Source organism: Patiria miniata, unplaced genomic scaffold, assembly GCF_015706575.1.
Source record: "Patiria miniata isolate m_02_andy unplaced genomic scaffold, ASM1570657v1 HiC_scaffold_5, whole genome shotgun sequence".
NCBI classification, from domain to species: Eukaryota; Metazoa; Echinodermata; class Asteroidea; order Valvatida; family Asterinidae; genus Patiria; species Patiria miniata.
Window position 1 is genome coordinate 30,603,975 of NW_024037072.1, and position 128,110 is coordinate 30,732,084.

The 128,110-nt window shown below is 40.3% G+C and overlaps 3 protein-coding genes and 4 long non-coding RNA genes across 10 annotated transcripts; 2 read left to right on the forward strand and 5 right to left on the reverse strand.

Moving 5' to 3' along the window:
• Window positions 1–5,101: 5,101 nt before the first annotated feature.
• Window positions 5,102–42,568, reverse strand: LOC119740840. Its single transcript, XM_038216290.1, has 24 exons — window positions 42,316–42,568; window positions 36,410–36,523; window positions 34,000–34,113; window positions 33,401–33,514; window positions 30,511–30,624; window positions 29,615–29,737; window positions 28,212–28,334; window positions 27,525–27,641; window positions 26,735–26,857; window positions 26,022–26,294; window positions 24,282–24,416; window positions 22,698–22,958; window positions 21,696–21,808; window positions 20,901–21,120; window positions 18,970–19,089; window positions 18,127–18,248; window positions 17,427–17,573; window positions 15,302–15,683; window positions 14,624–14,829; window positions 13,507–13,659; window positions 12,905–13,029; window positions 6,357–6,640; window positions 5,855–5,921; window positions 5,102–5,712 (listed from the first exon to the last, which is right to left on the reverse strand). Exons 1-24 carry the CDS (start codon window positions 42,317–42,319, stop codon window positions 5,184–5,186), a joined length of 4,083 nt encoding a protein of 1,360 aa, XP_038072218.1. The 5' UTR covers window positions 42,320–42,568; the 3' UTR covers window positions 5,102–5,183.
• LOC119740842 lies at window positions 38,659–40,728 on the reverse strand. Its single transcript, XR_005272702.1, has 3 exons — window positions 40,148–40,728; window positions 39,242–39,429; window positions 38,659–39,087 (listed from the first exon to the last, which is right to left on the reverse strand). It is a non-coding gene; the product is annotated as an uncharacterized LOC119740842 (long non-coding RNA).
• A 549-nt stretch (window positions 42,569–43,117) lies between the features above and the next one.
• On the reverse strand, window positions 43,118–64,008 carry LOC119740841 (fibropellin-1-like). 4 transcript variants are annotated; one of them, XM_038216291.1, is made up of 23 exons: window positions 63,775–64,008; window positions 62,994–63,236; window positions 61,951–62,220; window positions 61,554–61,667; window positions 61,335–61,448; window positions 61,106–61,219; window positions 60,075–60,188; window positions 59,728–59,841; window positions 58,920–59,033; window positions 58,701–58,814; window positions 58,472–58,585; window positions 57,441–57,554; window positions 57,094–57,207; window positions 49,315–49,428; window positions 49,096–49,209; window positions 48,866–48,979; window positions 47,837–47,950; window positions 47,492–47,605; window positions 46,647–46,760; window positions 46,428–46,541; window positions 45,361–45,474; window positions 44,153–44,266; window positions 43,118–43,488 (listed from the first exon to the last, which is right to left on the reverse strand). In XM_038216291.1, the coding sequence occupies exons 1-23, from the start codon at window positions 63,986–63,988 to the stop codon at window positions 43,352–43,354; spliced, it is 3,030 nt and encodes a 1,009-aa protein (XP_038072219.1). In that variant the 5' UTR covers window positions 63,989–64,008; the 3' UTR covers window positions 43,118–43,351. The 4 variants fall into 4 exon arrangements, with proteins under 4 accessions (XP_038072219.1, XP_038072221.1, XP_038072222.1 ...); XM_038216293.1 differs by lacking the exon at window positions 61,106–61,219 and having other exon boundaries at window positions 43,119–43,488; XM_038216294.1 differs by lacking the exon at window positions 58,472–58,585 and having other exon boundaries at window positions 43,119–43,488.
• Window positions 50,151–52,813, forward strand: LOC119740843. The gene is made up of 2 exons (XR_005272703.1): window positions 50,151–51,627; window positions 52,015–52,813. It is a non-coding gene; the product is annotated as an uncharacterized LOC119740843 (long non-coding RNA).
• Window positions 53,288–54,436, forward strand: LOC119740844. Its single transcript, XR_005272704.1, has 2 exons — window positions 53,288–53,716; window positions 53,977–54,436. It is a non-coding gene; the product is annotated as an uncharacterized LOC119740844 (long non-coding RNA).
• A 474-nt stretch (window positions 64,009–64,482) lies between the features above and the next one.
• LOC119741368 (bone morphogenetic protein 1-like) lies at window positions 64,483–64,872 on the reverse strand. Its single transcript, XM_038217120.1, has one exon. The coding sequence runs from the start codon at window positions 64,870–64,872 to the stop codon at window positions 64,483–64,485; it is 390 nt and encodes a 129-aa protein (XP_038073048.1).
• Window positions 64,873–66,704: 1,832 nt separating this feature from the next.
• LOC119741795 lies at window positions 66,705–70,076 on the reverse strand. Its single transcript, XR_005272774.1, has 3 exons — window positions 69,330–70,076; window positions 67,940–68,018; window positions 66,705–67,601 (listed from the first exon to the last, which is right to left on the reverse strand). It is a non-coding gene; the product is annotated as an uncharacterized LOC119741795 (long non-coding RNA).
• Between the last annotated feature and the right edge of the window lie 58,034 nt (window positions 70,077–128,110).

The following is a 128,110-nucleotide window of genomic DNA, read 5'->3' on the forward strand; positions in this document are numbered from 1 at the left end:
TTTTGGGTTCTCTGGGGTTCTGGCACTGACAGTTGCTCGAATAATTGGTATAAATTGGTTTTTCGCAAATCCAACACGTGTTTGTTTTATCGTGATGATCTTTAGCTCGCTCGTTAAATTTCATGGTTTGGGGTTTTTCAAATAGGCAATTAATATCGCTTTGTAATTGTAACAACGTCGTTATAAATCTAGTTGAAGCGTCTTTACCTCTATAAGTCTCTTGATATACATTTTTACCGTCACATCGGACGACAACTAGCGAATAACCGCTAGCTTTGTGAACGTTAATCTTTTTTGTGTTTGTCTCTTTGTCTGTGGATGTTGTTGTTTGTAGTATTGATTCAAAGTCAGCATAAATGACAAATGGTGCTTTTTGTTTGTGTCTATAGTTTTTAAATTCTAATATCGGTACGTCTCTTTCGCCTGGTTGCCCGTCTATGTATTTTGGTTTACCCGTCGGAAATACAATCTTTGATGGATGCGCATCTATACCCTTACAATCGGCGATATGTCTGTCTAATTTGTTTTGATTGGTAAAATGACATAGACATCTTCGACAAAAATATTTCTTATATTTATGTTTCGTAACGTCGTATATCAACCTCGTAAAATCTTTTATCCAACAATAGTGATGCTTGTCACCTTTAGAAATCAAAAGCAGATCGATCTCTTTCCCCTTGTAGTTTTTAGACACGTATAATGGATATATCTCACCCTCATAACCGTATACGTTTATCGATAAATTATTTTGTCTTTCTATCTTGGGTATCTGATCGACCGGTGTCGGAAAGTCAACGCCTTTAAAACTGAGTCCGTCGTCTTTGGTGTATACAACAGGTTCTTCTTTATGAATTTTATAATTAGGATTATTTCTTATTTGATTTTTTACTTTATCCGTATACAACTCAAGAGCAGCTCTCAAACACCATCTCAAACACTCATCGTCTTTGTTTTTGATGTTGATCATCGCCTTCTTAATTTTAAGATATTCGGGTAGGTCTATGTAGGAACTACCTCTCGCTGGATTATATCTGTTGATGTTGATGTATAACGCCATTATCTTTTTTAAAACCCAACCCGATCCTTGATTCGTATACCTTTCATCCTTTTTGAATAGCTCTTCGATCTCTTCTTTTAAAGCCTGTTTTATTTGACTTTGATTTAAAACGGCTTTTTGCTTGCTATAATGAATAGCTTCGATCGTTTCGATCGTACCATCCGGTTTGGTTTTTTCGTATTTTATTTTGATTGTGAGCTCCATTTTTAAACCTCTCAGCTCTCTCAATTCAGACTTGATTTTATTGACTATTTGTTCCTTGTGCGAATCAAAAAACTTGATTAAATCATGGTTATAAAGTCTGGGGTTTAATTCCCAGTTTCTGTAGTAATTTCTAAACCTTCTCGTTTCTCTAAAAGCTGACTCTGTAAAGTATTCGGGTTGTCTGTATGTTTTAATCGCCGAGATTAAATCTTTTTTCAAAACTCGTCCTTTATAACCCGTCGGTACGTATTCTAGATTGTGTTCGTCTACAATCTGTTTGAGCTCATGTAGTGTCTTTTTCCTCAAGTTTTTAAATTTACTTTCATAATGTTTTATCCCCTCGATGTAAACTTTACGAGTAAGAGAAACATTTTCATTGTGTGGTATACTATACCGCTGCACGTAATCACGCAGTGTGGCTTTGTTCCATTTAGAATATCCTTTGACGGTTGGTCTAAACATATTACCCTCCATTTATTATAGGAAATATAATATTTTTTCTTCATTTTTTTTTGAGGTTAGACTTTTAGATTTATAAATAATTAGACTCCCCTCATTTTAGCGACGACAGATTTTTCTTTCTCTCACTCTCTCTCCGTTAGATTTATTTTTTTTATTATTTTTTTTCTTGAGATCGGGGGATTTCCCATTGGCCCTGTACTACCCACAGACCTATGACAAAGTCTGGTACCCTGACTTCTCATTAATGGCCCTGTACTACCCACAGACCTATGACAAAGTCCAGCACCCCCGCCTCCCTTACTACTGCAAGAGTGGCGGCAGGATAGGTGATCTTCCTGACTTACTGAGTAATATGCAAGGTCCCCCTCCCTCTATTATAATTGTACATTTGGGTTCGAATGACTTGGGCAACGTTGATTTTTTCTCCATTCGGCAACGTGTGGTGCTTTTTATGCAGTTGTGTAGGGAAACCTATCCTGGTGCACTTTTGCTCTGGTCTGAAATTCTCCCCAGGGCATTTTATTATGGGGCCAATCCCCAAGAAAGCATGGACAGGCAACAGCGAGCAGTTAACCGCTGGTCGCGGTCCCGCTGTGGCAGAATGGGAGCAATAAGTTTGAAACACCCCCAATCCATTCGAACCCATTTTCACCTATAGTCGTGTTCCCTAACGTGGCGCACTTCGAAGCTTACCCAACTTTCCTCGTGTAGTGTTGCCAAACCTCTTTGTTGACAAACCTCAAATTCATGCAGTGAAATACTGGTACTTTTACCTTTCTAATGCTTGCTTGTTAACCTCTGTGAACAATTTCGGTTTCATAAAATTTAATCCGAAATGCAAAAACGGTCGCGTCCGGAAATTGGGCACAGATTGGCGGAGTGTTCCCTAACGTGGCGCACTAGAATAAATCTCAGAAAATTCCAAATGAACATTTAAGAATTTCTGTAAACTTGATAAATTCTGATAAATCATTATTATCTTTACTTACAAACCCAGCCAGATGTTTGTCAGAAAATTATTTTCTTATTTTCCGGGGCATTTTCAAAGGGTTCACTTTGCACTTGAAAATAAAATCGGAAAATCACGCCAAAATATATTTTTCTTTTAACTTTGTAACGGGTAAATAAACTCGCGATTTATGAACGGGAGTGTTTAGAACTTGATGAAATTTCACTTTCTGTGAAATTTCAATTAAAACTTTTGCTCTAGCTAGTCGCTACAGGCGAAAAATAAAAGTGCGCCACGTTAGGGGCCGCGCCACGTTAGGGTACATCAACAATATACCAAAGAGATGGGGTGCACCTTTCACCCGCCGGGAATACCCTTTTCAGGGATAATTTGCGATCGGCCATTCGGCACTTTTTGTACGGTTTGTGGAGCTTTTTTCTTCTGGACAAGTGCTTGCAGAAGGTGGGTTGTTTTTCTTTCCTTGGGCCGCGCTAGGCGCGTGTGGCGTTTTTTTGTGCTCGTGAAATAAAACAGCCCACGACTTTCCCCGTTTTGGGTTATTATAGTGGCTTACTATCTACATTAATTAAAGGAAGTATAACCACAATGTATATGTTATTGTTTATTGCATTAAGGTTATTAATTATAATCGTAGTTGTAACAGGTATAGCAGCTTCTCCCTTGAGTCAGTTCAACAGGGGAGGAGCACCGTTCTTCCTTCTGTGAGTACAAACCAAGGAATCGAACGGTGCCTGGGAATTTATAGTTTATTGTTTATGGCATTTGGAGTGTGTATTGTTAGGTGTTATTCATCATTACATGCAATGACCTAGGCTGATCTGGTCTCCCGACCGGGTGTCCACTCGGCCTTATGTGGCACTCGTTAATAGCCACACTAAATGCATTTACGTTGATTGATGGTTTTGGGCTTGTGGTGCCCAGGGGCTTCTGGTGCCCATTGGCTGAAATGATTAATGGTTCTGGGCTTGTGGTGCTCAGGGGCTTCTGGTGCCCAACTCTGATATTGATATGGATATTGACAAATTATTTGGTGCTACACAATTGAAATAATACCCGGTGGCCCAATTGAAAAACGGTAGCCGGAGTAACAGTTTGAAGAAATGTTTTGAATAAACCGTTTGGCAGAGGCGTGTAGTCACACACACATTTGGACTGCGTGTTTCTTTCATTTATCTGCTTATAATGCAATATAAACAAGTCAATTAAAGTTTAAAACACTGGATCAATACATAGGCATCAAGAAAAAGTTAATGTACATCTAAAGCAGCCACTTTCTTTAAAAATGCACACAAGTCTATTACAAAAGCCTAGCCGTTATACCTTTTTTTTATTCAACAAAAATATTTCAAATAGGACTGAGTATACATACATTATAGATTAACCAACCACATATCCCTATAATAGCCAATACATGTATACCTTTTTTTTTTAAACAAACATATTTCAAAGATGACTATGAGTATACATTATAAAATAACCAGCCACATATACCCTATAACAATTTTACTATTCCCTATTATATATTCCTGATGGATTGTATAAAAATCCCGATTTTCGACTTATCTGAAAGCGATCTTTGTGAAAGATTCATTTTAAGCGTATGCCGTGTAAAAAATAAAGACCAACAATCCTTAGCAAATCATTATTCCATAAAGGATTGCATCCATCATTACAACGTACCTGTTTACCTTTTTTTAATTAATAAAAATCTCTTAATTTGGCTAATATGTGCACAGAGGTATTTCATTTACAAGTCAAACTAGAGGTTGTAGGAACAACCACACGGTGTTGGCCGCACACATCAACTGTAAATGCATGTTTAAATCCATGTTTGACTTTTTCAAAATGCCGCCAGAGGGCGCTCTAACGTTTGATGACGTCACCTGTAAATATTTTGTACAGTACTGCCTAGGCAGACACTCACATCGTTGAAAGCAAGTTCGCATCTTCTGCCAATTTCAAATAATAAGGCACTTCCGGTTTCGACCGGAAGGAAGGGTCACGTGATTTTGCACTTAATACCAAAACTGAAGACCCTGCAATATTGTATCGATTGCCATAAAAAACAAAATCAAATCTGTAGCAGTTGATTTTATATTGATTTTCAAAGATTAAATCTAGAAATCTTTGATTGCTTGTAATATGATACTTGATGACATCATTGTTATAACCAAAAGGTTCAAGAGCTTTGTTAACTGTGCTATATATAGCCAAATCTTGATTCTATCTATCACTGTTGATTTTTTAGCAATTTTTGAAGGTTTAAAGGTCTAGTTGCTCTAGTGGCTTATTTCCGGACCATCGACAATTGGCCTGCACGCGCTTACACAATGTGCTTAAGATTTTATTTGACTCCCCCCAAAATATTTCCTTGCCCCCCCCCTCCCCCATTCCCCCCCCCCCCCCAAGATACAAATTAGAGTCTGGCGTTGCCACTGAACATGCGAAAGGAATCTTAACCATAACCTGGGTCAAATTAAACTCTAAATGTTACATTGAGGGCATCATCGAATCAGGTCGATGGCGATAGATCTCTGATGGAGGTCTGGGGATCATGTTAGGATTGAATGGCGTCCGTGCCTGTGGTTTAATTGTAGAGCTCTGGGTCTGGGAGGATGTCCGCACTGAAGAAAAAGTGGCTCTTTGGAAGACGCAGCAGCGTCTCCAATGCTGCCTGACCTCGGCCCGACGAACACCATACAACATGAAGATAAAGTATCCTTGAAGTGTATTCAGCAGACAGAAGACTAGCTGGACAGGGAAGGATATTGCTTGGACGAGATTCAGGTAGCCGATGGACCACGTTAGCCCCATCAGGGTCATGACAGTCATGGCGTTCTGCAAACGCTGCTTGTGCAGCTTCCGTTTGGACATTTCGTCCCTGTTCCTACGGAGGTCGTTGTTGGATGTCTTGATGAACTGGCGGATTACCAGCCTAAAGACGACAATGTTGAAGAGTAGGATGAGGCCGATCGGGGCTAGGAGACCAGCTATCAGTGGAATCTGCTTCAAGAAACAACTGTAACAAAAAAAACCCAAAAGTCATCATATGAGCATCAACCAAACGTTCAAATACAACTGCCTAACATGATATTGAACTATTCAAAATTTAAATACAATTCAATATAACTCTCTCCATAAATTGGAGGTAATTAACTTACAAGTCTGTTCCAACGTAATCCTCCCTGGTAGCCCCAGCAGTTATTGCAACAATCAATGCAGGTATTCCTAAAAAAAAGCAAATACAAAAAGGAGCCATCATGAAGCTATCTGTACGACTCAAAATGGTTCACAAGCTTGCTATGTCACGACCGTAGAGCTTGCCAACTTGAAAACGAAAACCACAGATAAAATGAGAAAGGATGAGTAGTTAGGACAAACGGCGAGTCTCACAGATCCAAGGCAAGAGTTCCAGGACAGGATAAACTCAGGAGAAACTGTGGAAGATAGAAAGACATACACTTCAAAAAAGTTCTCTCTGTTTACAAAGAAAAGAAGAGCCCACTAACAACAAGATGAATCATATTAAGTCTCGGGAATATTGGCACTGGCCCCTGGGAAATCCCCAGCATGCCTCACTATGATGTAATCAAAAGACCGTGGTACAACATAAAGTTCTTTAGTAAGATTTTTTATTTTATAAAGGACCTATGACACACTCACCCCAAGCAGCCAGTGATGCTTTCAGCATGAATTTCGGCACGTACACATTGACCACTCTAACAAACAGCAGATACATGTTGAGGCCCTCCACGCCCATCCAACAGAGCGACGTCAGCGTGAAGTAATGCAGGAAGCCGGCCAGGACACAGCACGGCAACACATCCAACTCGGCAACGCCTCGCTCTGAATCCAGAGCCGTGGCAACCACAAAGGTGATGTACAAACACAGCAAAGAGGCGCACAGACTCAGCAGGATGCGGTTTGGACGGTTCTTGCGAAGTTTCCTGAAAAAGGGGGAAACAGAGCATTTTAACTTTGTTTAAAATACTGCTCATATTGTGGACTAGCTATTATGTATGAACAGTAGATGACCACTTAGACAAGAGAAGTTTGCGGTAGTACCATGTGAATAAATCTCTTTTGTGAGTATGCGTGGTTCTGAAAAGAATGACCACTTGTTGAATCCCTGTTGGAGGGATACATTACATGTGCGGACACATGTATACTTTACATACCAAGTGTGGACATCCCTTTGTTTTCGTGTAGTTAAAAAAAAATGGAGAAAAAAAATATATATATTTTACTCGCGCTGTGAACACTCCTTCAACCCAAATGTTCTATCATGATTACCTTGAGCTTTCCTCTTTATTTTGGAACGAATAACCCCCAGCCAAAAATGCATCTAAAACTGTTTTTTTTGTGGAGAGATGGAAACTTTGTGTGGACATGGGCAAGTCCACGCATCTTCACTATGCAGTGTGTGGACATCTTTTGTTCAGAGGTCCACACAGTGACTGCACTGCCTGTCCACTGGTTCAGGCCCATATGGTGACGACTACACACAATTTTATTCTGCATGCTAACAAACCCGAATGGTCTTTGCTTTAGCACCAGGCAGCTGGTACATGGTAATGCATTCTAGTCCATCTAAACTGAGTGAGGGTTACTTTGTGTACAGAGACAATAGGCTCATCCGGCAATGGCCATAACTGTAAATAGTGGAGCTGCTAAGCGAAAAATCGTGCATTTTGTGGTAAAAGCATGAAATTTGGTATGTTGGGTCAAAATGGGCTAGAAATCATTTTAAGATCGGGACCCATCCTGGATTTTGCCCATTTTGGGGGCGGAGCTTGATTTTTTGAAAAAGGGGGTGCAAACAATTAAAACCCATAAAAACTGTATTTAAAATCCATTTTTCTAGTTTTTCTATGCTTTGAAAATAAACTTCAACATAAAATAGGACATTCTAGCATTTTAGCCAATGTTATTTTCCACCCATTTTGTGGGCGTGGCCTAAATGTGTAAAAGAGGCGGTATATATTAGCAGTTGGTTCAAATATGGACAATACCGTTCAGTTTGGTGGTAAAATCTTGTAAATTGGCATGTTTAGTCGAAATGGGCTGAAAATCATTTTAAGACGTGGATCCATCTTAGATCTCGCCCATTTTGGGGCGGAGTTTGATCGGTTAAAAAAGGGGAGTGCAAACAAATAGAAATTTAGAAAAAACTGTATTTAACATCCATTTTCCTTAGTTCTTCATGCTTTTAAATACACAGAGACATGATAAAAAAATTCAAACATTCTAACACTTGTTATTTGTAACCCTTTTGTGGGCGTGGCCTAAATATGAAAAGGGGGCCACACATTAAAGCAGCTTCATTCAAACGAGGGAAAATGAGCACTTTTGCTGGTAAAACACAAATTCTGCATTGGTTAACTATGTTTGCCATACACTGTAAAGATCAGTTTAAAATGGTTACAAGGATTTTGCCTTTTTAGGGGTGGAGCTAAAATTTAAAGTAAGGGGTGGAATATTCTAGAAGATTATATATATCATATTTAAATTAGTGTGATTGGCTACAAGTAACATAGGTTACAGCAGCTGCGGCATTTCCTTGTTTGTAAACACTACTGGCATCGGGGGGGGGGGGGGCATCCCAACGGTGGACTTCACCTATTCTTGCAAGTGCTTTTCATGTATATATGAGCATGTATACATGAAAATAATAAAAAATATGCGCAGAGTATACGTCAATTCCTTGCAGTGTGTACTGCTGGATTTATATCATATGGATGTTTGGACTTGGAAAGTAATATCTTGATGTTTGAAAAGGTGGGATTAATATTTTGAGAAATTATGTAGCTTCTTAAAAAATATGCTTGCACTTTGATAAGCATTTCCAAAATAAACAAACTTCATGCAGGAATGAATAAATGTATGTAATGAAAGCACAGTATGTTTACGTCACAGCAACAATGTAGCTGATAACATTATTTGTGCCATTATTTGTGCCACGAACATTGCCACTTGATACGAAATAATACAAGACTTATATCTGTGGATCGCATGTGTCACTTATATATTTTATCTTCTTAAAAAATGTTCTTGACATTTTATGCATTTTTAAACAACGACCTCAAATGACCTCTACATGACTTTTGACCTGCAATTTTGAGAGAGTTGTGGTGAACCCCAACCAAAGGATCGCTCCATCCCACTGCTAAGTGACATTATAATCCATCAAATTCTGTACTAGACAAAGAAACATTTGAAGCATATTTGAACAATGACCTCTAATGAGCCCTAGTAATTCCATGAAGAATTGTGTCTTCTCATGCACCCAAGGGTCACTGCACCTAAGTTTTATCAAAATCCATAAAAGCATGTAGAATGTTGTAAGCTTTCCCCCAAAACTGTTAATTACATCATGATTAACCTCAGTTGACCGTTGACCCATGACATTTGATCTAAAATATATCACACATTATCTTTGCTACCCAATGGCCCTTGTGTCAAAGTTTTATTGAAATTTGGGCAAATATTTAGGAAACGAGAGAAATTCCAAAACTTTAACATACATGCGAGACTTTAAGGGTCTAAGGGTCTACGGGTCTAATCATTTTCTAATTCTCCCTATGACAACTTCCGGTTTGATGACGTCACGCTCCTTAAAACCTCACAAATTCATAATTTTACGTTTTTTCCAATAGAATATCCAAGGGTAAGTTTGGAAAAACTTTGATGAATGGTTTTTAAATAGTCCAACTTCTCGGACGTGCCGCTGGGGGGGGGGGGGGGGGGGGGCTCTTTCAGGCGATGACAATACCATTCACTTTTTTGTAAGCCCCCTTTTAAAGTAAAGGTCAAGTGACTTCACGTACTTGACAAAATATTGTTTGTCAATTAATGGTCTATCTGATTACAGAATATCAACATGGGTTTTTATTTTGTTCAAGACTTGGTCACTTTTGAAGATGTTGAATAAGGGTTAATTTTTGTTCAATGTCAGGCCAAAAAAAAAATTAAGTCGGTCTCTGGTCAGCGCGCGCGTCGATTTTAATCATGCGCGTCGATTTTTTTTTCCCAAAATGTTCCGCGGTAGCTCCAACAGCGCCCTCTATTTCCGCACCTCCTCATTTTTTTTTACCAAAGAGCACCAAGGTATGGGAAATTGCACCAAGGCAAATGATCGAAAGCACCAAGGCAAATTATGGAGGATACCAAAGTACATGAGGACACCAAAAAAGCAAAAAATACCCCACCTTGTCTGTACAATCCAAGCTTAAAGAAAAAAAAAAAAGCCGCGTGGCCGCGTCAATTCTGGAAATTTGGTCTGACCAGAGACCGATTTTTTTTTTGGCCTTACAAGGTACTGTTTAGAAGAAAAGAAGCGGAGCATCATCTAGAAAAAAAATAAAAGGAAACATAAGGGCAAAAGAAAAAATGTGACCATTTCAAAATTGTGATCGGGTTGTACCAACAGAGCTATATGAATCACCAGAACGCTAACTCCTCACTTTTTTTGCGCAGAAAAGCCCTGAAGGCGTTCTGGGCGCAGACGTTTTGAATTCATGTGGGTGTTTGTAAAACAAAATGGAATTAGATGGGGTGAATTTCGAAAGTGCACTCTAAGTGTGGTATCTACCAAAATGACATCATATACAGTACTGGCCAACCAACATTCATGCCAAATATTAGGAAAATCACGCCAAAAAAAATAGGAATTACAATGGGGGAGTGAGGGGGAACAGCATTTCGGTCTTTAGCAGGGTTAACTTTCAATAGACTGTAGTCCTATCAATGAAGAGAGAATCCACAGCCATTGACTCTGACTTGGCAATTGCTTCAATATTTACACATAGGGCCAAAAAATAATGATTCTGCTTCCGGTTACCCCACCTACCCTATTTTGACAGCCCCTACCCTAATTTTGTTTTGGGAACAATGAACAAATTAAACAAAAACCATCAATTACCACCTTTTACCATGGACTTCACACAGCTGAGACACCTACATATGATCAACACAAAAAGAATGCACTTACCTTCCTACCCTATTTTCAAATGCCATGTTATCGGAAGCAGAACTATTTTTTGGCCTAGGCTGTATGTACCAGTACATCTAAGGACATGAAACCACTTTGAGTGAGAATACCAAGTAGAAATATGACCACAGAAATATTACCACCTTTTACCTTTCTATGCGAATATTCAGCCCTCTACTTTAAAATGTAGCTCCACCCCTAACAGGGCAAAATCCTTGCAACCTTTTAAACTTATCTTTACTTTAAAGTGTATGGCAAACATAGTTTACCAATGCAGAATTTGTGTTTTACCAGCAAAAGTGCTGCATTTTCCCTCGTTTGAATGAAGCTGCTTTAATGTGCGGCCTCCTTTTCATATTTAGGCCACGCCCACAAAAGGGTAACAAATAACAAGTGTTAGAATGTTTGAATTTTTTTATCATGTCTCTGTGTATTTAAAAGCATGAAGAACGAAGGAAAATGGATGTTAAATACAGTTTTTCTAATTTTTATGTTTGCACTCCCCTTTTTAACTGATCAAGCTCCGCCCCCAAAATGGGCAAGATCCAAGATGGGTCCATCCCTTAAAATGATTTTCAGCTCATTTCGAGTAAACATGCCAATTTACAAGATTTTACCACCAAACTGAATGGTATTTTCCATATTGGAACCAAACTGCGAACATATACCGCCTCTTTTACACATTTAGGCCACAGCCACAAAATGGGAGGAAAATAACAGGTGTTAACAAGCTGGAATGTCTTATTTTATGTTTAGCTTACTTCAACGCAAAGAAAAAATGAGGGAAATGGATGTTTAATACAGTTTTTATTGTTTGCACCCCCTTTTCAAAAAATCAAGCTCCGCCCCAAAAATGGGCAAAAACCAGGATGGGTCCCGATCTTAAAATGATTTCTAGCCCATTTTGACCCAACATACCAAATTTCATGCTTTTACCACAAAGTGCACGATTTTGGCCAAAAATGGACCTAAGCAGCTCCACTAAAATGCCTGTTTGTAGGCCTACATGCCACTTGTTGGAAATTGGAAAACCTTATTGTTTGAAGGGGCACTTAGTGCAGGGTAGCACCTGCACACGAGCACGGTACCACCTCAGTAATCAGGAGTGGAATGAGCTTTTGCTCGGGGGGGGGGGGGATCTGTCAAGGGGGATTAACAGGTATAAACTATGCTACTAATTTCTGCATGATTGTCCTTTTTTTGTGGCCCAAGGGGTTAGATCATGTACCCCCTCCTCATAGATTCATCACTGGTAAGTAGGCTTCTAATTTCTGTCTTTGGATAAGTCTGTACAGCTCATTAATTGTCATTGAACAATACTTTGTTTCTCAGATATCATCTGGAAGCAAATTTGGCCAAGGACCATAGTCAACTAGTGGTGGATTTGTGACGTAATTTATGTCTGCGCTTAATAATGATAGCAACGTGCAAATGTATCATGTCAAACGCTGGTCAACACTGCATCATAAAATGTCTTGGACCTGGTTCCCTGCCGCAGCTATTGGTAACCAGTGATGGAACCCTCCGCACCCCAAGTTTCAGTTGGGGTTACGTCACGATAGTCCGACGTACCATTGGTCTGAAGTGTCATTGGTCCAACGTCCCATTGGTCCGAAGTCCCATTGGTCCAACGTCCCATTGGACCGAAGTCCCATTGGTCTGACGAAACATAATAATGTGTACCGGTAGTTCTACTGGTTCAGGTTGACTGACCCTAACCATAACCCTAATCCTAACCCTAATCCCATGGGACTTTGGACGGTTGGACCAATGGTACTTTGGACCAATGGTACTTCGACCAATGGGACTTTGGACCAATGGAATATCGGACCAATGGGACGTCGGACCAATGGGACGTCGGACCAATGGGACGTCGGACCAATAGGACGTCGGACCAATAGGACGTCGGACCAATGGGACGTTTATACCAATGGAACGTTTATACCAATGGAACGTACTTCTGCTTCTACATTTGCTTCTGCTTGTATACTGTACAAGTATACTGTGGCACGCAAGCTTAAATTTTGAAGCGAGCCCGGCTAACTAAATTCCTAATGGATGCCGTCCAAAGCTGACTTGAAGACATTCTGGTCTGGTGTGGAGCGCATATCTTCTAGAATTTGATTCCACTCTTGGATAGATCTTGGGTATACAGTGAAAACTTCAGGCAATCTTTATTGAAGCTATCTGGGTGTTCTATATAAGAACTGCCAATTCATACTTGTGACTGAGGTAGGTAACCATGGTAACGGCCAGTCCTAGGATAGACATCCCGCATCCAACCAGACTCAGCAACTTGAGGATGAACTCCTGAGTCTCGGTCAAAGGTGACTCTGGATAGATGTCCTAGTCAGAAAAAAAATTGTACATTAATACAAGGTTTGAATATGCGACCTCCGTAACACTTGAGAGGAACTCTCCCAACTGAGTGGTCTTGCCCTATACATTAAATGGTAACCCAGTTGTCAATCTCTTTGTTCAGGGGCACTTGTCAGAAGCCATAAACTCGTCTGTGACATGTAACAACGGATCATGCCCAAAGGTCACGGTGCCAGCAATATTAGTAATGCTGCAAACACGGGAAATAGCAAAAGGGAATCACTCAGAGTTTGGTCATCAAATGAACCACAAAGCACCTGACCCATTTCACGTTTGATGGAGAACAGGCTGAACCCTATAGTTAAACAAAGAAATTGACGAAGTGGGATTTTATGCACTCAAAACAAATTAAGAAATTTAAATTAAAGTGGAAAAAAATTGTTGATGAAAAATAGCAGACTGGTGTTTATTGAAACCAAGCCAACACATCTGAATTATACTCACCATTAGAGCTGCAAAGTTGGTCAGATGATCACACTGACAAGCAATGTACTGATCAGTGATATACTCTTCACGTAAACGACAGCCTTCGCTTGACCAGCTTGCATTGTCAAATTCCCAAAACACACAACTCGTGTTGTCCACATAGGAATCATTCTACAGCAGAAAAAAAGAAAAAGAAAACATGCTTCTTGTACGTATAGATCAGGCACATAAGGTATTAAGATCTTTGCTTAACTCCTTCACACGCACCCCCATCCCAGTTACAAAGAGAAAGGGAGTTGGGGGACCATTTAGAGGGACTCAAAGGTGCTGCCGCTACATCTGTGTTCACGTAAATAAGTTTGCGCACACTTAGAATATGTGAACGTTGCAGTGTTGAAGTCGAGTCTATCACAAGTTAAGTCCAGTCACAAGTTCAGTCACAAGTCCAGTCGCAAGTAACGGGATGAACAATGACAAAGGGATGATTTTGTAACAGTTCATTTGAATAGCTAGTGACTTGACTTGAGACTGAAGGACTATGGTCATGGGTGTCGCCAGGAGTTTTTCTAGAGGGCGGGGGGGGGGGGGGGGGGGGGGGGGCAAAGCTCTCACAGTCCTTGTACTTTCTCTAGCATATTCTCAATTTATCTTTTTTTTTCGACGGTTGCCCACCCCACTCCCATTGACACCCTGCGGACGTCCATTTGTTAAATGTGCATTTTACTGAACATCAATATGACTTCGCACCTCGTCTTCGTCTCTTTTTTTTTGGGGGGGGGGGGGACGCACGCCCCCTTGGCCCCCCCCCCGCCCCCTAGGTGTCAGTGCAATGTAGATGTCAGTGGGCACGTGTGGTCTAACGATCGTGGCCATGCGTGTTGTGCCCTTGAGTGAGGCGCTTTACCTCAATTACTCCTCTCAACCCAGGTGTTAAATGGGTACCGGCATAAGTAATAAGGTGACAGACTCGCTGTTGAGGACGTTTGGCAATCCCCCCACAACAGCATTTCATGGACTCGAGTCTGGCCCAATCGCTTTGAAAGAGAGATGGACACTCCGTTCCTGTGAACACAGGTTCGTCCTCCCTGTACCTTTAACCTTCAGTACATGGAAATTCCACAATAAACAGACTCACATCAATTCTGCTGAGGAGTATCGTAACCGGCTCATTCAGGTTTGTGATTGGTTGGCTACCCACGGTGGCTGACATGACACGCGTGTTGATGGTCCGGTTGAATCGGTCCTCTACCTTGTTAAAGTCTGCCAGCAACGGCGACTGGAAGAGATTCAGTTTTCTGAAGACGAAGAAACTCACACGGATGCCACCGCCGACTTCATCTCCTGATAACAAATGTCATCAAAAAGTATACAAAGTCATCATGTTCAATTTTGAAGCTTGCGTGTTCAAATCTTGCTGCAGTCGATTCCTTAAAGAAACATATTTGATCAATATTTGTGAGGGGTTCTGGCAAAATGAGACGATTTCTCCATTTTGAAATTTGTAATCTTTGATATGTCTACTACACATAGGCTTATTTAAAAGAAATAGTATAAATATTGTGAAATAAAGAGTGTTTTTAAAGAAAAACAATTGGCATCTTTCATTTTCATGACTACAACACAGCCAATACTGTACGGGCCCTTTTTTACAGTTTTTGTTTACATAAGTTGTCAACGGAATATCGGATCGGAGTACAACAAACAGTATCGAAGTATCGAATTTTGTTCTCTTTCCTAATACCTGCAAACCCTAATTTCGACCTCTGCTCAGTTCTCTCGCATTTGCCAGAACGCCTCACATTATGATACATACGTCTTGCAAGGATGCTGACTTCCGGAGGCAGCATAAGTACGGCACTAGGCATCTCACTCTCTAAAGCTCCTTGGAACAGCTGGTCTCCTCCTTCCATCACCATCAGGCTGGACTCTCCAAATAACCCCGATGACGAGGAATTAGCAGACGCAAACCCCAACCCATTCAAGAGGGTGGATTCGGTCACTCCGCGGACCTCCACTGCAATGTTAGGGTGGACTTCCCGAAACGACACATTTCCTGCCAGCGAGACCTTGCCAAGTTGTTGCTCTAATACTCTGACAATTCTGCTTGGAGCGTGCTCTCGGACTTCGGCTTCTCGCAAGACTTCATCGCTGATAAACATCAGGTTGCCGACAGTATCTACCACGGTCGTGGTTACCTAGAAAACAATGTTTTCAAGATGAAAAGGCTACCATTAAAACCTGCAGAGTCTTATTGTTACTATTGGAAGCTTTAAAAACACCCACTGGCACTGATGTGGCTCACAAGCCTGAAGGAAGATTCCTGTCGAACGAACATAATGAAGAAATGATATGGTTTAGAAGTGAAAGCAATTTAACCCCCAAAAAACATTCTGGGGAAAACCCACAGAACTAGGGACTGAAAACCCAATCCACGTGTGGACCAGGGCAGGAATCGAACCCGGACCATAGAGGTGGAAGGCGAGGAAAGGACCACTGCGCAAACCTGACTTTTAACACATAACTGAATCAGTTGGGATCAGAGATACATGACGACAACAAATACAAATTGAAACGAGTTTGTGGTCAAACTAAGTGACAGATCACTCAGGGCAGTATAATGTGGCCAGAACTATTTGCCCTGTTACCCGGCCATCGCAGAAACGAAAAGCAGTCAGGGAGGGGGCTGCACGGACATCATCTTAGACCCGGTCCAAATTACTTGTGTGCATATATGAGAAGCAGCTGAAGCCACGTGTAGCCAAGACCCTTTTCAAAGTGAATGATGGACAGTGTCACCACTAACCAGGCAATTTGTGTGTGTGTTTTTTGGCAAACAAGAGTCAGGTTTGTACAAAGGTCCTTCCCTTGCCTAGTCTTCCATTTCTATGGCCCGGTTTCAAATCCCTCCTAGGCCCACATGTGAATTAGGTTTTCAGTCTCAAACTGACTCAATGTTGTTGTTTTTTTAATTATTTGTCCAGGGTTTTCCTCCCACCGTTTAAACTGCGCAGTTTTTTTAAATTGTCTTCTTCCTCAGGCATCTTATTGCTTCAAGTGTTACAGTGCCTATATGCACTTTAAAAAAAATCATTGGCTCATTACCAGGAATAATTAAAACCAAGGATTTGCCCACAAAACAACTACTATTGTCCATTACAATGCGTATGCGGCTTGTTAATTTACCATGTTGCATGTTTTTTTTTTTATTTCATCTGGAACGCTATGGGCAATGTGCATTTCACATCACAATTTGAAGATGTATGTGTGTGAATCTGGTCAAATAACCACACAAAATGGTGACATAACAAGCTAGTTTTTCTGAGCCGCAAACATGTCCCGTTTGCGTATCATTTCTAATACAGGGTGAGTCAAAAGAATCGAAACACAAATGTTGGGACCATTGTTTTAGGGAAGTTCTGCATATAGCACTTTTAAAATCAAGGATATGAAAGCTCAATTCATAAACTTATGTACTTTTCAAGTTACGGAATTTTAAACACAACCACCATTTTAAGGTTCTGTTCACGGATCACAAAAAATTTCAGTGTTCTTTCAGCAAAACGAAAAGAAATCACATAGGAATGTGTGTGAATTGTTTTCGTTTTGCTGAAAGAACGCACACCTTTTTTTTTGTGATCCGTGGACAGAACCTTAAAACGGTGGTTAATTGTGTTTAGAATTCTGTAACTTGAAAAGTACATCAGTGAGTTGAATGATTCTTAGACTAAAAGAAAGCTTATGAATTGGGCTTTTATATCCTAGATTTTGAAAGTACATGCAGAACTTCAATAAACAATAGTTCCGAAATTTGGGTTCGTTTGTTTTTTTACTCACTCTGTAGTACCTACTATCAGGCATTTTCGCTGGGATTCCATAGTCCCAAACCAACCCCACTCCCAGCAGTGCATCGGCCGAATAACAACCAAGACAATTTGTACCTGTGAAGTAGATGAGTTCACGTCAGCAATTTTCGTCATGATGTCGGCGATTGATGCGACCCCTGCATCGCTCAGCATCTCAACATCTTCAGTCAGGGCCATAACTTGCAACGCCACCACCATCACATTCTCATCGTTAACTTCCACCTATTCAATGAAGTTGAGGGATATTGAAGATTAAGGATAACAACTACAAATATTAAAGGAGAATTCTGCCCCTTTGAACTTCTGGAATTTCGTCACGATGGTCCCACATTAATATTCATTCTTTATGATAAGTTAAGGGCCCTGAGATATGACAATATTCTCTATATTCTCTCTTCATATGTGCACCCAGCATTTGGGGTTTTTGGGGGGGGCTCAATTTTTTTTTCAAAAAATGTTACCCAAAATTTTGGCCGCAGAAAAAAATTGGTGGTTTTTTTTGGAGGGCGGACTATTTTGACGTTTGGTGGCGCCACTTGCACCCCTATTATACTACTCGAAAATAGGCCACATACATATCACCAAGGTAAAATTGTGCCCCCCCCCCCCCGGGGTGCACCACTGTGCACACTGTACAATGTATGCGGATGTGGTTGAAACTATCAACACAGCTGTCTGACATATCAAAATATCAAAATATCAGGGGAAATATTTTGGTAAACAACCCCCCCCCCCATGAAATTGTTCTCACTACGCTACTGGACGATGGCCTCACCCTGTTCAAGAGAGCCAGCTTTTCATCAACTGTCAAGTTTCGGCCGCACTGCAACTCAACCAGCCACTGTGCCGGAGAGAAGCCATCTCCAACACAAACAGCATAGGCTATGGGCTGACCACCTTGGATTGAGTGAAGAATGGAGTGTATATGTTAATTTGCTGTAATTGGAAGTTGCAATGGGCAAACATAGATGATTAGTAAAAGATTAGGAAATGTTCACGAATTAAACTGTTCGTGAGGGCATGTTCCCAAAAAGCATATACTGATATGGAATGTGAAAAAATGTGCAGATTCAAGTTGTTTTTCCTTGAAATGAAATTGCGAGTTAAAACAAAAATCTGCTGTTGAATTCCTTTCCCGTATAATTTTTTTCAGTGAATGACACTACTGAACCTAAATTACCATTTTGTTTCTGAAAATAATGCATAATACATGTAGTGGGTATTTATAAAGCGCACGAATCCACCAGCACTGGTGCTCAAGGCACTACATGATTATTATTGTCCCTGCTCATTAGGCCCATGAAACATTCCAAATACCATCTCAGCTCCCTGGGGAGTATATAGCTCGATGCTGCCTGTTAGGCGCAAGGAAGCTTTTAACCATCTCTGCCCTCACAGGTACCCATTCACTCCTGGGTGGAGAGAAGCCATGAGTGACAAAGTGCCTTGCCCAAGGACACACGCACCATGACCCCAGGATGGACTCGAACCCACAACCTGCAGCTTTACCCGCAGACTACGAATCCAATGCCCTTAACCACGCTGCCACATCACTGCATATGTAAAATAGCTATACAATGTGAATATTAATTGTAGGATTCAAAGGTCAGGGACTTACTATTGATGGTATAATCAGGGCACACATGATCCGAGTTGGATACTGTGTCCTCACCGAGGGGAACAGCTGGGAGAGTAATGGTGTCATAGATGGTTGGCCACCTAGTTTCAACACAACTCCCTGCAAATGATATTATGATACAAATTAACTGTCAGAAGTTGATTTCATATTCTATCGCAAAAAAAAAGTAATTTTAAAATCCATGAACAGTAGCTGGCACTTATGTTTCGTATTTGTATGGTGCAAAGTACGCAAGTCAAATTAGGTTTTGCCCTTCACCGACGTGTAAACACTGTATATTCAGTGTGTTCGAGTCCCACTCAAGTGATTTTTTCCAACTTTCACTCGAGAGGTAACACACTGAGTATACAGTGCTTACACATCGGTGAAGGGCAACACCTAATTTGATTTACATCATCCCCCCCCCCCAAAAAAAATTCCATCTTATGAAAAGTACGCAAGATTTATTCCATGCTGAAATACAGGGTGTCCACCCTCAAAAAAAAAGATGAACCCTAAAAGCGTCCTCTTCTTCATAGCTTTTAAATACATCACAACCATCGATAAATATTTGAAGAGATAGTTCATTAGCTTTCAAATAGGAAAAATCTTTCCCATCGGGTAAATATTTTTAAATTATTTATATGGTCAAAGTACCGATTTTTCATTTTGTCCACAGTCTCAATTGTCATTTGTTAGGAATGTTATAGACTTGCAGTGACTTGCTTTCTTTAACGTTACAATCCTTCTTTCATTACTCTTTTTATCTTTCCTATAAATGAACGTTGATGCAAATTTGCAACAATGGTCATTTTCCAATGGTCTTTTTGAAAAAGTAGAAGTCTGAAAAGGACTGTTTGTGGAACTCGACTCGGAATCTCCAGTTTCGGCACATATAGTCAAATATCAGTCGCCGTGTACAAAATGAAAAGCGGCACTTGATTTCAAATGGTCATATTAAACTCAATACAATATCTAGATGATTAAAAAGATTTTTTCATGGCTGGAAAGCTAATAAACTATACTCTCTAAATATGTTTCTATATTTGCGATTTATATTATTTTTTTAAAGCTGCGAAAAGAGTCTTCAAATTTCACCCATTTGCCTCCTCCTGATCAAAAACATATATAGGCCACTGGTATATGCTGGACTTATAGAATGAAATCCTTAAAGGGCAAAACTAATATTTCATTTTCGTCTTACCAAAACGACTACCAGTCTATGGAATATCCCCTGGCACAAGAAGGATCTATGATATGCGAGCAGATTCGGTGATTAAGTATGTACAGCAAAACTGCAGGCGCCTTCTATCGGGTCTTCGGTAACCCATTAATGTTATACAAAAACATGGCAGCCAAATAATTGACCAATCAACAGCATAGTCCTCATTTCTGATTGAACGACGCCACAACTTCTAAAGTCGACTGCGATTGGCTGGCGAGCGGGCTCGCATAAAATTTGCATTGCTCAAATATATTAGACGTTGGTTATGGAGACGGCTCCTTTGTTGTGGTGCGCCCAAGGGGGGCTCGGGTGCTCGGGTGCTCGGGTGGCTTGAGCCCCCCCCCCCCCCCCCCCCCAGAGGTTGTCATTTTTTTTTTAGTTCCATGATTTGACCGTAGTGATATGGCCTATTTTCGAGTAATATAATGGGGATGTAAATGGCGCCAAAAACGTCACAATAGTCTGTTCCCCCCAAAAAAAATTTAAAAAAATTTGTGAGCCCCCCCCCAAAAGCCAATTCCTGGGTGCGCCACTACTCCTTTGGACAACGGGTGATACTCAGACTACCGGTGTAAAATCCCACATAAAGAAGTTTCGATTGTGCAATGTATTCAGAAAATCAATTCTATGTGATATAAATTTATTACACGATATAAAAATCGCATCAGATACCATCCTGGGATTTCAGTGTCCCACGGTTTCTTACCGCTGCTCTCAAGTGTGATAGAAGATGGATCCATGTATCCATCTGAGGCGGTTGCTTTGCCAACCAGGGCATCCTGGACAATGCTCAATAACTCGGAGTCATCACTGTTTGTCCCTCCGGCATTGGTTAGGATTTCAGTCGTTGCCAGTACACTTCCACTGTTCAGCTCTTTGACAGTAATGTTTGCCTGAACCCCCTCAGATTGTAAACCCTCCGAGAGCTTTGGAAGCAAAGAAGAAACCAATCTGTTTTAGGGAAAAACCGTTTTCCGTTTTTTTCTGTCTGGAATATTGGGAAATTGTCTTTAAGGAGAGGATTTACGAGTACATTACATAGGTAGGACGGCAAAAAAGTCAAATTACATGTCATCAATTGGTCAAATTAAACTGAATTAAATTCAACAGAATGGGTTTTTTTAATCTAAAGACATTTACTATGTCTAAACATGACTAACTTAGAAGGAGAGATAAAGATGGCAATCTCAAAGTTGTTTTTTGTTATGCTGAGAAAATTGTAAACATGATTTGGAAAAGTTATGCATCCAATAGTGTCCAATGCAGATTTCGGATGGCACTGTTTATATATATATATATATATATTTTTTTTTTTAATTTTTTTTTTTACAGTTTATTTGGTACAGTTCATGGACATTAAAGAATATATTTGAGTTGCTTATACAAAATATGGTTTGTGTTGCTTATGCAAAATATGGTTTGGGTGGCTTTCTTTATGCTGTATAAAAATGAAACGGTAGATCTGTATTTCTTGCCTATGAAACAATGTTATGATACTTACAAAGGTTATTATTTCAGCCGATATTTGTTTAAAGATTGGAGAGCTTTTATTTCTCAACTCATCGACAAACGTCAATGTTGGAAACCTGGCCCCGGTGGTGAAGGCAAACACACCTACATTTCAAGATCAATCAGAAATTAAATTTATACAAGAAGAATTACGGAAAACAAATATAAAGCAAACAGTCAATGTCATAACTAGCCCTACACCAATCTTGCTTAAACTTAGCCACATTTATAATATCATTTACTTTTCTTACATTTACAATTATAACACCACTCAAACTCCAAAGAAGAAGGTTCAAAACTATTAAACCTGTTAAACTTTCAGTTCTCTGGATATTACACTTTTTGAGAACACTGGGAAAATGCACACATTTCTATAGGGCCGTATCGTAAGACAGACGCCTCATGGGTCCGACACCTCATGAGGCGTTTGACTCATGTGGCATAAATTCTGCCTCATAGGTCCGACACCTCATAAGTCCAACGTCTCGTAAGTCCGACAATGGACAAACGCTGTTTCGGACTTGTGAGGCGTCGCAGCTATGAGGCGTCGGACTTATGCGGCGTCCGACCTATGAGGCGGAATAAATCAATTTTATGCCTCATAATTCCGACGTCTCATAAGTCTTACGCCTCAAAAGTCCGAAATTTTAGACTTTTGAGGCATCGGACCTATGAGGCGTCAAACTTATGAGCAGACCCCCTTTCTATTGACAGTGCACTTTCTCTATGGCTATAGGCCCTAACTATCACGGGGAAATGATTATTATTTTTCTATTCTTCAAAATGACATCATACTCGGCGAAACAATTTCACTGGATCTTGATCGTATTACTTACAATCAAGCAGCATGATTTCCTAATATTTGGGCAGCTTCATTTTTGACTATTTGCAAATGAACCTAGAGAACTTTAAGTGCAACGGCATGACAAAAAATATTGACGCTTGATAAACTTCGCAAGTTTACATAAAATGCTAATTTAATGCAAATTGTTACCATCAATCAGCAGCAAGGAAGCATTTGTCTGTAGTGTAACTCCCTGCAAGCCACTCCCCTCACACCAGTAGTACCCTCGGTCAGTCAAAGTGACTCCAGCGATCGTAAGAAATGACACGTCTCTTGTACCGGGCAGCACCGCTCCGTTTCTGTACCAAGCAAACCTGTTGGCATTCTCAAACTGACACTCTAACGTGACTGTGTCGTACAGCGATGCTGTGATGAGGCTAGGTTCAGGGTGCTTCAGGACAGAGATTGGACCTGTGCCAGAACACAAAAGCAACAAAAGAACGATTGGAAATATAATTTGAGTCTTTGGATGGCTGTTGAAAAAAGTTTGCCAAAACGCACGTGAAGTGATTTTTTAAAATAGAAAATGGTTAAGCAGCCAATTTTACGAAATGTAACACCGCATTTTCATGCCAGAGTGGTGCAATAAAACATTTTGCCTAGCATTTCAATTATGATTTGTTACACGAAAGTTTCACAGTGTCTATTAGGCAATAATAATTATAATAGCATTTAATTCACAGTCATTTTAGGTGGCGTAAAATATATCTTTTGGATTGAAAATTGACTATTTTGCATACTTCTCATGATCTTTTTAAGGTTTTATAGCCAAACTTATTAAGGTCAAAGAAGCCCAACCCCAAAATTTAAATCTCAGAAGTTGCTGTTTAGATTGTTGTAAACGTCCGCCAGTTCATACTACCACTATGCAGCAAGAGACAAGGTGTGTGCACCGAGCTCTTATAGCTCTACGGTATAAATTGCATTTTTGCAAGCATCCTAAAGGTAAATCTGTTTTGTTTTTCCATGTAGACTGGTTTTCATCTTGAATATTTCCCACAAATGACATTCTTTTTTTTTTGTTGCCTGAAAAATTACTATATTCAAAGGGCAAAACCTAATTTGATTTACTATATTTAAATTGGCCACGGGTACTTGATTCCAGATTCTGGAACTGGTTCCTGACATTCCTGACATTAGTGGTCGGCTCCCCGGGTACCCGGTTGCAAATCTATTTTTCCCCAAACGACATCCGTTCCCCATCTTCTGATTGGTCCATTACATGCATGTCTAATGCCTTGTTCTCCACAACACAAACCCAAGACAGGCTTTACGTCTTGTGAGAAATGTTCCTTCCTCACTTTAGTTATTAAAAAGGTAAAATGAGAAGAAGTGAAAAACGCTCACTGAGATTGGAACTCGGATCACCTGATTAGAAGTCAATACTAGCCTACTTCCAACCAGTAAATGAATTAGCTTTTTCTCTAAATCCCTGAACATCAGGAATATGCATAACGCAGAGAGATCGAGTGCCTTTTTTGATATTGTCCAATCCCGATTGGGAAAAACATTTCGCTACCCAGTTCAGATACCCTGCCCTAAAAACACATTCTTGAACAAGACGTTTGTGTTGAAACGCTCCCCCCCCCCAAAAAAAAACACCCTAAAACAAACAAACAAACACCCCCAACACCCCCAAAAGCAAACAAACACCCCAACAACCCAACAAAAACAAAAACAAACAAACAAAAGTAGGAAAGCAAACGTACTTTACATCCCTAACTAAGCACATACCTTGAGGTACCACTCTGATGCCACAGTTGACTCCTGTGAAGTCATCTGTACACACACACTCATAGCTGCCACTTCCTACAGATGAGGTGCACTGGCCTTGATTCAAGCAAGGTCCGCTCTCACAAAGATCAAATGCTGCAGAAAAAGAATATCCAAAGTCTATTACGTGGGCACGTATGGTCTAGCAGTTGAGCACAGGATTCATGATCGCGAGGTTATGGGTTCAAGCCCCGCCGTGGCCAGGCGTGTATGTGCCCTTGAGTAAGGCGCTTTACCTTAATTACTCCTCTCAACCCAGGTGTTAAATGGGTATCGGCATTATTCAATGCTGGGTAACAGACTAGCTGTGGAGGAGGTGTGGCGATCCCCCCACAGCAGCATATGAGTCTGGCCCAATCGCTAACGAAAGAGAGATGGGCACTCCGCTCCCTGTTAACACAGGTTCGGCATCTTTACTTTTTTTTTTTTTTTTACAATACGCTGCTTTAGAAAGTCATACTTGAAAGTAATATCCTCATGAGCTTTCGCTATAGTCTCAGAGAGCCAGCATAGCATCCTCTTTGTACCTATCTCACTGATTGATTGACTCACAAACTGACTGACTTTAACTTAGACTGATTGTATACTGGTGAAGATTGCCAGGCAGTGCCATTGTATAGGATCACCCCGTAACACCAGGCCCATTGCATATACACCAGATGCATGAAAAGACTCGAATAGCCATTTTGGATCAATTGAAACAAATTTTGTGGATTTTGGGACTGGCTTTACTGGGCTTGACTATCCGGTTCGTTAGTAAAAACGTCATACACACGCGCGCACCACTGATAACTAGTGCCAATTGGATAAACACTCAAGTTGCGTTAGCTTCCGGTTCCAATGGATCCAGTGCTCCCTAATGGCAAGTGGGCGTGGTTTAAAATGAACTGACATCAAACTTACGAACTGGATAATCTTCTTTTGGGGGGGGGGGGGAGGTGTGATGTTCTCATCTGATTGTTGAGCATTTGAAACAAAATGGATGGAAAATCCCTGTTGGAGATTCGCTAACACCCTATGTGCTCCGTGCCCAAGTAGGGGGGGGGGCTACTCCTTCAATGGCCAGAAAAGGAAAGTTGGGGACATGGGCGTCGCCAGGATTTTTTCTAGAGGGGGGCAAAACATTTTTTTTGCCAAAAATGCTTGTATTTCTCAACACATTCTCGATTTATCAGTTTTAGAGGGGGGCAGGGACATTTTGCCCCCCCCCCCCAAATCATTAAATTTACACCACTTTGTCTTCGCGCCTCTTTTTCTTTTCTTTTTTTTTCTTTTTTTTTCTTTTTTTTTTCTTTTTTCTTTTTTTGCTCTTCCAGGGGGGGGGGGGGGGGGGCAAGTGCCCCCCTTGCCCCCCCTCGCGACGCCCATGGTTGGGGAAGACCTAGACTGGTTCCAGTTTCACTGCGTATTTTGAATGATTCAAAGTTCTTGGGTGCGGGGAGTAGTCTGGGAAACCATCGCAAGTTAAATTTGAATGTATTCCCGCCCTGCCGATGCCTGATGCTTACGCAAAGATGCTGTGGCTAATAGCTTTGGGTATTCAGGAAGACTTCGTGCGGAGTACTGTGCACACACGCCGTGTGTCCCATCGACGGGGTCTCAAAGGTGGAAACATGCCCTTTTGTTGGTACATGGAGTCCATAGGATCTCCAATCCAATTTCTTGCTCTTAAGATGGTTTGCAAAAAGAAAAACAACTTACGAGTGCAGACTGTCCCATCGCCGCGGTAACCTTGTGTCTCTGAGCACATGCAACGGTAGGCACCAGGCTCATTGATGCATGCAGCGTTGCTATGGCAATCATACAACGCTTCATCCTGACACTCATCAATATCCAAGCAGAAGAATAAACTGGATCCCGGCTGTCTGGTGAGTGTGTATCCATCCTGACAATGGCATCGGAACGAGCCGTGAGTGTTGGTACAAGAAGCCAATGATGGGCACACAGGCTCAGAACTCTGGCACTCATCTACATCTGCAAAACCAAAAAAAAACAAAAAACGAAGAATCAACATTCCAATAGCATCATCATCATCATCGTCGGTTTTGAGTCCGTTGTCCAGTCTGTTCTGGGTTGGCCTGCTTTCTTTCTATGGCTCCTCTCCACTTGGCCCCGTCCGTCGAGTCTCTTGCATTGACTCCAAGCAGTTGCACGTCATCAGTCACAGAGCTCTGCCACGTCTTGCGTGGTCGCCTGACGGGTGTGGGCCCACCTGCGACACCTCTTGACCCAGCTGGCATCATCCTTTCTCACCACGTGACCATATACCACCTCAGCCTGAGCCTCCTCAACACGATACTGATCTGCTCACTCCAACTCTCCTCCTCAACTCCTCACTTGACAGCGTTGCTAATAAAATGTTAACATTATAGCAGTACTGAATGTGAAAGTGAACGTGATATATATATATATACCTGTACACCGAGTCCCATTCCATCCATAGCCTTCAGAGCAGATACAAGTATAGCTCCCTATTGTATTCTTACAAGGCGACGTGGATGGACAGACCGAGCTCTCCTGTTCACACTCGTCAATATCTTCAAAATGATTGAAACAAATAGACAATCAAGCGTATCAATGTTTTCATCAAATTTGCATAATCTCAGGCTTTTCTTTGGCATATCCATCAAACATTTACCTAAAGACCCCCTCCATATTTTGAAACGAGCCTACAGCAAAAGTTTAATAGGATCATTTACTTTTTCTGTATTTTGTTTGTTTGCAATAATACACCACGCATAATCCAAAGAAATGTGTTCAAAACCTAACTCAGGGGATATGACTGTAATGTACAAAAAAGGGAGAAAACAAACACAACCTTTTGAATGACTCTTTATTAAAAAATATCTGTCAAATGTCCGATCGTTGGAAATCACCAGCATTTCTTGATTTCTTCTAAATGACAGCAAGCCAGACGAAATAAGTTCACAGGGTGTTTTGTACAGGTTCACACTTTAATCTAAGTACATGTAACATTTTCAAAACAATAATTTTGAAAAGATACAACTTTTGGGATAAATGCAAAGGATTCTAAAAATCCTTCACTCTCTCTGAAGAGTAACAGCTGAGGGGATACTTGGAACATACCCGACCCCATCCCCCAGAGTCCTCTCACATAATGCAATTGGTCTTGGAACACTTAAATGAAATTGAGAACAACTGTCTTCAGGATTTTTAGTTTAAAAAGAAGATTTAATTTGTTACCGTCACAAGATGTTCCATTCCAGAGATATCCAGCAGGGCACACGCAGCTATAACCACCAGGCTGATTGACACACGTTGCGGTATTTGAACACGGTGCATCTAAACACTCATCAACATCTACAAAAATCAACGAACAACATGAAGCCCTTGATCAGAATTAGCTTGGCCAGTGAATAATTGTCCAACGGTGTCTTAAACTGGCTGCTTGAACAGCGCCTCCGATATTCAAATGGTGCCCATACCCCCCCCGGGTCCTTTTTCACAACATGCCTTTTTTTTCATGAACGGCCCTTTTTCCAACGTTGCTTGATTGTCTCTAATTGTGCCTCCATGAAAATTAAGTGCCGCCTAACGTCATCGATAGTGTTTGCTAAGGGCGTCTCAAAGGAAGATGGTGTTAAGTCCTCCCCACCCCATTTTTTTTATTTTACAGAGAAAGAGTGACCGCGGTGAAAAAGACCTTATCTACCTCCAGCAAGGATGCTACAGAAATTGTAGCATCTAGGCCTCCACCCCCCACTCGAACCCCCTATGGTGAGATGGCTGGCTTCGCCACTGCCTATTACCCCCTGTCCTTCTCCCCTCCCCCCTTTCCGCTTGTCCCACCTGCTTGTCTTGTCAAACTTCGAGCACGGAGAGTATGCTTGGCCCTGTCACCAAAATCGTACATACCGGTACTGAACCTACCTGAACAGCTCCCACCATCCCAGGCAAAGCCTTGGTTGCACAGACACGTGAAACTACCCTCTGTGTTCCGACAAGGCACCGTGTCGGGGCAAGGAGCGTCATCAGCTAAACATTCATCCACGTCTAGGTATTAAGGGGAAAAAAATGTCATATTGGATTTGTTGACATTGATCAAAGTATTGAGCCTTTTAGTTCAGGTCCAGTTTGCAATCGTACATTTCTCATCTTTCATCTCTGGTGACACTGGCTACAACCTACCAGGAAAGCTGTGCCGAGTAGCTTGTCAATTTCTTTTTGGGGGGGGGGGGGGTTTCATGGCTAAAATTTGTTGCAGAATATTCTTTCAAAAGTTTTTTTCGGCGGATCCATTCCTTGACCCGAGACTAAAAAAAAAATTATCTTAAGTATCACATTGTGCTTTGCATGAGTTCCATGCTTACCCAACCGAAGATCTGCAAACCAGCAAGTAAAAAAGGAAGAACAAAAAACAGAACCCTTCTTCCTGTTTAAAGGCCTGCTCTCATGTTACATCCCTTTGTCAGTCAATCAATGTTATGCAACATCTCCAGAATTTGTCGCTTCATCTACCAGGAAAGCTGTACTCATGCCAGCCATGAGGGCCCTGATTCTGTCTAGACTAGACTATGCCAACTCTCTTTTGGCCGGTTGCAGCAGCTCTGACATCTCAAGACTGCAGCGTCTACATAACAGGGCTGCTCGATTCATTTTCCAAGTTCCTTGCCGACATCCCTCTACTCCACTATTGCAATCGCTTCACTGGCTTCCGATCGAACAACGCATTATTTTCAAAATCCTGTTATATTTGTATACAAGTCAATCCACGGTCTCACTCCCATATACCTCTAAAACGGCATTTCATTCTACAAACCTTCACGACTCGGATTAGGCTCTGCCACAGACACACCCCGGCTCGTGGTGCCTAGGGGCCAAAGGATGGTTGCGGAGAGGTCGCTCTCTATCTGTGCCCCTAGATTGTGGAATGATCTCCCATCAACCATCAGACTAGCTCCTAGCCCACAAACAATCAGAAGCCTCCTCAAAACACACTTGTTTGCCTGATCGCTTATGTGATTTACTCTTTCAATGTATCTGTTTATGTTTCTTTGTTTTTGTTTGTAAAGCGCATTGATCATTAATTTGGAACTGTGCTATATAAGCACCGGTATTATTATTATTATTTGTATTATTATTGAAGTAAACTAATAAGATTTCCTCCACGTGTCTTTTGGGCAAATTCCATGAGGAAATAAACTGATAATAATGTTCGTGCTGACAGTGATCAAAGACCAACGACTGAACCTAGAGAATTTTTAAATTAAAAGCAAAATGCGAAATAAATTTAAGAAAAAGAACAAAACAATTAAATCCGTTTTGGTTCTGACCTATGCATTGTGTTGAATTCCACTCATAACCACTCGGGCAGGTGCAGGCAAACCCACCGATGGAGTTAATACAAGGCCGGTTGGCAGGCGGGCAGGACGATAAGTCCTCGCACTCATTCACATCTGGGGTAAAAAAAATAAATTAAATCAAGAATGATTTTTAAGAAAATTAAATCATTAGCACCTGTTTTTCATTTATTAATTCCTTGAGGATGGAGGAATCTGTAAAAACCATAGAGAGGTTTAAGGGAGCGCAGTTTTGGGCAGTACTACTGGACTAATGGGTATGTAATGTTTACAGAGTCAATTCAATTTGGCATGTGCTCTTCCGCCTTCCAAAAGGGAATTTCAATTTCAGAAAGAGCTTTTCTTTTTGTTAAATCTAAAAATGTAATGGAATGACCGATGCAAAGATCACCTAATTGGATTATCAATTATGGGGACTTTGTGTAGATTTAAGGGGTGTTTGTAATTCGTATTTGCGCAGGATATACAAAAATGTCTTGGTTATATTTCAAAAAGAAAATGATATAAAAATATCCTTCAAAAAAATCTGTCATGAACATAAGCAAAAACAAACAAACAAGGTAGTGCCACCTTCTTCATCATATATCATCTTCATATATCATCACAATGAAGGTCAGTCTTCACAAAAATGTTGCAGAGACATGAATCTGGGACTGAGAAACATTTCCAATTTTGAATAAACTTTGAAATGAATTCAACTCTCCCTTGACTTTGTACACATCCAAAGAAGTGGCGTTTGGATACTACATTCTTTCCAAAGTAACACAATGTAAAAATCAAAGAACATCACAGAAAACTATTCCATTTACATTACAAATAACAGGTCTAACTCTAAATGAGTGGAAAGAATAATTATTGTGTTCACTTACCAGAGGAACAGCGACTATCTGTGTACCCTGGTGTACATGTGCAAATGTAGCTATCGACGCCATCAGAACACGTTCCTCCATTTAGACAAGGGTCGGGTTCACAATCATCTATATCTGAATGCATTAGAAAGTTGAAGTTCTATCATTAGTTCACAATTAGCCATCAGCTGTTACAACTCAAAATGAGCAGGTAAAGTTTTCTGAAGATATCTATGATACAATCTACAATTTCTGAAGCCTAGTTTGATGAGGTTATTGGGGGACCAAGTACTATAACAATTCTAAAAATTCCCACACCCCCCCAAAAAATGTTTCTGATTCCACCCTTGATGACATCCTGAACCTAATACCCTTCAGGTAGAATTGGGAAAGACAAAAAGTTGCAAAATCTATCCTAGGTTAGTTTTGTGAAGTTCCTTTCAGATTTCTGGTACAGTATTTAACTGCGTGTGCATATAGATTATTCTGCAAACAAAATTAGAAGCTATTTTTGAGGTGGAACCAGGTTTGCAGTGAGGTAGTACACACGCACATCTAGCTCCTTCACCAATACAAAATCACGCGCTTCGTCTTGAAGAACGCACAAAATGGCTTCTCATTTTAGTCACCGAATAAGTCTACAAGGGACAAGTACATGCGAACACAACAGACTTAACAAAATGCATTTTGTAATGGAGGTGGAATTTATGAAGAAAAGAGATGCAGTATCACGAACTTTCCCGGTTCGTGATACGGTATTACTGTTTGAGACTCACTTGTTGTACAGTTGATATCCACGTATCCCCAAAAAATTATTCTACTGAATCAAACTACAGTGATAATTGATAACTAAAAACCTGTGCACATTTTTTTAAAAAGTTATTTCCTGTTGTCATCTAGATATATAACTACTCTATCTCTATTAGTCCTCCCCATAAAAAAGTGGATTAAAGATATAAGGGCTTTTTGTCCAACATTCAGGCACAGAAAACTGCACATAAGTTGGATTTCACATGATTGGTGAAGTTTCTTGTATGATGGCAAGGTTCGAAGCTAAAATAACCAGCAGCCGATTTTCCAAAACTTCACGTGATGGCAGATCTCCACATACATTTTATTGCATGAATTGCACAACACTCATGTTTCACAGCATTTACATGACATGTTTCACAAAAGTTTCACAATGCATGAGTCTGTGATTTAAACAACAAATTATGGCGTAACTTACGCAGTCATTTTTAGTTTGCGTAGGCTGTAGGGTACAGACTGGAAAGCTACACCGAGTCCATCATTTGCAGCTATCCAAAAAGTGACTGACGTATTTATTGTTGAAAAAATATACTTGGTTGAAAGATAACAGGGGACTATATACTCCCTGTGAAATTATTCTTTCTGGCATGCTGTCATTTTGAAGAAATCAACGAAAGAAGGCCTTTCCTTTCCTTAAAACACACTGTTGGAAATTAATGTCCGTTAGTAGTTAACGTTAGTAGTTTGTTTGTTTTTATCAGGCGAAGCGCACGCAATAGTTGACATGATGAACACGTGCGCGCCCTCTATAATTCGTCGGATCAGTGCGCCACATCGCGTAGCTGCATTCAGCTCAGTGCGAACGTGCCTCAGACGCTAAATTCAGGCCCAAATCAAAACATGATTCAGCAACTTTTGAATTAAAATTGAGATCCTAATCATGGGCGTCGCCAGGATTTTTTCTAGAGGGGGGCAAAAAAAAAATTTGCCAAAAAATGTTTGTATTTCTCAACACATTCTCGATTTATCAGTTTTAGAGGGGGGCAGGGACAATTTGCCCCCCCCCCAACTCATTAAATTTACACCACTTTGTCTTCGCGCCTCTTTTTCTTTTCTTTTTTTCTTTTCTTTTTCTTCTTCTTTTTTTTTTTTTTTTTTTTTGGCTTTTCCAGGGGGGGGGCAAGTGCCCCCCCTTGCCCCCCCCTCGCGACGCCCATGATCCTAATGTTGTTTTTCTCGAAAAATGCAGCTGAAGCTGAGCTGAAACTTTATCAGGTAAGTTGTTTATTACCCTTCTTTAGATTTTGAGAAAGTTTGTTGCTTCAAACGAACAACTTGAAAATGCACAAAATTACAAATGATGGAGTATACCTTCAATTACTATACCTCATACATATTCATGATCGAGAGCCGACCGTTCACTGGTCAATTCACCATCACGTGCCAGATGTTATTCTTGCTGTTTACCAAACGCGCGCGCGAGGATTCACGCACATTGTAAATACGCATGCGTAGTAGACTGTCGCATGGGTTACTCGTGCGACAGTCTACTGCGCATGCGCTTTACAGAGCAATCGAGGAACTGTCGCACGGGTGCAGTACGCACCCGCGAACATCGCACAGGAGAGATGCATGGTTGCACGGTTCGCGTAAATGTTAATTTAAATTTGTAAAATGTAAATTTCAATGATGCCGTACTGGAGAAAATGTATAGACCGTGTAAAGATGTCTCCTGTACAAAAGAAAGTTGTACACATTGCAAACAACTGTATTTACAACTGTAGTAACTGTATTATATTGCAAACGAACCGAACTAGTAATTGAAGTTGAATCTTTTGGTGAGCTGTACAAGTTTCCCCAAATTTTGTTTTAGGTGCATAATAATAAAACAAAATTCGGCAACTGAATATGTATGAGGTATAGTAAAACAAATATAACATGGTTTATTTCGGGTGGACAGTCGATATTCGCTCCCCGAGGTATTGGAAGTTGACAAACTACTTCGCCTCGGGAACTAGTTTGTCAACTTCCAATACCGAGGGGAGCGAATATCGACTGTCCACCCTCAAACCATGTTATATTTGTATACTGACTAATCATTGCCAAAATGTTCAAGGTCGGTCAAAGAATTCACTGCTCTGTTTTTTGAGCATAGACTTACCTGAGGTGCACATATCCCGTTCATATCCTGTCAAACATTCACACGTGAACCCGTTGATACCATCTGTACATGTTCCGTTGTTCATACAGGGGTTAGGACTACAGTCATCAATATCTAGGGTTAAGAATTCAACATTGAACTTATAAATGCTGTACCAATTAGGCCCTGAAGCGGCCGCCTTAAATTGGATTGCGTGTTACTCCTTATACCGCCTAAAACTACCCAAACCATCTCCGGCTTAATAATGGGGTTCATCAAGGAGAAAATACAGTGTGATACAATGTAATATATACAAGTGCTAAAGGGTTGATTTACACGATTATAAGCGAATTGTTTTATTGATCCTAATTGCCAACTCACATCTGAAAACATTGCGGAAAATCAGAAAAAAAAATAAGCTTAGGGCCAACAGAAAGCAACGAGCAAGATTTTTTCCCAACCAAGATCAAACATTGTCAATGGCTCAAGGAAAGCTCCACGGAGGCCAATATAAATAAACGTATCAACTTTAAGCTCTTGTTTGGCTACACATTCAACAGCTGCAAATAGAAATTGTGAACGCAAAATAAAATCACAAAATACTTTCATTAGTCTCTTACTTGTTGCACAGTCCGGCCCTTCAAATCCATCAGCGCATTCACACGTGAAGTCATTTATACCGTCGACACAGGTCGCATCGTTCAAACAGGAATGCGGTGAACAGTCATCAATATCTGTAAATAAAGAATGGGCCTTAAGTCTATTTCTAAAACATGATATATCCATTTGAAAAAAAACTTATCGAGAAATATATAGGACATACCCAGTACAGGGTGGATAAAAAAACCCACGAAACCTAGATATTATTGCTAATTGGAACAGAAGTAGGACACATGTGAATCAAAGGGAGATATCCTCTGTTAGGGTTGAATCTCCTCTTTAAAATGACACCCTGATCATGTCCTTACATTCACGGATGACTGAGCAGTGACCAATTTTATGAAAGGGTCTATTTAGGAACTTGCGCCAATTTTCACGGTGAAATCTCTGTTCTTTTCCCCACCTGCCTTGATTGGCAACCATAGCTTTTCACTCTGTGACAACAGGCACAACAAAAACCACAATTAAAAAGTGGCCGCAATTCTCTAAATAGACCCTTTCATAAAAATGGTCACTGCTCAGTCAACCATGAATGTAATGACATGATCAGGGTGTCATTTTAAAGAAGAGATTCAACCCCAACAGGAAATATCTCCCTTTGATTCACATGTGCCCTACTTCTGTTCCAATTAGCAATAATATCTCGGTTTCGCTTTTTGTTATCCAGCCTGTATAACGGCTGTTTCTAAATTATATTTTTTGCTTGATTGTATTCTGAAATTGAGTTTAACTATACAACAGCCGTCGAAACTGACTTTGGGTAACCAGGAAAGAGCAAGATTCTAAAAAGTATCAAATTGACATTTATCACACTTTGGAAACAAACTCGTCAAATGAAACGTCAGATTTTATACGATTTTTGATAGGGCTACTAAATGACTTGGTTTGGAATTCCCAACATTTGTTTGAGGTAGCTCAGACTGACACATGATTCTGGAGTTGTGTTGAGTCAATAAGTGAAAGAAGAACTCAGGTCAAGTCGTCCAAAATAGAATTTAGTTTTAAACAGGCAAACTTTATGGATCTTTTTTAATTGAGTGGACTTTGGATTTATTTCAAATGAATGCGCAATGGCCAATATTGTGCTGTCCTAACCTTCCAAAATCCCACAAAATCCTCTTTTTTGCAAAATGGAAGATTTTGCAGGAATGAGGCTACAAAGCAAAAATGTGTGTTGCTGATTTTGGAGGATGCACTGTGTCAAGGTCTTGGCCCGGACTTTGAGTTGTTTATGCTCAGTCGTGCATACATTTAGGCCTATATTACACTTGAAATCCTCCGCACTGCTCCAGGATGCCAAAGGATTTTGCAGGATTGAGGCAGTGGTCACCCCTCCACGGACCACATGCAAGAAATAACGGAGGATTTTGCAGGATTGAGGCTGTATATATGCTATTTTTACATGGTGGCAGTTTGAGGATTTTGCAGGATTGAGGTTAAATCCTAGCAAAAATGCCTAGGGAGCTGTTAATGTTTACATAGTACTCAATTCTATTTTTTCTCAAAAACAGAACGATCCATCAGCAAGAATCCAACACGGCTGTCGAGTCCAGCACTATACAATGTAAAAATCCAACCCTGTACATGGCCAGGGTTGAGAGGCTGTTCCCGGATCCAACCTGCAGCTGATTTGTGAAAACTGATGTAAATTGTGAACCAATTGCTTTGCCAGTCTGTGTAAGTTCAGACCCATCCACTCACAGATAACCCATATGATTTCAACAAAGGCAGGCAAGACAGCAGTGTGAAAAGGTCTTTAGTTCAATGTGGACTCTGGAAGCTAGGTCAGCCTGACTTAGGCCGGCTTCAAACGTCGAACTTCTACCATGTTTTATTTGATTCACTGCATTCGACAAACTACAGCGGCAGAAGTTCGGCAGTTGCTTTCAAACGTCGATTTTCTGTTGCACGTATAATTCGTTGAAGATGTTGGACCTAGACAGATAAAATGTATGATACTGTGACAAATTCTCTCCGCGATCAGGAGGCGCTCTCTCCTTCAACAGTCAATTTTATTGGAGGTATTTTAACGAGGAGAATTTTCATTATTTGTTCTCCACAAATCAAGAAAAGGGCCTACCCGTTGGTTGGACATGATGCTTCATACGAATTCGGAGAAGAGATTCAAAAAGGCGTTCGGGTTTCCAGAGCAACCTTTGAATTATGTCTATGGGCGCCATCATTTTGTTTTAACGCCGAAACGTAAATGAACGGCAGGCGCATGCGCATTTTAAAACGGGACCACAACGATTCTGATTCGGGACGCACCAAGGCAGAAGTTCCTCGTTTGAAGCCATGCCGCTCTTCTGCCGCTCAGAGCGGCATAAGAATTAGACACAGCAGAAGTTCGGCGTTTGAAGCCGGCCTTACTTATTAAGCAGACATTTCCCTCAAATCCTTCAGGGCAATGGCAGATGAAGCCGTTGATGTCATCTGTGCAGCTTCCATCGTTGAAACATGGATCAGAACTACAGTCATCAAAGTCTTGGATAAAAAAAGACATGACAATGAATGTTTCAAAGTTATGAATTTTTCCATCACCTCTCTGAAGCCCCTATCACTCCATCAATTTAAAACTACATACGGTGCTGTACTTTTTCTAAATTTGTAAAAGATTTATTGTTTTCAACAACTGACTTGGTGTCCTGCGGAGTTGAAGTCAATACATGACAAGTCCTCACAATTCATCAGAAGTCAGATTAATCCAACCGCAAGTCAAGCTATTCAAATGAATTGTGACAATTAAGAGTATGTCCACGAGAGGACCATGCAGACCGTGACAAGGTGGGGGTCGGCGGATTTGGTTAAAATTTGGGGGGTAGGTGGGTCATAGGTAGCCTTGAGGTTGTACAAAATATTTGGCCAATCTGACCTCCGTAGCAGAAAAAAGAGCCAAAAATGTGTTTTTATTAGTGAAAAATGGTGATTTTTATGATTTTGGGGTACAAACGTTTAAACGCTTGCTGCTCAACAGGGGAAAGCAGCAGAGAAATGAAATTTGCAGGGTCCTGAGGTTGTATCCTGACCTAAAACCAGGTACTCAAAATTTAGAAAAAAATTGCTCCTAGGAGGCAACGGCACTAAGGGTACCCCCAAAGTTGAGTCATAGAAATAGCGATCTTTAAGTCGCCGTAGCGTCATTAGTGCAGGTCTTTGAACAATGACACTCAGGTGAAAGAGAGTTCTTATCATGGTCCTTAAGTATCAAGAATAAAAACATTGTCAGCAGTTTTTAGTATAAAATGGCAGGAGTCTGTTTTACCCCTATTTTTCGCTAGTAAAGGGACGGGGGAGGGGCATACAGTGCCCCCCCCCTTTTCTGTATTTTCAAAAGTCGACAACCAATTTTCATAAAATTTGCTACCAAGTTTTATATTTCCAATTTGTAAATAATGACGTCAAAAATGTTTTTAAAAATCTTTAACAGAGGGCTTTTTTTTTGCACCTTTTTGGTCAAAAAGTGTATTTTTCACATAATTTTTTTCTTTTTTGCTTGAATGTTATGAAAATTGGCAAACGTGTATATTTTTTTCATGATCAAAAAAATTTAAACATATTTTAATACTGGAGACGCCATAAGGGGTGCTATAATTCCTTAATTTATCCCATTTTTAGGGTAGGGGGGTTCACTTTAAATCAATATGGCCGCCACCTTTCAGAGTCCAGGATGGAATGTATACCCTGCCCGATTTGTGGCAGAGGGAGTCCCCACAAATGTTCCTATACTCAACACACACTTGTCTTTTTGTTAACAGAAGTATCCCCCAATAATCATCTAAAGAATTCCTGAGATTACCAGAACACAATGAAGACACAATGGGGGTGGGGGGGGGTTACACCCTGCCACATATCGCGCACCAAATGTGGGAATGAGGCGGCTTGGATGACAATTCTGTTATTTTTTGGCATGTTAATGTAACCCGGAAAATTAATAAACTTGGAAAATAATAAATTGAATGAGAAAAACGCTAAATGTTTGGGTACTCGTTGTCAAAAATGAGATACACCTAGATGGGGTAGGAACAAGTAGAGAGGAATTTGAATAAATAGAAACAAAGACAAACACATTTTTAGAAAGACCAAAAAGAATGATTTATTTTACCAACCAAAATTTGAAGAAAACCTTTCAAAAAACCAATAATCAAAAAGGATCCAAATTAACTTTTATCCAAACCTTAAACCTGTTATCCACCCCACCAAATAAGTAAAATGATAGTACTACAGTCGACTTTTGTTATAAAGAACACTTTTACAAAGATGTCCTACTGTTGCTTATATAGAGCACATTCTGAGGTCTCGAATCTCTAGTTCTCTTTGTGTCTCTTTGTTTCGCTGTCCTTTTAAAGCAACATTTCTGTTTAAAGAGGTAGTTTGGGCAGTCTCACCGACCTTGCTATAACGAGAGTCAACTGTACAAAACTAAATTGAACTTTAAACTTAAATGCAAGTTGAAAGAAGAAAACTGAACCAACACAGTATCAAAATAGAATGACACATGGAACAACCTAACGATCAAACTCGAAAAAACAATTGAATATAAATCAAGAAATTGTTTTCCTTCTTAAATTAACATTAAAAAACAAGAACAGTCACTGTCTTCCAATAACAAACCATGTTTAAACACAAAATACGTAAAGGAAGAGAACATGGAACCACTAATGCAAAAATGTTGGTAAAAAAGGATGCAATAAAAAAAAATGAAAACGGGCACTACTATCAAAATTTTGACCACTTTGTGATGATTCAGCAGTTGTTTCACCGATGGTAATCTTCATGAGCCCATCTTCTTGACCTGGTGCTAAACAATGAAGAACTAAACCAAAGGCTTCCTTTGCCTGCCTTCTTTAATAATGGATGGTGCTATCAGATGCTTCTTCTAATGACAGATGAAGCTGCCCATCAACAGCAGACATTCCCCCCTGAGTAAGGAAAGTGTTCAGGGATTGCAGCTCCACATTCTTTGGTCAGGGGGTTGGAGCCCAAGAAGAGTCAAGTGCACCTACATCCTGTGTAATATCTCCCTCTGTTGATGATGACTCAGATGTATGCTAGAAATAATCATAAGAAAATAAAAACAGTGAGATGCATGCTACATATAGGGTTGAAATACAAATTGATGTACTCAAAGAAGAGTGCTTACAATTCATCTGTGATAAATGAGATGCAATATGTCAAGGTCCATTCTTAGTTCACTCTCTTTACCTCATGAACTGAAGTGCACGCTGTGTCGGTGGGTTGGAGAGATGGTACACCAGCCGGCGATGTGAAATCACTGATTGTACACTGATGCTCTTCTTGTTCCTTAGAGAGCACATCGCTAGATGGTAATTGTTCCGCTGTCTGGTGCGTAACTGCTTGTTTGTGCTAAGATAGACAACCTCTACAGATACCTGAAAGTTATATGAACAGTGAGAATTAACAAAGTGTTAAGGCCGCAGCAGGCTTAATATTTTTTTAAAGTAAAATATATAAAGCGGGGCGTATGTAGCCAACAATATTGAGCAATAGATGCCTTGAACAAAACCCATGTCATAAATTCCCCCCCCCCCCAAAAAAAATAAATAAATAAATAAAAAATAAGAAATCTTCTTTTATTATTTTATATTGCCTGTATTTAATTGCACTTATTACTTTTTCTTTTTCTGATGTGGCTGGCTCTGGAGGATTTGTATAAAAGGGGAAACAAATATGAAATTGTTCTTTAAGTTGTAAATGGTCTGATGAGTCACATCTCGTGAATAAAAGTAAAAAAAAAAAAATGTAAGTGCAAAAAAAATATATATGTTTTATTACCCAAACTGCGCATGTTCAGTGCAGTTCCAACTTTCTTTATATAAAAACAAATAAATTCAAAATCCAGCTCCGGCTAAATATCCACCATGTGTGTCCACTGCCGAAAACCATGTGTGTGGTCCAGAGCTGTGACAACCAGTATTAATTTTTCACACAATAATAAATTTCACTGGTCCCAAGTCAACTGCATGATAAGGGATTTATTTGAAATAACCTACTCAGGAACAAAGTCAGTTGATCAGAAATGGACCTTGACCATGATTAATTCATTTCAATTTTCAAAAATGTATTTTTGTTTGATTTCTGTCTTCTTACCTGTTCCAACAGTGATCATGGTACCCCATCGATCAAACATCTATGATCTCACGGCTAGTTGCTTTATTCACACCACGGAATGGTTTGCCTTTCCTTTTATGGAGTGGATGACAACATTTCCTTGATGATGTCCAACTCAACCCTAACGTGTATCTATGCGCTGGACGTATTGTCTTATCAGTGTATGCATCGACGTCGAACAAACCACATCGCAGGAGGATCAGTTTCCACTCGACATTCACATCATATGCAGCGACTTTCCACTTCTGCAAATGGCTCCGTATGTCTTTTGTGCATCGATTAAGTTGCACTGTATTTACTTCGCGCAGATAAGAGGGATTTACACCACATTCGATGGCTTTGCTATACTCAAAATTACTAAAATCACATTGCAGCCGCACAGACGGCATGTCCATGGCTGCCATTTTGACGGTAATGTAATGCGAGGGCGCCCTCTTTCGATACCGCGCGCTAACTGGGTGGGCGGCAACAGGACGTTCCCCTCCTACCGGATCAGTGCGCACCACCAAAGGTAGCCCACTCACCCACCCACCCAATAGGTGAAGTCTGCAAAATGTACATTTTGTTATGCTCTTACAACAATTCATGCAAAATGTCAATTAAGGGCAACCAATTGCACTCGGAACTGTCTAGGGGGCTATGTAGGTTTGGTCTTGAAAATTAGGAATTTTTCAACTTTGTTGACCGTGAGCAAACAAAAACAAGAAGAGCTGACAGTTTTTTTATTTTTTATTATTGTAGTCGGATATCTGAACTATATTTCCTCCAAGTTTGTTGACTCTCAGCCCTGCATTAATTAAGTTATGGTTTACCGCGTAAAGGACTTCATTTCGTAATAGAGCTGATACGTGTTTTTCTTACGCCTATATCTCCGCAGTGAATGCTTGCATATCAAAGATTTATATTTCATCGTTTAGAGGAGATTAAACCCTTTCTTTTGATATGTAGGTCGACAGTAAACGATTTAGTTTAAGGGTATAAACGAGGCTATAACTTTACACCAGAAACAACACAAATTTACTCCCCGGAAGTCACCCTTTTTGCTCAAAATTGTTGGTGCCCCGTACTCGGCCACCGTGTGATTATTTATCGAGCTACTCCACCGAGTGGTATCGTCTCAGGTGGGGATCAAATGGCCAAGATTTGAACTAAATTCGCTGACCCCCCACCTTGTCGATTTTTCAGGATTTTGCATGGTCTTCTCATAAACGCACACTTAAAGGCATTGTTTTGTTATATTATTCATCCTCTGTTACTAAAACACTGGCACTTGTGGTCTAGTTATTGTCAAGTTAATTTTAAAAATTAAGATAACAGACATAGGATCATTTGCTTTTCATGTTTTTTCATTTCCAATATTAACATGTACCACTCACTCAAGAAGAAAGTTCAAAACCTAACCTATTGATGTTTTGTACACTTTTTGAGAAAACAGTGAAAAAATGTTCTGAAAACATGATTTTGTCATTAGCACTCTTTAGCTCCAAAACTCAGTCAATTGACTGATCTTTGGAAATTCCCTACATGACTTGCTTTCTTTGAAATGACAGCAAGCAAGACGGAGTTATTTCACAGGGTGTTTAGCAGTACGATCTTTAACCCTAAAGGAGCCAGGTTATTTTGACCATCTCACTGGAGGGGGGGGGGGGGGGGGGGGGCTGATTCCGCCTACCCCCCAAATCTCGGCTTTTGAGTGACGAAAAATTATCAAACTTTATGCATGCATAGAACAACTTAGTTATGAACATACCCAAGAAATTTCATGACTATAGGTCAAAGGGTTTTTGAATTATTAGCCAATTAATTATTCATATGCACCCATGCATAATCTGCTTTGTGTACAATACATAATGGGGAATTTCAGTTTTCACGGCGCGAGAACCCATGGTCGGAATTTTATGTTTTTGGTATCAAAAGATGTGCAAGACTCGAGGCTAAAAAGTCAGGAAAGCTAGTGAAAACAAAGTATCGGGGAAAAGGTCTGGGGGTGGGTGGATATGCCGCTCCCCCCCCCCCCCCCCTTGACCTGTTCTCTGGCCCTTTTAGGGTTAATAGTTAGATTTTGTTTGGGATATATTTCGATATATTAGTTTGGGGATAAAAGCAAATGATCCTATGCCCCTTTCAATCTCTTTTGTATAGCTTACTCATCGAGCAATTTACTCCTTGGAACCCGGCAACACAATCACATGTGTATCCATTAATTTCATCCCTACATGTTCCATTGTTCAAACAGGTGTCTGGACTACAGTCATCAATATCTGCAAGTAAAACATAAGAAATGTGTGTGTCTTTGTAACCAATTAGTCCCAGCACAGCCCCAGAGTGCCCTACCTGTTACCATCACTCCATACACCACCCATGCCGCTGCAAACTGCCCCAGCTTGGCTGCTTGGATTGACCAAGGAGTAAAATAATACAGTACAGGGTGAGTTAAAAATACGAAACCCAAATGTCGGGACCATTATTTTAGTGAAGTTCTGCATGTAGCACTTTCAAAATCTAGGATATGAAAGCCCAATTCATAAGCTTTCTTTTAGTACAAGAATCATTCAAATCACTTATTTAATTTAAAAGTTACGGAATTTTAAACACAACCACCGTTTTAAAGTTCTGTCCATGGATCACAAAAAGGTAAGTATTCTTCAGCGAAACGAAAACAAACCACAAAGGGATGTGTGTGAATTGTTTTTGTTTTGCTGAAAGAACGAACACATTCTTTGTGATCCGTGGACAGAACTTTAAACAGTGGTTGTGTTTACAATTCCGTATCTTAAAAAGTACATAAGCAATTTGAATGATTCTTGTACTAAAAGAAAGCTTATGAATTGGACTTTCATATCCTAGATTTTGAAAGTGCTACATGCAGAGCTTCACTTAAACAACAGTCCCGACATTTGGGTTTCGTTTTTTGGTTTACTCACCCTGTATAGTACAATGTAATACAAGGGCTTCAAGGGTTAATCTATTTGTTTGTCCCTGGTATGTTAGTTGTTAAATTTCTTGTTTTCGAAATTTTAGGGTAAACTAGGTAAAGGGGACCCAATTCATTTCTCTGTTGAGTTGCAACCTGCAGAAGGTTTTCTGACTTCCAAAAGTTATTTTCTTATGTTAAACTTTGCTTCTTTTGTCACTCGTTCATATGGTTTCAGGTAACCTACTTCAAAAATATTTAAAATCATATTATGTTTTATGGATCAACTTACTTATTTCACAGTCCTTTCCCTCAAATCCTTTCGCACATTCACATACAAAGCTGCTGGTACCATCAATGCAGGTTCCATCATTCATACACGGATTAGGATTACAGTCATCAATATCTGCAAATTGTCAGATTTGAAATACCAATTGTAAATTGAACCGATTTGGTTGAAGAATATCAAGACTCAACTTGGAATTAACTGATCTATTAAACCCGGCCCCCTGGGGTTCAATTTGACCAATCACAGCCATGCTTGATGGCTTACATGCTCGTACAAAAGTGACATGCGTGCACAAGGCTTACGTGTTGTTTCCCACATGCCCAGTGCACGGGGCTCAATGATTGGTTTATTCCTAGCAAGTTGTGATGTTGCATTTTTGTGATGTGTTTGTTGTTATCATTTGTGTTTATTCATACAGCTAGGCTAATTGGTGTTTAGATAAGGGTCGTAAAACAGAGCGATTGTGCCGCAGGGCAGTGTCGGCGATCATCCTTGTACTTTTGATGTCTTGGAGTTCAAACTCCTTGGGTCCTAGCTCTATGGTGTATTCCATGCCAGGAGAGCTTTCAGATAGCAATTTGGTTCACTTTACAGCAAAGCGTTTGTCAATGGGGTCTAGTGGTACTGTATTTTTTGTATAATGATTATAGTGAGAGAGTAATCCTAATGTCTTTGTATTCTTTTAAGTTTTAATTTGTGTATTTGTAATTTTTATATCGTACGTCCTAGATATTAAATAAAATAAAATGAAATGGACTGTTCTTTAACATTTGGCACTTACTTATTGAGCAATTCTCTCCACTGAATCCTTCAGCGCATGCACAGGTGAACCTGTTAATGCCATCGGAACAGGTGGCGCCATTCATACAGGGATCTGGATCACAGTCGTCAATGTCTGTGATAAAATCACCCAAAGAAACACGAAAAGTTTAATTTGACTCGTATGTGATGCGATCAAGCTAAATGAGTCGTTTTTCGACCCTGATCACATTTTTTTTACAGTTTTGAAAAGAGCACAATCTCAGCATTACTGCTGTGAAAACCGCATGCTGATATCGTCTTTCGTTAAATAATTATTGAAGTTGGAACACCAAGAGATGTGATGAAGTGGCCCTAGTTTGGCCTGAATCTCCAAATGAAAGTTCCCGACAAACAACTCATTTAGCTTGATCGCATTACATATCATGGGTCCCGTTTCGTTATCAATATCAGTTGATACAAATCTGAGTTAAGTAAAATAGATAAACAAGGGTGAATTATTAATGAAACATGATGCAAGCGGGAAACAATGATTGTGCTACGTTTTACAAGAAGGAATTAAGGCCCTTACTGGAGGTTGTAAGTTCGGGAATTGTTGAAAAATTGTTAAAATTTCCATCTAAATCTGAAGAAAAAACACACACTGCTGTTACAATTTTCAAAAGAATTAAATGTTACACTTAAATTGTATATATATATACAGGTTACAGGGTGGTCCATAAAAACTGGAACCATCATACTTCCACTTCCCTGAGACTCAAACCACGTATACCAATGCATGGAGAATCTTTTTATCAGAAAAATGAAACCAAGGTCACTCGATTCGGCACAGTAGTTTTTGTTCTAGAGCCTGTTTTGTGAAGCAAGGTACGTGGGGACATTTTTGCCCTGATAAATAACTAAACCCTGCCCGGGAATTTGACTTACCTTGTAATTGATAGAGGGATTGTTATGTAATAAAACCCGCGTGGAAGAAGTGCGCTTCACAAAATAGTCTCTGCAGTAAAAACTACTGCATGGACCGAATCGGGATATTTTGGTATCATAATCCTTCTAAAAGGATTCTCTATCAATTGGTACAGGTGGTTTGAATCTCAGAGTAGTGGATGTATGAGGTTCCGGGTTTTTTTGGACCACCCAGTATATGAAATATGTATCGAGGGTCGTCATTCTTGGCTTATTTATTTATTCCTTTATTTACCTTGTTTCATTTTATTCTTTTTAACTTACTTGCTAAGCAATCACGCCCTTCAAATCCTGCAAGACATTCACAGGTGTATCCGTTGATACCGTCTATACAGGTTCCCTCGTTAAAACAAGCTTGTGCATGACAGTCATCTATGTCTGTAAAAAGCATCGACATCCAAGAAAGGTTAGTGAATATATAGGACTGGTTTCACGAAGCCGCGCACGTTGTTTTTTTTCTTTTCTAAATATAGACCTCATTCAGTGGGACTACCCATCTACATGGACCTCGATATCAACATGTACACTAACTGTATAAATGAGATTTATGTCGATTGTGCTGACTTAGATATTGTAGTGACAAAAGAATGCAACTCAAAATACCAAACGGCGATTTTTGCAACGGAAATTAGCGCTATACAAGGGCTGATCCAGGAATTTTCGCAGGGGGGGGGGGAGGGTTCATCAGTAAAAAAAATGTCAAAATGTAGAATTTTTTTTTGTTCTCCGGACACTTGGCCTCCAAAAATTAATAGGGAGGGGGGGGGGGGGGGGGGGGGCTCGTGCCATACTTTCAATGAGGGCTCTGTTTAAACCGATGGTTATTAACACTATAATTGTTACGGAATACTTGTACTGTACAAATACCCCCTAATCAAGGTGGCTCTAACCCATATTTTTTGCACAGACGTACATTATCAACAGCAAGCATTTTTGGGTGTCAGAGCAGGGGAGGGGTTGCATTATTTTTAATGAATTTCTATGAAACAAAATTTGACACAGCTGGCCGGGGGGTTGAACCACCCCCCCCCCCAACCTCGCCTGCTATAGCAACAAAATCCACTTAGGAGACTCCAAACATGTGCCTATGTTTTCCCGTTTTCTAAAAATGTGTAGAATCATTTATTCTGATAAACTTCAACAGGTTTATAGTGTCATATGCTCCCTGCTTAATATTTTGAGCAATTTTACTGCTCAAACGACAAACGCACAAATGCAGATGATCATAATGTACCTTTCAAACTCCCCCAATTTTCTTATAGGCCTATCCGATTAAAAAGTGACTAAAGTGTTGTTTGAAGTTGATTCTAATTTAAGTAGCTTAGGCCTACTTGTTGAACAATTTCGCCCTTCGAATCCTTCAGCACATTCACATGTGAAGCCATTGACACCATCTGAGCAGGTTCCATTGTTCAAACAGGGATCAGGGAAACAGTCATCAATGTCTGAAATATCAAATATCAAATAAAGTACCAATTCATGGCAATATAAGTTGAGAAATGATGTTCTGAATACAGTAGAAAGCAGACGGAAATGAAGGGGAAATATACCTGTTGTGCAGTTGCTATCTATATATCCTGGTGCACATGTGCATGTGTAGCTATCAACGCCATCAGAACACGTTCCTCCATTCAGACAAGGGTTGGGATCACAATCATCGATGTCTAAGTGTCAAATGCAAAATTCAACATCAACTTAGTCAACTACTTTGTTAGGCAATACCCGAAAATCCTAATTTGGCATATTTTATTTTGACTATTTAATTCTGAAGTTATACTTCTGTAAAGTTATGCTGCAGAAATGACGGACCTCAAAAAGGAAAACAAGTTGCACTCGAAAGGTGTGATTGCATGCATATCAAAAGAAATGATTCTGAATGCTCATTAATAAAATCATGATTCTGGATATGTAATTAATTCCTGCAAAGTTGTGCTAAAAAAGGACTTCCTTAACTAAGAAAACATAATGTAAAAAAGATATGGGATTACATGTACTAAAGAAATGATTGTACATTTAAGGTACGTACTATGATCATTTGCTTTTGTGCAATGAATTTGTCTGAAGCAACACAATTGGTCAATATCTGAATAAAGTGCACAACCACTTAATCTGTGGCAGTTTTAGCTCATCGGCTGTATTTTGAGAAACAGAGAAAACGTGCACACTTCTTTAGGGTCTTGTAACTAGATTCCGTTGCAAACAGGGTGTGCCCGCGTACACACTTATTTTAAACCACCTTCACTTGTTTTCTTCAGAACGATACCAAAGGTGGAACAATTTCACAGAGTACTTAGTACTATCCTTATCTTCACTTTGAGCAGGTTTTTTTTATTAAATTAAATTGTTAAGTCTGTTCCCTGGTAATTAATCCTATTTGCCTTTGAAAACAAATTACCTGTTGTGCAGTTATCATCAGTGTATCCCGGGGCACAGGTGCATGTGTAGTCATTGATGCCATCAGTACACACTCCTCCGTTCATGCAGGGGTTAGGATTGCATTCGTCAATTTCTACAGATACAAAAATCAAAAACATTTTGATCCGTAATTTGTTTCTATTATAAGTTGACAAATCAGAATGTTAAGTCTCCTCGTTGAATGAACGATTTCACAAATAGGACTGTATGGATGGTGTACTCAATGTCTATTTATTTTCACTGAGGATAAAGTTCTAAAAATTGACAAACATATTTGACGATAAAAAAAATGGTTCTTTACATTGATCATCAAGAAATATATTACCTTTTGAGCAGTTAATATCTGTATATCCTGGTGCACATGTGCATGTGTAGCCATTAAGAGCATCAGAACATGTCCCTCCATTAAAACAAGGGTGGGGATCACAATCATCGATATCTGGCATCAAATAGAGGTACATGGTCACAAATCAGCCTTGGAATGAAGTTGCTTATTAAACCCCCATTTTGTGTGATCAATTCATCGGGCACACTTTACGGGCAATGATGGTTTATCTCAATATTTAGATGACGACAATAAGCCAGTCCGGTATTTCAACTTTGCATGTGCACAATGATATGGGTCACGGGCATGGTCACGGATCATTCGGGAAAATCGAACGCTCATCGAAGGTGCATGAATGCGCAGGGAGACAGGCGCAAGACGCTTGCGTGTTAAATACAAGCAGAATGGGCATCCACGTAACTTCGCGCATCATCATGTCAGTGATTTTATCCCGAATGACCTTTGACATGGACTACTTCATCGAGATACCGAACTGGCTTATTATGTGGGTCTAGTAAAATACAAAAACAAATGATGATACAATCATCATTCCTAGCACCGTACGTATCCTATATGCTGATAATTTGGTCCCCAATATAAAGAAGGTATATGTGTGCGATATCTAGGAGCCTACCACCAAAGTAAGTTCTTCTTCTAGTGGTCACCATAAAAGCCTATCCAGTCACTCTGCTTTCAAAGTTTTGGTTTTTAAAATCAGGAAACTGAGAAGTAGACCTACTTGATACCAAACACAATCATGTAGCGCTGTTACCAGAACAGTCGGTGGCAGCTAGTGTACTGCACTAAAATGTGCATGGGGATGTTGCAAGGTCGAATGAGACAGTGTCGTTGACGATAAATGTGATCTTATCTACATCAATGGTGATGGTGTAAACACTCGAGTTGTCAAAGGAAGAGGCTGGGGCGGGTAACACGTGGCGAAGTTCTTGCCGCTATCCATGGCCTTTTGTTATTTGGCTTGACAGGTAACGTTTATTTATTTATTCATTTTATTTCCTTTTAACTTACTTGTAAAGCAATCGTCCCCTTCAAATCCTGCAACACATTCACAGGTGTATCCGCCGATACCGTCTATACAGGTTCCCCCATTAAAACAAACTTGTGAATGACAGTCATCAATGTCTATAAACAAGACAACACAGAAAAGGTTTATGAAAACAATTCTATTTTGTTTTTTTCATTTTTCAAAATTAGTCGAAAGGGTCGTTTAGAGTTGATACAAGGTTTAATTAGCTTACTTGTTGAACAATTTTGTCCTTCGAATCCTTCAGCACATTCACAAGTGAAGCCATTGACACCATCTGAGCAGGTTCCGTTGTTCAAGCAGGGATCAGGGAAACAGTCATCAATGTCTGAAATATCAAATATCAAATAAAGTACCAATTTATGGCAATATAAGTTGAGAAATGATGTTCTGAATACAGTAGAAAGGAGACGGAAATGAAGGGGAAATATACCTATTGTGCAGTTGCTATCTATATATCCTGGTGCACATGTGCATGTGTAGCTATCAACGCCATCAGAACACGTTCCTCCATTCAGACAAGGGTTGGGATCACAATCATCGATGTCTAAGTGTCAAATGCAAAATTCAACATCAACTTAGTCAACTACTTTGTTAGGCAATACCCGAAAATCCTAATTTGGCATATTTTATTTTGACTATTTAATTCTGAAGTTATATTTCTGTAAAGTTATGCTGCAGAAATGACGGACCTCAAAAAGGAAAACAAGTTGCACTCGAAAGGTGTGATTGCATGCATATCAAAAGAAATGATTCTGAATGCTCATTAATAAAATCATGATTCTGGATATGTAATTAATTCCTGCAAAGTTGTGCTAAAAAGGACTTCCTTAACTAAGAAAACATAATGTAAAAAAGATATGGGATTACATGTACTAAAGAAATGATTCTACATTTAAGGTACGTACTATGATCATTTGCTTTTGTGCAATGAATTTGTCTGAAGCAACACAATTGCTCAATATCTGAATAAAGTGCACAACCACTAAATCTGCACACTTCTTTTGGGTCTTGTAACTAGATTCCGTTGCTAACAGATGCAAACAGGGTGTGCCCGCGTACACACTTATTTTAAACCACCTTCAATTGTTTTCTTCAGAACGATACCAAAGGTGGAACAATTTCACAGAGTAATTAGTACTATCCTTATGTAACCAGGTCGGGTTGCAGTACTTACTTTTCCCCGACTGGTTCCTTACTCCAGCATTATTTCATAACTTTTGTAACTTCGTGTTTGTGTAGATTTACATGTGAGCAGCCATTGCGATCATGCTTTTGCCTAGCGCCCTCTCGCGGCCAACTAAACTTTTTTTTAACAGCGCGCGCCGCCTAGAATTTTGCTAAACTATGCGATGGGCGTAGCGAGCATGCGGGTTTAGCATTCCTCCCCGCTTTGTTTAAGAGGAATAGTTGACATTCCGGGCGTTTCGGTATAGTTTTCTTGTAGGGCCTGCTGCGAAATATTGTTGATTCCGTTCCAACTCTGCTTTGGGTTGACATCTATCTGCCTGGTTCTGCTCCTGCTTTGCGACCAGCATTTACAGCGAGCATTGCACACTCCACTTTTTCTGCAAGTTTTGGGTGCGGCTCCCCGATAGCAGCAATTTAATTTTATATCCGGCATTGCCGGCATTGCATTTTACAATATTTTTGCTGCTTCTACATCGATTTTAACATCGGACACGGAGTAGGCATGAGCGTAGACCATCCCAAGTGGTGAGTAAATCCCTTGTCTGATATTTAACTCTTTTATGACTGAAGCTGTTTATGCCTGAATCTTTTTGTGCATTAGTCATTTTTTTTATGCAACATTCTGTTCACTGACTGATGTACTTATAAAAAAGTTTTCTTTGATTTACAAATAAGGAAACCAGTTTTTCCCAAATTTCTTTGAATTAAATATCGTTAATACTGTAGTTGGATCTGGAAGTTATTCCCATAATTCATTAGTCATTTATTGTTTTTATGCATTTCAGATACCATCCTTGGAGCTACTTCATTAGCCCATTTCCCTTTTGACTGTCGTTTTTATAGACCCAACAAAGTTTTGTTTTTATAGACCCAACAAAGTTTTGTTTTTATATACCCAACCAAGTTTCTAATATAATTCTTGTGTAAATATCTAATAATTTGTATATATTGTCTCTATTTGTATTATAAATAAAACCATTTCATATTTGTGAGACTACAGAAAGTTCGCTCTTCCCAAATCATTTTTTAGTGGAACCACTCGGACATAAGGAGAGTGCCCCATTGTAACAAACTAAATTCCACTCTCCCCGGTTACACTTGGCGTAGTCGGCAGGATAGCTTTGCTATCCACTTTATTTTAGATTTGGGAGCGAAATTTGATAAATTAAATCAGGGCTAAACGGCAGTCAAATATATAGGGAATTCGTCTGGCACTGATGAGACCGGGAGCTCTGTGGCGTCGTTCTGCCCATGACGAATGGGTACCAGACCAGGTAGACTAAGGAGGGGTGTACCGGCCCGGGTTCCTGCCGCCTTCCTTCCTTGGTGCCATCTTGAAAGAAGAACTGCCAGCTGAGAACCACTGACTGACCTCCAGAGTGAGCTGCAGGAGTGTGTCATCTGCTGCCATTAGACGCCACTGAACTGTCTTCTTTTGGCGAAATCCAAAAAACAGAACTCCTTCCATCTTGGTGGCCGTCCATCGATCTGACAGCAATGATTGGTCTTTGCAGCGGGCTGTAATAGCTTCATTTTCATATTTTTGCTGGTGGTGGTAATATTTCTTGCTTGTTGTGATTCATTGCATTATTATTGTTCTCTGAAAATCTAGAAAAAAGACTAAGAACACAACAAAATTTTACCTGTGAAACACATATTGTGCCTGCTTATACACACTGTAGCGTAGAGTTGGACGGATCCAAAGCTTTTTTATTTTTAGTATTTTAATTGTTATTTCAATATGCACTGCTCCTTTATAGCTCAATATTCTTCCTCACATAGTAATTGTTGTATTTATTTCAACATTACCTTTTTGACTTATTGAGGAAGTGCTTGGAATTCTTGGTATTTTTAATGGAGCTCTGTTACAATGATTCTTGTTGAACATTTTTAACGCCCTTGAGGCAGTTGTCTTTTCTTTTATATTTCTCTGTGCATGCAGATTTGGGACATACTACCACTTGGGTGACTACGTTCATGCCATCCATCCCTTCTTCCACCCCGTGATTCACTTTTCATTTTAGTTGCACGTGATTCAACCGTGCTTGGGTATTATATAGTGGATATTATGGGTGCACTGCAGCTGCTAGACGCTAAAGCGTGCATATTAGGTTGTCGTTGCTTGACTGCGTACGCGCGTCTTCAGCTAAACCCTAACATTTTTGTACATGTTTTTACCTTTTTTTATCGTCCCATTGCCAGTATACTGATTCTTTTTGTAGCAATATATTTAAATCATAGCTGCAGAAAAAAAACTATTTTGCAAATGATTTAATTAGCGCTTTAGGCGAATAAACCTTTTACATCTTTAATCTATGATAAATCTTCAATGCAGACGCCATATCTTTTATTTCACATTGTACATGTAGATTCCATTATATCTGTATTGATAGTAAAGCCAGTATTTGGTAAATTTTATTCTCTTATTATCCTAATTTCGTTTTAACCGCTGTTGGGATTAGCTAACCCAACTAGGATAAATAGACATGTTTAGGTTGGGGTTGAAAGACGCCCTGTAAATAGATGTTCAGGATTTTGTTTTTTAAAATGCATTAAGTGTAGCCAGATACTAGGGTTTTTATAGTAAGATTAGTGTAGTATGATTATATATTGAGAATTAGGTTATTGGGTCCATTGGAGATAATCTCTATTTCTCTAGCGACATGCTAGAGGTGGACCATATTTTTGCCATTTTTCTCTATCCCGTCATTCAACACTATCTTGCAATTTTAATTAATACTGATATTGTGGATGTTTTTTTAGGGATTTTTTATTTGTAGAAACTCATAGCCAAATCTTCATTTTTTTACGCGGACTTTCATATGTCTAATTATGGCCAAATTGGGAGTTTTAGATTTAAGGTCCATAATGAGGTAATCTCTAATTCACTAGTCAAATACTAGTGGTGGACAATCTTTTATCGCGCTCTCGACCATTTGAACATATTATTATTGTCCAAGTTTATTTCGAGGAGCTGGTGTAGTAGTTTTTTATAAATAGGATATTCCTTTTAACCGTTAGTTACTATGAAATTCCCTTCTATAAAAATTCTTTTTTCTTTAAAATTAGGGGGTGAGTGTAACCAGGTCGGGTTGCAGTACTTACTTTTCCCCGACTGGTTCCTTACTCCAGCATTATTTCATAACTTTTGTAACTTCGTGTTTGTGTAGATTTACATGTGAGCAGCCATTGCGATCATGCTTTTGCCTAGCGCCCTCTCGCGGCCAACTAAACTTTTTTTTAACAGCGCGCGCCGCCTAGAATTTTGCTAAACTATGCGATGGGCGTAGCGAGCATGCGGGTTTAGCATTCCTCCCCGCTTTGTTTAAGAGGAATAGTTGACATTCCGGGCGTTTCGGTATAGTTTTCTTGTAGGGCCTGCTGCGAAATATTGTTGATTCCGTTCCAACTCTGCTTTGGGTTGACATCTATCTGCCTGGTTCTGCTCCTGCTTTGCGACCAGCATTTACAGCGAGCATTGCACACTCCACTTTTTCTGCAAGTTTTGGGTGCGGCTCCCCGATAGCAGCAATTTAATTTTATATCCGGCATTGCCGGCATTGCATTTTACAATATTTTTGCTGCTTCTACATCGATTTCAACATCGGACACGGAGTAGGCATGAGCGTAGACCATCCCAAGTGGTGAGTAAATCCCTTGTCTGATATTTAACTCTTTTATGACTGAAGCTGTTTATGCCTGAATCTTTTTGTGCATTAGTCATTTTTTTTATGCAACATTCTGTTCACTGACTGATGTACTTATAAAAAAGTTTTCTTTGATTTACAAATAAGGAAACCAGTTTTTCCCAAATTTCTTTGAATTAAATATCGTTAATACTGTAGTTGGATCTGGAAGTTATTCCCATAATTCATTAGTCATTTATTGTTTTTATGCATTTCAGATACCATCCTTGGAGCTACTTCATTAGCCCATTTCCCTTTTGACTGTCGTTTTTATAGACCCAACAAAGTTTTGTTTTTATAGACCCAACAAAGTTTTGTTTTTATATACCCAACCAAGTTTCTAATATAATTCTTGTGTAAATATCTAATAATTTGTATATATTGTCTCTATTTGTATTATAAATAAAACCATTTCATATTTGTGAGACTACAGAAAGTTCGCTCTTCCCAAATCATTTTTTAGTGGAACCACTCGGACATAAGGAGAGTGCCCCATTTTAACAAACTAAATTCCATTTCCCTTTTGACTGTCGTTTTTTATACACCCAACAAAGTTCTGTTTTTATACACCCAACCAAGTTTCTAATATAATTCTTGTGTAAATATCTAATAATTTGTATATATTGTCTCTATTTGTATTATAAATAAAACCATTTCATATTTGTGAGACTACAGAAAGTTCGCTCTTCCCAAATCATTTTTTAGTGGAACCACTCGGACATAAGGAGAGTGCCCCATTTTAACAAACTAAATTCCACTCTCTCCGGTTTTCTGGTATGGAGCTTGCCCAAAAAGTGGTGTTGCGACGCAGCTTTTTTTTTTTTTTATACCTTTTTTTTTTTTTTGGCTTCAAATGTCGGCTGATGACTGCAAACGGTGCCCCATTTTAACAAACTAAATTCCACTCTCCCCGGTTACACTTGGCGTAGTCGGCAGGATAGCTTTGCTATCCACTTTATTTTAGATTTGGGAGCGAAATTTGATAAATTAAATCAAATTAGTTAGTTTTTAAAATGTGGCACTCTCCTTATGTCCGAGTGGTTCCACTAAAAAATGATTTGGGAAGAGCGAACTTTCTGTAGTCTCACAAATATGAAATGGTTTTATTTATAATACAAATAGAGACAATATATACAAATTATTAGATATTTACACAAGAATTATATTAGAAACTTGGTTGGGTATATTTGACTGTCGTTTTTTTGTATATATATTTAGCATCTATGAAAAGAAACATTGAGATTTAGCAGTGCAGTGCTTAAGCCAAAAACAATAAATCTCCGGTTTTCTGGTATGGAGCTTGCCCAAAAAGTGGTGTTGCGACGCAGCTTTTTTTTTTTTTTATACCTTTTTTTTTTTTTTTGGCTTCAAATGTCGGCTGATGACTGCAAACGGTGCCCCATTTTAACAAACTAAATTCCACTCTCCCCGGTTACACTTGGCGTAGTCGGCAGGATAGCTTTGCTATCCACTTTATTTTAGATTTGGGAGCGAAATTTGATAAATTAAATCAGGGCTAAACGGCAGACTGCAAACGGTGCCCCATTTTAACAAACTAAATTCCACTCTCCCCGGTTACACTTGGCGTAGTCGGCAGGATAGCTTTGCTATCCACTTTATTTTAGATTTGGGAGCGAAATTTGATAAATTAAATCAGGGCTAAACGGCAGTCAAATAGAGTGTAACCGGGGAGAGTGGAATTAGTTAGTTTTTAAAATGTGGCACTCTCCTTATGTCCGAGTGGTTCCACTAAAAAATGATTTTGGAAGAGCGAACTTTCTGTAGTCTCACAAATATGAAATGGTTTTATTTATAATACAAATAGAGACAATATATACAAATTATTAGATATTTACACAAGAATTATATTAGAAACTTGGTTGGGTATATAAAAACGACAGTCAAAAGGGAAATGGCTAATGAAGTAGCTCCAAGGATATTAATCACTTGGGAAGATCTACGTTCATGCCTACTCCGTGTCCGATGTGAAAATCGAAGTAGAAGCAGCAAAAAATAGATGAAACTATTCTACTGCAGTATAGGGAGCCTCTCTCAAAATTTCAATAAAAGTGGAGAGTGTAAGCGCTCGTAATAGATGGTCTGCTCGCAACAAGATGTTGGATCGAAATCAACAATATTCCGCAGCAGGCCCTACAAGAAAACTATACCGAAACGCCCGGAATGTCAACTATTCCTCTTAAACAAAGCGGGGAGGAATGCTAAACCCGCATGCTCGCTACGCCCATCGCATAGTTTAGCAAAATTCTAGGCGGCGCGCGCTGTTAAAAAAAAGTTTAGTTGGCCGCGAGAGGGCGCTAGGCAAAAGCATGATCGCAATGGCTGCTCACATGTTTTGTTTTTATAGACCCAACAAAGTTTTGTTTTTATATACCCAACCAAGTTTCTAATATAATTCTTGTGTAAATATCTAATAATTTGTATATATTGTCTCTATTTGTATTATAAATAAAACCATTTCATATTTGTGAGACTACAGAAAGTTCGCTCTTCCCAAATCATTTTTTAGTGGAACCACTCGGACATAAGGAGAGTGCCACATTTTAAAAACTAACTAATTCCACTCTCCCCGATCATGCTTTTTGACAAGCGCCCTCTCGCGGCCAACTAAACTTTTTTTTTAACAGCGCGCGCCGCCTAGAATTTTGCTTAACTATGCGATGGGCGTAGCGAGCGTGCATTTTGCATTCCACCGCGCTTTGTTTAAGAGGAATAGTTGACATTCCGGGCGTTTCGGTATATTTTTCTTGTAGGGCCTGCTGCGGAATATTGTTGATTTCGATCCAACATCTTGTTGCGAGCAGACCATCTATTACGAGCGCTTACACTCTCCACTTTTATTGAAATTTTGAGAGAGGCTCCCTATACTGCAGTAGAATAGTTTCATCTATTTTTTGCTGCTTCTACTTCGATTTTCACATCGGACACGGAGTAGGCATGAACGTAGATCTTCCCAAGTGATTAATATCCTTGGAGCTACTTCATTAGCCATTTCCCTTTTGACTGTCGTTTTTATATACCCAACCAAGTTTCTAATATAATTCTTGTGTAAATATCTAATAATTTGTATATATTGTCTCTATTTGTATTATAAATAAAACCATTTCATATTTGTGAGACTACAGAAAGTTCGCTCTTCCCAAATCATTTTTTAGTGGAACCACTCGGACATAAGGAGAGTGCCCCATTTTAACAAACTAAATTCCACTCTCCCCGGTTACACTTATCTTCACTTTGAGCAGGTTTTTTTTATTTCATTAAATTGTTAAGTCTGTTCCCTGGTAATTAATCCTATATGCCTTTGAAAAACAAATTACCTGTTGTGCAGTTATCATCAGTGTATCCCGGGGCACAGGTGCATGTGTAGTCATTGATGCCATCAGTACACACTCCTCCGTTCATGCAGGGGTTAGGATTGCATTCGTCAATTTCTACAGATACAAAAATCAAAAACATTTTGATCCGTAATTTGTTTCTATTATAAGTTGACAAATCAGAATGTTAAGTCTCCTCGTTGAATGAAGGATTTCACAAATAGGACTGTATGGATGGTGTACTCAATGTATATTCATTTTCACTGAGGATAAAGTTCTCTAAAAATTGAAAAACATATTTGACGATAAAAAAAATGGTTCTTTACATTTATCATCAAGAAATATATTACCTTTTGAGCAGTTAATATCTGTATATCCTGGTGCACATGTGCATGTGTAGCCATTAAGAGCATCGGAACATGTCCCTCCATTCAAACAAGGGTGGGGATCACAATCATCGATATCTGGCATCAAATAGAGGTTCATGGTCAAGAATCAGCCTTGGGATGAAGTTGCTTATTATTAACCCCCATTTTGTGTGATCAATTCATCGGGCACACTTTACGGGCAATGATGGTATCTCAATATTTAGATGACGACAATAAGCCAGTTCTGTATTTCAACTTTGCATGTGCACAATAGTATGGGTCACGGGCATGGTCACGGGTCATTCGGGAAAATCGAACGCTCATCGAAGGTGCATGAACGCGCAGGGAGACAGGCGCAAGACGCTTGCGTGTTTAATACAAGCAGAATGGGCGTCCACGTAACATCACGCATCATCATGTCAGTGATTTTATGCCGAATGACCTTTGACATGGACTACTTCATCGAGATACCGAACTGGCTTATTTGTGGGTCTAGTAAAATACAAAAAAAAATGATGATACAATCATCATTCTTAGCACGTATCCGTACGTATCCTGTATGCTGATAATTTGGTCCCCAATATAAAGAAGGTATATGTGTGCGATATCTAGGAGCCTACCACCAAAGTAAGATCTTCTGCTTGTGGTCACCATAAAAGCCTATCCAGTCACTCTGCTTTCAAAGTTTTGGTTTTTAAAATCAAGAAACTGAGAAGTAGACCCACTTTATACCAAACACAATCATGTAGCGCTGTTACCAGAACAGTCAGTGGCAGCTAGTACACTGCACTAAAATGTGCAAGGGGATGTTGCAAGGTCGAATGAGACAGTGTCGTTGACGATATGTGATCTTATCTACATCAATGGTGATGGTGTAAACACTTGAGTTGTCAAAGGAAGAGGCTGGGGCGGGTAACACGTGGCGAAGTTCTTGCCGCTATCCATTCCCTTTTTTTATTTAGCTGGACAGGTGATGTTTATTTATTTATTCATTTTATTTCCTTTTAACTTACTTGTAAAGCAATCGTCCCCTTCAAATCCTGCAACACATTCACAGGTGTATCCGCCGATACCGTCTATACAGGTTCCCCCATTAAAACAAACTTGTGAATGACAGTCATCAATGTCTATAAACAAGACAACACAGAAAAGGTTTGTGAAAACAATTCTATTTTGTTTTCTCATTTTTCAAAATTAGTCGGAAGGGTTGTTTAGAGCTGATACAAGGTTTAATTAGCTTACTTGTTGAACAATTTTGTCCTTCGAATCCTTCAGGACATTCACAAGTGAAGCCATTGACACCATCTGAGCAGGTTCCGTTGTTCAAACAGGGATCAGGGAAACAGTAATCAATGTCTGAAATATCAAATATCAAATAAAGTACCAATTCATGGCAATAAAAGTTGAGAAATGATGTTCTGAATACAGTAGAAAGCAGACGGAAATGAAGGGGAAATATACCTGTTGTGCAGTTGCTATCTATATATCCTGGTGCACATGTGCATGTGTAGCTATCAACGCCATCAGAACACGTTCCTCCATTCAGACAAGGGTTGGGATCACAATCATCGATGTCTAAGTGTCAAATGCAAAATTCAACATCAACTTAGTTAACTACTTTGTTAGGCAATACCCGAAAATCATAATTTGGCATATTTTATTTTGACTATTTAATTCTGAAGTTATATTTCTGTAAAGTTATGCTGCAGAAATGACGGACCTCAAAAAGGAAAACAAGTTGCACTCGAAAGGTGTGATTGCATGCATATCAAAAGAAATGATTCTGAATGCTCATTAATAAAATCATGATTCTGGATATGTAATTAATTCCTGCAAAGTTGTGCTAACAAAGGACTTCCTTAACTAAGAAAACATAATGTAAAAAAGATATGGGATTACATGTACTAAAGAAATGATTGTACATTTAAGGTACGTACTATGATCATTTGCTTTTGTGCAATGAATTTGTCTGAAGCAACAAAAATGCTCAATATCTGAATAAAGTGCACAACCACTAAATCTGCACACTTCTTTTGGGTCTTGTAACTAGATTCCGTTGCTAACAGATGCAAACAGGGTGTGCCCGCGTACACACTTATTTTAAACCACCTTCAATTGTTTTCTTCAGAACGATACCAAAGGTGGAACAATTTCACAGAGTAATTAGTACTATCCTTATCTTCACTTTGAGCAAGTTTTTTTTTCTTCAGTTAATTGGTAAGTCTGTTCCCTGGTAATTAATCCTATATGCCTTTGAAAAACCAATTACCCGTTGTGCAGTTATCATCAGTGTATCCCGGGGCACAGGTGCATGTGTAGTCATTGATGCCATCAGTACACACTCCTCCGTTCATGCAGGGGTTAGGATTGCATTCGTCAATTTCTACAGATACAAAAATCAAAAACATTTTGATCCGTAATTTGTTTCTATTATAAGTTGACAAATCAGAATGTTAAGTCTCCTCGTTGAATGAAGGATTTCACAAATAGGACTGTATGGATGGTGTACTCAATGTATATTTATTTTCACTGAGGATAAAGTTCTCTTAAAATTGAAAAACATATTTGACGATAAAAAAAATGGTTCTCTACATTTATCATCAAGAAATAAATTACCTTTTGAGCAGTTAATATCTGTATATCCTGGTGCACATGTACATGTGTAGCCATTAAGAGCATCGGAACATGTCCCTCCATTCAAACAAGGGTGGGGATCACAATCATCGATATCTGGCATCAAATAGAGGTACATGGTCACGAATCAGTCTTGGAATGAAGTTGCTTATTAAACCCCCATTTTGTGTGATCAATTCATCGGGCACACTTTACGGGCAATGATGGTATGTATCTCAATATTATGATGACGACAATAAGCCAGTTCGGTATTTCAACTTTGCATGTGCACAATGATATGGGTCACGGGCATTGTCACGGGTCATTCGGGAAAATCGAACGCTCATCGAAGGTGCATGAACGCGCAGGGAGACAGGCGCAAGACGCTTGCGTGTTAAATACAAGCAGAATGGGCGTGCACGTAACATCGCGCATCATCATGTCAGCGATTTTATCTCGAATGACCTTTGACATGGACTACTTCATCGAGATACCGAACTGGCTTATTATGTGGGTCTAGTAAAATACAAACACAAATGATGATACAATCATCATTCCTAGCACCGTACGTATCCTGTATGCTGATAATTTGGTCCCCAATATAAAGAAGGTATATGTGTGCGATATCTAGGAGCCTACCACCAAAGTAAGATCTTCTTCTAGTGGTCACCATAAAAGCCTATCCAGTCACTCTGCTTTCAAAGTTTTGTTTTTTAAAATCAAGAAACTGAGAAGTAGACCCACTTTATACCAAACACAATCATGTAGCGCTGTTACCAGAACAGTCAGTGGCAGCTAGTATACTGCACTCAAATGTGCATGGGGATGTTGCAAGGTCGAATGAGACAGTGTCGTTGACGATATATGTGATCTTATCTACATCAATGGTGATGGTGTAAACACTTGAGTTGTCAAAGGAAGAGGCTGGGGCGGGTAACACGTGGCGAAGTTCTTGCCGCTATCCATGGCCTTTTGTTATTTGGCTTGACAGGTAACGTTTATTTATTTATTCATTTTATTTCCTTTTAACTTACTTGTAAAGCAATCGTCCCCTTCAAATCCTGCAACACATTCACAGGTGTATCCGCCGATACCGTCTATACAGGTTCCCCCATTAAAACAAACTTGTGAATGACAGTCATCAATGTCTATAAACAAGACAACACAGAAAAGGTTTGTGAAAACAATTCTATTTTGTTTTCTCATTTTTCAAAATTAGTCGGAAGGGTTGTTTAGAGCTGATACAAGGTTTAATTAGCTTACTTGTTGAACAATTTTGTCCTTCGAATCCTTCAGCACATTCACAAGTGAAGCCGTTGACACCATCTGAGCAGGTTCCGTTGTTCAAACAGGGATCAGGGAAACAGTCATCAATGTCTGAAATATCAAATATCAAATAAAGTACCAATTCATGGCAATATAAGTTGAGAAATGATGTTCTGAATACAGTAGAAAGCAGACGGAAATGAAGGGGAAATATACCTGTTGTGCAGTTGCTATCTGTATATCCTGGTGCACATGTGCATGTGTAGCTATCAACGCCATCAGACTTCGTTCCTCCATTCAGACAAGGGTTGGGATCACAATCATCGATATCTGGGTTAGAACACATAGGCAATGTTATTTCAATGTTGAAATATTAGATAATAATGTGGGTCTAACACAAGTACAAACACAAATGGTACAATCACCATTCCCAGTAGGCTAGCAGCACATGTACATGTGCATCATGAGGTGTGTGTGATATCTAGGGCTAACCAAAAAATTAAGATCTATTCCTTGTGGTTACCATATAATGTCTATCCAGTCGCTCTACTTCCAAAGTTTGCTTTGCATAATTTATGTAGAAATTGCAGGGAAGTAATGTAGGCCCACTTACCGCACACGATGATGTACATATCACATCTGGCGCTATTACCAGCATCGTCAGTGGCAGTATACTGCACTAAATGTGGAGATGCTGCAAGGTCAAAGGAGACAATGTCGTTGACGAAATAAAATCTCTTATCTACATCAATGGTGACGGTGTAAACACCGGAGTTGTCAAAGGAAGAGGCTGGGGATGGTAACACAACTGTGGCGAAGTTCTTGCCGCTATCCATGGCAACTGTCTGGTTGGCTGGACAAGTAATGCTTGGAGATTCGCCATCTGAAAGTAGTCCACAGAAAAATAAAGACTTGTACACTATTTTTAACTTAATCATGACTCCTTTGCAAGAAACACATGTTTTTATATCGATGGGCCTAATGAGCTACAGAAATTGACATTCGATAATGCGTAAGTGTTAAGTACAGTTCACCTAACTTGGTCAGGCTGATCGCTTCCTTTGTTTCTAAGTAAAAGACAGATAGGCTGCATCATTTCCTACTACCAACGAATTAGATGCTAGCTAGCAAATCAGAATTAACCCACATTTCCAACGTCAACTGTTTAATAATGTGAAAAAGTGTAACGTTTCTTTTGATATTTTGAGCTGAGTTGCCGTTTTTTTCCGGCCCTCTTTTACCATTTGGGGCATTTGTGTACTTCTTACTTTTGTTACATATTAAGATATGTCACAAAGTTTCAATAACAACAACAGATGTCCTCAAGACTATCAGGTGACTGTGGTGACTAAACGGCTAAAAGCTGTCCTTTCCTGCGCAAGTTCCAGTAGTTCTGCGGAGACAAGGGACGTCCAGGTTGAGCGAAGCCTTCCTCTTGGTCTTCTCCAGCCCAGGGATACATCCGTGAGTGAAGCGTCATGCACATGTCAACACTTTACTTAGAAATTTATTTCAATATTTCTTTCGGCAATCACGGTACTATTTTTGTTATCATAGTCCAACGTCACTTTAAACGTTTGTGATATATAAGAGTTCTTTTAGTACCCAGGTTGAACTACAACATTTAATTTACACATCATCAATTTATAAACATACCTAGAACGGTGACAGTGAAGGAACAAGACCCTGTCCTTCCACTAGAGTCAGTAGCATCAACGCTCACTGTTGTCATACCAAGAGGAAATGTCGACCCTGATACATGGCTTAGAATAGCAGTAATTGATTCACCGGAGTTATCAGTCACGTTGGGTGCGTACCACATCACGGTAGCAAAATCCTGTCCTCTGTCTGTGCCTGTGACGATATTCATTGGGCATTCTACAATGGGAGCTTGGCTGTCTACAATGGCACAAACGAAAGTAAAAACCGCATCACTACTTGGAAGTACAATACTTCGGGTACTACTATATTAAATGAAAAGTAATTGTATACATCATTAATTGAATAACGGTATCCGATATCCCCCCCCCCCCCTCAAACTCAAACTCAAAAGCAGACATCTCATTCAAGTCTGGTAAAAAAAGTTTGACTTTGAGAACGTAAGTGCTGGTGGTGTATATTATAAGGGAATGTACTTGGCCGCTTTTAAACAAGTATATGTTTAAAAAAAAACGACCAGAGGCCTGGTCGCGGTAATGGCCCAAGCTGAAGGCAGATATCCTCTTACAAACACTTATGAACCGCATAAGAATGGGTAAACTGTCCTGGCTATCCATGAACAACGATAATATCACCTGTTTTAGGTTCGCTCCACAATCACAATTTTTCCTCAAAACGTTTTGACAGGCTGTTGTTAAAAGAGCATATAGAACTAGGCACTGTCTGTTTTCAATGCACATCAACTTCAAAAGATGACAACTGAAAAAGACAAGAGTACCTTGAACATCGATGGTGAAGAAGCAAGAACCAATGTTTGAGCTGGAGTCAGTTGCGTTAACATCCACCGTGGTTATACCAAGAGGAAATGTAGAACCAGACACGTGGCTTAGAGTTGGTGAGATCAATTCCCCAGAGTTGTCTGTCACGTTGGGTGAATTCCACGTCACTGTAGCAAAGTCCTGCCCAGGATCGGTGGGTGCGACGATGTTCATTGGGCATTCTAACACAGGGGCCTCATTATCTGATTTGAAAAAAAAGGTACTACTTTCAAATTTTCACACCTGGTGTAAAATAGATAACATCAGTTGATTGTATATGATACAAAGTTAATCAGCTCATCAATCTTGACTAACCCGTCAGATTAACACCACAATTATTGATTTAAACTCCAAAACATTGCTACGCATCACTTGTGTAATACCAAATACCTGTGATACCCATCCACAAGGTAGAATTCGCTGAACAACGCCAAGCCTGCGAATCTTACTTCGAAAAGATGACCGCGCGTTGTTGTTTAGTTGGACAGAAGTTTTCGCTGTACGAGGTACATGGCATTTTATGCACACGCACGTTGTGGGAATTGTTCATAATAATGGATATTTATAAAGCGCACGTATCTACCAGGACTGGTGCTCAAGGCGCTACATCATTATGTTCAAGATGGAGGATGTTCGCCTGACTTTGTAGGCTTGTGGATTGGCAGAACTCAATGTTTAACTTCATTCAACGTGCTCTTACCAAGTGATTCAACGCTTCGAGCTGATAGAGAAAACCCACTTTTGGTAATCACACCATCAGATGTGAACCTCAGCCACATGGCATTGCCGGTTGACAGCGTATCAGGCGGGAGACTGCTCCCACTCCCCAAAATCACCCAAGTGGAGGAGTCAGTAGAGTCGCGGCCATTGCCAACCACCAGATAATCATTGCCACTCTCCGTGTTGAAAGCGTGGAAACTGAGGAGGATTCTAAAGTCCTCCGCTGTTTGGATAAACCATTCGATGTCCAGGTTGTTCTGGTAGTTGCCTGGATAGGATGGCGAGGTAATGGTGATTGACTGGTTTGCCGCAAGATCGATCAGCTCTGTAGAAGACATTACAGTAGAATGAATTGAGTGAGAAACGATGGCTTTATAGCCTACTGGTAAGCCAATCAATTGATTTAAAAATGCATTTGAATTTTTGAATATCGAGTTTTAATCCTTACTTATTTCACACCTCGCCCAGCAAACATTTAGGATGTGGGTCTTAACTGGCCCAATACTGTTTTGCCGGTACATTGGTACCGGCTCAATGATGACTTCTCGAATCGGATGGGCTTTGGCCCGGTTAAGGCTTGTACAGAGGCGCGGAACTGGGCCTGTACATGATGCCAGAATTAAACCATTACTGGACCGATTCTGGATCAATACATCATGCTGGAAATAATCCAATACCAATCCGTTACTGGTCCACAGCTGGACCAAAACATATGCCATAATCGGTCCAGCACTGAGACGGCATTGATCCAGAACTGGGCCAGCATAGTACCAGACGAGGGCCAGTTCCGTTTAACCTGTACTGGCCCAATGCTGTATTTTTTAATTGGTTGGCCATTGACCCGTTTAAGGCTTGCACAGCGGCGCGGAACTGAGCCACTACATGATACCAGAATTAAACCTGTACTGGACAATTCTGGGCCAATCGGTCCAGTACTGAGACGGCATTGATCGAGAACTGGGCCAGCATAGTTCCAGAAAAGGGCCAGAAAAGGGCCAGTTCTGTTTGACCCGCACTGGCCCAATGCTGGCGTTTTGAATTGGCTGGCCATTGGCCCGTTTAAGGCTGGCATAGCGGAGCGGAACTGGGCCAGTACAGTGTACATGATACCAGAAAAAAAACCTGTACTGGCCCGATTCTGGGCCAATGCTTAATGCCAGAATCGATCCAGTACTAATACGTCATTGATCCGGAACTGGGCCAGCATGGTTCCAGAAAAGGGCCGGTTCTGTTTGACCTGTACTGGCCCAATGCTGGCGTTTTGAATTGGCTAGCCATTGGCCCGTTTAAGGCTTGCACAGCGGCGCGTAACTGGGCCAGTACATTATACAAGAATAAAACATGTACTGGACCGATTATGCGCCAATACATAGGCCAGAATCAGTCCAGAACTGAGACGGCATTGATCCAGAACTGGGCAAGCATAGTTCCAGAAATGGGCCAGTTCTGTTTGACCTGTACTGGCCCAATGCTGGCGTTTTGAATTGGCTAGCCATTGGCCCGTTTAAGGCTTGCACAGCGGCGCGTAACTGGGCCAGTACATTATACAAGAATAAAACATGTACTGGACCGATTATGCGCCAATACATAGGCCAGAATCAGTCCAGTACTGAGACGGCATTGATCCAGAACTGGGCAAGCATAGTTCCAGAAATGGGCCAGTTCTGTTTGACCTGTACTGGCCCAATGCCGGCGTTTTGAATTGGCTATAGCCATTGGCCCGTTTAAGGCTTGCACAGCGGCGCGTAACTGGGCCAGTACATTATACAAGAATAAAACATGTACTGGACCGATTATGCGCCAATATATAGGCCAGAATCAGTCCAGTACTGAGACGGCATTGATCCAGAACTGGGCAAGCATAGTTCCAGAAATGGGCCAGTTCTGTTTGACTTGTACTGGCCCAATGCTGGCGTTTCGAATTGACCGGGTAAGGCCTGCACAGCGGCGCGGGACCGATGCATGATGCCATAACTGAACCAGAAGAAAATCAGTACTGCACTGATTCTGGGCCGGAATTATGCAGGAATCGGTCCAGTACTGAGCCAGCATTGATCCAGAACTCTGCCAGTATGATAGGAAAACAAGAGAGAAATGGTTAGTCCAAAAGAAATTGACAATAGTTACACATTATATTCCAAACACACAACACTTTTATTGCATTTCCCATCCAATATACTTAATACAAAATGTTTTTCTCATCATAGATACAGCTCAATTACATAAAAGTTGCTCCACGCAGTGCGAGAAAAATTACGAAATTTTGAGGCTTTCTTATTTTAGCAGCCCTGTATGTAGAATACTGAATCTTTCAGTCTAAGGGTGACTCTAGGTTAAATGGTGATATTTTCAGCAAAGTGACCTTGGTGTTTAACTTGTTAAACAAAATGATGTCGTCCACTTAAATGTGGCCATTAAAATACTGAAGTTAAGTTAGTCGTTTTGTGATTTGAACAGATGCACGTAACTGATTCAAAAATGACTGGACAAGTTCCGGTATGTTTTTGTTTTACAAAATGAGTACATCATTTTAAAGAAGGGAATCAACTCAGGAAACAATTCATGCCTTATACGTGTATATCTTTACCAAATATTCACATTGATTTGGCAAAATTGTTTTCCACTTCTAACTACAACATAGCTGAGGCATAAGGGTCTACCGCACAATTCCAAAACCACGAATGGAAATAAAATAATGCACAATTGTGCATATTTTGATCATACTTGTTGAATGTATAAACAATTTTAAAGATCCATAAAACTTATTACTGATGTTGTTATTATCCATACGAAACTGAAAGTCTTCCCTTACTGAACACTAAAATACTCCGATCAATCAAGAATGAGCAATTGTATTTCAAAAGTCATTAATTGCTTGATTATTTGCATGACTAAATATTTGACAAAATCCGTTTTTTGAGAATGACATTAAAATTTAAAACCTAACGAGAAGATTATCCGGTCGACCTCATCCCATCTTCCTTAAGCCTCACGTGCAAACGTGGCGAGTGATGGAGCAATCAGTTCCGCTTAATGTGTGCCACCGTGCCTTCATCCATGACACTCGCTGGAAAATGCAAATCAAATATAAAATTGTTGTAATTTAGAGCTTTCCTCACCTATCTTACATACATCAAAAACAAATGATCCGCTCCACAAAATAATGGGAGGAAAAGCACAAAAAACCCACACATTTCATTGTCATAGAATTGAAGAGAACACGTTAATTTTTATCCTTTTATGAGTGATTTCCTCTTGAACATGTTCAAGAAAAAGATGATTTTCTGTATTCTTTTAAAGAAATATTAAGCATCAATCATACAACCAACAACGTCGAATTTACTTCATAAGCAGAACAACAATCGGCCAAGATATTTAAGATCTGATGAGGAAAAGGCCATTTACCTCACAACTAAAGAGGCCTGTCTTATGATGTCTTCCACTTTGATCACGTACTGCCTTCGATTAGATCGTGTTTGTGAACCTATTGATAAGAAAATGGACTCCTCAGCACAAAAAACAGGATATTGAAAAAAGAGACAATATGACAGGTAAAAATACATCGAACAATATGGCAAAAATATTGTGGAAAGTAAGCACATAATTACTCCATTAAAAGTGTGGTCAAGCTGACCTAAATCTTGCTTCCATTACAATGTGGCTATTTTTCTTTCCTGTGAACAACGCCTGTCCAACAAACTTCACTTGCCTCCCCTCTACAACATACTTGTATACCTCAGTGCTTCCTTTGTCATTAAATGTCTCTACAATAAAATTTCTGTTTCTTCACATTTTCTCCCACAGGCCAACACTAGGAAAACCCACACCCTCCTCTTCAAACATCAGTACAGCCGGACAAACTGTGTCAAATTTTCTTTGTTCACCCTTTTTCCCAGGTTTTTTAATTTACTTTCCACCGATGTTCGAGACCTTTTCCTAGAACGTTCCCCAAACCTCTCATCAATTCTTTACTGATCATCTGTTCAGTCTAGACCCCATCTCTCATGCATTCTAGAGTTTTCCTCCCAAGATATTTTTATCCAAATTTCTCCGGCTCAACAAACTCCCTTTCACAGCATATTATTATTGTTGTTGTTGTTGTTGTTGTTGCTATTATTTGGACATAGCATGTATGCCAGCTTTTATTTTATTTATTTATTTAATTAATTTAATCTTATTTTTTTTTCATTTTATTTCAGTTTATTCTATTTATTTTATTATATTTTATTTTTTATTGTATTAATCTATTTATTTTATTTATTTTATTATTTATTTATGTATTTATTTATTTAGGCCTATGTATTTATTTATTTACACTTATTGTAATTTTTAATTTTTAATTGTATAATTATATTTTGCATAACTGCTTAATTTTATATATATTTTATTTAATGAATTTTATCCTAAATGTATTAATCACTGTTATCCAATTAGTTTGGAGAGCCCCTCGACAGAAACTTGTTTCTTTTGGGTAATCCTGCGGGAGCTTTTTGGGTGTTGTTTTCTGTTATGTTTTCTGTTATGTTTACTACTCAGTGTTATTTGTACATGTACATGTAATTGTTTTGTCTGTAATTCACTGTTTGTAATATCCCGGAAAATGAAATAAATAAATAAATAAATAAATAAAGACTAGACAGTCTGAAATAATGGAGGAATGCTGGAAATACATCTGTCAATTAAGTCATGCAAGTTACATCATAAGTTACATCTATTCAAAATGTGTAATGAATATGCTTTATAGTTGCTTTGCCCGAAATAGCAGTTGTTTAAATCAGATACACACGTCACATACCTCTGTCATCATGTTCATTCGTCTGAAAGATTTGAAGTACTCGGGAAAGATCCACAATCTTCTGACTCGATGCTGCTCGCATTTCCCCAACTACATTTGTACATGCATAATAATTGCTGAATGGGAATTATGCTATAACCAGCCCATAACCACGATCAGCACATAACACTCTTGATGGCTCGGACGTGGTGGGTGAAGTACATGTAGGCCTATATGCATCATGAGAGCATGTGCTAGGACTCTCCTGGCGCTCCTTGCAGTTCCTTGCACTATTAACACCGCTGCGAACGTAGAGGGTAGAGAGCATGCTCAGAATGAATCGGGTCGCCTTCGAGAGCGACGTCTGTTGCGTTCGCTCTGGTTCATGCTCGCATGCCAGCTGCCGGACCCGCTCCATGGAGTTACCACGCCCACAGACCAGGCAGTCAGGCACCAGATTCAAGATGAATGATTCTGTGTCAACATGCAGGGGTATTTGGTTCAGTTGTTTAAGTGGGACGTAAAGAGTGGTCTGAGGAAATCAGGTAGGAGATATCCAAACTCCTTAAATTAGCGACTGTTATTATGTTCTACACGGCTTTAGATCAAGGAGAGATGGAATAAAGCACGAAGCCATGCCATTTTCATACCATGATTCGGCTGCAATTGTTTTAGCAGCGACATATGCTGGCTGTGTTCGAATTTGATTTATCTCACAAGCGAAATACATATGTATATGTACATGTATATAGCAGTTGTAGCATGGGGATGGTCAGTGCCATTGCAGCGGGGCACGTGAGCGGTCGTCAATTGTGTCGTGCAAAGGCATTGTGTTTTAGACCAGGCGTGCGCAGTTTCAGACTGGCGTTCAGTACTCACGCGTGACGTCGAATGTCAGCTGTTCAGCCCCGAGTTTGGCCGTCTCGTCTTAATCTTCAAACAAGATGTAAGGGAAAACGTGGGTATGGTTGCAAGTCCAAAGATACGCTTTGATAATCACGTTGAGGACTTTGCTTTATTGCAAACATATAGGCCTATAAATATAAGCGGGTCCTGTCTAGAGCACGAGAGGGCTAATATACTGTAATGCGAGTTTTTGCCTCAGCAAAAAGTAGGACATGTTGGTTTTGGAAGAATAAAACAACCATATAGCCTCAAGCAACCGGGAAAACAATAACCATGTGTGCAATTAATGCAGATTATGCTGACATTCCCAGAAAACCAACTACAGGAACTTTTTCAATGTTCAGCAATGTACTAGTTGAATATCAGATATTGCGGAGACGCATAATATTATTGATGGTAGTTGTGGCTGAGGCGTGTGCTTGTGTGCCGCACGACAGGGATGGGTACATCCGTTGACGGTGTGACATACTTCCAGAACTATGAATTTCAACACCGTGAATTTGGAGTGAATATATAATTTGACGTGAATTCACCGTGAGTTTTTTTTTCACGGCGATGTCATTGCGAAGTATCTGGTGAAATCGACCTGAAAATCATCACGTAACCAGGACATGTTAAGGTCAAGTAAAAACACCGTGAAAATGCAGTGAGGCCTCCTGTGGAGCCCAGCTCATAAATTTGTGGTTGTGTTAATCCGTTGAGCAGTTTATCAACTTTGGGGCCTAATCCCCCTCATAAAAAGGCACATTGCCTGTCAATCTTAATTAGGTGATGCAATAAACAGGGTGTTGGATACTTGTAGGAGGGCACTTTGTAGCTTTTGTGTACATGGAAAGTGGGCATTGGGTAGTACATGTAGTTGTATAACTGACATAAAGATCCTAGTAATTTGATTGGTGGAACTCACATCACATGACATTCGTTAATTGCTCCCATTCACGCCGCAGCTCAAAATGTACTATCCGCCCATGGGGAATGGGAAATCTATATATATAAGAGAGAGTTTAACTCGGCCTCCGAGACGATGTTTGCTCATGAAAGGATCCGAGACCGCGGGCTCCCGCTGCGCCAAAATCGCTCCATGTCCGTGGAAAAATGCGGAGGGTGTCTTCCGCCGGGTCGGACACTTCGGGTCGTCCTGATTTTCCCGTACGGACCGGCGATTCTTTTCGTCTATTTTTCGTGACTGCGTTTTGCGCAGGAATTTGCCGTCGTGTGCGCTTTCACGTTGACTGCCTGGCCGCCCCCTGTGCTGGCTTTTCTGCGTGTCTAGACTGTGCGAGGTCAGCGGCTTCGACGTAGGGGTTCCGTTTACGTGTTCTACTCGGCCGTTCTGCAACAGCGTTCACCAAATTGTGGTATGGGGTGACCTTGGTAAAATATTTTTTCTCCATGGTGCGTGGCCACCAAGTGCCCCTATTTTTTCGAATGCTTCGCTTGCCGCCCCTGCGCCGAGTGCAACGAATACTCAGAAGGACTACACATTAAGTATGCCTTGCGCGGTCTGACCAATCGAAAGTCTACACTGCGTAGTATTTCCGGGCTATGCAAAACTGTCGATGGCAACGCGTACTGCAGCCTGCTCCACACCCTGGAAACGAGGTTGGGTCTACGGTGCTCGCTATTTGAAGCGCAAGCATGTGACGTCGCGTGATAGAGTGCTCTTGCTTCCATAATGTGTTTACAGCTCCATGCTTCCACCACCAAGGCTGAGCGTTGTGAGTTCGCTGCGCGCCACGTATAATTCAGTGTCGGGTTATAATTTCGGGGGCCTGTTTTGGGGTCAACGAAGGATCGATGCATTGCTTCAAATATCGCGATCTTAAACGCAGTCACAAAAAAATCGACGAAAAAGTGTCCGACCCGGCGGAAGACACCCACATTTTTCCACGGACGTGAAGCCGCGGTCTCGGCCCCTTTCAGGAGCAAACTTCTCGGAGGCCGAGTAAAAGTTGCTCTTATATAGATGGTTGAACCAACTTCAATAAAAGTTAAATCGACTTTTTCCTCGCAGACGGTCTTGCAAATTGTAAGAAGTTCAAGTTTACGTTTGTTGAAGAGTCCAATACTCAACTTAATTATGACCTTCCTCCATGATTCAGACCGTTTGTAATTTTATGGTAACACTCAACATTTTCATTTCAAAAGACACCTTCACGTTTTATTGCATTATGATTTAAACCAGCCTTCGCCTGTGTACTACAGTAACCTTTTCACTACGTTTTCCAAATGCGACTGCCTCACAAAAAGCCAATTTAACAGACCAACGGCAACATTTACAGACAGTTTCCACGGTACATAATTATCATGTGCGTAAATCGATGGGGGACAGGGACCCCCCCCCCACACACACACACACATTTTGAGGCGGGGGGCATTGTTTGGTGTCCCCCCCCCACACTTTTTCTTCCCCGAATAAAAATATTGTAGCCTACAATAATGATTCTATTGCTCAGAATACATGTAGCTGATTCAATTACTCCAAACTCAAAACTTTAAAAGAATAAAGATGATCTTTTGCTCAAATTGGTTTTAGTGGTCAGAAATTGCCTCAGATCACACCACAGAAATTGCTTTTCTATAACTGCATGTCTCCCAACTATATCCCCCATTTACATTTAACTCCCCACATTTTCATCCCCAACACTACGCCCTACCCGATCTATGATCGGGTAAATCAGCTTGTATTATATAACCATAAAAAGTCTTCATTTTTCATCCGGCGATTTGGACCAAACATTAGAAGTCTTCTGCATGTGTTTCACATGAAAAAGAAGCGTATATTTTCCTCTATATACTGAGCCTTGCCATTTCTTTTGGCGGTTTTTAAGAATCGAATGTACACCTTAAAACTATCGGCCCTCGCTTTTGTTGATGTAAAATATGATTTTGTTTGACAGGCCGTAATAACACTTTATATTTGTCCAAAGCAGTTATTTTTGGTATCAAAATAAAGCACACGATTTCAACTTTTCAATTATTTAGCCATCTTGGACAAACAGTGCACGTATTCAGGTACTTCTTGTGTTTTTCTGTAGTCTCGAATACATCTCGTAAAATCTCGCGTACGCTTTTGGGCCATGCGTGAGTGACCTCGGGACAAGAAACTGAGGACAAACAGGGCTGTGTGCGTAACACGGCCACTGACTGGGCCATGTTTTGTCGAACGTAAACTTGAAAATGGACTCACCGAGCAAACTATTGGTGGCGCACTACAATGTGAATCACCCAAATTGCCTGAATTGACTGTCCGCCCCTCGTTTCTAACCCACTTACATGTTCGAAGAACAGATACATGTATTTGAAACGGCATCGGAGACCAGAAAAAAACACCTTTATTTCCGAGATAGAGACATCTCTTTCAGAATATTGTACAAACAAATATCTCTATTGACACAGCGTTCTAGCCCTCTGTGTTTGGTGATAATTTGTTTTCGCGTGCCGTCTAGGCCGTTGCTGTGGTTTTAATTGTTTAATTTAATTTAATTTTTTTTTTTTGGCGTCGCATTTTTATTTTGGCGTCGCCTTTTTTTTTGGCGTCGCCTTTTTTGGGTACGGAGCCCCTAAAGGGACATCCAAAATTATTTTTTTTATCTCGTGCGCACGACATAATATCTCGTGCGCACGACACATATCTCGTGCGCACGACATATATCTCGTGCGCACGACATATATCTTGTGCGCACGACATAATATCTCGTGCGCACGAGATAATTATCACGTGCGCACGACATATATCTCGTGCGCACGAGATAATTATCTCGTGCGCACGAGATAATTATAAGTATTAACGGAGCTTGCTGCACGTGCAGCGGACGAGTTTGGGTGTAACGAAAGCAGCGTGTCAGGCACTTTACGCTATACATTTCAAGTCATATCAGTTAAAGGACGGGGAGGTTTTTTAAGGGGGCCGCCACCGGTGATTAATTTTGTCAAGTTTTGCCTTTTTCTGAGGGAGAAGTGTTTTATGCAAAAAAGAACCGGTACGTGCTGGCAAAATCAGGGAATTGGTGGACAATAACAAGAAAATTGCCGACGTGAATTAAAATTGATTTAAAGGGGAAGGAAATGAGGATTTGTTATCAGCATCAGCAGTTTGAATGGATGCGAGTCAGACGGTCTTACTCTCCCTCCCATTTTAAACGAAGTCTCATTATAAAGAATGAGTGGGAAGTAGCGAAGGATGGTCGACCTTTAACGTTTCTAAGGGTGGGAATAAAGTTAAAGCCCCTGCCCAGAGCAATCAGTTCAATGATTGACAGCTTTTTAGCCTTCAGCAGAGATTTTCTTTGCCTAATTTGTACGCTTTTTTGCAAATTACGGGACTGGTCAGATCTTTCTCCGGCTGCTTTTGGTTGGCTTTTGTTGATTCTCCTCGCCATGCCCAAGCAGACTCCGATGGGTGTGTTTATAGTGGAGCTGCTTAGGTCAATTTTTTTCGCCCAATTCGTGCACTTTGTTTTAAAAGCATGGAATTTGGCATGTGGGGTCAAAATGGGTTAGAAATCGTTTCAAGGGTGCAACCTTGTATTAAAATTACCATAGACACCAGTGCTAAAAGCCCACACTTCAAAATTCTTTGAAACATACTCAGAACTCTCACATGTAATAAATCGTCACCGACACCACGAAGTAACACTCTACCGTGTTAAACCATATTTTCTTCGATTTTCAGTTTTTTGGATTTTTAAACATAATTCATCAAGGCCTACCATTGCACGAAGTTTCAAAGCTTAATTATAATAATAATAATAATATATATTTATAATGCGCACTTCTCCAGAAAAACCGATCAAGGCGCCTACAAAAATACAAACAAAATACAAAATTGAAGAATTCATGGATATGAATAGCAATAAAATTAAACCTATATATGTAAATCTATTTGAACAAGTGAGACTTCAGTTCCCTCTTGAAGGTGTCGAGTGAGGTTATTTGGCGAAGTATGACAGGGAGCTTATTCCAGAGGGCAGGAGCCTTGGCAAAAGCACGGTCTCCGTATCGGACTGTTCTTGACCTTGGTTGTACCAACAAGTGAGATCCTGCAGACCTCAGAGCACGACTGCTCTGCTTGGCGGAGATGAGTTCACAAAGATACTGCGGGGCGTGACCATGCAAAACCTTAAACACAAGGAGGCAGATTTTGAAGATAATCCTCTTGGCAATGGGGAGCCAATGTAGGCGTCTAAGTACAGGCGAAATGTGGTCGTATTTTCTGGCTTGGGCAACGACTCGAGCAGCATTAGTGTGGACACGTTGCAGACGAGAAATAGATGCGGCTGGAAGCCCAACCAAGAGCGAGTTGCAACAATCCAAGCGCGAAGAAACCAGAGCATGGATTACTTTCTCAGCTGTATCTTGCGACAAGTATTTGCGAATTTTGGTTGTTTCGCAGTTGGAAGTTTGCGCTTCTGCACACACTAGAGATGTGTGCTTCCATGTTGAACAATTTGTCAAACACAACTCCAAGATTGCGAACTCTACTGGAAGATGACACATCGTGGGTGCTGATTGTGAACTGGGGAGAAATGAAATCTGCATGGTCGTGACGCGATCCCACTACCAGAACCTGTGTCTTCTCCGCATTGAGTCGTAGGAAATTAAGACCCATCCACGACTGAATGTGGCAAATACAGTCCTGCATCTGCTTGAAGGCTGCATCTGCAGTAACACCCGGTGTGAAGGCCATGTACAGCTGGGTGTCGTCGGCATAGAGATGAAAGTTGACGTGGTGAAGCCTAGCAATGTCGCCTAGTGGTAGAGTGTATGTCGTGAAGAGGACAAGACCTAGGACGGAGCCCTGAGGGACACCGCAGTCAAGGGGCCGGCATTCAGATCTACATTGACCGATGCACACCTTTTGAGATCTGTCTGCAAGATATGACTTTATCCACCGCAAAGCAGAGCCGCTCAGATAGTCGTTGCAGTAGAAGTCGGTGGTCCACCGTATCAAAGACGGCAGATAGGTCCAGTAAAACTAGTAAGACCATCTGCCGGTTGTCAATGGAGTGAAGTATGTCGTTTGAAACTCTGACGAGAGCGGTCTCAACACTGTGCCCACACCTGTATGCAGACTGCATGTCTTCTACAAGACCGTTGTCCTCCAGGTGACTTGTAAGTTGCCGTAGGACAACTCTCTCCAGGACTTTAGAGATGAACGGCAGGTTTGATACCGGTCGATAATTGTTCAGTTGTTCAGGATCAAGGCTGTCTTTCTTCAGCAGAGGTGTTACATGTGCTACCTTGTATTCCTCTGGAACCGTGGTAGTTGCCAGGGAAGAGTTGACTATGTTCAGGATGCCTGGTGCGAAAGACGTAGGCAGTTTCTTGACAATCCAGGTTGGGACTGGATCAAGACGACATGTCTTATTTGGAGATAAGGCAATGATCTGAACAATATCAGCCATCGAAATAGCCTCAAATGTTGTAAGTTCAGGAATGCAAGTATGTGGCTCATTTGAGTTGAATGCTGTTGTAGCTCCTCCAGTTGAATCTCGAATTGTTTGAATTTTGTCACTGAAAAAGGTGCTAAATCTGTTGGCTAGATCCATGTCATTGTCACGACTTGGCAATGTAGTGCTTTTGGCTGTACCGAGAAGATTCTTCACCATCTGGAACAACCGTTTGGGATCACTGGAACATTCTGTTATTTTAGCATTCATATATCAAGTTTAAGCATTACTGGTCATTAGTTTCAGTTCGTTTCTTTTTGCGATGAAGATGGAGCGGTCTGTGTGACGACGAGAATTACGCCAGCGCCTCTCTGCGCGTCTCACGGCCTGCTTGTGCAATCTGATATGATTAGAATACCACGGTATGTGTTGGCGGAGAGCAATGTTTTTACACTGTTCAGGTGCATGAATGTTCAAAATCTGTTGAACCTTAGTGTTGTACGCATTGACTTTCTGTGACAAATCATCAACGGTATCTAATGTGGAGAGTGAGTCGCGTATTTCTTCTGAAAAAGTTTCTAGATTTATGTCTCGCAATTTTCTGTATGCCACCTTCTTGATTGGAGCAAGACGTTTCTCAAGGCAGCAGGTGAATGAAATCGCTGCGTGATCTGACAGAAACGTATCCACTTGAATATCCTTGACGATTTCTGATCCTGCCCTTGTGATGACAAGGTCAAGCGTATGTCCTGACATGTGAGTTTGTCCATGTACATGCTGAACAAGATCAGCAGTCTCTAGACCTTTGGCAAAATTGATTGCCTCGGAGTTCTGACTATCGACGTGAATGTTGAAGTCACCAACAAGTAAGAAATTGTCATTTGATTGTGCTAGCGCATCCAAGATTGTTGAAAAATCATCCAAGAACATACCTTGCGTCAGTCCATTTTTACTTGATGGAGGTGGTCGATAAATAACGATAATTCTCAGGTTCTGACCATTGAACTTCAAATCCAGTTCAGCACATTCAAAACTACGAAATTTCCGTATGGGCTGTAAGGAAGCACTAAGCGAGGATTCACTGACAATGGCAATTCCACCGCCTCTGCCATTCCTCGGCACAGAATGGCATACGTAGCCGGGTGGTGTTAGTGCGCTGAGTGTCACGTGATCACCTTCCGGCACCCACGTTTCTGTTATGATGAAGATGTCCAGGTTGTTTTGAAGAATGTAAGTCTCAAGAAGTTCCGTCTTATTACGTACAGACTGAGCATTCAGTAACACTGTCTTACATAAGGGCTGTAAACCAGTCAGTGGAATCTTTCTAAGACAGCGTGGACGGGCAGGTGTAGAACATGCATTGTTCATGTACCTGTTCTTGTGAGATTGTATAACAGGGATAGAATGTTGGCGTTTGCAGAAAGCTCGAATTCCTCTCTTTGTAGGTTTGACACTGCTTATGTCATAGTCCACAATTGAGCGGTAGACATCAATAGGCAATCTAGTCCCAGAGCATTGTGTCTTTATGTCCAGAAACTCCTCCTTGGAGTATGAATGCAAAGTCATTGTCCAGATGAGGATGAGGATAAAGGTGATCACTGCTGTCCCTTGACAAGCCATTGGTACTGTTCAAAGTCGGTGAAGGAGAAAATACACAATAGCCATGTAGCTAGTGCTTTACTTGCCAATGTTCAACTTGACAAATTGCCAATATCTATCTGCACAAATATCTCTGGAATAAGAAACCAGTGATATTTGAAAAGTGTCCACTGTAGTCACTGAACTTTCCCCCTCAAAGTGATATAAAACTTATCCAACGTGTGCGTAGTAGTCCAAACTAAATTGCTGAAAACTACAGAGCTTATAACCAGTGCAACCATAAGGCGCAACTGTAAATCAAGAGATTTACTTTAATAATTACGCTAAGTATCCATAGCAACTTTTGCGCAAAAGTGACAATTTTCGTTTCACGAAGTAACACTCAAGTTCCATTACCATTGCAATGCAGGCGCACACTCTGCTCATATTTGAGCAAAAACGTTTACACGAAGGATATTAAACAGTCTTCTTGTAATAAGTTGTATGAGCGCGCGCGCTGACCTGAAGTTGCACTTTCCTCGTGCTGTATACATTGAAAAGAGTGTTACTTCGTGAAAACGAAAATTTACAGTTTCGCAGCTTTTTCGGTTTCACGAACTAACACTCATCTTTTTTCTCTTATTTCTTGTTTATTTAATACACAAACGGGTGAAAAACAGCAGATTTAGTAAATTCAATTCATCAAGTGTCCACAACGAGAAACCGAACTGATAATACTCTGTCGTTTTGACGCAAAGTGTTGTTTTAGAAGGCGTTCAACTTTAGATGCCGTTTTCTCCGATTGCTAGTTTTTACCGGTATGTACATGAGTGTTACTTCGTGGTGTCGGTGATGGTATATAAGCTGCACAGAAAAATGATGATGAACATGTCATCTTTCATTTTCTGTTTATTTTTTGGTGGGTTGACCATTGACTTTTCGAGATATTCTCACCCAAAGAAGACGTCCCCTATTTTCCCCAAAGCGGAAAAGTAGCCATCTTGAAAAACGATCACTCCACAACATGGCAAACTAGCGCCACTTTGGAGCGCAATTGCATCCAAAATGCTCAGAATTGGTAAAACGATTTGGAGACATTTTCGAACGATTTTTCCACGACTTTTAGGTCAGCTTTACCAGTATTTTTTCTTCATTGCATCTGATGAAGTAGTTGTTGCTACGAGAGCTTATGCACAAATTGTTCTTTAGTTAGTCATTAAAGTGCTACATTTGTTTTTTTACTTCTGCAAGTATGATTGAAATGTTAAATTATAACAGAAGTAGAAATTCTAAACTTCATGTCTGTGAAAAATAAATCGCCGTTATTGATGCCGAAACGTCAATCTAGGGCACTGGCGTACGGTCCCACCGCTGTGGCTGCAGTGTCAGTAGTACCGGGGCACGCCGTATTGTTATTACGTATTGGTATTCCCAGACATCACATGGGCATCATGTGACAGGCACGTGGACCCACAGGCATGACTTTGAACTGGTAAAGACCGTCGCCAGTTGTAAAGGCGGTCTTTTCGCGGTCATCAGGGTGTACGACAACTTGCCAGTAACCACTAGATCAACAGTACTGAAAAACACCGAGCCAGAGATGGCATCGAGGGTGTCATCAGTACATGTATAATGGACAGGAAATGTTGGGCCGTCCTGTACAATGTAGTCGGTCACAAAGTTTTCTTGAGATGCATCAATGAACGCAGCATACAAGCATGCCAGTGATGTAGTGCCTTGATGCTTGGCCTTGGCCTTAAGGCTGCCTTAAGGCTGGATTTTAGGGCCTTGGCCTTGGCCTCGAGGCTTGAGGGCAAAAGCCTTGGCCTTGGCCTTGGCCTTGAGGGTTCAGGGCCAATTTTGAGTCAAGGCTCTTCAAGGCCCATTGATTTTTGCATTTTCCAGATAAATCTGTTCGAAATTTTGCTGTTACCATTTTAATCGTATTACCATGGAGGAGGGAAGCACCCTATAGATTTGTGTTTTGGGCACACTTCCACTTTTGTAGCATCACATTTTGTTACCATTGTAGTAGATTTGCTGCAAAAATATTCCGTACACTTGTGAGGCTAATGAGATGATCACTTTAATTGCATATAACTATGGAATAGATCTGATTGGTTGTATATGTCTCCCTGATAAGTGCTAAAGATTTGCATGTATCTGTTTTAGATAATGCTGATATTTCTGACCATGTTGGGCCAGCAACATGGATCCCCCTTTTGTTACACTTGGGAGAATTGTGTGTCAATATAGAAGTAAATCATTATTTTGTTTAGTTAAACCATATTGAAGACCTGAACTTATACTTTAATAGGTACAGTGCAGTCATAAAACGGTGTAGGCCTATGCGAGCATTAACGAAATGTTGTTCTTCGTAATGAGCAATTCGTGATGATAAGGGCGGTCCAGGGGGGCCAAAAGGGGCCATGCCCCCCCCCCCAAACCCCCCCCCAAAAAAAAAAAAACCAACGAAACCATTTGTTTTATGTGACGTCGTAATAAAGGCAGGCAATGAGTACACCACCATCTTTTCCTCAAAAAACATCGGTTAAAATGGTCAGAAATTGCCTCAAATCGCATCACAGAGCATCTCGAATCCAATTTTTTTTTCGGGGCCCTTAAGCGGGCCCCGAAGCCCAAGCCGTAATTTGTGGACCCACTTTTTTGGGGGAGGGGGACCAAAATTTATTTGCCCCCCCCCCCAAAAAAAATGTGTTCTGGATCCGCCCTTGCGTGATGATGTGTCACTCATGTGACTATAATAAGTTCTATATCAGTGGTTATTTCATAAAACAGGGCCTTGTCCTTGAGGGTTAAGCCTTGGCCTTGGCCTCGAGGCTTGAGGGTCAAAGCCTTGGCCTTGGCCTTGGCCTTGAGGGTCAAAGCCTTTGCTCCAACACTGAAGTTAAGTACTTGAAATTAAAGGAACATGAAATTATTCCGCAATGCATTATAGCCACAGGAATAATAGTACAGAAATGGGGAGGGTCTGATGTTTGACCTCATTAGCAGAAAATCATTTCTTTATTCATGGTACTCCATTATCCGCACAAAAAGACAAAATAACGGAAGGTGTAAAAACAACACCACAAACAAAATGAAAATCGTAACGTTTTAAAAGCACTGACATAACTAACTAAGAACAAAATATCAAAGGATGTCTTGAACTATATACAAATCGAGAAGGAGTTTATCAGCTGGAAGATTAAACACAAAGGAACGCAATACGACCAAGGAGTGAGTCCATTTGCGTGCGAACGCGTGCGGACTCAAATGAACGCGTCTGGCCGGACGCGTTCCCGATTTTATCCATGTTCCCTTAGTGGCCATTTCAATTATTCGGTTACAAAAAACTGTAGTGCGTAAAAATACAGATGCACCTTCTATCGTTTAATTGACAAAGATATTACAGGAAAGTTGTGTCCAGAAGAGTGACGTTATGATTGGGCATGTGACGTTATCTTAAAATTTGCATTTTTCAAGGCCTATACTACGAGTTCGATTTGGTTGAAACTTGGTATGTACATAGACAGAGACGTAATTGCAACCCTTACCAAACAGCAAATAAGTTATGAAACTTTGTTCTTGTATTTAATTCATTATTTGCCTGACTGTATCACATGGGCGAAATAAGCAACTCACACAAAAATCATATTGTAGAAAAGCCCTATGTTCTGTCCCTGGAACAGACATAGCTCTAGTTATGTTTTGCAATTGACCGAAAAGCACTAAATCCCAAACCCAGTCCGAAACGGCGCTTTGTCAATGGCAACGGCTGCGGCTATGGACATCACGTGAGGATTGTGATGGCTCGAGGTTGATTGAGCGTTCGATTTGCCTGGCTATGTCGTCGTCAACTCGTCTTCCTTTACCCGAATCGCTCCGGGTGAGTTACTCGAACGTTATGCACCCAATGGTCAATCCTAATTGGCGACACTGCCTTTCTGGGACACCCAGATGGAGCCCGGGTCACGTGATTGATGATTGAGCCTGTATATAGTCTGAGCTGCATGAAGCCCGGTTCATATCATGCGAAAGCGAATGCGAAGCGAAGTTGATGTCATGAAACACTCGCTGCGAAATTCTTCCGAGTCGAAATGTGTTAAACTTTTGCAAATTCACAGCGCGAATACTTGCCATGTCGTCATAAATTCGCGTTCGTTTTCGCTTTCGCGCCGAGTATGAACCGGGCTTAACAAATTGGGGCCATGGAAATAAAATCGGGAACAAAAGCAAACTCACCGCTCTGTGCCATTATTAGTGACGGCAGAAGCAGAAGTCCAGTAAGAACACCAAACGCCTTGCTTGGGAAACGTAGCATTGTGGATGAGGTTTCCAGTATCTAATGGAATGAATCATATAACATGTGGTCGCGATGAAAATAACAGGTTGAAACAAAAAGAATTGCAAGATTTTATTTCGAAGAAATGTCCAGTTCCATTGTATAACTCCAGGTTCATTTAATACTCGTTATTTTTGACAAAGAGCAAACAAAACTACAACTCGCTGTTCCCGTAAAATTGACTTTTACAAAGTCGGAGTCCCGGCCACAATCATTTTTTCCCCTGCAATCCAGTACAGTCACTGACCATAATGCGCATGCGTCAGTTGTGAACGCACTGGTTTTATTACTTTACTGTGCGCACAGCCCCCCCCCCCCTAAAAGCAGTTGTCGTAACCCAGGCGCCCCTCCACTGGAATACCCTGGTTTGGGATAGCTGCTGTTTATTTGAAAGTACCGTGTATGCGAATAGTCTGACTCATGATGTGGGTTTTAAATAGCGCCCCCATGAGAAGATGGTGTCCAGCCCCCTCCCACTGTAGCATCCATCCCCCCTCACTCGCCCCATAGGATGACAACCCTGGCTACGCCGCTGCTAGGCACATAGGCTTCTCTTCTAATAGCTAGATTCCTAGGACCATTTAGTTCCCACCCCGACATTGATTGGCGCGATAATTACTCGAAACCGTCGATTTACAGGGCATGAAGAGTACGTTTATATTCTTCTTTTAACCACCCGAGCCCCCCCCCCCCCGGTTGCACCGCTGTTTACGCAATGTTCCCTTAAATTTCATCAGATGTCACACGTCTAGCAATCGAGTTTTACATCAGTTACGATTTAGATAACTCTTCGTAAAAATAGAGCAGGGGCGGATCAAGGAATTTTCGCAAGGGGCGGTCATCAGAATTTTCTTTTGAACACTATATTACAAAATAGTTTACAAAACCCCCCATAACAAGTTTGTTCTGTCCGTATTTTGTGCACAGGCGGACATTATTACCAGTATAATTGTTTTGGGTGTCAGAGCAGGCGGGGGAGAGGTCGGATTATTGTTACGGAATTTCTATGCAAAAAAATTGAGTAATCACATGAACAGTGGCAGGCCTATTGGATATGAAGTCTACCGATGCATAGAGTGGCAAACTTGCGTGCGTCACGGGAAAACCAGACATGAACTCTATTTATTGTTAGTGGTGAACTCTATTTCGTGGGGCGCTTTAAAATGTTTCTTTCACCTGTTATACAGGTGGAACGGATGTATGGGAGAAACATTGGGATCGATTTAAGTGCATCACATGTAGGTACTGAAGGTATTTTTTCTCTATTACGCTAATGCCTGTCTACCAAAGACAGTTGAACAAAAATATCAATTTGGAATTGTCACTAATTTTGAAAATATTTGCTAAGAATTTGTCTCAATTTTATAAGCCTCTCCCGTGCGATGGTACAGAAACAACTTTTACGAGATTGGAACGGTGGTCGATCCTCTCGCCGGGCCGGGCTTTCAAACACATTCTTTTCCAAGTGGCCGGGAAACTGAGACAATTTGGAAATATCCAATCAGTTAGGATATTACACCTCATGAATGTCTTAATAAACGAGCACCTCAGTTTTTTTATTGCATGCAGGCTTCGCCATTACGCTTGCTCTATGGCCCGCAACAATGGCCATCTTGTACGCACATGAGTGACTGAAAAATATGGGATCGGAGCAATTCGGGATCCAGTGTAAATGTGACACAGTTTATTTGCGGTTAGAGCGGGTTTTTTTTACCCCCTCCCCGGATCCGCGCCTGTAAAGGGCCTAAACACTAAAATTATTGGATTACATCGTTCTTTTTTTAACAAAATGAGTGAATGTGTTGGTATATATGCAGCCCTATGTTGGTCAACGTACCAACTGCCGACAAACTTGGGCGAATTCTTTCCAATTCACGAACAGTGTGAGGTAACGTCTAGCAGTGTTTCACCAACATTGTGTTTACGGTGCATTGGCGACCCTACCCAACAAATAATATTTGGAGGACATTATCCCACACTCCGTCCCGCGGGATCGATTCCAACGGGGAAATATGGAATTCGGTTATCTCGTACCTTGTGTATTACACGGAAGATAGGCTACTCTTGATACAAGTAGATTACTCTGATCTGTTGTCCGAACATGACCATGATCCAGCACATACTAAAGTCGTCGCACGACATGTATGATGTACTTCAGAATCTTATTTTTACTTCCTGTCGTGTTAATCCATATCCGCGTGTGAAGATTACGTCATCGTTATGACGAAATTCAAGCCTTCGCAAAGGGGAAACCCGTAAATTTTTGGTTTCATTTGGATGTTAAAAGAGATTATGAATTGACATACCTTTCTTTACATTGCATATTTCCAGTACGGCTGAGTAATCACACGAACAGTGGCAGGCCTATTGGATATGAAGTCTACCGATGCATAGTTCTTTAGAAAGTGGCTAACTTGCGTGCGTCACGGGAAAACCAGACATGAACTCTATTTTTATTAGTGGTGAACTCTATTTCGTGGGGCGCTTTATTAAAATGTTTATTTCACCTGTTATACAGGTGGAACGGATGTATGGGAGAAACATTGGGATCGATTTAAGTGCATCACATGTAGGTACTGAAGGTATTTTTTTCTCTATTACGCTAATGCCTGTATACCAAAGACAGTTGAACAAAAACATCAATTTGGAATTGTCACTAATTTTGAAAATATTTGCTAAGAATTTGTCTCAATTTTATAAGCCTCTCCCGTGCGATGGTACAGGAACAACTTTTACGAGATTGGAACGGTGGTCGATCCTCTCGCCGGGCCGGGCTTTCAAACACATTCTTTTCCAAGTGGCCGGGAAACTGAGACACTTTGGAAATATCCAATCAGTTAGGATATTACACCTCATGAATGTCTTCGAGCACTTCAGTTTTTTATTGCATGCAGGCTTCGCCATTACGCTTGCTCTATGGCCCGCAACTATGGCCATCTTGTGCACACATGAGTGACTGAAAAATATGGGATTGGAGCAATTCGGGATCCAGTGTAAATGTGACACAGTTTATTTGCGGTTAACTTGCCTGTTGACCGCATAAATTGATAATCGGTGGATTGGCTGCAAATTGGTTGACATATTGAATCAATGTTGATTGTCTACGCGAGCACGCTTTACTGTTCCATCTTTAAGGACCTCAGGCAAAACGTACGTCGTTAAGACACATTTTCTTAAACATAATTTCCAATTCTATGTTCTTAATGACCACCAGTTCTTTAAAAGTTTCAAGTTCTGAATGAAAAATCGAGCGAAAAAAAACCTCTTGGAAGATGTAAGATCCGACAATAATGCGGACTGCAGTCGGATCGTGTTGCTTGTAGTGGTCAAAGCAATGAAGCGGGGAAACAGTAAACCAAAAAAAATATACAAAAATACATACCTTCTTTACAGCATACCAAAAAAAAATCGAAATATATCTTGTTAAGAGTTTTGTGAAATCTTTGCATGACTGCTTTGCAGTTTATGCTAGCTCGTTCACTAAGAGCAATCGGTAACGAAGTACCCAAAACTCAGAACATGGGGGATTATCATATCATGCATAGTCAGCTTTAAAAGTGAAGTTCAATTGATTAAAAAAAGGAATAAAACTACTGCAACCTGCTCCCTGACTGCACATGTGGCAGGGCCCAGTTTTAGTTGTTTATTTTCATGTATTTAATGTATAGTGTATTAAATAGGAGTAGCTCCCCTTAGAAAAAAAGAAATCATTTTAGTTACTCAAGACTCCCCCCCCCCCTTTTTTTGTTGGTAGTGTGTCCCCCTGTTTGTTTACATTAGCCAACATGTTCCCCCATATAAGCTGCCACATGTTCTAGCCTCATTCAGTTTACCCAGCGGACAGCAGAGACAAGTTCTATGTACATGTACATTTATGTTCCTCCTACCTGGAGAGTGTTTTTCTGCTTGAAGTTAATCTGCTGTTGGAGTCATTTGGTGAGTTTTCTATTGTCTTAAATGTGTCCTCTTTTATCATGTATAATTATTTTTAGAACTTTATTTCAGTTTTCTTTTGAAAGTTTGCTAGTTTTTATAGTTAGTATAAGTTGATTTTGGTCAGCTTTAATCATTGAAGAACTTCCAGTTGTGAAGCTTAGATATGGTCCTTTTTATCTTATTTTGCTGAAAACATAAGTTTATGCTTCTGTTATGATAGTTCAGTAGTTGGTTAATTTATCCTACTTTTAAGGTTTTTATTGGAAGTCTCTTTTTGAGTTCTTTTAAGAAATGTTTTTAACTTGTTGTCCAGTTTAGTTCAACCTTGGTTTTCCTAAAGGACAGGCTTTGAATTATTCTATTCAGTAAGGTTGAAGGTTCATATTTGGTTTCTAGATTTGTAATGGTTTCTTTTGCATATTTTAACATTACATGTATAATTCTGGACCATGTGCTTTACTTTTTTTATTGAATTGTCTTGCTCTCATTTAACTCACAAGGCCTTTCATATGGCGCCACTGGACTTGTTTTATTGCCTGCTAATCCTTCACTTTGGGGATTAGTGTCTCCCACTTCCTTTGTATCTTAGAACTTGTTTATTACATCATGAATATTCATTAGATCATTTCCTTATATGTTTTCTCTTTTTGTATTTTCTTGTTTACAGATTTTATTCCTGCTTGAGTGTTCTTTGAAAGATCCACTATTCACACTGTGTTGGTTTTTGGTTTTAGTCTTTGGTTTTTAGGTTTTATTCTGTGCTTTTAGTTTCTGGGTTTTGGTTTAAGGTTCTTGTGAATAAATTCTTTTCGGACCTTCCCCTTGTGTGTTAAAAGATCGTTGTTTTTATTACGTCATGATGATGTCACATATGTTTCTTCTTCCAAATTTGGTGCCTCATGTCTTAAGTAGATAGTGTGCCTAGAACAAATGTACATTGTAAAGGCAAGGTTCAGCACCAGCGCAATGATACGACATTTACCAGATACGCATTTATTTCAGGGTAACATGTATCGCTCAAGTTGTGTAAGCTTTAAACACGTGGACATTACAAAACTGAAAAAGTCACACTCAATATTTTTGAAAGACAGAACTGTTGCCTATATGAGACGCTAGGATAAAGGCGGATATCAAGTAACTATCTCTTTAAAAAAGACCTTGTTTCTTAGTGACGAATTTTAAAATGTATTACCTAATTTACGTTTGACGAATTCGTACAGCGTAGGGATTTGAGAGCTGATGATGACATGGCGCTTTTTACATGTAGTATAATATTGAAAGGCAGTAGGGCTTTATCGAATGACTGATCATGCGTTTCACTTGGCTGCAATGTGTACCAGCATCGGGGCGGAACGCGAAGAGGTCAGGGGTACATGAGTCATCTAGAGATGCATAGTTCAATGGTCTTGGTTATTAACAGGTAAATAGCTTTCATAGCGAATACGTACCAAGTGAAACAAAATTCTAGATTTGAAATTCTGGAAACACACATTTTTGCGGGTGTTAGCACGCATAAGTGTACAATACCAGTACAATATACTTGAGACATATTCATGCAGCAGGTACTCACAGAATCTTCTGGGAAGTAATAGTCCTACACAACTTCTGTATTTTTTATTAGGCCCTGAATTAGTTGTAATTTTCCTACCAAGATTGCGTCGTGTATGAGAGGGGCCTATATACTGGGTATTTGAAGGGATAATGAGTTTAAAGGGATAAAGAGTTAATAAGAGTGATTTCCTGTAAATACCTCATATAAGTGTCCACGCTAAAACATTTGAAGGATGGAAGGACTTCGGGAGTAAGAAACCCAAAATATACTTTTTTGATAATCCACCGCAGGTCCGTTGCCATGATAACGGGTCATTATGTGTTTTGAGGCTGAGTTTTGAGGCTGCACAGATTAGTTTTTCGCGTTATTTTTAAAAGTCATCAAGCCAAATACGAATTAATGTCACAAAAGTAATTATTTCACGACAAAGCATTATCCTTACCCTTACAAGCAAAAATATAAACACTTTTGGAAATTCTTCTTTCAAAATTATTCTTTTAGGCCAATCAATACAATATGCTTTTACAACTACCAAAATTGCGTTTTTAAACCTCCAGAAAGTCACTTGTCAGAGGACTCAGAATAATTTTCATTAGGTTATGGTTACTTCTGACATTGGTCTTTTCATATCTGGTGAGAAAATCTTGGGCAATTGTATAGGCCTACCCTTTAAGCAGTAACGCTCCAAAACGGTGATTTTCAGTAAAAACCTTAAAACGTGCATTATATTTGTTTTTTGATAATGGGAAGTGTTGCTGAATCTCTAGCACATTTTTACAAACAAAATCACACTGTGTATCACTGTCAGGCCAATGGATGAGGAGGAGGCCGTATAGTCCCCCCTCTTCAACCGGCTAGGCCCCGCCCACTCCGCCTGTGCCTACGAATTCAGATCTTGTCTGTTATTTGCATAAATAAACCAATGTAAATGAATAATTTGCAAATAAACAAATTACATAGACAACCTTTTCACAGCCTCCCATGATATCCAGGGGCATTGTTTGGGGTTGAGGGTAGGTTGTGACTACCCAACAATAAATGTGTTATGTCGGTAAAATCATTGTCGTTTTATTTCAGCACAATCATGTGTTTGCCGTCATTAGATTGGATTGAATTAGATTGAACTTTATTATCCCTCACAAGGGAAATTACAATGGCCTTGACAAAGAACGGGTTATAAAAACATACAATCAATGATTAAAAAGATATGAAAATGCAATATAGTTAACACAAACCTATATAAATTCAGTAATTACATGTAAAATAAACTACTACGTATATTCACATATTACAAAGTTAATGAGGGATCCGAGTCATCCACACGTGCCAGTTGCTTTAAGCCGCAGTGAATATTAATGCCCCTATTGTGTCCAGTGCCCTCTGAATTGAAGAGCATCCATAAGTCAAATGATGTCCAGTTCGCGCCACCCCGCTGGGCCCGCCCCTCCCCTTTGCACCAAATTCAAACTTTGATTGCTACATGTATTTGCCTCAATAGATATCAATGTTCAAGTGAACCTTTTATATTTTACACCAACAGCCGTACGGTCTCCCAGCCCCCATGTCACCCTCATCCATTGGTTCATAGTAACAACGCTCCTTACAGCCCTCCCCCCAACAAAGAAGTTAACATGTAAAAATATTGTTATGTACATACGGCTTGGAATATCTGACAAGCAGGGGGGGGGGGATGCTGGACACATGGAGGACACATCTACATGTGTACATAGTGCCTGTGAGGCAGTGCCAAGTTTAACTTGTGTATTTTTATAGTGTATTAAATAGGAGTAGCTTCCCCTAGAAAAGAAAATCATTTTAGTTGTACTTAAGATTTCCGCCCCCCTTTCCTGGTAGTGCATCCCCCTGTTTGTTTATTTTAGCCCACGAGTCCCCCCTATCAAAGCTGCCACATGATCATGACACATTCAGTTTTAGTTCAGCAGACCAGCAGAGAGACAAGTTATCATAGCATTTTATTTTCCTCCTACCTGGAGAGTGTTTTCATTGCTTGGGTTTGTCTGCTAGTCCAGTCATTGGTTTTTAGTTCATTTCTGTACTTTAAAAGTTATTTTCCACTAGTGTTGTGTGGGTTTCATTTCATTTATATTTTTCATTTTGATTTTGCTTTTTTCCCTTTTTTCCTTTTTGGTTTTTATTCTTTTAATTTTTTTTTTTGTAATCAGCTTAAGAACTAAATCGCGACTAATCATTTGAACCAGGATTTTCTTTAGTGAACCATTTTTCTACGCTAAACCTACATATACATGTACCATTACATAATGTTGTACCATTGTACACATTACATAATGTTGTACTATTGTACACATTACATAGCGGTACTGACTGGGGGCTTCTGTACTCCAAATTAGTAATTGTGGATCAACAAGAACATTGCAGTCTTTTCCAAATTGATATCAGCGATCAACGTGGCGGCACTTCTGTGGTGTTTCCATTGTTGCATGTAATCAATTTCAAAGTTATTGGTGCTCATAAATTACAGGTTTTAAGGTATACAAATATTGGAATGTGCATCTAATTTAACCAAGTACGTACAGATCATTTTAACCCATTTTGGGGGTCTTCTCATAACAGAAAGCAGGGGTACAACCCATTGTGATCCCCACGTACGTTGATGACCACATGCCTTGACTGATTTTCCTACAATGTGGCAGGAACATTGGTTGAGCATTACTCCATTATGACATTCTTGTTCCATTGCTGCCACCACTAGAGGTAATTTTTGCTCTATTGTTGCCAAACTCTTGCCAAAAATAATATTAGTTTTTGCATAATTTCTGCATTTTCCGTGTGGACGGGGTTTAATTTGGTACACACATTATTGGTCTACATAATCATCCCATCCATACGCCAATTGGTTGTATTCAAACTAATGGCGAGTTTTCAGGCCAAAATTGGCAGAAGTGATGTAATTGTACATTGTTATGGTGATTCTCTTTAATGCTCTGCGATTGTTTCATGTAATAATTATCACTAAACTAGCTCAAGCAAAGAAAATTGTACAGATTGAAAGGTGAACATAACATGGGTTTCTCGCACACATGGCAGTCATGTTACATACTGAGCGTGCATTGTTGTTACTAATATGTGGCCATGAATTTCAGTCTGAGGAGAATGCTTGATAGGTTTGGAAAACGGATATATTTTCGACTTATTCGAGTTATTTGATCTCTAAATTCCTATGGCAATGAAGGTTATTTCGCATCTAAATCTTCATTTATATATGATTCCTGACTTAAAATAAGTATACACGTGGCTCTTCAGCGTAGTCTTGGTATGGCTAGTTCTTCCAACAGAGAGAACGACAAAAACATAGCGTGTGAAACTTACCTGTGATTAAATGTCAATCCTGTTGACTTTCAATGCAGCAGCCCACACGAAATCCCTTCCCGTTAAGTTCACGCGGCACCAGTGAAATATGAACTGTTACTGAGCGGTATTCAGAATAAAGACCTATTAATAGAAAAGCAAGGTTTCATAGCAGCAGATTTCTAACAAACGGTTATTGTCATAAATAACTGTACAATTACTTTTCTTCATTCAGGCTTGGTTGGGGCCGTCCCCAAAGTACTAAAGCATTGTATACACCACACGCACACGGGGGTGGGGCAGTCAGTTGCCGGGTCACGCGTACTTGCTGTATTTTCTCGTCCACACAACTGATAGCAACGCGAGGCAAGCAAACGATGGCCGTAAAAAGGGCTTCAGAAAATTCGTAATTTTCATGGCAAACCGCAACTGATCCAAACAAACGAAGCTGTTTTAGGTAGTTAAAGACCTACTTCATACATCTATCAAGGTTTTTTTTCTCAAAAAAAGGATTTCGATGCATTTTGACGATATTATTTCACGGACAAATCGACTACAATTTAGGTCATGAAATTTCCGGGTTTTTTTCGAGAACGACGAGAGTCTCCCAAATGTTGAGGTAATCAAAGGAAAGAGTGAACCTTCATCTACAAAAAATCTCGTGAACGTGATGTCGTTAATAGTTTAAGAATTCGATGTACACCTAATGTTTCCAACAACTTCCATTTTTCATAACGCGAAAAGATCGTCGCCATTGTAAAGCATAGAGCAAGGAACCCAAACACGGTGTGACCTTGTGACCCATACGCCCACTGATTGGTCGAGCTCGCGCTCGAGTATGGCCTGCTTAATATTCATAAGTCATTCATCCGGTTCGTTAGTAAAACGTCATACACGCACGCGCACCACTGATTACTAGCGCCCATTGGCTGCAAACACTCGAGCTGCGTTAACTTCCGGTTCCAATCGTGCAGAAAGTGCTGGAGGTGACGTCACACTAACGAACGGGATTGCGCGAATAGCGCGTGCTATTCACAATGTTTTCAGACCAACGTACGTCGGCGTTCAAAATAAACACACGATTTCAACTTTTCACATATTTAGCCATCCTGGCCAAATATTTCCACATATTTAGCCATCTTGGCTGTGTGCGTGACACGGCTACTGCCTGGGGGCTCCTAGCCAGGGTGTACGTACGCAGAGCGATAAATTGCTTTTAACAAATTGTCATAAAATTACGGAAGCGTAAAATACTGTTTAAAAAGACGAGTCTATAGACGACCATTGAACAAATTAAGTGTGACCAAGTCCCTTAGCACATGGGGTATAACACGAGCTACGGCTCTTTACCCCACGGCCAACTTACAGGCAGCAGCTAGTGGTTGGCCGTCTACTAGCCCGACTGCATCTGGCCGTACAGTACTATCGCAAGCTCTGTAGTACGGCCAGACGCCCAATGCTCCCCTAAACGCTGAACTCTGATGTAGCGATTTTGCTACCGATTTCGATCGAGATTATCTTCTCATCCAGGACATAAATTTCCAAAGTTAAGGTTCCTAGTCGTAAAACAACTCATACCTTTTTGAAAAAAACGTTATTTTATTTAAAAATCTTCATCCATATGACCAAAAAACGACTTTCATTCATCATCTCCCACGAATATCTTACCGAAAATGTTCTTCCATGCGATTTCAGAATGGCGGCCGCGTTGTATTGTATGCATTATGCGGGGTGCTTGAGCAAGATTATGAATATGCATTAATCAGTTCATGACCTCGTGCTTGTATGGCCAGCCGGCCACCCCGCGCGCCTGGCAAACGTCTTTTTAAATTTGCCATTCCCTGTAACAAACAAATAACAGTGAAAATATATCGACAGCCACATCGTTTGGTGAGTTAGAACTATGTGAATATTTTTATGAACAGAAATTCATCCGCTTCCAGTGGAACCATTTGTTTTAACTTAAACCAAAAAATCCTGTTTTATAAGTTTCAGTGTACTACCAGTATATTTCATCACAGTGCATCCAGAATCCAACATTTCCCGGAGCCTTACAGCGGGCCCCCGCCCTGTGGCCCCACGCCGTAAGGGCTCGGAAAATAAAACAAAACATACACAAAGGAATTTACTAAATGCAAGAAAGCAGCCTTGCAACAATAATATTTACATGCGATGTCATTCGTAATGATACAATTCTTTTTCCAGAATTAAATGGAACCAAAAATAGAGATAAAAATACATGGTTCTCCACTTTTCAGTACAGTTAAACGTTTTAAGAGCTTCAGTATATTCTAAACAAAATAATAAAAAAAATTGTCTTTATAATCTCAAAAATCTTTTGCTAAAAAAGTCAAATGAAAGAGGCCAGGAATCGCCTCAGATTGCACCACAGAACATCCATATTCCAAATTGAGCCACGACGTAAGGGCTTTGCGCTCCGCTTTCGTATTAATTTTGTCCGTCCTTTATGAATTCCAGCACCCCTGACGAAAGTTTGTTTCAGCGGCAGTGAGCAGTTGTCTGAAATAACATACATCTAATTTAAACGTCAATTTGTCTTCAAAATGTTTTCGCTCCCTTTAAATAAGCTTCTTCAGTTTAATTAAATTGTCTTGTGACCAACAGTTCTGATAAAACTTTAAATGCATAATAGCTTTATAGCATTGGGCACCCCTGTGAAGAGTGTGCAATTTGTCGCGTGTGACCATGTGTGATTCACTCTTGTGAATCACACATGGTCACACGCGACACACGGTTGTTATTCAGACAAGTGATCCGCAGATCGCATGTATCGCTTTTTTTTCCGCGGGGGGTCCCTATATGTTTTGTGTTTCTTGATAAAGTCAAATTTTGTGGCTCTCTAAACAACGACCTTACATGACCTATTTTACCTCCAAACTCGGACGATATAAACCCCCACCCAAGAATAGATCCCTCCATCCAAGTGACATTTAAAGTAAATCAAATTCTGTAGACAAAGAAACGTTTCCATCATATTTGGACAATGATTTCTACTGACCCTAACATGATCTTTGACCTCAGTTGAAGAATTGTCTTCCCACCAAAGGGTCACTCAATGAACCTCAGTTTAATCAAAACCTACGAAGGCATGTACAACGATGTAAACTTTCCAAAAAAACTGAATTCATAATTTTTAACCTCAGACTCAGTTGACCTTTGACCTGTGACCTTTGACCTGAAATATATCCTATATTTTCGTTGCTAGTCATTGACCCTGCGTCCAAATTTTATGGACTTTCGGATACATGTAAGGAATTGCTAAACTTAGAATTTTGCTTTTTCTTGGGGACACATTGTGGGCAACTATATGCATGTACTGCTCTTGCATACAGTTGTGTATGAACATTTTGTTAACTATTTGACATCTCTTTTTGGTTAATTGTATATCTGATACACATGTAAGTGCCTTTCTTTAAATGTTTAAAATTCGAAATGATTTTCCGGACAACTGAAGGCACTGTTGCTGTTTACAAAATATCATCCAGGAAGGCACTTGTGACTCAGTTTAGGGGTGTTGTGTTCAAATTGTGAAGTCATTCTCACCAGTGTGTACCCTGTGATGTTGATGGAGATGACTTTGTTGGACAAAGGCTTTACCACAGGTCTCACAAACGAATGGTCTCTCGCCAGTGTGTATTCTGTGATGGTGATGCAGAGCACTTTGCTGATAAAAGGCTTTACCACAGGTATTACAACCAAAAGGTTTCTCACCAGTGTGTGCCATGTGATGTTTCTGCAGAGCACTAATTTGCCCAACGAAGACTTTACCACATGTATCACAAACGAAAGGTTTCTCACCAGTGTGTAAACTACGATGTTTCTGCAGAACACCCTGCTGAGTAAAGGCTTTTCCACAGGTCTCACAAAGAAATGGTTTCTTATTGGTGGTGTGAATCTTGTGGTGTCGTTGAAAATCTGTTTGTGTAGTAAAGGCTTTACCACAGGTCGCACAAACAAATGTTTTTTCACCTGTTTGTGTCCCCTCCAGTTTATGTAGATCACCTTGTTCAGCGAAGGCTTTACCACATGTCTCACAAACAAATGGTTTCTCACCCGTGTGTATCTTCTCATGTCTGCTTAGTATGCCAGTTGCTTGCTGAGCAAAGGCTTTACCACAGGTGACACAAACTGATGGTTTCTCATCCGTGTGCACCCTTAGGTGACAAATCAACTCCGATCCTAATTTTGTTTCCATTTTTCTGAAGTGCTTACACGTATCTTGATGGTGGATTAAATATGACATCATTCCTGCAAACGTCTTTCGCCACAGAACGCTTCACACTATTATGTAATCACCGGGGCTGGCCAGATGTTATACAACACTCCGGGAAGACCTGGATCGAGTCTTTCCTTGATGTCAAATGTTCAGTTTCCAGACAGGAGTTCGCTGTCAAGGTTGTTACCTGGAGACTGTGTTGAAATCACAAGCTGTTGATGTTATATCAAGAGAGGAAAACAGTGTTAAGTTTAGGGGTTTTCTGTTTATGAACTCAAAAATTTGCTGATTGAAAACATTTTTGAGAAAGGGTCGCTCAATGGCATTTCTTGGGCAAGACACTCTGCTACAACTGCCTCGGCGCTCCTGCCAAGAATGTGAATGGGTGCCTGTGAGGTAGAGGACCGAATGTGCGCTGATATCAGCTGCCGCCTGGTCTCGTGGCCTCATGAATGGGATCATATTTGTAGTATAGCGTTTTGAGATTATTGATACAATGGAAAGCGCTGTACAGGTTTAACATTTTTATTATGTTATTTAATAGAAAAATATACAACAGCAAAATATCCAAAATTCTAGCGACTTTTTCTGTGGTTCTTTAGCGGTAACATTGAGGTTTCTGCCTGGAATGACAATTCGGAGCACAAAAGCTGATCACAGAATACAACCAGTAGCTCAAAACTCTATACTATCGCAAGCGCAAGAATCTTGTCAGCTAGCTTTTCTTAACGTGCAGTGTCGCTCTAGGATACAGCGCCGCAACATCTCAGCCGCACTAGTGCAGCTGTGTGGTTGCCAAGGCCTAAGTGTCGCCGTTGTTAAACAAAGTGAATCCGATTAAGTACTTGGACGATATAACAGAGCAGTGAAATACATGCACCAGTATGCGTGTACGTATGATGATGAACGGTATGCAAGTGAAACGTGAAACGAAATCATTCTCCATAAGGCCAAAAAAAATAATAAGTCGGTCTCTGGTCAGCGCGCGCGTCGATTTTAAGCATGCGCGTCGATCTTTTTTTTTTCCAAAATGTTCCGCGGTAGCTCCAACAGCGCCCTCTATTTCCGCACCTCCTCAATTTTTTTTTACCAAAGAGCACCAAGGAATGGGAAATTGCACCAAGGCAAATGATCGAAAGCACCAAGGCAAATTATGGAGGCCACCAATGTACATGAGGACACCAAAAAAGCAAAATAGTACCCACCTTGTCTGTACAATCCAAGCTGAAGAAAAGGAAAAAAAAGGAAAAAAAAAAAAAAAGCCGCGTGGCCGCGTCAATTCCGGAACTTTGGTCTGACCAGAGACCGAATATTTTTTTTTTGGCCTAATCGTCGACGGATAGTTCTGAATACCAGTGCTGTAGTCGAGACCAATTAGTCCGAGACCGAGACCAAGACCGAGACCTGAAGTAGCGAGACCGAGACCGAGACCAACCCCTTCAAGGCGGACCGAGACCGAGACCGAAATGGTCCGAGACCGAGACCGAGACCGAGACCGCGGATAATGAATAACAATAATCTAAATAAAAACAAGACACTAATTACAGCTGAACAGTCTGTCCTTGAGATGATGATGTGGATGGGGATGTGAAGGAAGTGATTGAAAGCTAGGAATCACTTGTACCTGCTTAATTGTGTCATGCGAGTGCTCTTCATGTTTGCTTCATACCATAAATGGCAACAGAATTTGTTACTGGCACAATCAATTTAAAAAAAAATGGAAACAACCTAATTTAAAGAGGGGAAAAAATAATTTGATGAACTCCATATATTGTTGCCCCTTTTTTTTTTTTTTTTAACTAGGCAACAATTAGACTCTATTTTTGTGTGACTATGGCAGTAGCTCAATTTGTGTTTATCACAGATGAAAAGATGAATACATGGCGAGTCAAAACGAAAGTGACCGTATAATAAAAAAAAAGAAATGGCACGCTCCATTTTGTAATTTTTTTTTAGGATAAAGAACATGTTATTGAGTAGTAACTGTGAACATTTCACGTAATTTGCATACTCTATTTCCAAGCCGTGTCTATTTTAATAAAGAGGTCACAAAATTCAGCTGTCCACCACTAATACCAATTTAACGGTCTACGAATTGATGAATATCCATTAATAAATATATTGCAAAAAAAGTTTTCCGCCTCCACGAATAAAGGAAAAATTAAAAAGGAAAATAGAAAAAAATCACCAATATTTCGGGGGAAGAGTTGAATTGTTCCCCATATTCAAAACACAAAATCTGAGGCAAACGTAATGTTTCAGTCTTGATTCATAAGATTTAAATCTCAGTTGTATTTGGAATCAATGAGGATGGCTATATAGTGCTTGTTTAAACAGACCATCCCACAATAAAAACGAGAAATAGGAAGAGGAGCAGCAGTGCAGCTGGTTATTAGACTATGCCTCACTCACTAGAAAGTGAAGAGAGACATGTCTATTAGCATCACACTGCAGTCACATTTGCTTTAAACTGATTCTTTACAAAACTCTAAAAGGGCCGGGGCGGAATCCACCCCCCTCACTTTTTGGCTGGTCTCGACTCGAGACCAGCCAAAATATCGAGACCAAAGGGGACCGAGACCGGGACCAAGACCGAGACCACAGCTCCCGAGACCGAAACCGAGACCGAGACCGGCAAAAAGTGGTCTCGAGACCGAGACCGAGATCGAGACCGGTCTCGAGACCTACAACACTGCTGAATACATCATTTTGGTTCCATTAATGGTCAATAAGGGCTATCCTAAACAACCGTTTCCCACTAAAACGCATTCCAGAATGAAAAGAATCGGCATTTACAAATTTAAGACCCTTTTTCTTTACCTGATGCCTGCTGCAAGACGGTAAGACATCGGCGACCTTCCCACGTGCGCCACGAGAGAATGAAAGAACAAATCAGCGCCCTCTGTTGGCTGGCTCTTTTTACAACGTGTCTGGGCGCGAATTTTCTTTTTCCAAACTACCACCACCACATCATAGACATATAATATGTCTATGCACCACATACATGTACATGGTTGTTTAGCGCCCTCTACGATACTTTTATGATATAACGCAGGTACAGAGTTTTGCGAGCAGTGCGATAGCTCAGTTGATAGGGCTATGATTTTGCACTGCGAGGTAAGGTTGTGGGTTCGAGTAACATATTTGTACGAGAATTGTTTTTTTAAATTCTAACCTAAGGCTTCGGAGGATTTTTTTTTCAAAGGAAAATGAAGTCCGAATTTCATTACGTTCGAATTCATTTTTTCCTACTTATATTTTCTTCTCATGTTTTTAGAGAAGTTCGCGTCCGGGGCGTACATAATAAAGCAAAAACAGATTCCCATCGGAAAACCGTGCGTATCAGTTCTGCCAATTTTTGTTAATTAAAACCCTTCGAGAAGCGAGGCGGTGATAAAATTCTCCACATTTTCCAAATATAGTCATATTTTTTTCAATGGGCCAATAAAGCCAAGCTTCCATGTAATCCTCACCCCTACTATACACTACAAGCCTGTATAGACTCCCATTGGCCAGACCCTAGCCACTCCAGAGTATGGAGTGTTGAAAGACAGCAGCCAAGATGGCGCCTAATGCCTTTGTGCAGTAATTGGAGATCTTACACCGCGTTCCCACTTGAATTGGAAAAAGGTGGATCAAGATCCAGCATTTTGGTGTGATCGTTATCTTACCGCAACGAAACCGCAAGTCGCGTTCCCACTTATGCTTGATCCACCTTTTCGTACGGAAATGTTGGGTCCGAAAGGTCACTGAGTTCGGAATTACGCGCGCTCTGTGGGAGTGCCATTGTTGCATGACTGTATGCTTGGCCAGGATGGGTCAGTTTTCAAACAGCACTATCAGAATTCACCGACAAAAATTACGCGAATTTACCAACATAAATCACGGATCCGTAGAGGATCCGTGCGTGCATAAATTAACAGGTGAAATCCAACAGAGCCGCTCATTGTGTGACATCACGGCAGAAACCAATGCATCGATAAGGGATTCCCTGGATCTGAAGCTTCTCATTGGTTAGAAACGGTCACATGATGTACTACGACATCATTTTCCAATTTTCTATAATCAATACTTCAGATTTGTCACCTCCGTACGACCCTGTTATTGGCACTATTCTCATCGCATACTCGTAAGCTTTTCCATGATTCTGTGCCAAAGTGAAGTCTTTTGGTGAGTGCGGACCTCAGAGTCATTTATGGATGGAAAAAAAGTAAAATTTCAGGAATGAAAAAGGTTTAGTAATGGACGAACACGCAACAAAAATAAGGCCTATATAGTGTAGTTTTAGGTTACCACGTGCGCTTTTGCATGCGTGGTACTAGCCCGTAGTTCAGCGGTTGTTTATTGTGCATGTTGTATACGCTGGAAATGTTCACATGAGCTACACGTCTGAAAACGTGTTTCTTCGTTCATGAGACCGCAACATTTTCGCGCCACTCGTGCACCGGGCGGATGTTAACAGGTCAAATTGCCGGATCTGATCCACCAATTGGGGGATCTGATCCGGCAATTTGGCAAAAGGTGGATCAGATCCCCCAATTGGTGGATCAAGTGGGAACGGGGTCTTAGTGGCCACCCCCTTTGTGCCGCCGATCTCTTTGTGTCAAACCCTCGTGCCGCCCAGAGCTCAGACAGGTTGTAAACAATCCCTGGACCATGTGAATGACTTATATCTTGTGCATGTACAGGCATGCCACGGTTATTGACCTAGAAACACGTGTGGTGATAAAATTCTCCATGTGGTTCTACCGCGTAAATCTTTTGCGCTTGAAGCTCGAAGGGTTGCGAAAAACACACTGCATTACAGTATTTTGTACTCGGGAAGCATTTCCAGGTATTTGGCCCCGTAAGTGCATGTGTCATACATAAACTCTTCACTCGTACTTCAGTTAAAATACTTAGGAATGCAAAATGCGTATTCACTGTAGTTATTTCTGTCGTCTACTGTGATGTCGAGAGGTGCAAAAGGGGACCGATGCAATTAGCTACCGAGGAGTACAAAACACAATATGTGTACGCACATTTACTGTCACTTTACCATACATGTAGATGGTTTTATGTTTCAAAACATATTTTAGTCTTTCTGAAAAAACCCATATAATGTTCTTAAGTTTTATTATTATATTACAATGTTTTCAAGTCATTTTTGTAAAGACACGATTTTAGTTTTGACAGCCATATTCAAAACTAGGAGTCCAATGCTTCAGACAAGAAACGCAATAAAAGGGGCCACAATTGTATGTACACTTCACAACCCAATATCAATTACCATGGAAAAACAATTTTACATGCACAAAAAGAGGTCTTTGTAGGAATGACGTTAGACTTGTATCTATTTTCTAATTTCAAAACTTAAACCTACAATGCACTAAGGATGTGATCTAGTCCAGTCCATCACAAGTCCTACTGTCCAAACTGAAATCAGCTAAGCAATCAGTGAATTTAACGAAACCATTATTTTGTTATTGGTCATCAACTGGTCTATTTTGTGACTGGAATTACGACTGGACTTGTGATGGACTTAGATTAGATTGTCATGATCAAAGTTACATGAAAATTGATTTCCTAGTGTACAACAAAAAATAGGTATAATAGTAGGCCAGCCAAATATGGAAAAGTTCTCTAGAAAATAATTTCACGGCATTTATTGGTAATAGCTCGCATCCATGCTAGATCAATTCTTTGAACCATAACAAACAAGATGTGGGTGGATTCCTTCATTAATTTTGACCCCCATTTACCTCATTTGCATAAATCATTAATACCTGCCGTATATTTTCCCCCATATTTGGGTATATTTTGAAAAACAATATGGAAAATTTTATTTTGGTGATTCTACTTACACATCCTTACTTCACTAACATTTTCTAAAGCATATAAGTGACAATAATTATGAGGACATCGTATCGATCCAAAATGGCTACCATTATACCCAAAAGTTGTGCGCAGTTACCTTGTCTCCAGATATCTTCAAGTAGTCTTGACAAACCTCAGTTTTGATGAGCTTCGAATTCACCAAGTTGCTTACTGGCACAGTTATCCCATTAACACCTTATGGAAAATCAATGATAACATTGTGATATTTAGCCACGCAAACAAGAACAGGGAAAAACGTGGTGTCTGTTAATTGGCCTATTTAGTGAAGGATTGCCCAACGTGGGAGACTTGAAAAAATTCAAAGAAATTCCCAAAATTATTGGAAACAAAATTAATGGGGGAAAAACATTTTGACATTGACATAATTATTGCAAGCAAATTATTATTTTTTTGAGGGGGGTGGGGTGGGGGATTTCCTTGATCTTATTCAAATCTCCAACATTGCAACCCTTCGAGTTTTAGCCCAGTTTACGGACAGCCAGCTCATTTCCCCCCGTTTTTGTTTGCTGAGCTAATATCGCAATGTTATCATTGTTCACATGATTTTCCATAAGGTTTTAACAGGGTAACTGTGTCAGTAAGCAACTTGGCAAATTTGAAGCTTATCAATACCGAGTTTTGGCAAGACTACTTGATGATATCTGAAGACAAGGTACATGTTAATGTGCGCAATTTTTGGGTATAATAGTAGCTATTTTGGATCGTTACTATGTCCTCATAATTATTCAGTCCCTTATACGCTGAAGAAAATGTTAATAAAATAAGGGTGTGTAAGTAGAATCACCAAAATAAACTTTTCAAAAACAAAAAACAAAGAAAGAATATTAGATACCCAAATATGGGAATAAATATATAACAGGGCAGGGATTAACAATTTATGCAAATTAGGTATAAAAAAAATGGGTCAAAATTAAGGGTGGCATTTACCTACATTATCTTCACAATCCTCTGAATGATTCATCTGACATGGTTGCCTGCTATTACCAAAAAATGCCGTCCAAATTGTAATATTCCACATTGGCTGGTCCACAATAACATACGATACATTACAGAATACACAAAAAAAACCAAAAATAATATACATAATTACTTTATATATCATGCAATCATAAATGGGGCGATTGGGGAACAAAATGAGGAAAATATGACGAGATCGGATGGAAATAGCTGGGGGACGTCTCTATAGTTCGAAGTCCCATTGGTCTGAAGTCCCATTGGTCCGAAGTCCCATTGGTCAGACGGCCCATTGGTCTGACGGCCCATTGGTCCGAAGTCCCATTGGTCCGACGGTCCATAGCTCTATACGTTCCATTGGTATAAACATGCCATTGGTCCGACATCCCATTGGTCCGAAGTACCACTGGTCCGAAGTCCCATTGGTCCGAAGTCCCATTGGTCCGAAGTCCCATTGGTCCGAAGTCCCATTGGTCCGAAGTTCCATTGGTCCGACGCCCCATTAGATTAGGGTTAGGGATAGGGCTAGGGTCAGTCAACCTGAACAAGTGGAACTTCACAGTATGTTTCGTAGGACCAATGGGACTTCGGACCAATGGTACTTCGGACCAATGGGACTTCGGATGATCGAGACGTAACCGAGAGGTGGAAAGGGAGGAGTAGCATGGAAAGAGAGGGTAGGACAAGGGACACGTTGGAACAGGGTATATAAGAACAGAACTTATTTCTTAAAGCCCTGACACTAGTCAGCAACAAACATGAAGTATGTACATAATGTACATGTACATGCTATGCAATCCTGTTGATTATGAACCCCATCCACTAAATGGCCACCATGCAATGTTGTTGGGTCCGGCTGCTAAAATGATCCTGGGTGATCCCTTCCACTGACCTGAAAGGACCCCAAACACACACACAAGGTTCCCAAGGAAGTCTTGAAATGAAATTCCACGTGCCCTCTCCACGACTTTTCTAGGACAAAATTTGAGCTGTCCAAGACCAAATTGTATGCTTTTTAGACATCATTTTATTCAGAGCCCTGCTCTACAGACGAGGGAGGTCAACCTCTATTCAGCACCAGCTGCTGAGGTGCAATGAACAATAATACATTTAGTAAACAGCATACAAACTGATATTGATAAATCATAACCCATGGATTGTGCAAGTGTTCATGATTTATTCCAGACCTTTTCAAGGATATCAACTTTCCACGACTCCTTGTTAAAGTACAACTATAACAAAATTCCATGAACTTCCCCTGATTTCTGGATTTTCCAAGATTCTTTTTTTTTCATGACTAAAACTCAGTGCATTGTATGGAGGGCCAATCTTCCCGAACTCAGTTATGTTCACCTCTGATCAAAGTACACAGACTACAGTTCCATTGAGTATGGCATTTACAAACCTCTTTCCATTATAATTAACAAATAAAATAACTGAAACTTGCATACATGTATACATGTAACTTGTTGTGAGAAACACATGTTGAGCCACACATGTTGATTTTTAAAAAAAAAGCGCATTGTCGAGATAATCGCAAGAGAAGTTTCTCCGATGTTAAAACTGCCAAAAATACTATTTTGCAACAACTTGTTATACGCGCGCACAGCTGAGGATGTAACGCAGATGCCCGTCCCTTCATGAAAAAGAAAATCTCCTAGACCTAGTTTTACGCCTTTCCGTGCAATACATTTTGTACGCGTTCAAGGGGCACGCATGTTCGTGTCTCTTCGTGAAAACACAAAATGCAATTATCGAAATGCCTGCCCTTGCATCATTAATTTTATTTCGAAATTAATGATGTTTTGCTTACAGAAAATTGTTCAAATGTTAAGTACATTTTAAAGCAAAAAATTGAAATTAAAAAATTGTCATTTTTGACATGTGTGTCTCTTCGTGAAAACGATGACGGTACGACAGGCTGCACAATGTTAAGCCCCTGTCACACTTTTGCGTATCCCAATTCCTTATGAGTTCCTTATCAACAATTTTCAATACGCAGCCGTACGATCAAAAACGTCGAAATTTTTTGATAACTTTGACATATGTGCGACGCACATCTAGCGAACAAGTAACGAATTCAGCGCATCCACTGCGTACGAGATGCGTATGAGTTGCGTATGCAGTGCGCAAGTTCACCGTCTGTGCGTTTCTCATAAGTTACGAATAAGTACAATGCGCTGCCCGCTCGCAGGACGAGCGTTACTAATTCGTGCAATACGTCGCTATGTGTACGTCCAATATAGGAGGTCAGCGTATTACCGCGTATGAACGGCTTATCCCTCACGAGAACATAGCGTACTCGTACCGTGCTCGACCGATGCGCTGCGTATTTAAAACTTATGACCTGCGTAACAGCGTACGCAGCGTAGTTTTGTGCATGCCCAAAACTATCCAGCGTACTGGGCCGTACCATGCGTATGCCTGCGTACATAAAACTTTTATAAAACGATAGAGATGCATATGAGGTGCGTATTGTGCGTACGACTGCGTATGAAAAAAGTCAATGCGCAACTCATAAGGAATTAGGATACGCAGAAGTGTGAAAGGGCCCTTACATGTATGAGCATGAAGATGATATCACCAAAAAAAGGTCTTATAAACGAATGGTTTGAAATATTTGTACCAGTATGTTTCCCGTCATACTTGCATAAACATTTGCTATGTGATTGTTTACCACAACTTTCACAACCAGAATCAGGTACTGTGTGGACTTGGTTAGGCCATAAAAAAAATAGTTCTGCTTCCGATAACATGGCATGTAAAGGGAAGGGAACTTTCTTTTTTTGGCAATTGTTTTTCTGTGTACCACCATATGGAGGTGTCTGCGTGTAGTCAAGGGTAAAAGGTAGCAATTGATGGTTTTGGTTGTTTTCCCCTCATTTTTCCAATAAAAAAATTAGGGTAGGGGCTGTCAGAATAGGGTAGGTAGGGAAACCGGAAGCAGAAATAAATATTTGTTGGCTTTATCTTTAGAGAATTTTGCTGAGAATCTTTTCGCACCAGTGTGAACCCTGACATATGTGTGCGAAGACCTATTTGCCAAGTAAAAGCTTTGCTGCAGGTTGCACATACAACTGATTTCTCACCAGTGTGAATCTTGCTTTGTTCGAGTAGACAAAACTGTCAAGAAAAACCTTTACCCAAGGTCTCACAAACGAACGGTTCTCACCGGTGTGAACCCAGTCATGAAGATCTAGACTTCGCTGATCCTTGAGAAGGCTTGGCCACAAGTCACTCAGATAAGTGCTTTTTCTCAAGTGTGCCCCATTTCATGATAGCGTAGACTTGTTTTCTGAGAAAAGGTTTTTCCGCAGGTCTCACAAACATGCGGTTTCTCACCAGTGTGTACCCTGTGATGTTGACGCAGATTACTTTGCAGAGCAAAGGCTTTACCGCAGGTGACACAAACAAAAGGTTTCTCACCGGTGTGAATCCTTTCATGTCTGCCTAGATCAGTTAGCTGTGAAAAGGCTTTACCACAGATCCCACAAACGAATGGTTTCTCACAAGTGTGAATTCTGCCATGTTGGATTAGACCAAGGGCGGATCCAGGGGGGCCAAAGGGGGCCATGGCCCCCCCCCCAAAAAAAAAAACGAAACCATTTTTTTTTTTATGTGAAATCGCAAAAAAGGCAGGCAATGAGTACACCACCATCTTATCCTAAAAAAAATTGAAATCTAAAAATTAATGTGGCCTGACGTTGCGAACTTAGCAAGTTCTTCTTCAGAGGCTAAAACAGAAATGATAGAGGTACATACATTAACATGGGGGTGCACACAAACATGCAGGGCTGAAAGAAGAAACACAAAAGGAGGAATAGGTGGGAAAGGTGTGGAAAGATGCAGGGGAGGGTGGATGAGAGAACAAAGAAACAAAGGGAGATGGCAAACCACAAGGGGTCTGGTATAAACAGGGGAGGGACCAGAAGGGGGAAGGATCAAAGGTCACAGGGAGTGGGAACGGACAAAAGAGTGTGAGAGTGAAGGGGGATGATGCGGGGGGGGGGGCAGTATGGAGGTGGAAAGGGATGAAAGATGGGGGAAGATGGGTAAACACAAACAAGGAAGACCAGGTGGATTATCTGTAATAGAAGACAATGGAGGAAGAAAAGGATTAATCATTTCCAAGTTGGATGTTGAGACCATGTGGTTGAATAGTTCGAAGACGATTCATCCACACTTTCTCTCTGCTGAGGCGAACTGAGTCCTTGCGATGGCCAAGAGATTCAATGCCCTGCAAAATCATATCAGAAATGGAGTGGTTAGGTAGGTTGAAGTGATGACCAACAGGGGTGTCTAGTTTCTTGGTGTTGACCGTTGACCGGTGGGCATAGAAACGCTTCTTGAGCGTATTCTTAGTCTCACCTACATACTGCACTCCACAGACCCTGCAAGAAATGAGATATATGACATTAGAGGTGTTACAAGTGATGTTACCAATGGTTCTGTGGGTAGTAACAGAAGACTGGCCAGAAAAGGAGTCAGACTCCTGGATATGAATCTGGCAGACAACACATCTGGAACTGCACTTGAAAGTACCATGCTGGGTGGGAGGGGATGCATCTGAGGATGGGACTTCAGCTCGAACAATCAAGTCCCGTAGATTTCGAGGACGCCTGTAAGCCAATGTGGGGCCGTTGGGGATGGCGCGGGCAAGGCGATCTGAAGTATGGAGGATATGATGATTGTCATTAGTGATTTTGCGAAGGGGAGGGAGATTGGGGTGAAACGTGGTAACCAAGGGAATCATGGGTTTGGCCATGGCATCAGGGGCCTTTCCCGTGAGAGCTAGATTTCTGGGGATAGCTTTAGCTCTGGCAATGGCACGATGAACTTGGCAAGAACTGTGACCCCTGGCCACCAAGTTGTTCCTCAGTATCTGTGTATGGCGGGAGAAATCGGAATCATTAGAACAAATTCTTCTGAGTCTGAGTGCCTGGCTAAACGCTATGTCAGTTTTGCAGTGCCTGGGGTGACAGCTGGAGGAGTGGAGGTACTGGTGGGTGTCTGTGGGTTTGGAATACAGGTCAGTGGTTAGTGAGTTGCCTTGCTTGCGGACGGTGACATCCAGAAAGTGGGTTTGGTGAGCCGAGAACTCCGATGTGAATTTGATGGTTCTGTGGAAGGAATTGATGTGGTTAGTGAAGGTCAAGAGACTGTCCTCATCACTGGTCCAGATGAAAAAAAACATCATCAATATATCTCCACCAGATCCAAGGGCGACATGGGGCCGAGGCAAGAATGCGTCTTCGAGGTCACCCATGAAGAGGCAAGCCATGGAAGGGGCCATGCGAGTGCCCATTGCAGTGCCGTGTACCTGTAGATAGTGTTCACTAAGGAAGGAAAAATTGTTCTTCGTTAGTATAAGTCTCATGAGGGTGCCAACATCACTGATGGGAGGAGTCGTGTGTCCTGCCTTGGCCAGAGCCAAGGAGCAAGCACGAACACCCTCCTCATGTGGGATGTTGGTGTACATAGATGAGACGTCGAAAGTCCCAATGATGGCTGTGCTGGGAATCTGGTCCTTGATTCCTTCAAGCTTGCGTAGGAAGTCTGGGGTGTCGTGAATGTATGACGAAATCTGTGGGACAAGGGGTTTGAGAAAACTGTCAATGAACAGGGAGATGCGTTCCGTGGGTGAGCCATTACCGGAGATGATGGGTCTACCGGGGTTGCCAGCCTTGTGAATCTTGGGTAGAAGGTAAAATCTGGCAGTCCTACAATCACAGGGAGAAAGAAATTTGTGAGCTTTCTTGGACAACTGGTCACGTGATCGCATATCGTCAAGTACCTGTTGTATATCTCGACAGAAAGTGCCTGTGGGGTCAGAGTCAAGGCGGGTATAGTTAGTGCGATTATCCAACTGGCGGTGGGCCTCATCAATGTACTGCTGACGATCCATGATGACCACAGCTGAACCTTTATCTGCTGGCTTGATGATGATGTCGGTGCGAGAGCGCAAGGAGTTGAGAGCCAGGCGTTCCTCTCTGGGGAGATTATCATGAGTCCTGTGGGGGAAGTTGTCCGGGTTAGTGACTTGGGAATTGATAACTTGAACGTATGTCTCTATGGCTGGTACACGATTCTTGGGGGTTACCCATGAACTCTTGACTCGAAAAGCTCTGGCTTTGTCTTTGTTTTGTCTTTGTGTTCCTTCACTGATTTATTGTATTAACCATTTATTCTCTCCCTTTCTACAGATATGAGTGACACCATTTGCACTTTCCAACAGCTCAGAAAGGCAAAGGAAAAGGCCTTACGCTTTTCCTACCATCAGGATAACTACAGTTTTTACTCCCTCTCTCGATTTATCCCCAAAAATTTGCAACTGTCTCACACTCCCTGCTTAGGAAACCTCCCACCACACCTTCAAAGGAGATGGAATCAAGTTATACATGGTGCCTCTATTAAACTCATCAATATTCTCTCTCAGCAGTGTCAATTTACACGTGAGGACCTCCATCAGAATATTTCCCACCTTGACTCCCAACTCAAATCCAGTTGTTCTGATTCCACGCAAGGGCGGATCCGGGGGGGGGGGGGGGGGCCAAAGGGGGCCATGGCCCCCCCCCCAAAAAAAAACGAAACCAATTTTTTTAATTTTTTTATGTGACATCGCAATAAAGGCAGGCAATGAGTACACCGCCATCTTTTCCTCAAAAAAAAATTGGTTAAAGTGATCAGAAATTGCCTCAGATTGCACCACATCCCACAGAGCATCTAGAATCCAAACATTTTTCGGGGCCCTTAAGCGGGCCCCGAACCCCACGCGGTAATTTTTTTTTGACCAACTTTTTGGGAGGACCAAATCTTATTTTGGCCCTCCCCAAAATTGTGTTCTGGATCCGCCCTTGGCAAGGGCGGATCCGGGGGGGGGGGGGGCCAAAGGGGGCCATGGCCCCCCCCCCCCCAAAAAAAACGAAACCAATTTTTTATATTTTTTTATGTGACATCGCAATAAAGGCAGGCAATGAGTACACCACCATCATTTCCTCAAAAAACATTGGTTAAAGTGGTCAGAAATTGCCTCAGATCGCACCACAGAGCATCTAGAATCCAAAAATATTTCGGGGCCCTTAAGCGGGCCCCGAACCCCACGTTGTAATTTTTTTGACCTACTTTTTTGGGGGACCAATTTTTTTTTTGGCCCCCCAAAAAATTGTGTTCTGGATCCGCCCTTGGAAAGTTGCACGAAGATACGGTCTTCCAAACAGGAGAAATAAATTTTCAAAGATTTCACCCGCCAACGTGACCATGTCTGTGTACATGTAGTTGCATTCAAAATAAGGTGTTACGTAATCTTTAGAAATCGCCCTTCGCGCGCAACCATATGGCTGTTAACGCGTCATGAAGGCCTACTGTAGACTGTTACCGGGATCTTCCAAAACACGGCGTGGTCTCCTTAGGCTCCAGCGGCTAACAGAGCTATTTGCAATTGGGTGCCTAACTTTGAAGATTCCAGGTCAGCATTAGTCAATATTTTCTTACAGAAATATAAAACTGTATATCATAACTGTGTAATATATTAGGGAAGTGATTTATTTTAAAATTTGATTGGAACATTAAAGCTATGTATAAGTGATAAAGCGAAATCGGAAACGAATAATATTTTCTTACAGAAATAATATTTTTTACAGAAATATAAAACTGTATATCATAATTGTATGATTTATTAGGGAAGTGATTTATTTTAAAATTTGATCGGAACATTAAAAGCTATATATAAGTGATAAAGCGAAATCGGAAATGAAGCCAAGCTATAAAAAAGGGCCGTCAATGTTGTCATGTTTATTTTTAGCCACGGAGGTTGCCTGACCTACAATTTTAAAGTCTGGACGTCGGGGGAATTTGTCAGGTCAGGGAACCAGACTTTGAAGAAGGATTTCCTATTCAACATTTAGGATCATCCTTGTTTTGTGGGGCGGTATTAATTATTGTGTGCAAATGCATGCATATGCGTAACGCGTATTGCTCACAAGAGCCAATTGTTCCAAAGCGCTACATAGTTAGGTTCAAACATTTCGTGAAGGGGTGGTTTGGAAGAAACAAATGCATATACAAGAGGTCATTTTAACTGTATTTAGGTTTCAATAATTTAAAAATATTAAAACCAAACAGAATCTTCGGGTGACGTGTTATAAAACAATTATTGAATGCTTTATCTCGTGGTGTGGTAAATGATTAGAAATCATTTTATATTAATTTGAAATAAATCAAATGACAAAGATCTATATTTCAGTAATAAAACAAATATTGAGAGGCTTTAAATTGTGAAATTGGCGGAATAGGCCTATTATCGCTCGGCAGAAACTAGACTACGTTCCGTTCACTCGGCTTCGACCCTGGCAAAATGGAAAAGTCCAGATTTTACCTTTCGATAATATTCCTAGCGTTCCACTCTGAGCCACTCAATATTTGCACGCTCCTTGATGTTAAACAGTAAAGACAACATTTATTGCAACAAACCTCATTTTCACCAAAACTCATCACCCTTGTATGAAACTTGTTAATGATGCTACAGTGATTGCTTGGAATATTAAAAAACGGACATCGAAGTTGGAAAGTACAAGTCCCTTGTTGAAAATGTGTAATTTCATATGAAAGAAAACGTCAATTCCGAGCACAGTGCAAACACCAATCACACTACAAGTTGTTTTGTAAGCAAACAGTCCGAGACCGGTGATAGTTTGCAGTGCTCATTAAATAGCAGATTGAATGCCAACAATAAATTGGTTTCCGTGATTCTGCAATCATGCATTTCGGCGAGGCAGACTTCCAGCTGCGACACAGTCACAAACGTCACTAGTGATGGCAAAACATTGGAAGAGACTTCATATTTTACAAGATCTGCTAAAACAGCTCAATTTTCATGAAACTGTTAATTGAAAGTCAACTTTTTGGTCAATGTGTTGTACAGTATTACCACACCACGTCATCACCAATTCAACTCCGCTCTTGGGTAAAGTCGAATTGAGAGTGTGTGAGGAATGAAATTATTGTCTAAGGAATCCCAGACATGTGAATAAACTATCGACTCCGTTTTCTTCTAAACTGTAGCCTTGCTACAGTTCATGTTTGGTTTACTCGGAGAGGGATGTTTCAGCGTACGACGTAATTTGACAACTGTACAGGACTGAATGTACCAATCAAGCAAGCCTACTTAAACATGTACAAGGAAATGAAGATGAATATTTTTCTTATGGATGACTTGTTCATCAGTAAGGTAAACACAAAGTGAACTCAATTCTACATCGGCAAAGGATCGAAGCTGACTTGCGATGCACCTTTGGAAGGTGATAATCACTTGTGAAGAAAGGCATGTATGAAGTAGCCTAGGCTAACTTACAACTAGTTTGACACTGAATATTACATTTCATTTCCGGATGACATATGTGAAAGTATCACTTACTCCTGTGAACCTGGACTATGAAGCAAATGTTTGACTTGTCGTGGGAATGATACATGGATGTCACATCCCCGACACCATGTACTCAGCCTCAAACTACACTGCCTGTTCACAGTGTAGTACATAATAAGGATGAATACAAAAGCAAACATTTCCAAAATGGAAAATGTAATTGGTTTCAATGAGAACACATCATTTTCAGACTTTTTAAACGAGGACAATGGATGTAAACCTGGCTTTGATATTCGTTACATATCATCTTCAGTCTTCATAAATGGGGACAATGGATGTATTCTTGACTTGGTAATTCTGCACTTGTGTGTTCTAGGTGTAATCTGCTTGTTCTGCCTCATCTGCAACTTGTTTTCTCTGCTGGTGTTACATCGCCTGCATGACGTGCATGACGTCACTAAGCTGCTGCTTGTAGCTCTAACGATTACCGATGTTGGGGTGGGATTCTTTGGACTTCTCTGTTCAAGTCTTAAACTGCATCTCGACGTACTAGCCATAGCCGCTACGGCTGAATGTTTTCAACTGCTGGGATTGTGCATTCTGTTAATGATTACTGTAGTCCGTTACATTGCGGTGTCGCAGCCTCTGAAGCTACAAACTCTTGTCACCAAAACACGAGCTTACATCGGCTTGACATTTGCAGCCGTTCTCTGTCTTGCTATACTAATTTGCGTAATAACATTAGCTTACATGTATGATAGCACATTCCAAGTATTGTATATTCCGATTATGGTAACATTGCTTGCGTGTGTCATTATCCTGTATGGTAAATTGGTTTTGATTGCGAGGCATCAGGCACGGCGTATAGCAGCAGCTGAGATCAATGCTGAAGATGCACAGGTTCAGCTGCATCGCTCAAACATCAAATCTCTCAAAACATTTCTGATTATCACAGGCACTGTCTTTGTCACTTGGCTACCCTCTCTAATATTATTTGTTACCCGAAATCCCTATATCTACATTTTTTGTGAAAGTCTACGTTACAACAATTCCTGGCTTAATACCATCATCTATTGCTGGAGAAATGAAGCTTACAGGAAGGTTGCTAAAAAACTGATTTGTAGAAAGTCTGCGTGCAAGTTTAGCTACAAATTTACTCGATGACACATGCAACCCATCTTCAGTAAAAACCTCAGTAACAGGCGAGTTTACACCTATTACAGACAAGTTTATTGTTTGCAAATGGTCTGAACTGCGCTTTAAGAAACTGTTGCATTTCAACAATAAAGTACTTGTCATGAAAATACTAGAAACAGAAGATACATAATTTGAGGTTTTTGTCTTTAGCGGGCTTTCAAATTACTGAAAGTTCTTAACGGGTAGAAAACATATTTTACTGGAGGAGCAGTAGCAAGGAGAGAAGTGTATTCTGGATTTCAGTGAAGATTTAACTACTGGTGTCATACATGTAAGTATGCAGCCACGAGTTTAAATAATGTAAACAAAAGTCCTACCGGTGAAGTCAATTGATTACTGATATTGTTTTTGCATTTTGTGTACACATGTGTTACTCTTTGTGTTTAACATTTTGGGGTTAACAATGATTCTTAACTCAAATGATGCGTCGGGTTACATAATCAAATGGTTTGGTGTAAACAGATTCAGAGTGGCTATAGTGATCCTATTTAGGGCATGCACCGCATATAAGCATTCACATTGTAGTTATAGGCCCATTCCTACACCAACAACCATGGAATGCCGGCACTCCGTTCCACTTGATTTTTTTGGTTCAGCTAACGTTGTAAACTTTCTTTGACATTGTAGTTTGCTGAAATCACAACTCATCATTAGGGGAGCTTGATTATTCACCACACTGTCAAATGTTGTTGAATCTTTGCGCGCAAAAAGCCTTACTGTCATCTTGTGATGCATAACCAGTCTACGTAAAGCACCTTTTAATAACGGTTCGTGTTGAATATTACTTGCAAAATTGTAAATTTCATACATTGTAATACTGTGACTATACACAGATGTTGATTATTTGTCTATGGTGATGTGCTGTACTAATTTTGGAGATAGCATTTTGTTGTAATGTAATTGATTATTCACATTGAAATGTATTTCGTAATTAGTAATTATGATTCGTTTATTTTCTTGTAGGTGTTTGACCTGCTCCCAGTTTGGTAGCTTTGCATTTTAGGCTGTATTTTGCCCGCACATTTTTAGCTGTATTTACCCTAGATAGTTTTACTGTATTTTGCCTGTGTAAGTTTGGCTGTATTTTCCCCTTGCAGATTTGGTTGGGAGCCGTATTATAGGTCCGACGCCTCATAAGTCCGAAATTTCGGCCTCATCAGCCATATGGTTGCGAATGGCAAAGCGTCGGTCGTTGTCAAGCTTATCCGATTACGTACTAAGACGCTGTAACAGAGCATTGAAATTCGTGAGCCCCCCAAAACATGGCCTGAAGTTGTGTTTCTCAGAAAATATGCTCGGTATGATTGAAATGTTACATTCTAATTGAAGAAGAAATTCTAAACTTCATGTCAGTGAAAAAAATCGTCATCGATGCCGAAACGTCAATACTGGTTACTGTCAAAGCTGACCTTCAAGTCTGGAAGAAATCGTTCAAAAACTTCCCCAAATGTATGCATTTATCCCAATTTCTAGGACTTTATCCAAGTTGTTATTTCACGAGTAGTTGAACACTTATATCATCTAAGTATATTCCGAATTTCAGCTTAATCTGTTGATGCCGACGCTAATGTTGCAGCTTGAATCATTTCCAAGGAAAATTTCGAAGAGGATCAAAACAATTATTTGCCGACCCAACCCATGTGCATTGTTCAGCAAAGCGCCGTAGGCGCTACGGCTGACCGATTTCGGCCAAGCAACACAATAACGTATGGTAGATTAGCATATTCATTAGCGTCACTCGGCGTGACATGGCGTGGGTCTCGGTATCGACCAAGGGAAGCCGGCAAAAAGGGTGATATTTGTTAATTAACAACTCGTGAATGAGGCTTTTATCCAATTGCTTACTGCACACCGTAATGGATAGGAACCTCATTTATATTCGTGAGGCTTGAAAAGATTGATAGATATTGCGCACGCCAGTGTAACAATTTTCAAAATTGCACGTAGCGAGGCATATTTTTCCAATTTCAACGAAAAGTAATGAACATAATTACAACGACTTTTAGCACATACTTGGATCATTATAGGGGAAATAAATACTGAAAGTTGCATGAAGATACGGTCTTCCAAACGGGAGAATTAATTTTTTTCAAAGTTTCACCGCCAACGTGAACATGTCCTTGTACATTTAGTTTCATTCAAAATAAAGTGTTACGTAACCTTTAGAAATCGCCCTTCGCAACCATGTGGCTGTTATGAGGCGTTGTACTTATGAGGCATAAATCCCGCCTCATAGGTTACACGCCTCATAAGTCCAAAATTTCGGCCTTATTAGGCGTCGGACCTGTGAGGCGTCAGACTTATGAGCGGACCCATGGGCGTCGCCAGGATTTTTTCTAGAGGGGGGCAAAAAAAAATTTTGCCAAAAAATGCTTGTATTTCTCAACACATTCTCGATTTATCAGTTTTAGAGGGGGGCAGGGACATTTTGGCCCCCCCCCCCAACTCATTAAATTTACACCACTTTGTCTTCGCGCCTCTTTTTCTTTTCTTTTTTCTTTTTTTTTTCTTCCTTTTGTTTTTGTTTTTTGTGTGGCTTTTCCAGGGGGGGGGGGGGGCAAGTGCCCCCCCCCCTTGCCCCCCCCCCCCTCGCGACGCCCATGAGCGGACCCCATTTGGCTGTATGTTGCCCTAGCAAGTTTAGCCGTATTTTACCTCGTATATTTGGCTGTATTTTGCCCTTGCATATTTGGCTGTATTTTGCTTTTGCAAATTTTGCTGAATTTTGCTATTGCAATTGGTGCTTTGCCCCTGTATCGAACTACCGAAATTAATTTTGAAACACTTAGAGTAGGAAAACTCGTAGTTTCCTACCGGATCAATCTAACTTGTGAAACAGTTTCATTTTTGGGACAAGATTAAAATCTCATTTGATTCACTTGAACTTTAACGGGCCTGCTACCTTTCAGTCGCCTTATATCTTATAGCGTAGTCAAATTTTCTTTTCTTTTTTTCTTACCACTTGGTAACAATAATGTGGTGAATTTATGTTACCCTTTCTCAATTTTGTGCTGTTACATTTGGGAAGAAAATTTAAACAGAGGCGCATTGATGTGCAGAACTTCATTTTCTAGCAATTAAAAAAAACACTCTTTGAGTAAAATTAAAGCATATCTGGTTTTCTTGTAACTTAATTCTGAATGTCCACATGATTCTCACTGATGAATAAATGATAAAATTGCCTTAAATAGCTTGGTTATTAATTTAAGCAAACGCCTAATGTGGAAAAGCGCTACGGTGCAAGTTTCTCTAATACTCATGTAGAATGGTTTTTCTGGTAAACTTTGAGGAACTCATACACTTCAACCAGGAGCTCGCTAGGAAGGAGTTTGAAAAGTGAATACTGCGCCAAATCGCGCAGTGTGCACCGCGCGCTTGCCAATTTCCAGGGGGGGGGGAATGGTTTAGCATAGTCTTCTTCCTAGACCAAACAATTCCGACTATTTCTGATGAATTTTAGGTCAGGTAACCGTCAATGTCACGTGACGAAAGGAGGAATGCCTCCTGTTGCCGAAAATGTCCGAAGTTTGTTGAATGCATTTCGTCGGGGTATTTCCGGGCATAAAATAGGTTTTATTTTGACTGCCATGCTTATTAAATTTATTCTTTTAAAAATGAGTTGATTATTAATGTTCATTGCTTACATTAAAAAATCCTTGCAAACCATTGACGACTTTTAGTACGACAGGAAAAATGGGTTCCCATGCACCCCCTAAAATAAAATTCCAAGTTAATTTTTAGAATCCCTAGGACATTGGATTAAAGAATTTTGATGTTGCGAGCGAAAAAAATGTCCCATGATGCCCTAATTTGCAAATTTCCAAGATGGCTGCCGTGCAAATAATTAAATCGCTAAGTGTCATATGTCAGTGACTAATGAGCCGATTTTTATGATCTTGATGTCAAAATTATGGCTTTTGGGGTGCTGAAACGATTTTCGAGGTTTCTAAAATAGCTGGAGGTCAAGCTAGAGGCCTACTTATTGCTTTACACATTTTCCACATTATCCCAATTACCAAATCCATTTGATAAAAAAACATGTTGCATTTTATTTTGGAGTTATGGCTCAATATTTGACCCCACCCCCTAAGTTTGGATACTGACAAAATCTTAAAATATAGCCAGTGGATAAAAAGCTTACTGTTATATTAATTTTTTAGGGTCATGGAATCGATTGATGGTGGTTTAGAAGTAATCAGAGGTCATTTCTTGCTCCAAGGACAAGGTTCAAGGGCATTTTATTCCAAAAACACTTCTTTGTTTTCATTTTCCGACATGCACGATTTTTGTCCAACTCCCATTGATATAGTAATAAAAGCTTACTGTTCAGAATTTTTCTTATTAACCCAAAGACAATTTTATGTCAACAATATGGTTAATTTATGATCATCGAGGTAATAGGATGTGTCAATTTGAGGTCTTCATCATTGTGTTAAGGTCATCTTCGAGGTCATAGGACGGGAGAAATAAGTACAACTTAGCGCATAGACCTCGTTGCAAGTTATGAACATTTATTACTTTAGTAACTCCTAAACCGGTCATTACAGAAAGACTACTGAGCTGTTTATAACAAGTGACGTTGTTCAGAATCCATGAAAACATCTTCGTCAATCTCCATAGCCTCCTTAGGATACCGCTTGCTACTTCTCTTGCTGGCCCTCTTCATTTTCAGCAGCGTCAGTGTCCAACGGATCAACGAGTGATGGGAGCAAGATAGGGCAAATTGACCAGACAGGCTCCAGTACATGTACCCCTTTAACTGTCTTCAGCCACCCTTGACCCTCATCTCCACCCAGGAGTATAAATGGGTACCTGTGAGGGTCGAGGACCGATTGAGCGCTGATATCGGCTGCCGCGTGGTCCAATGGCCCGATGAACGGGTAATAATTGTAAAGCGCTTTGAGATTGTTGATACGATGGAAAGCGCTATATAAGCACAATTATTATTATTATACGGTTTGGGAGCCTCAAAATTAGGTCGGCAGCACGCCTAAAGCCGGCCGGCCACATGGTGGTTGACGCGCTGCGCATGAGGGATGAGTGAGTTATGGCATGGAGGCAGGCGGACCATGTGCCGAACTGTTTGAAAAATGCTATCTACTCATGACCGTTTATTTAACAGTTGAAACGTATGAACCAATTGTATTTCATGTGGTACACGGACACCTGCATCATCATGCCACAGAACTTCTGGGACTCCTTTTATTCAACCACATGAGGGCGGTATTACCACGCAATATACTACAGCTACAAACATGGGCGTCGCCAGGATTTTTTCTAGAGGGGGGCAAAACATATTTTTCCCCAAAAAACCCTGTATTACTCAACATATTCTCGATTTCTCAGTTTTAGAGGGGGGCAGGGACATTTTGTCCCCCCCCCCAACTAATTAAATTTACACCACTATGACTTCGCACCTCTTTTTTCTTTTTTTCTTTTTTTCTTATTTTTCTTCCTTTTTTTTGGGGGGGGTGGTTTTCCGGGGGGGGTGTCTGTATCATGTGGGGAAAAAAATGGAATCATGAAGTTTTTGTTATTTTGATTAAGGGACTTGATTAAAAGTAAGTGGGATCACTTCAAACTTAGAAGACGTGATTGATATTTAAAAGTGTTTTCATAAATCAATTTATTTGTGAAAGTTGCTTTACATGTAGCTAAATTAATAGTCATCAATTGGGTTTTGTTTTTACCTTCGAACCCCAAAGTGTTTGCAAATAACAGAAAGAGTGAAACTGAAATGAAACCACTCAATGCCACATTTTGCCCTATGATAAGGCAATGCCCCCAGGACATACAATGTATTGAAATACATTCTGTAAATAACACCGACACACTTGTCCAAATCATGTGGTAAAGTTAATACCTGATGAGAAGTTTAGTATTTTCCTGGTTTGCGAGATAGCAAGCGCCCCCCCCCCCTTGCCCCCCCCCCCCCCTCGCGACGCTCATGGCTACAAAGAATGATACTTTAAACAAAAACGGTGTTATAAGGTACTTCGGGTTTGGACCGATGGGAAGGGTCGATCGCGTGATTTTGCACACACGAGATAAAATAAAGATCCTGGATTATAGTCCATCAATTCCCGCAAAAGTCAAGTTCACGTCTCTCACGGTTGATTTTATATTGATTTTCAAAGATTGAAACTAGAACCTTTAATTGCTTGTAATTTGATAATTGATGACGTCATAATGACGTCATTGCATTTTTGCAAATCGTGACTAATTGAAGTTGCTATCAGTTTTCATGTTGACAAACGGTTCTGGAATGAATTTGTCTTGGAGAATACTAAATTCTTACAATAGGTATTAAAACATTATACTTGATTCCTACCAGCCAAATATTCAACCCCGATCCAGCAATAACTTTCTTGTTCAGTAGTGATTGACAGCACAGAGTTACAATCTGTACACGTTAACTGTTTGTTGTAAAATTTGCAATTTACCCGGCATGACAGAAACATCACTATAGAGCATTTGGTAAACTGTAAAACAGTTTTGACTGGCAAGTGATTGATTTGTCTGCAAAGGGTCTGAGACCGGTGATGGTTGCTCATTAAGAAGCAGATTGCATTTCACTAATAAATTGGTTGCTATGATACTGCTAGACGCATTTTGTGAGGCAATTTTTTGCTGCGACGATACACAATTTTTTTTGCCACAGAGCAGCCCGCCGTAGAATTGGTATGGTATATAAAAATTGGCCCTTGAGAATACTGTGTAAACGCCTTTGACTGACAAGTTGTTTAGTAAGTAAACGTTCTGAGAGCAGTGAGGGCTTGCAGTGCTACTGAAGCAGATTGCATTTCAACAATGGTTGCGATGATTCTACTATAACGGATTTTGTGAGGCAGAATTCCTGCTGTGGCACCATTTACGGCTAAAGCATTGGAACAGACTACTGAACAGGCAACGGAGACTATCCATGGCTGAAGAATCGGAATAGGCTACTAACTGTACAGACCTAAGGCTGTGTTATAGAATTTCAGAAGAATTGTGAAGAGCAATTTAAGCATTCTAAATGGCAAAGCCGAGAAGAATCGAGAAGAATGATCTTGTAGTATTCAAATAGATTGTTACTCCATACTTCATATGCACATTTAAAAGTCGCAAATGCATCGTTGTGGAGTGATCGGAGTAGAATATTGAAAGTCACACAACTATACCGATATTGATATCTTGGGTGTGTGCTATACCGTCTTTGTAAAATTTGGCATTTACAGCAATATCAAGCCGAATCAGTACTGATTCACGGTTCACCACCAGAAAGAACTGCTTATTAGCATGGACGTAATTGGTGAACTTTAACACTATGCAGGGGATATTCACTCTTCTAACACGTGCATGGTTCGGCTTGAGTGCTCTTGGGATGGAACTGCTGCAACCCACTACTGACGTTGAGGACAAAATGGACATGACTGAAGATACAATTCAAAACAAGGTCTACGTGTACCACCAATGGAAGCGGGACTTCATCCGGTAAATTTTCTGGAAACAAGTTGATGTTGACAAGTTTATTTCCATCACTACATGTATTTGGTTTTAATCAGCAGATGACAAAATGGAAAATTTCAATCATTTTCTTCTGCCAACTTGTAATTTGAAGGGATTATGTTTGCTTTAATAGTCATTGATGTGAGGAAAATCACAAAAATCTATGACAACAGACAAAATGGAAAACGTGACAGGAATGTGGGAGTTCTCAACATCTTCAAACTTTGCTGATGAGAAAAACTCTGACGGACCAATATGCATTCTGTATGTGTGTGTTCTAGTCACTATCTGCTTGTTCTGCTTCATCTGTAACTTGTTTTCTCTGCTGGTATTACATCGCATACATGGCATGCATGACGTCACTAAGCTGTTGCTTGTAGCTCTAACAATTGCCGATGCTGGAGTGGGATTCTTTGGACTTCTCTATGCAAGCCTCAAACTGCATCTCAATGTAGAAGCTATAAGCACTGCGGCTGCTTTTTGTCAGCTGCAGGGAGTGTGCATTCTGGCAATGATTACTGTGGTCCGATACACTGCTGTGTCGCAACCTCTGAAGCTACAAACTATTGTCACAAAAAGACGAGCTTACATCAGCTTGACATGTGCAGTGTTACTCTGCTTTGCTGGTTTTATTTTTGAAACGATATCATTGTACTTGCAAATAATACCAGAGATGTATTTGTTTGCATTGTATGTTCCCATTGCGGCAACATTGTTTTTGGGTGTCATTATCCTGTACGTAAAATTAGTTTTAATTGCAAGGCATCATGCACGACGTATAGCAGCAGCTGAGATCAATGCTGAAGATGCACAGGTTCAGCTGCATCGCTCAAACGTCAAATCTCTCAAAACATTTCTGATTATCACAGGTACTGTCTGTGTCACTTTTCTACCTTCATTTGCAATAATTGTTAACCCAGAAAAAGATCTCTGTATTTTGACTTTGCTTGATGCTCTGCGTTACAGCAATTCATGGCTTAATACAATCATCTATTGTTGGAGAAATGAAGCTTAAAGGAAGGTCGCCAAAAAACTCATTTGTCGCAATGGTAGACAGTGACACTCAACACTTGTACTCAAACAACAAAGAACGGAACAGTGAAGACTGTTGAAACCCTTTGGGAAAGAATCTGTTTTAAAAGCTTGACTTTTCCCTATGTTTTTAAAACAGAGGATAACCTAATGGAAATTGTCATTCAATGCTGTTTTGTGATACATCAGATATGCTAGAAATTCATAACTTTACTTATAAAAACTTCCATAGGGAGTGTAAGAAATGATATCAAAAGTGGGGAATTTGAGACTGCAGGGATTAAGCAAGTCTCCTTGATGTTTAAAAGTGAAGTTTCAACAATTATTACAACACAGCCAAGTCTACCAATACCCATCACCATTTTTTGGATTTTTTTTGGGGTAAAGCTGCAATATACCTGCAACATTTAATAATAATGAACAAAATTGACAGCACAGATTTGCAAGCATTAAGTTTGTCGTTTAGAGGCATAGTGTAAATGTATGTCAATGTAGAATACTGTAAAAAATACCAATGACTGCAAATGGTCTGAGACCTCTGATGGTTTGCAAAGCTTATTAAGAAGCAGATTGCATTTCAACAATAATTTAGTTGCCATGATTCTGCCTTTTTAAGGGGTGCACAGCACCAAAAACCTTTATGCGCGCCAGCTCATTAATATTTTGTGATAACGGGTAATTTTGAATAAGAGGTCCTTGCGGCCTACACTTGGAACGTATTAACAGATTACAGATGTAAATTGTTACGCGCCTTAACTATATTAAAACGGCGCTATATTGAATACATTTCGCTTTTTTGTGGGGGGGGGGGAGGTTCTCGCCATGAAAAATGAGGCGCTTTTAAAGTTTCATGGCGAGAACCTCCCCCCCCCCCCTCAAAAAACGGGTGGTGATCCAATAGCCCCCGGTGAAAAAGTGGAGAAAATAACCCACCCCCAGTAGTTCCACTATACATCAGTAATTGTCCCAGTCCCGAATGCTGCCGTGGGGGGGGGGGGGGGGTGTCACGGTTCCAACCCGATGCTGTGGGTGTATACCTGGAATGCCTTTGGGGGTTTTCTTGCCTCCGGTCCCTGAAATATAAAAAAAAACCTTAACATTTTGTTCGATTTCTTCTCCCTCTTGCTTTCTTTAGTCTCCGGGCTAGGCCACACACACAGTGCTTGATGTGTAAGATTCCTTGAATTTAAATACGTGAATATAATCGTATCCTTGTAAAGATGAAACTCCTCTCCGTGTGACTCGTTGGGATTCGCACTGAAGGTAAACCTGCAGTGAAGGATCCAACATGACTAACTCTCGAAGCTGCGATCAAGGCAGTCACGGCTTTTCCCCGGCCCCCTTATGAAACAAAATATCCAAAGTGCATAATGGCCGCGCTCTGCTAAACAGTTTTAATCGTTGGATTTCTCCTTTTTCAATTTTTCAACAGTTTCAATCATTGTACTTTCAAAAAGTAGTAATAAGAAATATATACATGAACGAATCACTTTTGAACGCAAAAGGGGACTTAATAAATTCTACATTCTAATTAGTTTCATTCATAACATTTAAGCCCGGCCTTTTGGCTACACGCGAGATCGGTGTATCAGTTTAGCCGTTACATTTAGTGCTATTTACCTTGGGAACAAAACGCCCTAATTTTAAAATAAACGTGGCCGATCGTTGTGCATTAATGTCTCAATAAAACTCGGGTGCCACACCCAAGCAATAGGCATAGACACACGAATTTTAAACTTTCCTGGCCATCTTTCGACAAAACGCATTCATCAAGAGCACGGACGTCATAAAGCAGTGGAAACACAAACAATATAATTTGGACGTGCTGAGCTATGCCCAAATATCTTTGTTATATACATATAGGAAGGAGTGGAGGTACCATACCCAGTGGCGTAAAACTGTGCCGGCGAGTGGGGTTTGGTGGGGGATGACCACAATTCAAATGTTGGCCAGCCGTGTACATTCGAAGAATGGGGGGGGGGGGGGGGGGGGGGGGGGTCTAGACACCACATTACACTAGGGGCGTTCTGCATGCTAGGCCTATATATATACACTCATCCAAAAAGGAAAGCCCCCCCCCCCCCTCTAATACTTTTTTGTCTAACTCAATAACTGCTGAGCACCTCTCGCTCAAATAACAACTAATCAGTACAGAAATTCCTTATGTAGGGAGACCAAGTGCGCCCTCAGTTGTTGTTCGTCCAAAATTTGGTCCTGTGCAAAGGCTTCGAACAGAGAAGACCAACAATACATATATTTTGTCTGAAAAATTCTCTCGTTTTTGTAGGGAGCATGGCTCCTGCCATGCTCCTGAGATATATCACTGTGGTAGGTTAATTTCATAGAAGATTCCCTGTGAGTATTGCTCTGTTTTATCTTCATTTTGTGAGGGAAATTGTGTATTTTCGGGGTGAGAGTTAAGACGTGATTAGTTGCATTTTAGGTTTGTACTTTGATGTGTAGCGCCCAGCGTATACAGACATGTGTTGAACTTGACACACACTTTGTATTTATTTTGACATTTTATTGTGCACACAGGCTTGAATGCTTGAATTGTTGTAATGTAAGAATAAATGTATTGTAGTTAGGAAATCACAGTCGTCACATCATCATAATTCAAATTGTATATTTTGTTAGAACACTCGTCCGCTTTAGTTAGAGGACCGTTTCTCCTTCCTTCCCCCTTAATTGACGTGGGAGCTGGTTCACTTCAAATGGCGTCGTAGACAGGATGGAGTACGAGTGTTCAACATTGAACTTTTTAGTGACGATGCTGATCCGGATTTTTTTTGTGCCGGACTTTAGTTTTTCTCCTGCAAAGTTAACTCATGTGTTTTCACTTCCGCGTTTTTATTTGCTTCTGCGTTTTTAACTTTCGCGAAACTATGGACATGATGGTCACCATCTGAATCGTGCCTCGCCCATCAGCGAAAGATTTCACCGCCAACTTAGTGTTGATTACATTATGTGCTGTGTAATTGTAATTGTCAAATTCTATTTGTAGAATTGTGCTTTAATACATATATTTCACCATTTTGTATCCAAGCTTTGTAGATCTGTTCAATTGTTGGGCAGTCGTGCCTTGTTTGGATCTGTTGAAGATCTATTTTAGGAACTTTGAGCCAGTTGTAGACCTGTGCTTTGGATCGAGTATTTTTGAGTCAAATTGTATTGTTTGTTGCACACACATTAATGTAACTGCAGGTTTTCAGCTAACTGCATTTTCAAAAAATATTTTACACTAGTGTGAAGGGTGTATAATAGTGACTTCATGTGTTTCTAAATTGTCTTGGCACATAATTGTGTGACTTTAAGTCTTTGTAAGACTGTGTGTCAGTTGGAGATTTTTGAATTGCAATTGTACTTGTGTCTACATTGTGGTTAGACATCATATTTTTGACTTGTATTGTATTGTCTGTTTGTGTGCAGACTGGATTGTAGGTCCATGATTTAGGCCTGATTGTATTTTAACAAGTCATATTTTGTGTGTACATTGCAAGATATTCATTCCAACCATGTCTGTGCCAGACTCTAGCTGAGACAATTAGTGTCTTCACATACTTTTTACATGAAGGTGGTGAAGAGCCATGTCCTGTTGATAGAAATGCAGTAAATAGCATTGAAGCTGCATTAAATGATAGATTCACTGCAATTTTGAAATTGTTCAAAAAGCCCAGTGGAGACAGGGTTAATGAATTGCAGTCACCTCCCCTTGTTACTTGTACTCATACAGTTGAGGTGGTAGATACTATTTTTGAAGAGGCTGAGCCGCTTGTTATTGAGCCAGTTCTGTTTGAAGCTGCTAATTTTTGTAATGTGCAGGTGGCTGCAGTATTTTGTGTTTCTCCTACTGTGAGTGTTTTTAATGATAGCCTCCATGTTAGTTTGAGTACTTTTAAGTGCCACTCACTTGGTTCGCCAGATGGCAAATCCCAAGAAAAAGTAGGGAACTGTTCCTTGTATTCGGGTATTGCAATTTATTTCTGTATGTTGGCAATAGTGGTGACTGTTGACTGGATCACAGTACCTCACATTCGGGGTCTGTGGCCAAACACCATTACTTAATGCACATGTACTTGTATTTATCCATGCCAAACATAATGCTTTGTAGTTGGAAATGTGTTGCTGGTGTCAGCTCAAGCTGCCCCTCCATGGTAATAGTATTGGTGCTTTGCTCTTGGTGAAGAGACGGGATGCAATCCGCGCTGTATTTTGACTCATTCCCATTGCTTATGTATACAGTTTTGTGGTGTATTTTTTCAATTGTTGGAAACTTGTAATCATTCATATTTTTGGATGAGATTGTCTGTTGTACAAAATGTTGTACAACTATTACATGCCTTTCATAATTTTGTATAATGTAGAGCATGTATGTGCATTGTATAATGACTTTTGGATCTTTACATTTTCATGATAAGGCAGATTCATTTATTCAGGTTTTCCTGACTGATCCAGGTTGGTTGACGAAGACATTGGGGGGAGGGGGGGGGGTCATATATTTCTCTTTCATTGATTTTATATTGGATAGGAATGTGTGTGTCTTTTCGTGCATTTCCAATTTGTTCCCTAAGAACGTTTAGTGACGGGAATGTAGGTTCCTAATTTTAGTGTAGCTGCTAAGTGGAATATTTTGTCAGCAATTTTGTAGTTTGGTGTATTCCAACTATTTTTACTCACAGATTTATTGGATAGTTTTATATAGCCTTTTGAGTGAGATTTTGTTGTCTGGCACTTTCACCGTGCAGTCTGCCGCTTTTATAGGATCATTTTCAGGAAATGTATGTATATGAACATTGGAAATTCCCTATTCCGATTGTTGCCCTTAGTATGTACTAATAGTGATGGGTGTTGCTCCTTCAAGTTTAGCTGTACTTGTTTGGATGTTATTATTATGTTTCCTAGCCTGATGTGGGTTAAGGATGTTGTAGTTGGCTGAGTTGTCCGACTGTTTGTCCTCCAGTGTGGGTGAGACTTTTTATTATTCTGCCATGCAGTCTATCTTGGGATGCACTGAATTGTTTTAGTGATTGAGAATATATTTTGCCTTCTTGCTTTCCAAGCAAGAGAGTGTATTGCCACCCACTTGTTTTGTGTTCTCCATATCTTAACCTTGAGTATGAACCTTCTGTTTTGCCTGCCAATTTAGATCCAATTGTTTTCGAATATACATTTAGCTCAAACTCTATCTTTAATAAGATCCATGTTAATGTGATTTGGATTGCATGACTGTTTTTTATGTAACTATATTGATTTTACACCAAGTCTTGTGTGTAAGAAACCATGTTCAGAGTTTTTGACATGACCTGAAACCACATTTTTAATGTACATGTAAAGTGTATGGTAAAGGATTCTCTGTAGTATACAGACAAGTGATTCCAACCATGTATTATTCTTATGTTCAACCCTGGTTGACCTCATTGTATTACAATGTATCAATTTTCTCACGGGGATTGGTTGGTCGGCTTTGTGCTTAACTGTATAGAGATCTTGACATGTGGAAAATGTCAAGATAGGTTTTGTATTGGAATGTGATCCTTTACATGATTTTGAGCTGATTTGGAAAGGGTTTTTATGGAATACCGTATCCATGTATACTGTATGTCAGTTTCTATTTAAAGACATTTCTGATAGTTTAATGTCTAGTCAGTGTACTTTCAGTGCGCATATGTACATGGTATTTTCCTTTATCTTAAAAGGGTTGCCACATGTCTATAAATTTTATGCAGTATTATTACACTGAACCTGTTTTAATTTAATGTACTGCATTGAAATATGTAAAAGGTGTTATTATTGTAGATCACTTAATTAATGGGAATTTTATATGATCATTTTCAGGTCGCCCTTGTATTTCTGCTATTTGGGACCACTCGGGTCGCGTGGTCTTAAAGTAGGGAACCTGTAGAGGGTGCAGACCAGTAAATCGGTCCGAAATTGCCTACGCCGGCCAAATCACGATTTGCATGCCCTCAAAATCTTCAGTATTTGAGCATGCTGTGGGCCATGAACTTGAGGGTTTGTAAAAAATATGGGTGGAAGCCGTGCACAGGACTGGGAGCTTGCAGTTCTGTGTAATTTGGATGTAATTTGGACCCTAAAAGCGCTCTATTTTGCAATGGAGTGTAGGCATCGTTTTTCAAAATGGCGATGGGCTTCAGGACTATTTTCAGGGGTGATCATCTTCAGATGGAAATTTTTTCCTAAAAGTCATCAGTTGACCCCCCAAAAATTGAAAAGAAAATAAAAGATGATGAAATAAGCTTTAATTTGATGTGTGTCTCGAACACCTTGGAGAGTTGTGAGTATTTTTCCCGAATTCTTGAAGTGGGAGCATTAACCAGTGGGGTCTATGGAAGTTTATTTACTGGTCTGCTACTGTAGGGAGACCAAGTGCGCCCTCAGTTGTTGTTCGTCCAAAGTTTGGCAAGGTGATTTGCATAGTGTGACCTTTGTGCTTCCCGCGCAAAGGCAACTTGTAACAAGTTTTCTCCTGTGGGCTTCGAACAGAGAAGACCAACATATATTTTGTCTGGAAAATTCTCTCGTTTTTGTAGGGAGCATGGCTCCTGCCATGCTCCTGAGATATATCACTGTGGTAGGTTAATTACATAGAAGATTCC

Coding starts and splice junctions, on each gene's coding strand:
- LOC119741368 (XM_038217120.1), bottom strand. CDS start 64,872: ATGTCTTCTACAGAGCTGATCGATCTTGCGGCAAACCAGTCAATCACC.
- LOC119740841 (XM_038216291.1), bottom strand. CDS start 63,988: ATGAACATCGTCGCACCCACCGATCCTGGGCAGGACTTTGCTACAGTG. Junction 57,555..58,471: donor AGGGGACGATTGCTTTACAA/GTAAGTTAAAAG, acceptor ATTTGATGCCAG/ATATCGATGATTGTGATCCC. Junction 43,489..44,152: donor TGGAGAGAATTGCTCAATAA/GTAAGTGCCAAA, acceptor GACAATTTGCAG/ATATTGATGACTGTAATCCT.
- LOC119740840 (XM_038216290.1), bottom strand. Junction 27,642..28,211: donor GGATGGTGGGAGCTGTTCAG/GTAGGTTCAGTA, acceptor TGATTTTTGTAG/ATGTTGATGAGTGTTTAGAT. Junction 21,121..21,695: donor CGGCTGAAATAATAACCTTT/GTAAGTATCATA, acceptor TTGCTTCCAAAG/CTCTCGGAGGGTTTACAATC.